The sequence below is a fragment of the Centroberyx gerrardi genome, chromosome 4, assembly GCF_048128805.1.
Source record: "Centroberyx gerrardi isolate f3 chromosome 4, fCenGer3.hap1.cur.20231027, whole genome shotgun sequence".
In the NCBI taxonomy this organism is placed as follows: Eukaryota; Metazoa; Chordata; class Actinopteri; order Beryciformes; family Berycidae; genus Centroberyx; species Centroberyx gerrardi.
In genome coordinates, this window is record NC_136000.1 from 4,814,779 (window position 1) to 4,958,957 (window position 144,179).

The 144,179-nt window shown below is 43.7% G+C and overlaps 4 protein-coding genes and 1 pseudogene across 6 annotated transcripts in view; all 5 read right to left on the minus strand.

Annotated features, from left to right (window-relative positions):
* Nucleotides 1-1,828: 1,828 nt before the first annotated feature.
* LOC139931881 (F-actin-capping protein subunit alpha-2) lies at nt 1,829-30,076 on the minus strand. The gene is made up of 10 exons (XM_071925519.2): nt 30,010-30,076; nt 14,996-15,059; nt 11,644-11,695; nt 10,885-10,948; nt 8,892-9,098; nt 6,772-6,851; nt 5,303-5,381; nt 4,631-4,702; nt 4,080-4,142; nt 1,829-3,001 (listed from the first exon to the last, which is right to left on the minus strand). Exons 1-10 carry the CDS (start codon nt 30,046-30,048, stop codon nt 2,861-2,863), a joined length of 861 nt encoding a protein of 286 aa, XP_071781620.1. The 5' UTR covers nt 30,049-30,076; the 3' UTR covers nt 1,829-2,860.
* A 12,046-nt stretch (nt 30,077-42,122) lies between these two features.
* met (MET proto-oncogene, receptor tyrosine kinase) lies at nt 42,123-115,994 on the minus strand. 3 transcript variants are annotated; one of them, XM_071925522.2, is made up of 21 exons: nt 115,741-115,994; nt 112,786-113,989; nt 91,813-92,016; nt 84,840-84,968; nt 83,342-83,518; nt 80,923-81,092; nt 80,034-80,148; nt 78,767-78,903; nt 78,129-78,293; nt 76,976-77,075; nt 65,165-65,374; nt 62,015-62,164; nt 56,712-56,865; nt 55,607-55,741; nt 53,922-54,182; nt 51,343-51,423; nt 48,480-48,661; nt 48,120-48,229; nt 47,131-47,296; nt 46,419-46,555; nt 42,123-43,170 (listed from the first exon to the last, which is right to left on the minus strand). In XM_071925522.2, exons 2-21 carry the CDS (start codon nt 113,986-113,988, stop codon nt 42,867-42,869), a joined length of 4,290 nt encoding a protein of 1,429 aa, XP_071781623.2. In that variant the 5' UTR covers nt 113,989; nt 115,741-115,994; the 3' UTR covers nt 42,123-42,866. The 3 variants fall into 3 exon arrangements, with proteins under 3 accessions (XP_071781623.2, XP_078139255.1, XP_078139254.1); XM_078283129.1 differs by lacking the exon at nt 55,607-55,741; XM_078283128.1 differs by lacking the exon at nt 51,343-51,423.
* On the minus strand, nt 59,813-61,394 carry LOC144538559 (uncharacterized; annotated as a pseudogene).
* A 13,364-nt stretch (nt 115,995-129,358) lies between the features above and the next one.
* On the minus strand, nt 129,359-138,722 carry cav1 (caveolin 1). Its single transcript, XM_071925531.2, has 3 exons — nt 138,532-138,722; nt 137,359-137,526; nt 129,359-129,827 (listed from the first exon to the last, which is right to left on the minus strand). The coding sequence occupies exons 1-3, from the start codon at nt 138,565-138,567 to the stop codon at nt 129,486-129,488; spliced, it is 546 nt and encodes a 181-aa protein (XP_071781632.1). The 5' UTR covers nt 138,568-138,722; the 3' UTR covers nt 129,359-129,485.
* Nucleotides 138,723-141,944: 3,222 nt separating this feature from the next.
* cav2 (caveolin 2) overlaps nt 141,945-144,179 on the minus strand; it is a 5,961-nt gene continuing 3,726 nt past the window's right edge. The window contains exon 3 of the mRNA XM_071925528.2: nt 141,945-144,179. This exon is cut by the window's right edge and continues 452 nt beyond it. The gene's annotated coding sequence lies outside the window, so the exon portion shown is untranslated.

The window sequence follows — 144,179 nt, forward strand, 5'->3', positions numbered from 1 at the left end:
CATGTTATTGATGCTCACGCATGCATGTAACATTAGCTAAGCACGTTTCCAAGCATGAGGATTTCCATTTAAACTTGGCTACGGGTTAGCCACTCAGCCTGTTAGCTAAGTGCTAACGTGAGCTGGCTAACGTTGCAAAAACATCAAAACTTTAAAAAGTGTGAGCACGGTTAATGGCAACGTTCATGGAATCGTTAAAACGTTGTGTTGTATGAACTTACCTTAATTTGTGTCTGTGTGAAAGCCAGTTAAATCCTCATTTGTAGCTAGCATTTCTTCCACTAGCAGTCCAACATATGTCTATCTAGCACCACCGGACTGTAGACGTGTCTGCAAACTGGGCTGCTAACGTTAGCTCCCAGTTAGCCAGCTCGCTAATCTGGACAGTTAGTCCCAACGGCCTCAAGATGCCGCTGTCATTCATTTACATTTACTCAAATCCTAACGCGGACGTTGTGGCTAAAATCTTCTAATATGATGTCCTCCTCCTTCAGTATATATAAAATATACAGAATATATATTTTAAATCATTACAAAGCCAGTTTCCTTGTCAAAATCACCGTTGTGCGTCTATCTAACAACCAACATCCAGAAGTCCAACATTCATCCTACTGTGCAGGTGTCGCTCTCCTGCCTCCAGCACGCGCAGACCAAATTTCAAAATAAGAGTATGCTGCATTCAAGTTAGTAGTTGTACACCTCTATTTGTGCTGCTTAGCTGTACTTCTAATAGTAATAGAGTGACTTTTAACTTTACATGTAAAACATATTTTAAGAACAAGAAGTGCAAGTCTTGCCACAGGTACATTCTTCAGATTCATCCCGGGTTTTATATGGTATTTAAGTAAATGCAAATGACCAACAGCGCAGTCAGTCACACCAGTATTGGGCTTGCTACTAAAAAAAACACAAAAAAACAGACTATTACTATTAATCTATTACTCATTTCAAACACAATGTTAGTACTTTACGTATTACTCCCTGGGAGCAGTACTTTGTTTGTAACTGGGTAAAGTAATAATTTTACTACCCAAGTCTGAGCCATATTATAAAAGGTGTATGATGATAGCATGATGGTAGCTAACCTTCCAAGTTTTTACAAAGTATTTCATCAGTGTTGGGCTTGTTACTCAAGAAGTACTATCATTGTTACACTACTCCTTATATTACTTTTCCTTTTTTTCACCTTGAAAAACTGGGATTGTTATCAGTCACTTTGATGTCCAGTGTTCTTGTCATCCTTTTACTCAATAAAATCAAAGTAATGGGAGTACTTCCACCTAGAGAAAGTCATTTCACATCTATCTTAGATTAGTGTGTGCTAAGCTAATTGCTAATTATGATAAAAATGAAACAGGTGACATATAGTTTTTAGATAATCTCCAATCTGATATTTAGAAGGTTGTAATGAGGTATTTCTGTTTGACTGGTAACTGAAATAATATTACTGAAACTTAAAAAGTAATTTCTTACACTTCTCATTACTGAGGAAAAGGTGTTATTACCAAAATCTGTGTGTTTGGGAACTAAAAGAACCCCAACTTAAGGTTCTTGAAGTTCAGTTTGCGATAAGGTGAGATGTAACACACATGCACTTGTGTTGTATATAAATATATTGAAACCTCATTAATTCTTGCCATTTTGCAATATTTGGGGTTTATAAAGGTTTTGTCCATAAAATTATTCAGACTAGAGACATGTAATGTTCAGCACTGGAGGTCAAAAGCAATGCCACATATTATACCTTGTGTTTGATGTTAATTCTTCTATCTCTTTATGTCACCATAGTATAGACAAGAGTGGTAGAAATTATGAGTGAGTCAGCAAATAGAAAATTTGTCATTTAATGCAACATAATTGTGACTGAATTACAATTAATCTCATGGAAATAAATCACCAAACTGACAGACAGGATGTTTCATACAGGTATATATTACAATGTGCCTTGTTATATAATACAGTCAGGTTCCGTTTTAATAAAAATAAGCACTGGAGGGGAGAGTGATACTTTTTTTAAATTTTATTGTAAATTGGACATTATGCACATTACTTAGCGATTAATGACTTGTTAATTAAGCTTGTTAAGTTGTCACAGAACTCCCTGCGCTGAGTGAGAGTTCAGACGATGTCAAGTCAAAAGGCAATTTAGCCAGGAGAGTTGCAAGCTTGAGATTTTACATACGGGGCAAACCGTGAGGGAAGTACCAAAACGAGGGGAACAAGAACATTGAGTGGTTGACAACGGTGACTGCTTGTGCCAAAGATACCAGTCAATGAACACAAAGAACTTCTTCTTTTTTTTTGTATTTGACCGTATGGGACAGTAACCGTGTTGTGAAAGGAGTCTTCCGTTTTAGCCAAAATATCTGAGCTCTTTTGTAAATGCGGACAGAATTCTCCCCAAAAAATGATTTGTTTCACCATCATCGCAAATTCAACAGTTTTTCAGCAGGTCAAACAAAAGGTGTGGTCTCACCGACACAATAAATATTGCACACGTGATATTGTATAAGGGTGTTTTTGCATACGAGTGTCCGCCCCCCTCTCCTATGTATTGTAATATTTCCTCAAGTTATACTTTTCCCAGATACGATTATCATCATCACTTTATATTCAATATACAGAGGATTTAACAGTGTCTGTATAAAAAAAATAACATCAGTAAAAGTAGACATCTGAAGTGTAACGTGACATCTTGCTGTGAGACCAAACCTTTCTTTGTCCCCGTTTCTCTAATTTTTGTACAAAGACGATACAACTATCCAGTCATGCAATGTTGTTTGGGGGGAGGAGGGTTTGGGGTTTGGGGGTTGGGGGGGTGGGGAGGGGGTGGGGTTGTCTGTTTTGTTCTCCTTTGTTTTTAAGCGTTCTGCATCTCCTTGCCGATCTTGTAGCTCAGGATCTTGTTCCAATCGATCTTGGTGCGCGTCACGGGAAGCTGGCGGCGTAAGGCTTTGAAGGTAGTGTCCGACATGGTCTGGTAATTCTCGTTGATGGCGGTCTGGAAGGAAAGGAAGGAAAGAGACAGAAGGACAGAGAGAGATGGAGAGAGAGAGAGAAATAAGTTAAGCACCATAATGAGGACAAATGTATGCAAAAGTGTATTACATTTCCACATCTTCAAATGATTTCCAGGTCTTGAAAAGTTTGAAAGTATGAAAAAATTGCCGTTGCTGCAAACTGCACATGCATGATGGTGAACTAAGACACTAAACAATTTTAATTTACTCTTTTCAGGCATTTTTGCTTGATTAATTATTTTATTAAATGAAGCATAGAGGCGACAAGTATCCATTAGTTCTCATGAAAAGGGCATTCATCACAGAGATTAAAAAATAGTAATACATTTTTATTCTGGAAATATATTTTTTTTTTTCATAAAATCATCTTTCAACCCAACCCACATGTCAACCCCTCATGTTGCCCGGCAACAATCGGCCTACATCATACTGCACACCAACCAAAATCTTCAAATCCAGTCAAAAAGTTTAGATCTGAGATAAGTCTGGAATTTTGAATGGAGCATGTGTAGGAACTCTGTGACAGGAACAGGGATACACATGAGAATACTGGTTTGTGTACATAAAATATTATATTTTTTGAGGAATGTTTTGGTAGGTGAGCGTTTTCCTGGTTACATCATAACCCATTTCCTTTCCGTTTTCCATGGCACTCTCACAGAGCAGAGGTGGGCAAACATGCAGCCAGGGAAACTGAGCTGAACATGGGTCAAAATGATATGAAGGAGATGGAGCATGACAAGATCAAGTCATGCATTTAAAGTAAATTGGTGCCGAATTATTGCTCTTGCAAGATTATTTCAGATATCTTAATTTGCGTGAATTAGCTCTAGGCTGAAGGAGTTACCACGGCTTTGCCTTCTGGGTTCTGCATACACAGCTGTCTCAAATACAGTTTTCTACAGTTTCATCTATAGGAGTCGAGGAATTGATTCCAGCAAATCAGAGTCAGAATCGACTCCACCAAGGTGAATCAGGGAGCGGTTGAAAAAGAGCATGTGTGCTGCCCTTCCCTGGATAAATAAAAGGTTAAGAAATGATCCAGTTGAGATTACATACCTGGTAGTCATTCTCTGCAGCCTCCATGATCTTGATGAACTCCTTTGCAGTTGAAGCCTCGTTCTGAAAGGAGGCAGAGAAAGAGAGGATAGAGAGGGAGATGGGTCATTTAGTTTCTTACACTATAGACAGGGTGGTAAGGGCACACTGAAGTTTTGAAGAGGCACACGTAACACAGTGTCCACACAGCTATCTCTGGTAGTGCCAGCTCATTTGTGGAAGGAAATAAAAAAACAGGATTGTGGAGGGTTGAATGTCAGATGTTTGATGAGTGGCACAAAAAGAATCATCATGAATAAATATTACAAACGGAGAGCATCTATTTTTAATCAGGGAGATGTTATATATCAGATATCTGAGGGGGCATGTTTGATTGGAGATGATGCCAGTATACGGACACATTTCTAAAGTATTTCCAAAGCATTTCTAAAGACTGCCAGGAGGCAACGGAGTGGAATTTGCTGAATGAAATACTGTAGTTTAACATGTAATTTCTTCATCAATCTGTGCATGCATGTACAGAACATGCTCGATGGTCATGATGTACTCACAGAAATTGACATGGACTCCTGGACCTCTTTGTGGCTCACCAGCTGAACGTTGCCGTCTTCATAGTAATGGACCTGGAAATGTTTAGGTTTAGGTTTAGTTCATCTGCACATCCAACTGATAAAAACTGAAAAACCGGAAGAAAAGCAGAGATACAAGCTGTGTGGGTGACACAAATAAACCCTCTTGGGGGTTATTTATGCTTATTTGTTATAAAAACACCCCAAAAGAAAAAGAGGAAAGCATATCAGGATGACAAACAAACCCAGGTGAATTGGGAACCAGAAACCAAAAGACAGAATGACTCAACAAAGGAGAACTGTGCAACAACAACAAAATGCAGAAATATCAAGTACAGGAAATAAAATAACAAAACAGTCCTGATGCCTGGAAAGTGAAGTGTGCTAAAACTGAAAATAACAAACCTTCAGACTGGGTGTGTGTGTTCAAAATGTGGAACAGTTAAAAAAACAACAACAAAGCTCTGAAAAGACGAGATGCTTAGTGTGTGCACAGTCTGCATACGCTCACACACACACACAACACACACAAACAAACAAACGTGTCTGCCTCTTCACTGCACTGAGAACTCCTCTTTACACACACTGACTGGATGATTTAAACATCTTAAACAGGTACCCCACACACACACACACACACACACACACACACACCTGGATTTTCATGATGCCTGCCACTTGAGTGGTGGAGGGGGAGATGGTAAATTTCCATTCTGACCTCCAGCGTCCATTCCTGTCAGAGAGGCAGAGGCAGTCACTCGTTAGTTGTCTTCCTACCATGACTGAGGACAATGTCAGAGAAAAAGCAGGACAGCTGCAGGCATGAAACTCATCGGGGGCTCAGTGTTGTTTACTGGGAGATGTGAGGTCCTTCAAACTAGACTGAGTTGACCAGTAACTGTACTGTGTGCCTCGCTACAAAGCCCCAGGTCTGCTTCAGGAAATTCAGCCATTCTGTTGCGATATTCCATCACACTTTGTCATCTGAGAAGGTAAGATCTAAAAACGAAGGGCTTATCTCGAGTTTTTCAAAGATCCAAAAGGGAGCCAATAAGCACTTAAGGGTTCCTCACTTGAAACAAGAGGCACTCGAGCTGCCTAACGTCCTGCCATTATCATCATGATATATTTAAGTTAATCTGGTATGTTAATGAGGTCACAAATTAAGATAATTAATGATAAATTAGCAAATATTTCTATGCCAACATATTTGTCTTCACATAACACATGGGTGGCATTAATATAAACTCAGAATCTTACAGGACTACACCAACATTTTGGGAAATTGGTTTGTTGGTCAACTTTCACATGTTATGATAGGAGTTTAAAGCAATAAGGAGTTACAGTAGTTTCAAGAAAATTTGTTTTTCCTCATTAATATGCTCCAAATCTAATCAGGTCATCCAAACAGTTAAATAAAAGTATCATAAAGACAACTCCAGCAGTTTATTGTTGCTTTTTATGTGCATGCTAAATAGCTTGGATAAAAAAATGGGACATTGAAAATGTACTCTGCCAATTTCAGTTTCACAATCTGGCCCTGACCGTTAAGTAATTGAAATAGCCCTGCTCTAAAGGTTCCTCATTTACTTTTTGGATTGTAGCTGACAACAGTGGCAGTCACATACAGGAGCCATGGGATCATTAACAAGCCATAAGCTCAGTAAAACCCACCCGCAAAGAGGATTGGCGCAGTCCTTATCCAATTAGATTAACCCGATCAGGGACGGCTCAATAACGCTTATGAGGCCTAACAATCTAAGGCTCTCAGAGTAAAGTGACAATGAAAGTAATGCCTTTGAAGAGTCTTGTACACATCAAACAACATTTGAGACTTTTTAAATTATGCGAGTGTTTCAAAATCTTCAAAATGCATTTTGATTTAGGCACCATCTTTGGGAACTCTTAAAGCCCCGATAGGCCTTTATAAAAAATATAGCTTGTCATCTTTATTCCATTCAAAAATTGGGGCGTCTCATCTGGAATCAAACAGTGAGCTGCTTGGTAAATTTTTCACCTCTCAGCAAAGGCAAAGCATCAGTTGTCACCACTCCCAGCGGTGTAAAATGGAAAAAGAGAGAGAAGTATCACATGCAATATAAATAACTCCATCTCAAACATACCAGAAGTTTTTTGGTTGAAACTGATGGCACTCGATGCACACGATGATGGTTTGATGTCCGTCGATGGTTTTCCCGTAAATCTGAGGGGAGAAGCAAAACATTCTCTGACTCGACTTCACAGGAACGAACTGGAGAGAAATTATCCCCAGACCTGTCAAATGTATGTATGAGCAAATGTGCACAGTACAGACTCTTGTATTTGCAACAGAACAGTACTGTTCACTTTGCATTAATATATAAGTACCAAAACAGAACAGAAGCTATATAAACTAGTCTGCAATGATTTCCAAACACCGTTAAACCACTACTTTCTTCGCTGTACTGGGCCGGTTGAAATAATTATTACTCAATGTATTCTTGTATTCCTTCCTCATTGTGCTTGTAAGCACAGTGGATTTATAAACGGCAGAAGAAGAGATAAAGCCGTCCTGGGCTGGAGGTGCTGGCCCAGCAGAACAGAAGTTTAAACTCAAGGAGTCTCTACACACTAAAAGACTCATTGCAAATAGATTAATACATAAAAATCCAACATTTCAACAAAACGCTAGTAATAATAATAATATCATACTTTCTTTATCCCTGGAGGTCAGAGGTCAGGCTCAGCTATAGAAGAGCTGGTAGAGATTCAGTGTCTTGCTCAAAGACACTTCAGTAGGCCGGATACTTGCCAACAAGGGGACTTGAACCTTCGTCATGTAGTTAAAGGATGTTTTTTAAGCTACTTACTGCACCACTCTGCTATCTTTATAGGTGTATGAGAACCAGCGGTATTCTGTCTGTGAATCATGACACTCTGACATGTTTTTCTGAAATGTTTTTAACGCATTAAATAAGGTATTCGCATCAAAGCTCTGACTGTTCAGTGACACCTTATGATTCAAGGACTTATAAACAAGTCAGCGCAGTAAAATATAGCTTGAGCTAAACTTAGTTCACCTTGGTTTTTGGAGTAGAAAATTGCCCTCAAGTGGCCTTTCTGTGACTGTGAAGTTAGTCTAGTCTTAAGCTGCCATGGGCTCAGACACACTGCACAGCTCAGATGTGCACATTTAAATGTAGGGTCCGTTAAAGTTCTTGATCTTTAAAATCGATCAATGACTCATTCAATAAACAGGAATCTATTTAAAACTGGTGTTGGCTGGTTGTGGGGTGTGAGTAATGAAAAACTGCAGTTCTATACTGCTTTACAAGAGAAGTGTGTGGGTAGTGAAACTGAGAAATTATGCAAGTTTATCTCCTGCTTAGACAAAACAATTGTTGGTACAGAGGATGTATGTCATTCAGCGGCATTTATGGGTTTCATTTTTCTTTGATATGAAATCTAAATCCTACTCGTGACCTTTGACACACACAAATAGTTAGTGCTGTTTTCCTTTGGTGGGCAGTATGTCTCGAATTTGGTGAGTTTTAAATCGGTGTCCAAAATTTGAATTTCAATCAACATGAAAATAGTATCACCGCAAAGGCAAACATCTCTGCTTTCCAATCGAACAGCATTTACATGCCATTTACTTTTCCAGTTTTATTGTGTTTTAGTGCACTCGTTTGGCTACAAAACACTTGGATTATGCTTTATAGAGATGTGTGATGACCATTTTATGCCATTTTAGGAACTCTAAACAACCAAACCCCATTCACTCCAACTGTTTGGGAGAAACAGAAGAAGAGAAAGCTACAATGGAGCAGCGGTAGTTAACTCGCTGTGTGTTTGTTGGTTGTACGACCTGAAAGGAAAAAAAAATCAGCTTCTCTTGGAGGCAGACGGATTGTCTTCATAAAAATTTTTATTGATGCAGTAAAAACCAACGTGTTTCGGCAGCATGCCTTCATCAGGGTTATGTAGCCGAAACACTGCATCAATAAAGGTTTTTTTTATTTTATTTTATTTTCCTTTCTAGTCATTTCCTGTTCATGCACCTTTGTTTAACGAGAAAGTTGCAACTGTTTTTCTCTTGTACTAGTGGTGCAATGCACGACCTTCAATAGAGTTTTGACTGACAGAGGTGAGTCGATACTGATAGTATTTTCATGTTGGGGTGAACTGTTCCTTTAAGTGACATCAGGTACATCATTGGGGTTATGGGTCGGGCGGGGCGGGGCGGGGCGGGGCAGAGACGTACGGTGCAGACTCCGTTGGGGTAGTGCTCCTTGACGTAGGCCCGCACGGCCGAGTCCACGGCGCTCCTCCAGCCCTCCAGGGAGCCGTCGACGTCGTGGGGCCGCGGGTCGCTCGCCTCCTTCCTCAGGTGGTCGAACTTGAAGGAGATCTTGTTCTTGGGGTCCAGGACCCGGCCGTTCCCCAGGTCACCATGCTCTGTGATTAAGACCTGGAGAGGAGGAGAGGAGGAGGAGAAGAAGAAGAGGGAGAAAGAAAGAAGGAAGAAGGAGAGATAAAGTGGGACAGAAAGAGGAGAGAGGCAGGGTGGGAGGGAAAGAGCAAGAAGGAGAAGGAGAGGGAGAAATAGAGGAAAAGAAAGGAAAGAAAAAGAAAATAAAACATAGAAAAAAAAGCACGAAAGAAAAGGGGGAGAAACAATGAATGAAAGAACAAAAGAGAACAAAAAGGCAGCCAGAAAGGAAAGAAAGAAAAATGAAAGTGGCGACAGGTGGAAAGAAATACAGAAAGAAGAAGAAAGAAGAAAATAACAGAGGAGCAAACGGGGAGAGAGATATCGACAAAGCGGGGGAGACAAAGGATAGGAGGAGAGAAAGGGAAACAAATAGAGACAGCGAGCCCAGATGGAAAGAGGTTTTACGGAGAGGGAATAAAAAGAATGCGATCGAGAGAAAGGACAACAAAGAAAGACAAAAAGACAGGAAGAAGACAAAGAAAGAGAGGAACACAGACGTCAGCCTCAACTTTCCATCGACCGTCCTCCCGTCTCAACAGGCAGCGCAGCCTGCTGGGTAACAGACGGGGGAATTTCAGCCGGCGGTGTGGGAACACGGGGACATGATGACATCTTTACATAAGACGCTGCAATAATTACTTAAGCTACCACATTCAGCGCCGCGCTATGCCTTCGCAGAAACTCACGGCATAAAGACACACAAGTGTCGGTGTGGAGAAACATTAGTCATGTTGTTTCCTTTTCTTCTTCTTCTGTCCTTTAACTCAATTTCCCTCTTCTCCCCCAAAGACCCTGTGATGTTATTAATGCTGTAATAACGAAAATTGAATAAACAGTTTTTTGTTGTTTACCGGAACACTTTTTAATGTCACTTTTCCAGTTTTTGCGTCCCTTTATGATGCTGGTTATCTCGTTTCTGTTATTAACCGTTTTTTTCACGACCCTGAACTGTTTTTAACCGTGATTGTAAGGCGTTTAGGCTTCAATTTTTGTATGAAATGTGCTATATAAATACAATATGATTTGATTTGATAGTAATAAAGGGACATTATATTGCTTTCTGTAGGGAAATTCTCTTTTCTCTTGAAATTGAGCGAAACTGCAATGCTTTCTGTGATTTCCTTCTTTCCTCTAGCAGTGGTGGCAGTTTTCTTGTTGTGGTGTAACGCTGCTGAATGAGTCCAGAGGAAACGCTGTAGTTCTCCATTTGACTCTGGTTTCACATTTCTGCCATGTAATACATGTTCCTGCTAAGCCCATATGGATATGAGCTTAGTGCGTGTTTATCTCATCTGCTGTAACAGATAGCAGTTCATCTGATAACTACAAACAGTGTCCTCTTGTGCAGTAGTCGTAGGGCTAAAATTATGATTCTGATTGGATATTGTTGGATATCCTGACGATAAATTAATCACAATTATTACTGCACCTTTTGCATATTATATCAATATCTAATTTTCAACTACAGCGGGAATTCTAAATAAGATTTTATAATATTTCTAGTATGCCAATGTTTTACAACTATAAAACTCACGATATACAATGCAATGTATATGACGCGGCAACAATGGATTCTCTCATTTGAAATGAATGAGCCTCCATCAGAGAGCAACACGTTGGACGTGGTGTGACGGAGCGGTTAGACGGTGTGAAGTGGAGTGTGACAGGAAACATGACAGAGGCTGAACAGCATGAAACAGGTTCATGAGGCGGACTCAGACCCACCAGGTCACCACCAGGTCAGGCTGAACCGCAAACTCACCTGTTCTTCGTAGCCATCGACTTTCACCGGGGTAAACTGGTCCACATTGTACTGTGCAAATGCACTGCAGAGAGAGAACACACACACACACGAGTCTGGTTAGTCCCGACTCAACTTCTGTTTTAAATTCCATACTCTGTCCAGACCTTCATTTTTTGACTGCGTTTTAAGGATTTTGTCCACATGATGTATGCTGACAGCGGCTGGGCGATATGACCAGGCCGTAACAACTCTACAGCTATAGATTATTCTTCATTACAACAATAGGGTACCTGCAGGTTTCAGAAAGCCAAATTGAAGATTTTTGAAGACATTGTTAAGACCAATTTGAAAATGAAAACAAAATCAAAGCTGGCAAAAATAGCCAGTTATGGGACATGAAGTCCAGCTGTGTTTAGTAAAGCAGATAGGATGCATACTGTATTACTAACCCTTTCTGTATTAATCTAAGACTGGACAAACAAACCTGTCACTGCATGGTGAAATAAATAAAACCTCTAGTGACTGTATTTACGTAATTTTAACACCTTTTAAGCGCTTAAATTTAAATAATACATTTTAAAACTTTTTCAGACTTTTTAAGGACCCACGGATACCCTGATCACAATATGTAGAATCACAGTGGGCTTGCTACCTTAAAAAGTATTATAGTTATACATATATCAGCACTATTTTTTTCCTTTCTTTCAAAGACTTTTGTGCAATTCCCAAACTTTCCAAAAGCTGGAATTTCTCTTGAACTGAGGAGAGGAGACTTACTGCGCTGCACCTTCCCTGAGAAGATTGTCATTGTTGAGCAGCAATCGCACATCTGAGGAGAGGAAAAGAGAAATATTAGAGGAGAGGAGAGGAGGAGCGAAGGAGGGGAAGAGGAGAAGAAAGGAAGAGGTGAGGAGATGAGGATAAAGGAGGAGAGGAGGAAAAAAGCAAGAGGAGAGAGGTGAGGAGAGGAGAGGACAGGAGAAGAGGGAGGGGAGAAGAAGAGAAGAAAGGAGCAGAAGAGAGGAGAAGAATGGAAAGGAGGGGAGAGGAAGATTCAAGAAAGAAGAGAGGTGAGGACAAGAAAGGGGGAGACGAGAGGAGACAAGGGGCGGAGACAAGTGGGAAGGGAAAAGGAAAGGAGGACAAGAGGGTAGAGGAGACGAAGGGAGGGGACAGAAGAGGAGACGAGGAGAGGAGACAAGGAGAGGAAACGGAAGAGGAGACTAGAAGAGGGAGGAGAGGGTTGAGGAGGAAAGAGGAGAAGAAAAGCGGGAGAGGAAGAGAGGAAAGATGACGAAAGAGGAGGGAAAGGAGAGAAAGAAGAGAGGGCAGAGCAGAATGGCACCTTGACACACACACACACACACACACACGCACACACACACACACACACACAACAAAGCTGCCCCCAGTCCGTCAGTGCAGCAGTCGTGCCAGGGGAGTGAAGCAGACATGGTGAATTAGCTCAGTGGAAAAGGCTGTAAAATCACACAGAGATGAAAGGGGACAAGGTGGCAATAGGGGACTGTTTCTGTGTGTGTGTGTGTGTGTGTGTGTGTGTGTGCATGTGTGTGTATGTGTGTGTGGGACTGTCAGGCTGTGATAAGAGGCAAACAGTCAGCCCCCCGGCGCTCCTCCGAGGTGACGACATTTATCGAAGCAGGAGGACGCTTTAACTATGCCAAAACACAAACACACACACACACACACACACACATACACACACACACACACACACACACGGGGCACTACTTTGACAGTGTGGTGTCAACACTGCCGCGTGAGCCACAATTTTGCCAAAACGTCATAGTCTCATTTCGCTTGCTGAAGTGTCACAGCGATATGATTTGCGACATGTGAACACACATTTTCCCAACAACAGTTCTTGTTTAGCACTAAAAAAAATTTGAGAAGAAAAACAAATTATGCACATTTTTAACATTTGCTCAATTCGAAGATAATGAAAAATTATCTCTGATATGCAACTTTGAACAACAAAAACACAAATATATCTCAATTTGTTCTTGAATATTGCAGTATGAATTGCAATTTTACATAGTTTGTTAATCAGTGCTTATAAAATGATTTGGAAAATTGTTCGGGGAAGAGACTGAGATGCTATTGCTTAGCATTTGGTCACTTTGAATAAAATAATTTTCTTTATTTATTATATTTATTTATATAATAGTTTGTAGGCCAGTGATTCTCCTCAGTACCAGGATACAGGTTCCCACTGTGGCCCTGTTAAGAAATTCAATGACTTTTCCGCGACTTTCCATTACTAAGTAGGAGCGCTTCCATGACCTAAACATGTTATTACTTCCTGGTTTTTTAACGTTGCTTTTCAGCTCAGAAAAAGCTCTTCTTAAAAGAGGTGTACAGTCTGGTTCCTACTACATTCAATACTTCTATTTCAATAGTCCTCCAGTGTCCAAAGTTAACTTTCTGGCTCACCTGCCAACAGCTGGTCCGCCAAAATAAAATTACCTATCAAGAATGATTTTATCTATTGCAATTACTCTGTTTTGTTTTGTTTTGTTTTGTGTTAATGCAGCAATTTTATGTTGTATTCTATATTATATGAATGTAAAAGGCTGTATTTCATGGTGTTGAAAATTTAAATAAAAATATTGTGGAAAAAAAAAAGAAAGAAAGAATGATTTTAACCGGACAAAATTATTAATAGGTATTTTCCACAGAAATATGTCACCCTATCCATTTTAAATGCTACTTCATGTATAGAATCAGGCACTGTGTGTTCATTTAAAACTTGCTCACTCACTTCTACAATGGATTAAGTTTGTGATTCATCATGAAGTCCAACAGAACTCAATATAACTGAGGCGTTCAAATGTTATTGTCTGTAAAAGTTGCTGACCGGTGTGGCCGGTTCCCCCCGATTTATTTATCCACCAAAGACAAATTTGACCTCCATTTGGTGCTTGGCGGGTGGTAATTTCACACCCTGTTTCTCTGATTAACTGTGCACTAGTGTCATATCTTGGTCAAATAAAGTCCTGGTGTTTGTTTTAACAGACTTGGTGTGCCAGATGGGTGGGGTTTATCACATCAGGATGATTCAGATTGTGTCAAGTAAACCGTCATAGAGGAGTGTGTGTGTGTGTGTGTGTGTGTGTTGATATCATAGTTTCATTAGTTTTCTGCATTTCAAGGCCCAAACCTGATTCCAGTCTGGCGCCCCCAGCTGAAACAGTGTTACCCCACTGCTGACTTTGTAAACATAATATCATGTGACAGTTAAACAGTTTTACATGGATTCTGTGGCTGTAAACTATTTGTTCATATTTGTATTGTCTGTAAACACTAGACTACAACAGCACAGAACTGTATTTTGAGTTATGATGGGTTAAGAAAGCTCCAAAATGTTTAGTTTCCATCTACAAGTCAAACTCTTCAAGAACATATATGAATATAACCGCTTTTCTAAACTGCTGACTATATCGTTAAGGACTGGACTCTAAATATGTGTGAACAGATCTGGATGATGTGCAAACTCCAAAAATTAATCAAAAAAAATCAAAATTACAATTCTGACTACTGCAGTTTTGAAATTGATGGAAAGTGATTGCATTTTTTCTTATCAAAGTAAAAAGGAAATTAATGCAACTTCCTAAACAAGCAGTTCTGGTGTTGTGGAGAATCCCTCGACTGCACATCAGGTTGCAGAAAGTAAGAGAAAATTTTATTTAATTCAAACTGACCAAAATCCTAAGCATTAGCACCTCATTCTCTCCCCAACATATTCTTTCTAGACTCGTGTAGAAAGGCACATGATGCAGAAACATGGAATTGGCTGCCTAAGCCATGGAAGGGCCATGCACAGAAATAGTAGGGCTATACGATTCATTTAAAAACAATAAAATAAAATCAAAATAGCAATATTCCACTGCATTTTCCAGATCACAATGTTTTCTCGTGCTGCCGCTGGTTTACATAACAAGTTGCATGTCGTGGAAAATCTTTACTTTCATTCAAACAGAGCAAATCTAAACAGCAGTTCCCACACATATCACCTTATCTCATATTGAATTATGATTTATTTTTGTCAATATCGTGCAGCTCTACCATTTACAGACACACACACACACACAGACACACATATGCTCACCATTGAAAACTTCGTTGAACTCTCCCGGTGGGGCGTGGATGACGAAGTTAGCTGCTATGCGTACCTGCACACAGAAAAAAATGACAGACACGTTTTAGACACAGTGGGCCAAATTCTGTGACTCCACCTCAACGTTACATTTACATCTTAAGCATTTCGCTCAGACTCAGTAGAATAAGGTTCAATTTCTAGATCACAAACATTACAAGTAACTGAAAGTAAGGAGGTCAAAGGTCAGAGCCATAGTGCCCTGATTCTAACAGATGTAAAAAATATTCCTGCATGTGTCCCTACAATGATCATGAATGATGAAGCGCTAGGAGGAACACGGCAGAGAAAAGGCAGAGGTTTCTTTCTCTTAAGTACATTGACTTAAGCACTCTTTAAGTCATCCTGATTTTTGGTGTCGTTTTGTTTATTAGTTAATTTTGAGGTGAAATGTATGGAGGTGAGACATTTTTAAACCTAGATATAATTGTCACATTTTATCAGTTTGACATTTTAAATGCAGAAGAAGAATAAGCTTCAACACCTAGATGGGGGGGGGGGGGGGTCCATCTGGTCTTGATCAGTTTAATCAGTTTACAGTCATTAAATTCAGGGTGATGAAAAGAGGAAGTCTGTGGGAGCGGTTAAGTCAGGATAACGCTCACAGAGCTTTGATAACATGGACAACATTTCGATTTTGAAACCCAACTGTCAGGTTGGAGGAAGCCTTGTGACTCAAAGGTTGCTGGTTTGCACCCCTGGGTGGCTGGGAAAGGTTGAAAGATTTTTTTTTTTTTTTTTTTTTAATTGAAACTTCAATGATCAGCTAGATACAGAATTAGAGTAGGAGTGATGGTACATCCCAAAATCCACCCGCCACTTCCACTATTTTTCCCGCCAACGAGATTTTTAGAATAGAAGAAGACTTCCAAATGATGTTTGGTTACCTGCCAAAGCAGGTACAGCCAACGTTTACCGGCATTTGGCTGGTGGCTGATGTTAGCTCAAGTTCAAGTTCAAGAAAATAGTTTATAATATGTTGACTAAAGCCTATTTTCACAGAAAATAACAACCACAGCACCCGTGTCCTTCCTCCTTTTTAAAGTCTGCTGAAATTTTTGCTTACCCTAGTGATGCACTTACAGTAAGTCACTCTGAATAAGAGCATCAGCTTAATGCCTAAAATGCAAAATGTAAATGTTTTGGCCAACAGAGGGTGTCATGTTACCGTGTCACTGATATGGGGGACGGGGGGGGGGGGGGGGGAGGGGGGTGTGGAGGTTAGGCTATACTTGACTTCCCTCCACTTCATTAAAAACAGCATTTCTCTCTCTGTCTACAGTACATCTGAGCAGTCATTTTTTTCCCTCTTCCCCTTCTCTTCTGCTGCTGCACCACAACACTTCCTGTTTCCAGGTCACATGTCAAACTGACAGCGAGACGACGGCCCCTCCCTCCCCCGCATGGCTCACGACCATATAAGGACATGAAAATGTGCTGAGGACTCTAGTAGTCTCTCTCTCTCTCTACCTCTATATCTCTCTACCTCTCTCTCCATGCCAGGGCACGGTGGCTCGGCCAGGTTCCCCCTCGTCTCACAAGCTGGTTTTCATGTTCCCCTCTCAGTCTGAGTGTGAGAGAGTGTGTATATGTGTGTGTGTGTGTGTGTGTGTGTGTGCGCATGTGTGTGTGTGTGTGCGTCCCCTGGGCCCTTATTAGCGGTGTGTGTATACAAGTGCTCGGGATGCTCAGCACTGAGCTGCAGATTGATTCTCACTAATGAGCGATGTTGAGAGGAAGAAAGGCGCTCGGGGAGAAACACGTGTGTGTTTGTGTGTGTGCGCCCGTCTGTGTGTGTGATGTTGAGATGAAAGTTTGTGTGTGCAAGCCTGAGCCTCTGTCATGAGATCATGACCCACTTATGTTGCGTGATCTGAAAATGCAGAACATGATGGCGGTGTGTGTGTGTGTGTGGAGGGGCTGAAATCCCTCTGGGGGAAGCCATTTGCATTGGGCCTCCCTCATTACGCCGGACGACAGTGTAAACAGACTTTCCATGAACAGACAGCCTCTCCCAGGCGCTCCAGACGACTGGAGTCGGACACAAACCCTCCAAAAATAACAACAAAAGACACCGTGTTTGTCAGCAGCTCATGCAAACTCCAGGGATGTGATCAAAAGGCACAAAAATGTTGCTTAAGTTATGGCTGCAATTAGATCTTGCTGTTTTTAAATGCAACAATAAACTAGAAAAATTATATTTATTGAGGTCAGGTCTGAATATGCCTTCATCAAGTTTGGGAGCGCTGCCATTCCCATGATTTGAACTGGCTTGATTCAGATTGGGAGGCTAAATACATTCACTACAGCTGCCAAACAGCAACAGCATGGTCTAAAATAATGACAGCTTGTAGTTTGGTGTGAACTAATAAGGCCAACGAACGACAAAACATTCTGAATATTACTGTGAAATATCTACTGATATAGGGGTGTGAATTAGTCAATTTATCAGAGTTGCATCTTTTTTATTGCTTCTGTAGTTATTATTTTGGATCGTTAAAAACCATAAATAGCGTTTAACTTGCTTTATTTTGTGACTGATGTGTCCATTTATGAGGCTGTGTAAATGACAAATCGAGTGCACCTCAACTAGTTCAAAATATCTGACACCTTATTCAACTCTCTACGCCCAGGTCTGGTTTCAATAAAGTCTATTAATAGACTTCAACTTTTGCAGCACCACTGTAATTATTTCTGGGCTCTGGATGTACTGTATGCTCATTGGAAATAACAACATAACACTATGCTCTTCCTGTCCTGTAAACTTTAATGGTTAATATTTGACAGCAATAATGATGTACTACTGTATGTTCATTGTTGCACTGCAGTTTGTTTTGTTCCCATTCCCGTTTTTCATCTGTACTGAAATTAATTAGACCGGAATTTATTACCAAAACTTGAACATCAGCCACTTCATTAAGGCTCTGCAGGTCATGTCACACCAGCAGCTCAGTGTGTGTGTGAGTGTGTGTGTGTGTGTGTGTGTGTCTGTCTCACTCACACACAGTAATTGTTGCAGATTCCCCTGATTCAGTCTCAGTCGTTCACAGCTTCAGTGAAGTAACAGTGATTGAATGAAGCCAAACCCGGAGCCAGGAAGAGGGTTTACACTTCCTGGACAAGCCACAAATTCTAAAAATCAGTCTTCAAAAAGAGTAAGGATAGGTGTTAGACCTCCAGCGAGGTTAAGGCTAGGTTTAAAGCTGAGGTTTAGGGTTATCATCAACTTTTTAGGTGATAAGTCTGATGTGGCTTGGTCAGGAAGACTGTCAGGAAGTTTAACTGCAGTGTGGGTGTTATAGTGTTGAAAGGATGTGTTTTCATCGCTTTTTGGGTTCAACTGTTGGCTCAGTATTTGTGTATTTGACACCAGTGAACTGAAGCTACGTCAAACTCTACAGTGACGTAAGTAAATTTGAACACAACCAATCGCCATGACGACAAAAACTAGGAAAATAATGCACAGGTTGAAAATAACCAGAATTTTCCATTAATGGCCACGTCCCATTTCATCCCCCTGGGACCTTTTTTCTGTCAGTTAAGGCAGATTAATTATAATAATCCTAATTATTTTACTATATATTGTGATCACGATTATCAATCATGACTATTGGATGCGATGAGGAACAAAATTATTTTACTGCACTGTTTTTCATCTTGCATCAGCATCTTGACAATTATAAACCACATTGGACTTTCTTATTGAAATGAAATGTTTCAATATTACTGATATGCCAGCATTGTATTATTAATAATTAGGGTTGCATCAATATTGGTTTTTCACAGCTTTTGCCAATATATTGAGCAGATATTGGACTTTTATTAAAAATTGGCCAGACAGTGTCGTCCACCTCTGATATGAGGGATACGATACAGTGCGTTTGATTACATATTTATTGTAGAATTGATCAATACTAGAAGCCCTTAACCTGAACTGATTCTATTGTAACATTTTGTCTGGAAGTATTATTATTATTATTAGAGATACTAGTAGTACTATCTCTTCTAGTTATGAAGTCTTTTAGAGTTTTAGTGTCCAATGGTCTAAATGTTGTTTCAGAGGTGTTTCCACCCACAGCCCTACAGCGAGGGAGAGGCCAGTAAAGGCTGGATAGGAATGGACAGGGATGCTATTACAACCAAACCTGACAGCAAAACCATCCCAACTGTTTTAAGGTGAATGGAGAGCGGAGGAGATGAGGCCGGAGGAGTGGTGGGATGTGGTTTAAAATGCATCTCCTCTGACAGAATGAGGAGGAGAGTGATACTCCATTAGAGGATGGTAGCAGAGTACAAGGAGAGGAAAGCTTTCTGAGATACTAAAGGCATTCAGCCTTGACTGTTAAAAGCTGTGGAAAAAAAGGGGGTAACACTTCCTCTTCCTAAGTACCTCATAGCACATCCTATAATGCAGCGAGACAACAGCCTACATCCTCCTTTGCAAACACAGGGGTGAAACAAAACAAACTGAATAAAAAACACTTTCTTTCCCTGGCTCTTACTTATTTTCCTGTTTCTTTACCATACAAGATCACTCTGGGGTCACAGGGATATTTGGTTCAACTACTGCCAGGGCATTTTGGCTCTGACCCTTGACCTCTTTGCTAATAGTTGCTTGTAATGTTGGTGATCAAGGAATTAAAGGTTATTCTACAGTTTTAGTCATTGTAGGATGCTCTGTTTGGCTATAGTTGGGCAGCAGGGTGGTACAGCGAGTAGGGAAACCATCCTTCAACTGCAGCATCTGGGTTCAAGCCCCAGTGACAGCAAGCATCGACGCTGCTGAAGTGTTCTTGAGCAAAACACCGAATCCCTACCGGCGCCAGACTGTTGTACAGCTGACTTCTTGGCAAGCGAAAAGAGTTTTGCTTCAGGCATCAGTCAAGTATCACAAACGCCTAAAATGTAAATGTAAAATGTAAATGGGCAGTTTGACAACAGAGGCAGCGGCGGTCCCCAGGAGGAGCGGCAGCTGCTTCTTCATGAATAGCAACTAGCTTCACAGAAATCTGAAAACTCGACAGTCCAATTTCCACTACAGCAGCCAGCCTTCCAAACTGAAATAGTGATGAGGAGCATTGTAACATGACTCACGGTGTTGCAAACATTACATGAGGAAGTAGCCTGTTTCATGCATGGCTTTACCAGCTTTCTGCTGCAGTGTTTGGATCCGTGTTTGCGGTTGCTAAAGGATTCTCCAGAGAGCCTTCCCAGAGACAAAAAAGTCTTTGATTGATGTAATTTGGACCACGTTTTTCAGAAATACTCTTTACTCCTTGTGGTGGGAACACTGTCTTACCCCACTGTGTTGTGAACATGATTTCATTCAGATGGGACCAGCTGCTCAAACACAGGAGCAGTCCTGGAAAACATATCAAATTCAACATTTCCCTGTTTATTTCACTTGCTAAATCTATTAATTTTAAGTAACAAAACATTAGAAAAGTACTGTGTTGTTTTAAGAAGTAATTGATTTGTTTTTACCACAGTTAACGTCTGTCTACTCCATAGCCTCCCCACCCAACATAGTTTGACAACCACAGCAGAAACCCATTACCTGTCAAACTACACCGAGGCAGATAGACAGAGTGGATGTCTGGTGATATGGATTTATGGAAAGGGAGGAAACTGAACTTGACACACAGACTGGCTGAGGATACACAATTTTTACCTGCCATCAAAGTAAAAGCATTTGTGACACTGTGAGGAGGTTGGGTGTTTGTACCATGGTGAGTCTATTTTACTGCTGGGACACTGAGCTTTGAGACCTGGGCTTAGCCCCGAGCATCGGCCTGCCTCCATGAACCACGCAGGGCCCGGCCCGAGGCAAAGAGGCTCTGCAGGGAATTTTATTAACTAGCTCACCGTCTTCACTGCTGGGACGCTGTCAAATAAAACTCAGCATGTAGTTTGCCTAGATAATGCCTTTTAACAATATCTAGGGCCTGTTGGGGGATTCTGGAGATTTTTCAATAAGATTTAATTCAAGTGTTCCCCATCTTGCCAAGTCATTATTATCACCACTAACAATAAAAATCACTAGGCTAGGACAGACAGACTGTTGTTGGACACAGTGGCTGTTGTGGGGATCAGACATGTGACCCTTTAGTTATGAGATGGTCTCTCCGGTTCACAGTGCAACCCTACTGTCCATACATACTGTGTTACTATCCAAGTCGTTAATATGCTGCACCAATGCCACCAAGACAAATTCCTGTACATGAATTATACTTTGTGTTACTGTCAAAAGGTGAAAGCCACCTTGAATTATCAGTCAATGCCAAACTAGTGATGAGCAACACTGTTGAGCAGGGCTGCATCTTATTCACAGGAAATCATTTTTAGTTTTCTTTTTTTTTGCTGAATATTGCGATATGAACTGCAATACACATGGACGCAGTGTTTTCAACATAATTTATTTTTTTCAGCGTCCAAAATCTGTTCCAAAAATGGGTGACAACATGATGGCTGATGTTTGGGATTTGTACAGCTTGAATAAAATGATGTTGGGGATTTATTCAGCTTGAATAAAACAATGTTTCGGATTTGTTCAGTTTGAATAAAATGAGATTTGTGCTATTACGCCGCTTGATTTCTAGGCCTGAGGTTCTCCACAATACCACATGGCATACCACATTTGTTTATGAAGCTCCTGTGGGGCTCAAACCTGCGACCTTTTGGTTACGGGCCCGGTTCTCTGACCACTAGATGTCGTCTGTCTGAGACAACTTTCCCTCCAAGAGAAAAATATTTCAGCCTGTTTCAATTTGGAAAGTCCAGTCGTCAATAGGGATGGGTCATGATTTTTGAATTTTCGAATAGTCATTAAATTATAAAAAATCGAATAGTTTATGCGACTATCGTCTTGTCTTGAAAAGCATATTTTCCCTTGTTTTTACCGGCGCCTCTATCGGGGCTAATCGGACTAGGTAGCTGGCTTAGCTAGCTAGCTCTATGCTAACGTCCGCCTAGCTTGCTAGTTAGCCTGGCTAGCTAACATCAATATGGCTATATGGCTAGCCTAGTTCGCACCGTCCGTGCGTTGTTTTTTTTGTTTTTTTGGGGGGGGGGGGTGATCTTCGAAGAATGGTCGAATAGTTCCCAGTGAATATCGAATAGTATTTTTGTTTGAAATGCCCATCCCTAGTCGTCAATACTGCGATTTCAATTTTCCATTGAATTGTGCAGGCCTGCTGTGTGGGAGAGAGGCAGTGTGACAGGCGCGTGCATGCGCACACACACACACACACACACACACACACACACAGTCCTGGGCGGCAGGCGGAACAGAAGGACTGGTCATTTCACAGGAACAGAGAGAGCAGAGAGGCTGACAGTAGCTGGTGTGGGTGGGTGTGTATGTGTATGTGTATGCGTGTGTTTGTTATCTAAATCTGACACTCAATCACCATCATCATCTTGGACAGAGCCTTTCTTCAGATCCAAACAAGGGCTTTTCATCTGCCATTCTGCTTTCATTGTGCTCACACAACACAGACAATTCCCTAATCTTCTGGAGGATTCTGGGGGATGGGGGTGGGTGGGAGGGGGGGGCTGAGGAGCTGGCACGTAGGCATGGACTAACCAAGGAGCTGGAATAGCAGGCCTAACACTGGGGCTAATACACACACACACACACACACACACACACACACACACACACACACACACACCAACAAAGAGAACGTGAGACATGGAGACCCCCTGCAGTGTGGGATCCTCATGTCTTTGTGCTCTCTTGGCCTAGACACCAGCTGGTCCCTCTTCTTTCAACTTAGTCACTGTATATTCATCCCCATATTAACCCCCCCCCGCGCCAACACACACACTCCCACCACACCATCCCAACACCAACCCCACCCACCCTACACCCTCTTAGGGAGCACCCTTCATCCCAAACGACACCCACCGACGTTAAAACAACGCCAGCCCTAATCCCGGCATCAGAATCATCTTATCAGACCAATCCAGATCCATTGAAAAAAGAAAAAAAAACGTAGATGGAAGAAAGGGAGGCAATATTTACTAGCCTGCGGGCGTTTTTAGGCTGCATCATCTCCCAGAGTTTGATCCTCTCTCCTGGCATGCCTCCATTTCAATATCCAGGATAGCCGGGATAAAGAGGGCCTTGGCGCCTCGAGATGCGATGGCAGACAGTGCCAAGTTTAAAAGCAATACGGAGTCTGATGTCGATGAATATTAGGGATGGGGGGGGGGGAAATAATATACCAATAATAACTCCTCCTCTCTCTGTGTGAAGGCAGAGAGAGGAGGTGGGTTGTCAGCTAGCCGTAGGCTAACTAGAAGTGTTCCTCTGCTGGTCAAAATGAGGAGGTGGCGGCGGGTCTGCTCAAGATTAAATTGAAGAAATAATAATGTCCCAGCACCTATTGCACGCTCAGCCGTCCCGGTGGGGGATCCCTCTTTGACTTGGCCCGGCCATTTTTTTTCCTAATACAGTTTTCTTGGGAGTTTTTCCTTGTATGCTTCAAGGCTGATGCTGCCGGGTAGGTTAGGCTATGTAGGATAGGTAGGCTTGCTATGTCTTGCTAATACTTGCTATTGTGTGTCTTGTGCTTTGTTTTGCTTCCTTAAGTTTGTGTTACATGTAAAGACCTTTGAGACATGCAGGTGATGAAGGCCTATAGAAATAAATGAACTTCAACTTGAAGGGCCATTGTCTAATGTTAAAGAGGAAAATACTCTCAGCAGCAGAGGCTTGTTGTTTCACTGAGGGGGATTTTCATATCAGCAAAGACCATTACATTTTTAGAGCAATTGTGTCACCATATTATACAGTGCATGTACTTTCCAGAGCACCATGCTAATTTCCCACACTGCCCTGCGTCACCATTCATACAGGCTGACACATTCCCACCTGGGAGCTTCCCAGTACAGCACCAGTCTTCTACTGTTGGTCACTGAGCGGCTTCACCGGCTTAGTTCGTGATTAGGGCTTTAGCACACTTCCACAGTTATTCTTGAAGGGGGGAAGAACATTTCTCATTCACTTTCTCTGCCCCAATTTTCCCAGCTAGTTCAAGGATTCAAACCAGCAACCTACCGGTCGAAAACACTCTGTAACCTCTAGGCTGCCACCGCCCCGCATATCCCTCAGACACACAAAAAACTCACATGCTGGACACCTGAGCTGTGGCAGGGATCAAACTTGTGACCTTGCGGACACTGGACAGGCTTCTCTTTCGGCCAGGCTGCCCTGCCACTTAGATGCCGAGGCTGAATGATGCCACCTTGCCCACCTCAGATTTGTTCATCTGTCACCTTCAGCCTACAGCCCAGCCATTCGTCCTTACAGCATGCCTGTTCAGTACAGTGTCATTTTACCCTTAGCAGCCTGCTATGCAGCGTATGGAATATCGCCGTTCTGCATTACCGCCTCCAGCATGCAGCGTAAAGCCACTGGTCTTTTCAAATCAACACTAGGGTTTTAAAGAAAGCTCCCGGGTCAACCAGGGTAAGAAATTAAGAAAAAGTCCTATTATATTCAAGTGTAGTCGGCTTGTAGGTTCCCACCATAGCCCTGTTGTAAAATTCCAAGACTTTTCCATGCCTTTCCATAACTACATCAGAGTGCTTCCAGGACCTAAAAATGTTATTCCTTCCTGGCTTGTTCATGTTGTTCTTCAGCTCAGAAAATTTCTAAAGGGGTGAAAAGTCAAGTTTCCTCTGCAGTTGGGTTTGCTGTGGAGAAAAACAGCTGAAAACTGCCATCTAACGCAATAAATGTGTGAAACAAGTTGTACAAACAGTTGTGTTTGGTAAAGTATGAGTAGAGGCGTTAACTGGTTGTAAGTGACACTGAAACGGGGCAGCAGTTTGGGTCCCACAGGGTTTGGTACTCTGAGTGCCAGGGTGTTTAGACTGAAAGGCACACAGTGTTCATCCCTCATCTGCAGATCTCTGACATTGCAGCAGGCACGTACAGACAGCGCTCCTCTGGCCTCGCATTCTTCACTTAAAGGGAAATACCACTACATTTCAGCATTCAACTCTGTTAGCCTCATGGTCTAAGACAGCAGTTCCCAAGCCGGGCTCCAGGGATGCCCAGGGGGTCCCGCGGGGTTTCCACGGTTCCCCAGCAAAATGAGAAATACTTTAGTTTCACTATTATTTCATTCACTAGAAGTTAGCACTAAGAGAATCTTTAAGGAAATGAAACTATGTAGGTTTTGCCGTTTTTGCTGTTATCTCCCTACATACTGCAAACTCTAAAAACTAAAACTCTTTTCCGGTGGAGGTCCGTGGGAAAAAAGCCTTTATCAAATGAGGTTCTGTGGTCTAAACGCTTCAAAATGCTAAACTTCAGGGTCCCTAACATGAAAAAGTTTGGGACCTATAGCCTCAAACAGTTTGGTCTATATTACTGAATATCTCTTGCTGTCTCCTATCACAAGAAACAAGATAAAAGCGTTTGTCTGGCCTCATATTCTACGTATGGATCCAGCTGGAGGTGTAGCCTCAATGTCTAGACAGGCTTTATTTTATACACACCATTTAGTGGAGGCTTTTATCCAAAGTGCCTTACTGTACCATGAGTGCATACATTTTGAGTGCATACATTTTTAGCATGGGTGGCCCAAGTGGGAATCAAACCCCTAACCCTGGCAGTGTTGAAAGACCACACTCCATTCATTTATTCATCACTGTCAATACAAAACGGCACCTACAATTGGGCATATTGTATAGGCTTCTCTTGTTTAATCAGGCTCTGCCATTCTCTTTCTGGGGCAACTGGGTTTTACTAACAGACTGTTAAAGCAGAGACATCGATCAAAGCCTTTTACACGACCACACTGACGACATCAAAAGCAATGAAAACTGTCTCTAACTGCAAATTACAATTCTCCACACAGTGGAGATTGCAATATATGCTGACCCACACAATTTCTAAATGTCGCTGAGAGGTTCAATGTAAAACGATTAATCCAAGCTAACTGTGAAATGATATCTGAATACAAAGTTACAGTGCTGCCACAGGTAACAATCACTTTCATTGGCAAGTGCAATAAATGTAGGGGAATTTGTCTTGGTGGCATTAGTGCAGATAAATACTGACGGCTTACAGGGCTAGACTGCACATATCAGCGTGCATGGTACAAGGGACAGTACAGGACATACTATAGACAGTAGCCTATGCAAAAAGCACTTACTGCATTGATGTGCCCCTCACAACGGCTCTCTGTATTTCCAATATGCCTGAGCAAATTACCGCGGTTGTGATAATCACACATTGATTATCTCATATCACATAGTAACTAAAAGTGAGGGTGGAGCCCCTTGAAGCTGTATGGCCAGTTCACACAAAAACAGCTTCAGGCCGAGGGCAAGACGAGGCCACAACACCAGCTGACACCCTATGACAGCACTGCACTTCAGTCCCTTACATACCAAGGGTATAACCAGGTTAGTCCCCTACCTAGTTTGTACGTACACACAGACAAACTCATATCTACTACTTTTAGTGCAATAAATTGAAACATGGAAAGATCTTTGGGTGAGCCACAAAGTGTATTAATACACAAAATGTTGCAGAAAGCACTGAGTCATGTGGCTGGAGAATCCTACATGTGGTGTGGTGCGCCTGACAGCTGATAAACTATTCCAGTTCCTTGCAAAAAGCCATTATGTACAATCCAAGTATTTTTAGTTAATAATGTCTCCCCAACCAGCCATTCCATTACCACAAGTAATCTAGCCTACCATGTGAAACTCAGCGTACTTAACCTTTAACAAAGCCAAATGGGCATCAACTCACTGCATCTGTACACAAAGCTGTCTCTCGCCAACAAACTAAGCCTAACATCCGAGTTACAACCAATTGGTGTAACACCGCCGCTGCACCACTCTGTTAATTTGCTGCGTCACTATACTGAATTTCCAATCATCCAATTTACAACTGATCAGATCAACATGAGTATGAATGGACATCATTAACAGCGCCTCAGCACCACCATGTCAGTAAACCTTGGGGAGAACTATGTCTATAAATATAACATCCTACTTCCCCTCTAGACTAAAAGCCTTTTCATTAGATTAAGTCTTCTTACCAAACCACCCGTCACATTACTAACAGAAAGGTCTGGCCCTCTCTAAAACAGGAACCATAGCACATACTCTCAGGCTCCTTTACAGATGCCAGGTTTTTTACATATTCAAACCTCAAATGGCTAGAGAAAACTCAACCTCTGGTGCAAAGGTTTAACATAGCCTACTCAAGGTAGTGCTAAACAGGGTGGGAAATTTCCACCAGCCAAATGCTTTTAAATTTAGGCTGTGGCTGGTGAGTTTGTCTACTCTGCCAGACACTTTTCCATGTACCCAAGCACTATTTGCAGGTCCTGTTCTAATGCATCCATCTGGATGGTAAAATAGTCAAAGTGGTTGGTGAACTTTGGCTTTCCGGTGGACAAAAAAGTTAAGTTTCCTGCCTGGGTGCTAAACTACAGAGTGAGGGCCAGATACAAGATCTTTCAAGCTGACAGCAAACAGACTGGGTAATGACAGTCTCCTGTGATACCCATGTGTCGTTGCTTTGCCGTAACCAAGAAGCTGGCAGGCCCGCACCCAAAGGACACTCAGAGGGGAAAAAAAGAACGCTACTTGGCATCTGTGGCAGAGAGGAGACTCTTCTAGCTGTTAAATCATTTACAAATGGAAGAGACTGTCCGTTTACCAATTCCCCATCAGGGAGCTTTCAGGTCTTTTTTTGGAATTACAGGGTGACACTGATGCTCACAAAAGCTACAAGACAGAAATCTGTCATTCCCATGGGACAAAGACAGAGTGTATTCGACTAAGATTCAGGCTTGCCATCAAGCTCAAATGGCTTGACTGTAAACAGCTCTGATGAGGCAGCCTACCAGCTGCTTCTTAAAAGCTAGTTTTAGTTATGTGTCCCATGAAAGCAAGTTTGGAGATATGTCGTCCAGGGTGGGAAAAAGCCACCAGTTGAATGCTAGGTCATTCTGGCTGTGGCTGATTAGTTTATCCACTTTACCAGTCACTGGCAGCTCACCAACCATCATTTGGAGTATCTTTTTTAATCCTACAAATCATATTTGGCTGCTGCGAGTGTCAAAATAAGTGCTGAATTTTGGAAACCACCAACTACCATATCAGGTAGATGAAAATGTTTGTTTCCTCCCTTGGCATCTTCTGAGCTGCATGAACAGGCTGAGGGACCGGAACAGATGGTTGATTGCTCTGAGCTAATGCACTGGAGAGACAGCCTTCAAAGTGCAAAACGCAACTGCAGTACTTGCACGGAAATGCTGCACTTTTTTTTACAGCACAACATGGGTAGATGTGTAATCTGTGTAGCCTACTTGGCCCCACAGCATTTACATTCAGGGGCAGGAAATTAACACCATTCTCTAAATACGCAATACATCCCCCTCAAAAAAAACATAAATCAAACTGTCTGGTCAAACAGTTAAAGTTACTTGTGAATTCTGGAAATCACTGTGGTTGGTGGATGAAAAAAAAAGTTTCCTGCCCTCTTCACAGCAACAACAGTAAGAGCTGAGCTATCAGACAGCTTCAGGTGGAAAATACACCCGACAACATTATTCATGGTGAAGCGAGTACATCACAACATCACACAGTGGCCGCAGTCACCTACACACCCGAGCCCTCTAATTAACTGGTTAGGTAATAGCCGATGCATGTGTGATGATGAGGATGAAGGAGCCACACCCACTGGCCTCTGTGCTGCCAAACCCCTAATAAACCTCTGACTCAGGCTGATGTGGAGCAAAACAAAATGAAACCATGGCTAGTTGTCTGTCTGAACTGTGTGATAAGTAACTTATTGGGTGACAAATCAGTCAGGCAAGGCCAGTTTACAAACCTAAGGAAGTGCAGGGAATATTAAGTTAAATAAAATCACTGTCAGTTAATAAATAAGCAAAATCAATAGGCTATATTAAGATAAAGTGCTAGTGGTTTGAAGAGACCAGATCCATCCAGTTTAACAATAATACTGTCTCAGGGCAGGTGCTGTGTGCTCTGCCATGCATTACTAATACTGTCCAACACCAGGGATGTAGGGGGGTAAACCCAGCCTAGCTACGTTTACCCACTTTTACATTTCCAGAATAGAGTTTACCTATATTTTTAGCCAGGCATGAAAGTTTATAAGATACATTACAGTATACATCATAGTAAATAGTATCAAACTGATGTAAGGTAGTTGATGATTGGGTCTTTTAAAAAGGGAAAGAGCATACATTAATGCTTTTCTGAAACTCATCTATTTGTTTATGTCTGTGGTTCTTTGGCTCATGATGTTCACCAACTGGAGCACATAGTTCACCACCTTTTTATTCCCCACCACACCATTGACTGTCAAACACTAGCTTGTGGTAGGTGCTTGTTGTCATACAGCTTGACAAATTCTGCTTTGCACACAACGATCACATAACCCACCATCTGCGATAATGTGTGTGTGTGTGTGTGTTTAACACCAGAACAAGCGGCTAACACAGCAGATTTCCAAGCAGCGAAAAGGGCGTGTTAGTAAGCCAGCTATCTGTTAGCAGGCTACGGCTAAGCTAACCAACAAGCTAGCTAGCGATTTCTGTGCATGAAAACTTCCCTAACACAAGCAACCAGGGGGACCGGGGAGAACCGACAGGTCCACTCAACGGGGGGTTCCCTCGGTGAAAAGGGTGGGAGTTAAGCTTAAATTAATTTATAATATGTACACGGTTCCTATTTTGAGTCAGGACCGTACAAGGAGCCTCCGTTTGAGATTCGCAAATGAGCGGAAGTTGAGCTAAAAATAATAAGAGCAGCAGCAGCGATAGAGCCGAGGCCTGGCGTTTCACTTTTAACAGCGCGGTCGACGCCAAACTGCACGGGGAGACGGACACATATACAACTCAAAATTCACACCCGAGTGTTCCCCACCTTGGTTCGTCTAATGATAAAAATCGGCATCTTACCTTTTCCTCGTCGGATAGCTGCTCCTCATGATCCGCCATCTTTTCTTCCGGCACCACCAGCTTGTCAGAGCCCCGTGACGTCATCACATGGGTGGATTCCCAGCTCGAGCTGCTGGGTTTGGTTCAGTATTCATAGCTCTGATTGATCCTCACTGTTTCTCTAGTAGGCTAGTAGTAGCAGTCATGTCAAGTCAAATTTATTTATGAAGCCCTTCATCACAAAGCATGGACTTTACAGAGAACAAGCTTACCCAGATCTAACTAATCAACAATTAATAAAAAAAAATAAAAAATGATGCAATACAGTATGCAAACAAAATAAAACATACAGAAACAAAACAAAGCACTAGTATTAGTAGTAGTAGTACTAGTAGTAGTAGCAGTAGTAGTAACAGTATTAGTGATAGTAGTCACAGTAGCAGAATAGTAGTTGTAGTAGTGACAGTAGTAGTAGGCTAATGCTATTTGCACGTTTCTTTAGAAATGAATGTTGGACAGTGAATAGTGATGTCAGGGTCAAATTGTTAACACTGTTACAGGATGAATTCAGCTTATTAACCTTTCAAGATGAAACAAGCACTTCCCACTGCTTTCAGTGAGCTCATCCAGATATTACATTTCTGATATCTCTCAGAAATAAAATAATAAACATTTTATTTTAGTTTTCATGATTCTTATGGTGTCCTAGCGCATGGATTCCGCAAGGAACCCAAGATAAATCCGTTTTAGACCACCGACCCCCATCTGATAGATTCAGTCCCAGCGACCCCCCTCTGGGATGACATTTGTTGTAGGTGGGAAGATAACAGTGGGGAGAGTGAAACCACTGATATAGTACTGTGAAATTGGACTATTCCTCATGTTGCTGGGGACCACTGGAAGGTCCCTGGGACTCAGGTTGGGAATCACAGTAGAAAACCCTCTCCATCCTCACTATCACCAAGCTGTCCCTTTCATCTATGGTTTTATTATTGATACTCTCTATGGGACGATATGCTTCTCTCACGATACAATTCATTAAGCAATATGAGGTTCACGTTTCGATACAACCACGATACGATGTAATAAATAAAAGTTTAATGACAACAAAGTCTGACTGTGCAGAATTATGTTTATTTCTGAACCACAGTTCTTTCTAGCGATGGCATTGGCTTGCTAGAATGTAAACAACAATTTAAAAATGTCATTACAAAGTGAAAACAATATAATTTTCACTACTACTGAATCTAGGTACACTACACCTATCATCTATTATTATCATGGCACAAATAAGCCCATTCAAGCCTGATTTGTCTAATGAAAGTTGACTGAGCTCTTTTTCAGCAACATATTGTTTCACATTGATATATTTCCTCACATGCATACTGGGAGCTGCCCAGTACAACCATAATCTTTCCTCACCCATGAAGAAAAATGTGAACGTTTAAGATCTATATAATGAAATATACATTTAGAGTAGCCTAAATGGGACCTATATTGATGTTTCTATTTTTCCTGAAGTGCATCTATTGGGGGGTCTTCAACATGAAAAATTCCCCCTTGTTAAACCACTAACGTCATGTCTTTTTTCCCCACTAGATGGCGCACTAGCACTGTGTTATGAAGACTGCCTAGTCTCCTTATGAGAGGAGTGAGATCAGTTTCAGTGTCTGACTCATTCCCATTCACTCTGCCAGCAAAACAGATAACATGTAACTTAATATTTACTAAAGCCCCACGGCAACAGAGAGAGAGAGAGGGAGGGAGAGAGAGAGAGAGAGAGAGAGAGACAGACAGACAGAGAGACAGAGAGAGAGAGAGAGAGAGAGAGAGAGAGAGACAGACAGAGAGACAGACAGAGAGAGAGAGAGAGAGAGAGATTGGTTAAATATTATCACAGATGGAATGATTGTTAGCTTTAAGAGGTTCAAAGTATTCAGTTTGAGTACTGAGGAGAAGGAAGAATCACAAACTTACCCAATAGGATTCTTATATTCAATAAAGTGATATTTCATTGTGTCCTGCTGGGACCCTCTGCATGGGAATCAGACATGTGCAGAGACACACAAATACACACACATGCACTCACACACACACTCATGCTGTCTCATGTTGTCTCTGTAGCCTGTAGCAGTCTGTGACATTAAACTGTGTGGAGCTCTATGTAGCTATTATACATGCCCTTTCCATCTCTCTCTGGTGGTTGGCCCCCGTGGGAGTCGAACCCCTAACTTTGGTTTGCACCATGCTCTACCATAACACACCCTCTGGCGGCCATGTTGGAGGTCCTCAGCTCTTGGGCAACGGTTGCTGTGAATAGTTGCGTTTCTAAACGTACCACTTGGCCATCTTAACAGAACTGAACAGATATGGTTAATTTCTGTGCTGTTTTTGTGGGGGAACTAATAATTTCCCCATTGATTCATTTGATCGATTTTGTTTTAAGAGAATGTCAGCTTAGCTAGTAGCTAACAGTCTTTTTAAACCATCTGATTTGTGCACTAGCTCAGCTTTTTAAGCTTTTTAACCTTAACCTAGCGGAAGAAACTTTAGCCCAATGGTTAGTAGTCATATACATCAATATCGGTTGATTTGCTAAATTAGCCTACTACTGTTACTCCTGTTACTGCCAGCTATCAAAGCCATAAACCAAGAGTTTGTTCAGGTTAACTGAGCTGACTCTTCTCCAGCTACAACTCAGTTTTTTGGAGTAGAGACTAAAGACAGTTTACTGTGTCACAGTAACCTACATTTGGAAACAAAACCACCTTATTGGACCATTCACTTCACTTCATTCACTGAAGTGACCTACAGCCACACCACAACAACTTTTTCAGGTATCTTTGATTTTCTAGCCCGGTTGTTTTATATTTAGCCCTTATTTACACACAGGGAATCTTCCAATGGACCTCCAAGATGGCGCCAAGCGTGGCTGCTGTGAGATTTGTGGAGATTTCTACTGAGCTACAAAATGAGAACTCTGATCTAAGCTGTTGCCTGTCGGCTGAGTTCTTCCTCAATGCCTTGCCCTTTCAATTTCCCTCCGAGACTATAATTTATCCCTCCTTTGAAAAGACTGAGTTCATGTCATGCCAACGCCGCAGCTCTGTTTGTTTAGGTGGGGTCATTTGAGTACTCACGTTGCCACTGCATTATTCTGCTATTACAGGGCCGCGGCGGAGAGAGAAGCGATGATAGTAATCCATGTCTCATCACAAGGCTGAGGCCCGTCTGTCCTCCACCTTCTGTTTCATCCATGACCCTTCTTTGGATGGAGAATAGGGAAAAGAGAGAGAGGGAGAAAGAGAGAGAGAGAGAGAGTCCTGGTCTTCTAATCCACACTATCATTATCTATCAGTGTCTATGGGCACTCCATTATATTCTCCACCTCAAACTAAAATGTCAGATTTTTCTATCACATTTTCAACGTTTTCAGTGCCATTGCTGCTTTGTTTATTGCATCTGTTTTCCACTTATGTCTCTTTCAACCATTTCAGACAAAATGTGATTCCTATTAAATTCAGGTCTCATGGTAATTTAGACACATTGATTTTTGTTGACATTTTGACATGCCTGTATTGTTCAAAATCGTGACTTTATTCCCTAATGAAAGCCATGTAAGCCAAAATGCATTGGTTAATCAATTACAGTTTCACTGAGGGCAACCTTTCACCTAGTGGAGCTGGATTTTTTTCTTTCTTTTGTCCAGTTCACTTGTTCATTTTTAGCACCTTGGAAGAACTGTGAGGTTGTGAAAGACTTTGTTTTTCTTTTTGCGGGTTGTTTTGGCCCAGTTTGTCTGATTTCAGCTGGTTCGGGCAGATGTCTTGGCGGCCATGCTTGGGTTACTGAACGCTGCTGGTGCAAAACAGTAACATTAGCACACCGGCAGCCATCAGCACTGTTCTTTATCTCCACCTTAGTGAGGCCCACCCTCAGCCCAAGTGGGTGAATAATTGTGCCGTTTCAGATTGGGGATGAGGCATGTCGGAGGATCAAAACGGGGGATTGTAAAGCCCTGTAATCTGCCCAGAAGTTGAAAGTATTCTGCCATTGTGTCGACACTGGAGCTACTCATCACCTCTGGGGACCAAGGCGTCCATTCAGAATTCAGTTTCTCTGCATGTGAAAAGGGTCCGCTGTGTGACTCACCCCCAGCCACCGGTTAGTCACCTCAGATACTCATTACACTGTCCCCATTTAGACAATAATCACCCAGGAGACTCAAAAGACACTAAAACGTCGAGATATTAAAGATACAGCATGATAAAGTGTTCAGATAAAAAAAAAAAAAAAGGAGCACATTCTTTGTGTAGAAGTATCATTTTGGTTATGCCACACTGAGCGATTGTGTCTCTGTCAGATCTCCACCCATCAGAGTATCAGTGTGAGAAATGTCTCCTTGGCAGTGCATCAAAGTCTACAGAGGCAGCGCCATCAGGACGACTGAGACTGTATTTCCACACCTCATGACAGTATCTGCTGCGGTCTGCTTTGTGCCAGCTCAATAGCTGCTGTGTTGAAATGTGGGTAGCTGCAGCAGAGATAGATGGAGGTTTGTACTGTAGATCTAGAGCAATGGTTCTCAATCATCTGGGGGTTGGAACCCCTGGGTGGGGTCAGGAGATGGTTTTGGCAGGTTGTGAGATGATTAATGGAATCATAAAAAATATGTTTCTCATATTGCTGCTGTTGGGAAATTGTTGTTGTTGTTGAAAATTTATGATCATGTTTTTAATTGTTGTGATAAATGCTTTTTTCATGTGAAATAATGAATACCAACAGCTTCATAGCCTCATTTCCCCAATGAGTAATAAAGTAAAATAGCTTGCAAAGGGAAAATACAAAAAAATCTTACTTGGTTCACCATGCTACAAGTTTCTGCCTACAACAATTTATAAAAAGGTATAAAAAGGTACAAATAAGCATGGATTCATTTCTGCCTCATGCAATTAGACTCTACAATAAGTCTTTGAGAAATGAAATGCACTTTTCAGCACTTCAGCACTTTAACTGTAAACTGAGTAGTGTTGGTGGTAGGTAAGGTTTCTCTTTGGTTCATGACCTTTAGGAGTTTTACTTCTTTATTTATTGTCTTTCTCTTTGTGTGTGAATTTTATTGTGTCTATAAAACTGTGGATGCTGCTGTCACCCTTTCTTCTAAAAAACACTTGAACTTGAACTTGTTTTTGGGGGTCATGAGCTGAAAAGGTTGAGACCCACTAGTCTCAACCCCCCCCCCCCCCCGCCCCATGGCCTTCTGGGACCTTGGTGCCCCACCAGCCACAGATATGGGCTTTCATCGCCGGCCTGGCTGTGACCGCACTCCCATGGAATTCCTCGGTGCACCAACCCTCCCTGCGCTGATTATTGGACCTTTCACAGCGATTAGATTCTTGTGTGAGAGATTGCAGAGTTATTCTGGTGAGGAATGGTCAAACCACACTACTAAGTCGACTAGAGATCCGGTTTTTAGCTGATTAGTTAAAACTTTTCAGCATCTTAGAAGCAGTGATGCAACGCTGCTCCTAAACTCTGCCTGAGTTGAAAAATGTATTAGGTTTCACTTGGAAATAAAAACCTTTTATGTGTTTTTTTTTTAAATTTTCAACGTCTCTCCTCGGCTGTAACTGGGTAAGTAGCTTCCCACCCTCAGTGTTCAAAATGGCCACCATGGGAATAAGGTCAATAGACTCGACTCTTGACAGATTGGAGCAGATCTCTTCTGCCCTACAGCCAGTGTTCCTGGTCTGACAAAGGGATATTCTCTTTATTTGTGCCAGACTGTTGCATTCAGATGTGTGTGTGTGTGTGTGTGTGTGTGTGTGTGTGTGTGTGTGTGCCAGTTTGAGCCCTTGAATAGAGCTGTTCCCAGATGCATGGTCAACAGAGTCAACAGAGGCCCATACTGAGTGTTTATGGCAGGGGATGGAGGGGGGGTGGGGTGTGTGTGTGTGGGGGGGGTACAGGCGTGTAAATGGCAGCCAGACTTCTGCCGTCACAGCAGATGGAAAAACAAACTTTATTCAACTCATGTTCGGGGTTCTACTGTACTTCTGGCTGACCTTGGAGGAGATTGGGTGCTGGAATGAACATCCTTGGCCAAAAGCCTGCAGGTCTGAATTTAAGATGCGCTCCCCGAAAAGTACCTGGACCACATGTTGAATTATGGATTTAGGCCTCGCTCATACATCTCGCATCTCCCTGCCAAATGTGGAAAATGTGAGAAGTAGATCTGAGTTGTTGAAGACAGGTCGGCCTTTGAAAAATAGTCTCTAACAAGGTATGAAGAGTTTCGTTCCAAAGTGAAATTTGCACCATTTGGAACGGCTGTGATACCTCCACTTACAAAATGATTCATAGCAAAAGGAGAGAAAGAAATCGTGGTTGATTTAAAAGAGAGTGGCGAACTCAAGTCCCACATTATAACACTGTAACAGGCTGGATCTTCTTCATTTTAGAGATACTGAACGATGAAGTCCATGGGAATAAGTAAAATGCACCACCAAACAAGGTACAGAAATACAAAATACATCATCCTGGAACAGTGATAGATAGACAATCACATTCATACTTATGAGCAATTTAGACTAGAGCTGAGCAATTAATTGATGAAAAAAAATTGAAATCGCAATATGAACTTCTGCAATTTCCAAATCGCAAAGGCTGCAATCAATTGCTTAAGAGAGAGAGTTTCGTCCAAACTGGATTTCTGAACAAGGTGTTTTAGAGCTGCAGGTGATCTTTGGTTCATGAATCAAGTATAATATCGGTGAAAACCTTTCATCAGACTCAAACTCAGTAAATCCTGCACACTGACATCTATTTTTTTTTTAACAAAATCACTTTTCTTTAAACAACTTCAAAGTTCTACAAAATGTATGACAAGAAAAACTTGAGAAATGTTGCATTTGCATTATTCTGTCAAATCATCGCAATTCGATTTTTTGTCAATATCTCTCAGGCCTAATTTAGAGTCTCAGTCCACCTGCCTTGCATGTTTTTTGCAGTGTGGGAGGAAAACAGAGGAAACTCAAGTGAAAACCGAAAGGACCAGGGACTGAACCTGGCCGGGTGCTGCTGGCTGTGAGGCGACTGAGCTGCTGTGCCTCCCCGGTGCCTTGAACAGCCAGCCAGTGTTTCTGATGTGGGCCTTTAGCTGCAGAAACAATGCAGTATCAACAGGGGGCATCAACAGCCAAAAAAACACACAAGCCCCTCAGCACCGGTGTTAAAGTTTCATCCGTATCCAGATTCAGCAGCCACCCAACCATGATCATATCTGATTGGGTTCCAAATGGAAGCAGCCAAGGTATTCCAGCTATGGGTGGGGGGTGGGGGTGGGGGGGTTTGCGGCGGGGGTGGGGTGGGTGGGTGGGTGGGTGGGGGGGTGCATGGGCATAGTTTATTTACTGTCCGGTGCCATCTCCCTCCCTGGTTTCTCTCTGCCCAAAACTCATTAGGGGCTTAATGAGTTGACTCAGCGGGTCAGAATGCTACTGACTGGTTTTGGTCGGGTTTCTTTATCATGATAAATGTGTGTGTATGTGTGTGTGCATGTGTATGTGTGTGCTTGTATATATGTGTGTGTGTGTGTGTGTGTGTGTGTGTGTGTTAGGGTCCAGCAGTTTGACATGCATACTGATGCTGCTGACTCACCTGGTGACTCCCGTAGAAAAACCTGCATCATCTATGAGTTTTACTCAGTTCCCACCAAAACTCACACCTGTTTCTTTGAACATGTGTGTGGTCATGTTTTCAGGTGTGTATCAGAAGGAGAGAGAGAGAGAGAGAGAGAGAGAGAGAGAGAGAGAGAGAGAGAGAGAGAGAGAAGAATAAAAGCATGTTGGCTTTAGAGGTGATTAGGGACAGGGAGTGGAGATGTTGACTCAGTGTTGGGGGTAATGTGTTACTTCATAACATGTTACAGTACTCAGATTAGATTACTTTTTGTGACAACTAATAACTTATGCATTAGTTTTTCAATTCACATAATCCGATATTAGTTACTTTTTCAAATTTGAATGTCGTTACTTGTATTTTTCTTTCATATTGTTTCATTTGTTGTTAGCACAAATTTTAATAAAAGTAGAAAAAAGTAAAAATCCTGTGGAATTTTGAGCAGATGGCATGATGAAAAAAAATTGATATAAATGAGACTGGTTTACGGATTTAGATGCATTTTAAAGGTCCCATGTTATTAAATTTAACCACTCAAGCAAAATCTAATTCTAACAATGTCTTTGAACATCTTTGATCATGTGTAAGATGATATATGTGTATATTGAGGAAAATATAAATTCCACTAACACACTTGGCAGTACATAGCCACATACCCACATGCCATAGCATATTTCTATGGCATGTGGGTATGTGGTATGTGGGTAACACAAAAGTATTCTCAACAGTTATTTTTACAAAAGAGTAATTTTGTAAAGTAACTAGTTACTTTTAAATGTAACTTACCCCAATACCGTTTGCTTTGCAACCATTTGTGCACATTACATACACACATAAGCCTTCTCTGTGGACAAACACTATTTGAGACTCATTATAAATGGTGACCAGCGCTGAGATTCCCAGCAGTAAAGGAGGCAGTAGAGAGAAAGGGTGAGAGTGAAGGAGATGAAAGACAAAACAAGCCTGGCCTGGCAGAGGAGAGGAGAGACAGAGCGAGACACAAAGACAGACATGCCTCAGTTTCATTGAGGCTCATAATGGATTCCACTGGACTCATTTCAGTCTTCATCCTGTTTAAACAGCAGAAGTTTGCCCAGAGATGGTGTAGTGGTGGTTTAGGTCCCCGTACCCCTGCTGGCCTGGGGTCAAATCCCCCACAGCCTTCTCTCCTGTATCTCCACATTACTCTGTTTCCCCCTCAGACTTCCTGCCGTCTCAGTCACAGGGAATCTGCAGTTTCCAGAAAGCCAAATTTAAGATTTTTGAAGATCTTTTTAATGCTACCTGGAATTGAATTAAAATCAAAATAAAGAAACAAAGCTGGCAACATCAGCCAATTTCTGATTCAACACAGCTACTGAAAGTTCTAAAACAATAAATGGTCAGAATAATAAAATGGAAATTAATTATCATGAAGTCCAGTTGGGTTTAGTAAAGGATAAGATGCATATTTTACTACTAAGCCTGTTCTGTATTAATCTAAGATTAAAGTCATTGCATGGTGGAACAAATAAGACCTCTAATGACTGTATTTAACACACGTTAATACTAGAAATATATTTTTCACACTTGTCAAGGCCCTGCGGTTACTATGAATAAAGATAAAATACTTAAGGGAGTGGAATGCCCTCTTTCATTAAAAAACGCAAAAAATACCACAGCAGATTCCTCGACTCACCTTATCTCAGGAGCCACAGCAGGACACACCTTTTATATCGCTGCAGGTGGTGAAAAGTCACATATCGGCAAAAAAAGTATATTTCTCAGGAATGAATAAAAGAATGCTTTTGTTTTCTCTTTGGCTTCAGTGAAGAGGATCAACATGTTGGAAGGGATTTCTCCATCAGCCTTTCACTCCTTCCACCACCTGCTGTTTTCCTCTGAAAGCTTTAGCTCCGTTTGCTCTGGAAGAACCGAACCTCTTCCTGTTTTGTGCCGTAAAGCGATCCAGCAGACTTCCCTCCAGATCCACCAGGTAGAGAAACAATGGAAAATACAGAGTAGAGGTTGACAGGCTTCTCGGCAATGGTCTTGTTTCTTTACAGTAATTACACTAATGTCTCAAAAAGTAATGTTTTATAATGATTCAGTGGTGTTAAAATACAACACAAAGCACCTTTAAAATCGCTTTCACAACAGTCGCAGAGGGACAGTGAAAACAGGGCCACCCAGGCAGAGAGAAACTGTTTATTAACACAGTTTAAAAGCCCGAGCGCTCTGCTGTCCATCTACATGAGACTCTTCAACTTATGTAAGCGAGGCCCTGTATAGTCGCAAAAAACCTCCCGGGTCGCCAAGCAACTCTGCAAGGACAACATGCGCTGAGAAGCCACGGTCACCGCTCCGCCAGACGGAGGGAGGGAGAAAGTCTAGACGACAACACCTCGGGGTCGAAAGAGGAGAGGGGAGCGCGAGGTGAGGGGGTCGGAGGTCAGCGGCCCCGCCGACGGGAACAAAGAGGGGTGAACAAACACGAAAGGCGAGGTCTGTGTACTCCAAATGTTGAGCAAACACGGCGCGTGTTGGCCTTAGTCAAATAATTACCTTTCTTTATCTAAATAATGATCGTTCTTTACCGCATAATGACCTTTCACGTCTCGTATTGAATATTCAAACATTCAACAGTTCTCCAAAACTTACTTCGGTGTGTCGTTACACCTCGATTCTGAAACTCAGGCCTGGCACAATCCCTCTCCCTCACCATATGGAAACTATGAGGCGAGGAATAAACCCGCCCTATTCAAGCAGGTAGTAATTTCAACAATGGGTACTTGTAATTACAATTCTATACAACCCTGTTTTATCTCTGCCTCACGGACAGGTTTGCCCAATAAAACAAATTAACATCCATTATTACGGGTGTTTGCCTTGTAAAACAAAGGATCTGTAAAAACAGGAATGAACTGTGCGGAGACACTCTGATAGTATAGCTTTATTACACTGAGAAAGTCAATTTGACATTACATAGGAACATGTACCTTCAGGATTTTTTTTTTTTTATAGACAACAAAATTGTAGATACACACACACACACACACACACACACACACACACACACGCGCACGCACAGAACAGACAGTGATAAGCACAGGCGAAGTGGTGGAGTTTACATTTAGAGAATCACACGGTGAAAACGGCTTTGAGTTGGGGGTGTGAGGCGGCGTCAGCTCCAGTTTGTTCAACTCTACGTTATATTTATGTTTGTACTATGATGTACCAGCGACAATCATAAGGTATATGAGCACACACACATATTTATCAGTAAAACGCACGGCATCGCTCGCCGCGGACAGACCCACAGAGATGCAATCCCTTATCCTTATTTACAAAATGGCAGTGGTTCGAGTCGGAAACAAAGGATCGATTAAGTGGCTTTGTTCGTGGTACGTGGCACTGTTCGCTCGGTCGTTGGTCTTTCCATTGGACCAGTTTTAACCAGAGGCTCATCGTCAATACAAAAATATAGTACAGCAATTTTCTTGTCATAGCAAACATTCATACCTGTCCGTCAATGGCCCGGGCGCATCAGCAGCCATTCAAAACACAAAAAACGAAAGAATCTGCTACACAGAGCAAAGGCAAAAAGGGGGCATTGTTTTAACATTGAAATGTTTCTTCATAATGACTACACAGCCGTCATAAAACACACAGTGATATATAGCTGTCACTGACAGTCACCATAATAACATGTTGAGGGTTTGGAGCCAGATGGGTACAAGAGGCCTTTTGGGCAAACATGGGCTGTATAGATCATTCTGAAGCTCTTAATGACAACAAGCAATTTTCTGAAATCTTGTCTGAAAATGTTTTAATCAACAAAGTTTTGACCAACTAAACTGGACAATAATGAGATGAGAATATGTATTTTTGCCCTCCAGTTAAATCAAAAAGCCTACTTAAACCCCTCAGGCTGCAAGCTTCGTGTATTTTTACCAGGTAAAACAGGTACAGCATGTTCTTTTTTTTTAATAAAATGCGAGTTATGCAAAACTGACAAAGATCTGACATAAGCAACTTGGACAATTCGTCAGCCCACAAAAATCCCAAGACACGGTTCCCATTTGTTCCCCTTCTTCTTTCCAAACAGCTTTCAAGTGTATGCATGTTGTCAGACTTGTACTGTTTTGACATGCACTATGTCGACATTATGACGGGACGTTTCAGGCTAAAGTGTTCCCAAAAAAAAAAAAAAAAAAAAAAGAAATGAAAAGAAAGAAAAAAGAAAAGACGCTCCTAACCCTTTTCACTGGGAAACATCTGGGGATTCCACACAGGTGAGTCACGACGAGGCAGCGGGACGTTTTTTTTTTTTTCCAAGCACATCAAAAGCTAATCGTCGAAAGATAATTATACACATAAAGTATCCAGTGAACTGCACGCAGGCAGCGGGTCTTTTCACCCCCCCCGCCCCTCCTCCGCCCCTCCTCCGCCCCTCCTCCCCCCATCACCTGCCAGCGAGGACCCCCTGCCGTGCCTCGGCTTACTCACCTGGGGCATCGAAATCTAGCTTAATAACAAAGCAGGCTTCATTCAGTCTGAGTGCAGGAGCGGGACATGCGAGGGTGGCGTTCAGCGGCGGGTCGAGCGCGGAGGCGTGACTGATTTTCCGCTCTTCACAATACATGGCCATTTGTCGAACATTCACATTAACGTCGCCTAGATCCGCGTATCGAAGCGCATGCCACCCAGAGAAGAACGGAAACACGAACACGCGATGTGGGTGCAGCAGTCGGGGTGTTGGGTGAACCGCATTGTGCTTCTGAGACGGTGGCTTTGTCTTTTGAGGAGGCGTTCCTGTGCCTTGTAATTGTCTTGTAGGAGACGCAGGAAGGGGCTGACCTCGCGCTCCCCGGGGGGTCGATGAGAGGTCGATGAGAGGTCAAAGGTCGGCGGCGCGTCTCTTTCGAAGCGGGGGGGGTGAAGTCGGTAAGGTCGGCCCCTGTAGTTCACGGAGGCCGCCGGTCATTCGGCGATGCTCGAGAAGGTCAAAGGTCGGTCTATGTACATTGAGTCGACAGTTAGTGTTCCGAAAACGGTCTTGTTTTTCCTCAGCATACAACGTCCAGTGTTTGGCAAGTACATACAGTAGTCCCCCCCCCCCCCCCCCCCCCGAGTCTTCATCACCTCACCTTCATCTTCTCTCGCTCTTTCTCTCTCTCTGAGTCTTTTTTTCTCCTCCTCCCCTCGGTTTTGCCCTCTCAGGTGCAGCAGTCTCGCTCCAGGCGGCCGATGTGCGAGGGGGAGGGCAGGGAGGTGGAGGTGGAGGGGACGGAGGAGGAGGAGGAGGAGGAGGAGGAGGAGGAGGAGGAGGTGGAGGTGGAGGAGGAGGTGAGGAAGGGGGGGTAGGGGCTCATCTTGTCGATGTTGACGTAGGTGGTGTTGAGCAGGACGTAGTGCTCGCCGCTGAAGCTGGAGAAGATGGCGGAGATGCGCGACACCAGCTCCGAGAAGGAGGGCCGCCGCTCCGGCTTGGGATGCCAGCACTCCACCATCACCGTGTAGCTGGAGGAGGAGGAGAGGAGGAGGAGGAGGAGAGGAGAGGAGAAGAGAGGAGAGGAGAGGAGGAGGAGAGGAGAGGAGGAGGAGGAGGAGAGGAGAGGAGAGGAGAGGAGAGGGGAGAGGAGAGGAGAGAGGAGAGGAGAGGAGAGGAGAGGAGAGGAGGAGGAGAGGAGAGGAGAGGAGAGTAGAGGAGAGGAGAGGAGAAAAGGAGGAGAGGAGAGGAGGGGAGAGGAGAGGAGAGGAGAGGAGAGGAGAGGGGAGGAGAAAAGGAGGAGAGGAGAGGAGAGGGGAGGAGAGGAGAGTAGAGGAGAGGAGAGGAGAAAAGGAGGAGAGGAGAGGAGAGGGGAGAGGAGAGGACAGAAGTCAGGACAGAGACCGACATCACCACTTACACCCATGTATCATCTATATATCATCCACTTCTGTACCAAGAATACTTCAGTCAGGACAGGAGATAATGAAGATGAAGATAATGAAGTCATTTTTCTCAGTTTCACTCTGTCTTGCTCTGCAGTTACTGCCCTCTAACTTTGCATGTCAGTATAGCTTTATATTTTCGATTCAAAATAATCGTAACTTGGTCGGATATATAAATAATAATAATTACATATAGATTGCTGCTTTGGCAATAATGTTTCAGTCACACCAACTTGCATGTAAGCAAAATTAGATTGAACGGATTACTATGAATCAAATATTAAGTCTTTCATTACAAAAACATTTTGCACGTGACAAAATGAATGCTGGCATGAAATTCACAAATTATCATTGAAAATACTTACTGACTTACACCTTTGCTTAGCAAGTAGTAAATATTGAAATATTGAGTAATGTGGTGATAGTTTATTGTTTTAAAAATGGACATGGAATGAAATCCTTCAGGAATATTAAAACGTCACAAAACAAAACATTCACCAATTACCTTTTCAATAAACTGTGGCATGCAAACTGAAAAAGACCAAAATAAGTCTATTTTCAATTTTAAACGGCGGATGTTTTGAAAACTAATTTTCTAAAAACTCTGTGTTGAAGGTTTGTGGTTTTTCGTTGAGGGTGTTGTGTACTTTCTGCTGGAGCACAACACACTCTACTCATCTCATCTCAACCCATATATTTATATTTTATAGCATGGCTGATCCCAGGGATACAGATTGGCTGTTGGCTCAATAATGTTCCAAATGAGCTTGTATGATCCTTTGTCTGGAAGCTGCAGTTCATTTTCTGTGTTAGGTCCATTTTCATTTATTTCCTTTAATTTTACATAATGCGTTTAGTTTTTGTTTTGCTCCTTGTAGAGTTCCATTGTCATTTACTTTCTGTTGTTCTGAATTTCTCAATTCTGCTGTCAAATTTCTGTTCGTTAATTCAGTTCAGAGGTGAGATGGTTGTTTTTTTTTTAAACAATTTTTCTTCTCTGCTCTTTCTGTGTTTTAGTGTTTTATTTGTGAAAATAAATGACCTGTAAACTCTTAACCGCCCCTTGAACCTGACAACTTGTCTGAACTGATTGGAGTGGAGCGATAGTAGAGTCAACTTGAGGTATTCAACTTTATCAGAATGCTACACATGCATTTTTAGAAAAACAATATTACTTCATTATTGAAATTCATCACTCAGTAGGCCAAAATATAGGTGATTCCATTCTCAGAAATGTTAGCATTTGGTAGGAAAATGTCTTAAAATAGCTAATAACTCACATCGGCAATCATTCTGTTAAGAGCAGGCATCATTTGTTCTCATTTTGCAGCAAAACTCTTTGCTTTGCCTTGTCAGAGTTTGACTTCTCTAATATTGCCTTAACAGCCCATATCAGTGTTTAAATGAAGAAAAATTCCCCAGTACCACACGTTCAAGGTGTCTGCAATCACAGAAACACCCTGTGAACGATCAGGAGTGAAGAATTACGGGAATGTTTGCCGAGGTGAATCACCTCCGCTGCGCTCGCTCTGTTGTCTGTTTAATTTACAGTTTGGGAAGCGCGGCCTCCCGCTCCCTCTGACTCAGATACTACAGAGATGCACTGTGCTGCATGATAGCATGAGCTCAGACCTGCCGTTTGTTTTGAACAACTTGGAGTGCCAGTTGGGCGGGGTTTACTGCATCAGGACAGTTCAGATAGTGCCATAAATGTCCATTGTGCTACTCTCAGTTTCCGACTGATATAACAAAAAAGTGATTAAAATTGATAGAGCGCCACCTACAGAAACTCGCTAACACAAAACCCAAGCCCCGCCCACACTGTTTGATTGACAGGTGATCTCTGGGAAGTGCAGTGCGGAAACACCACAGAAATGAGCACTGAGCACCAAAGATGTCGCCAAAAAAAAAACCCCAACAACAAACAAAACAAAAAAAACCCAAAAACACTAGGAATTTGGATTCAGATTCAGATTACCACTTTAACATTGCGACACTCGTTATCCGGTGTGGTAAGCTCCACCCACCTGGCACCGAGGCAGGCTAAAACAAACCAGGAAACGTAACTGCTGCTTGACCCAGATCTGTGTGAGATGTCAGGCTGGACTGAAGAGCTGTGAGTGTGGATTTGGAGCTGATGGTGGATGAAGGATTGTCCAAACCTGAGTGATTTTTATTTATGCTCTCCACTGCTTCTATAGCTCTTCCTCACTGCTCTCTCCTGATTTCAGTCCCACAAGCTGAAAGAGAGAGACTCCTTCTCTATGGCTTAATGGGCCTCTCTCTCTCTCTCTTTTTTTTCTGTCTCTCCTAGTGCCAGTCGACCATTGAGGGCCTCTCTCTCTCCCTCTCTCTCTCTCTCTCTCCATACTGTATTTAAGTGTAGCTCTACCAACAGTACCAAGTGTTCATGCCAAGCAGACTCAGTGAGCTGTGGCTCTCTGCTAGACAAGGTGAAGGACAGGGGAAAAGGTGTGTGTGTGTGTGAGGTGTGTGTGTGTGTGTGTAAATGAAACCTCCTGTCCTCACACTGAATCAAGGAGGTTTGGTTTGATCTCAAGTGTGTCTTTGTGTATGTGTGATGTATGTGTGTGTGTCTGTGTGTGTGTGAGTGTGTCTGTGTGTGTGGTGTGTGTGTGTGTGTGTGTGTGTGTGTAAATGAAACCTCCTGTCCTCACACTGAATCAAGGAGGTTTGGTTTGATCTCAAGTGTGTCTTTGTGTATGTGTGATGTATGTGTGTGTGTATGTGTGATGTGTGTGTGTGTGTGTGTGAGAGTGTGTGTGATGTGTGTGTGTGTGTGTGTGTGTGTGTGTGTGTGTGTGTGTGCTCACAGTGCGTCGGGGCAGAACTCGGGCTGCAGCAGCCTCCTCCCCTGCAGCAGGAACACGGTGATGTCGAAGGAGTTCACATCAGAGTAGGGCGGGGCTCCGCGGGTCATCAGTTCCCATAGCAACACGCCAAACGACCACTAGGAGAACAGAGAGGGAACACAAACGGTCCAATCAAAAAAATAATTCTGCCAGTGGTGGTGTTTCAGAAACTCTCTTAAATTAAGTGTGATTTTCTTGACACTATTGGGGCGTGATTTGCCTTGTTCTGACTTGTTTCAAGGCATTGACACATCTTTAATATTCCTGAAATAACAAATTACTTGTTTGGACGGACATTTTTGCAGTGTGAGCATATTTCCCACTGTCCTCCAGTCAGAAGGAGTGTGAAAGTATTGAGTATTTATCCTCTCAGAGATAAGAGTGTGATTTATAGACAGTCAGGCCTAAAAGAGGATCTGAAAAAATGTTGATCTTAAGTTATCTAGTCTAGGATCGAGTCTTAAAATCTAGTTTTCTTTCAAAAAAGTGAAAATCTGCCATGCCGCTTGTTTCCGATGCAGTTTCACCTCTTTCAAGAATTTTCCGGAAACAAATCTACATCTAGTCAATATCTTGAAAAAAAGGCAGAAAACGCCAGATCCTTCCCTTAGCGTCAGTGTTTAGTGTTAGTGAACATGTGTGTGTAAGTGTGTATGTGCGAGCGATCCCTCACCACGTCCGACTTGGGCGTGAACTTGTGCGTCTGCAGACTCTCCAGAGCCATCCACTTGACCGGCAGCTTGACTCCGCTCTTGTTGTGGACGCTGTAGTACTCTTTATCGTAGACGTCCCGGGCCAGGCCGAAGTCCGCCACCTTCACCGTGTAGCTCTCATCCAGCCTGCCGGGGAGAGGCGGGTTCATTCACAAAGATCTCTTAAAGGAGTACAGTGAGTTTACAGGGGGGACTGTTCAACCGTCCAGTGATGAGAACATAGACACCAAAATCATCCATGTGTCCCTGGTACATCGTTCGCTGTGGCGCTCCATGCTAACACTTTAGCATCCACTAGGTTGAGTGATAGCAGGCGACTAGCATTATCTCAAAAGTGAGAAAATGAGAACTTGTAGCAGCTCTGTAGCTAAATGCTCAGTAATTTTAAATGATATGAAGCTTTTGTGTCAGAGATTGGTAAAATTTACATGAAGGATGATACAAAAATATGTGTTCGCTCACTTAACAGGTCAGTCCTCCAAACACATGGTGGATTCCTTTAGCTTCAGCTTTGTCAATAAATGCTTTGTGGAGAACAAACAACACAAAATGCAGATAAAAATGACAAAAAAAAAAAAGATATGAGATAATAGTGTATGAGATCCTGAGTCAGATAGGACAGACAGGATGTGCTGTCTGTTTCACACTGCTGGGTCGCTTGATGCACAAGACAGATTCATCTCTATTCTATTCTACTCTATTCTATTCCACTCTTCTTAACTTAACTCCGTTTTACTCTATTCTATTCAATTATACTCTGTTTAACTTTGTTCTACTTCTCCTCTACCCTAGTCTCTTGTATCCTATCCTATTCTATTCTACTTCAGTCTACTTTATTCTGCTCTATTCCACCCTACTCTGCCCTACTGTATTGTACTGTATGGTAATTAACTCTACTGTACTTTTCTCTCTCTATAATACATCTCCAGAGAGAACAGTGTGAACTCACATGCAGTTCCTGGCAGCCAGGTCTCGGTGGACAAACTTCTTGCTGGCCAGATACTCCATTCCTCGGGCCACCTGGAGCCCGAAGCCCATCAGGTCCTTCACCGTCGGGTTCTGCAGGACACACAGCTGTCAGAGGACTGGCACACAAAATCTTCTTATTTGGACTTATTTTCCTTTTGGACTCCCACTAAAAAGACTGTATTATTATTATCAAAATGAATCAATTCAGCTACCGGGATGCAACCATGGTATTTTCTGTATCCTATTACTAGTTGCAGCGATAACAACCCAAATTTCCCCACTGGGATCATTAAAATGTAATCTTATTGTGCATGCATGTGTCTGGTGTGCGTTGCCTTACGTGTCCCTCGTCGCGGATGAAGTTGCGCAGGTCGCCGTGCTTCATGTAGGGCAGAACGACCAGCGGCGAGCCCTCCGGCGGCAGGCAGATCCCCAGCAGAGAGAGAACGTTGGGGTGGCTGAAGTCCTTCATGATGATCCCCTCCTTCAGGAACTGGGACACCTCCTCCAGGTCTGTGATGCCTGGGGGGGGAAAGGAAGGGTAGGAAGGGAAGGAGAGGTTGGGAAAGGAAGGGGGAGGGAGGAAGGGACACAGGTAGAAAATGGAGATGGAAAGGAGGGAGGATAGAGAGTTTAGAGGAGGGAGGAGGGGGGGAAACCACATCACTGAACATGTAGAGAATCTCACCAATATTTGACTTGTGACTTTCACAGTTTCCTCACAGGGATCATTTAAAGTCAAATTATAGACGTAGATGGAATTTTTATAGTTCAGACAAGATCATATTGTTGTTGTCATGTGAAAAACTCAGCTGGAAAACTGAACAATTTTAGTAATTTTCATGTTTTCACTTGACAACTGAAGGATTACATGGCTCTCTATAAATTAAGAAAATTCTCCAACCTCTTGGTCTTATGAAACTCTTTCAAAACCCCATGGGATGAACTCAAAAATGCCTTTATGTGCCGATATTAGAGCAAGTAGAGGAGGAAGATGGAGCAGAGGGGGGTGTGAGGTATTTCTTGGAAAGTATTTATTAAAACGATGATATTTCAGACTATGATGGAAGACGGGGAGCGTCTGCTGTCCTGACCGGAGAGGAGCGGGAAGGTCATTCCACCTTTGGGGAATCAGGAGGTGATGGGATGTGAGGTGCAGCCTCACATCCCATCACCACCCCCCACCCCCACCCAGACCTGACCTACACCACATTCCCATTTGCCAATTGCATCACTGCCTCTGGTGTCGCCGCTCTTTAGCCCCGCTGGCTCTGCTTTAATCTGGTTAGACTTGGAGGCTCTTCAGGCCTGGAGCAAACAGCTGATTAGCCTTTCACTGAGGTTAGACCCCAAAGACTGAGGGAAATGACATTTGGTTTCAGTGCTTTGATTTGGAAAGTTAGGGAAGAGAATTACGTCATCGCTGCAAGGAGGATGGATATTCCCTCCTAGATTAGGACAAAAGCTAATAAGAGTAATATCTTTTTTGTTTTAGCCAAGTTGGAGGCTAGTGCTGAAACGATTAGTCGATTAATCCGTTGATTTGTCGATTGTCAGAAAATGTATCATTTTAGTAATTTATTTAAAATTAAGGAGTATTTGGTTCCAGCTTGACAAATGCTAAGATTTTCTTGCTTTTCTCTGTTTCATATCATTATAAAATGAATACTTTGATTTTTTTTGGCTGCTGGTCAGACTAAGTAAGACCTTTTAAGAATCACTTTGGGCTCTGGTGGCATTGTCATTATTTTGACATTTATAGACTAAATGCAGCCCCACTGGAGTTGACTCTTGTTTCTGTATTTTCTCTATCATACATGATCAATCATCGGAGACAAAGGGATATTTATTATATCTATTGACTGGACACTGGGGCTCTGACCTTTGATCTACAAATTGAATATTATTCTACTGTTGCATTACAGGTTGCACTGGAGAAGAGCATCAGCTAAAGATTTTGCAAATGTAAAAAAAAAGGAGCTGAAAACAAACACAAAGACACTGGCAGGCAGTCTTGGGGAAATCACTAAACTCAATAACGGGTTCAAATCCCGGGGGACGGCACCCCAGTGGGCCGGGCCCCTCCCGTCCCGCTGAGGACGGGGGGTTCCTCGGGGTCGTGTGGAGCTTCCCTGCACATCTCTCCAGCATCAATCTCCCCGGTCAAAGTGACAGGTTACACGATTAGGGAGGACCCTAATGCCATCCTCGCCATCGGACGCTCATTCATCACCATCATCCCCAGCGCTCGGCCGCAGAGCGTTCTGATGAGATGAGCTCCATAATGATATTGCGGCGTTGTGATATCATACAATAACTATGTGATTTAAACAGATGTAGGATGACAGTGGCTGGAATAATTACGGTCGGATGTGAATATGTTTGGACAAGAAGTAGGTTGAGTTGAGTGTGTGTTCTGAAGGGCTAACACTCTCCTCTCCATCGACGACTACCATCAAAATGCCGTTGAGCAAGGCACTTTAAGCTCATTTTATAGTCGAACTTAACGTAAACATAATGTAAAGCGCAAATGTAAAGTACGCAGTGGCGCTTATATTTATATTTTTATACTTCACGTAGCATGTTGTTGGAATCCCGTACACAGGGTGCCAGTGTTTAAAAAACCATCATATCGCACCAAAACGAAACGTAGAAGAAGAGAGGAACAGGAAGCAGACGTGACGACAATCACCGGTAAAAACAAACATGGATGCGACTAAAGCAACGCAGCTGGAGGAATGGGATGTGTCGGAGCAGGTGGGGCTTGAAGAGGTGGATGCTGTCATGATCGACTATGGTCAGCCAATCAGAGTGCTCTGCGTTAACTCAATGCGAAGTTGAGATTCTTGTGCAAGTACGCAACACCTACGCAGAAACCCTTTTCAACCCCAAATATGTGTTAAACAGCGTCAGTTTACATGCAGAGACGCTATCTTCATTAAAGTATAAAATGCACTTTACCCCCAAACTGCAGTGAAGCTACTCTCTGGTGGCTGTACTGGGCAGACTCCAGGTGTGAATATGTGTAAATATATGAATGTGAAGCGGGACGTTGCTGGAAAAGAGCGTGCATGCTCAGCAGAAAACCTTCCCAGGATCAATAAAGCTTAAAAAAATCAGTTCAATTCAGACATAAAATGAAACTCATTTCTAAAGTGAGGAACCATGATGTGTCATCCCTCCATAAGGGCGTTTCTACTTACGGTTAAGGGACTTGACGGCACAGTGTTGCTTCTGACCGTCCGGCTCCAGCAGAGTTCCATGGAAAACGCAGCCGAAGTGACCTGCAGGTTACAACACGATGCGTTAGTCAGTATGAGTCAGTATTGGTAAGTTAAAAAACTCATGTTCAAACCTGTAAATGCCTCCTCCAATTGTCTCATATCCTTATTTTCAAATTTCTAAGCTTCTCTGAAAACAGTCCATTTCAGAAAGTGGTACAGGTGATGCACCAATCCCAATCCAGTCCCACCAGTCCCACTTTAGCATGTAAACCAATGATTTAATTGCAAGGCTTGTTTGAAAGTGTTAGGGAGGTTAGGTTAGGTTAATGGATGTACAATTGCTCATTCAGACCCTTAAGACTTAACACTTTGCGTGTGATCATTGACGTGTCATTTGCCGCTCCAAATCTGATTCTTTTTTGGCGATGGCACCTTAATTTCACCTCTGCCAAGAAGAAAGTTACTAGATTATAGCTTCTGCTCCACGGCCTATTCTACAGTCGCTTCATGTACTTGGAGACCTCAAGCAAACCCGCTAGACCGCACAGTTTTCACATCTAGTCCATAAACTAAATTACCTGTTTAGTTTGGAGTCAGATATTATGGGCCATTTTTGGATTTTGTATAATTAGCGTTCCCTCATCTATGTCTCGGCCTGCTTCTTGACAAGAACACCCTGATTACGAACATGCATCATGTCCATTCTCTCAACATCGGTCCATGATCACTGCGGTTCCAGAAACCTCATGAAAACAGTCATTTTGCTCCTCTGTTTACACTCTGAAATGACCTAAGTCTGGAGCAGAGGCATCAAGGTGCTTTCATGTGGCAGCAGAAGCTTTTTTTGCACATTGGTCCATGGAAAACAGATCACATGCACATTGGTCCATCTGACTCTTCCATGTGAGCTAATTCAATTTCTCTAAAGTTACTCTCACCCTCACACTAAATCCCCCAACACAAGAAACCCAGTACGAAGGTTTATTCATTAATACCCCAAACCGAGCTAATAGCCTCCGCCAACCCGCCTGAGTTATTGCGCCTTTTTATTGACTTATATCTCCTCTTTAAGACACGAGGGCTCGCCCCAGACTGGGAGGGGTGTAGGAATAAATGAGCGCGGCGTTCTCCTATCACGTCCTTGCAGATGGCCGAGGGTGTTGGATTACGACGCCCAACAATGGACCCTGGGAATACTAGCTGTGAACAAATCATCCTACGCCACTTTAAAAATCCTGCCTCGAAATCCAGGCTCTTTTCTTGGGGGGATAATTCAGCAGAGGGGGGGGAGGGGGGCGTTTTTGTGACATTGTGGGGTTGCGGGTCTTTTTCCTCTCGGGCTCTGTGTTGAATTTGATCTGAGCGGCCGACTTAAACCGCACAATATAAGGTGATTTTATGTCTGGATGTCAAACTTGTGGTTTGATAATGCAGGCAATTAAGCTCTCAGTGGGTGACTTTAGCTTTGGTATAGTTTTACATTAGTCCCACTTTTTACTGCATTGTTGCTGGACTACAGTATTGCTCCACTTTGGCTCCATCCTCAAGAGGAACTGTTTGGAAAAATAAAGTTTTCCTTTACTTACAGCGGTCAGAAGTTACAAGAAATGGTCTGCTAACTTACAATTTACAATTTCCCATTTGGCAGACGCTTTTATCCAAAGCGACGTACATATGAGATTTTAATACAACACAAGCAAGGATCTAGTCAGGAGAGAACAACTAGAGTAAGTTCTGGTCCAACAGGACATAGGTGCTACGAGGCAGTGCATAGAGGCAGATAAAGAATTTTTATTTTTATTTATTTATTTATTTTTTTAATTACACAGTCCATCAGGTGAGAAGGTGTTCGCTAAAGAGCTGGGTCTTTAGCCTTTTCTTAAAGATTGAGAGGGACTCTGTGGATCGAATGGAGTTTGGTAACTCGTCCCACAACTGAGGAACCACAGAAGAAGAGTCTGGATAGAGACTTAGGGCCTTGTTGTGGCGGCAGCACCAGGCGCCGCTCCTTGGCAGAGCGTAGTGGGCGGGAGGGAGCGTAGACCTGAATGAGGGAGTTCAGGTAGGTCGGAGCCAGTTTGGTTGCTGCTTTGTAGGCGAGCATCAAGGACTTGAACTTGATGCGGGCAGCGACTGGGAGCCAGTGGAGGGATATGAACAGCAGAGGAGGGATATGAACAGCAGTGGAGGGATATGAACAGCAGTGGGGGGATATGAACAACTTGTTGGTTGAGAGACAGAGTTTTGTTTTACAGTATACTAATTTGGACCTACTGTGTAACATTGAATAAGGAAGCGTCTGTGGTACTAATGCGGGATAGATGGAGTACAAATACATGAAGGAGAACTACAATGGCTTCCACTGTATGCTTTGTGTCTGAATATGTGAAAAAGTCATCACAGTACTGGACACACTGTTTGATTGACGGGTGATCTGTGAGAAATGCAGTGCAGAAACACCACAGCAATGAGCGCTGAGCAACAAAGATTTCCAGGATTATCACTTAAAGAGAGATTCAGTGATATGTAATATTTTGGAAACCCCTCCTGTGACTGACCTCTGCCGATGACCTGGTTGAGGTGGAGCAGCAGCTGCTCCCTGGCGATCACCACGTGCTGCACCTCCTTCAGCAGGTCCGGGTGGAGGCAGGACGGGTCGATGTGGACCGGGGCCATCAGCAGGGGCGACACCAGCTCCCCCTCCGCGCCCAGACCCATCCCAGCACCCAGCGCCCCCAGCCTGGGGGACAGCAGCTCCCCGTTGCCCCCGTAGATGGGAGGAGCCCCGCGGCACGTCTCGGGCCTGTCGCCGCCCTGGTCTGGAGGGGCGAAAGAGACGGAGGGGGTCAAAGGTCAGCGACTGTAACGGCGGGGCTCCAGAGGTCAAGGTGTGTTACATGATCAGAGAAGGGGAGCTACAAAGGCAGAGAGCAACCTGACACTGTCATGGAGGCTAGGAGAGCTGCAGAAACAAAAAAATAAAGTCTGTTTTCTGTTGATGTTTTAAATGCATGGAAGGAAAATACAGGGAACCTGCATGTAAAATGATGTAAATGTTATCTAAAACAGAGCAGAGAGGAAAGAGAGGATATACGGACATGAATGAATAACTCAAATTTGGACTTTCTATGGAGTTTCAGGGCCAGAAATCAAATCTTTGATCCTGCACCCCCCTCCCCCTGAGGACATGCATTAGTTCATTAGTAAGTCTGCCTTCTCAGATCTTAAGCCTTACAGCTAGCATGTTAGTGGAGGAAAATTGCTTTGGCCATCAGGATCAGGTAATATAAGGAACCCCCCATCTCACACCCTCAGGACCCGAGCTTAGAGAAACAAAACCACAGGTGGAAAGGAATACACAACGTTTTTGGGAGATCAGCCTCTTGGTCAACTCACCTGTTAAGTGATGAGAACATAGACACCAAAATCATCCATGTGTCCCTGGTAGATCGTTCGCTGTAGCGCTCCATGCTAACACTTTAGCATCCACTATGTTGAGTGATAGTAGGCGACTAGCATTATCTCAAAAGAGAGAAAATGAGAACTTGTAGCAGCTCTAAAGCTAAATGGTAAATACATTTTAAATGATATGCGGCTTTTGAATAGGAGATTGGTAAAATTGACATGAAGGATGATACAAAAATAGCATACTGATTTGAACTAGCAGCGACTACTTTCCCTGTTTCCATAGGAAGTGAAGGCAATGAGCGAGACTGTGAGCAGCTAAAAATCACTGCGCAGCGGATGAATATGCGGTTTTTCACCTGAAATAGTTCCAAAAATAAACCTGGCTACATCAGCTATATTGAGTTAATGATGTTTAATATCTAAAATTTATAAATCTACAGACCATAAAAAACGAACAACTTTTTTCTTACTAAAAGGCCAGTCATCTTACTTTGGTTAATGCTAGTCGCCTACTATCTCTCATCACAGTGAATGCTAAAGTGTTAGCATGCAGCACTGGAGCTAATGATCTACCGGGGACACATGGATGATACTGGTGTCTATGTTCTCATCACTTAGCAGGTAATTTGACCAACGGGCCAATTTCCCCAAAACTCACTGTATTCCTTTCAGGCTTGAGGTGTTAGAACATGTAAGGCATGCACTGCTAGTAAAGCGTTTAGCCCCATAGGGAGGGAGGCTGGCAGGTAGATGGGATGGAGGGAGGTGGAGGGTGGGGGTGGGGGTGGGGTATAGGGGGTCCGGGGAGAAGGGGGGCGGTATCTGGTTGACGTACCCTCCAGCAGGGTGGTTCTATAGTCGACGGACTCGTGGGAAACCATTTCGTTAGTGGGGCTGACGCTCCTCGCGTTAGCCAGCCTGTCCAGATGCTGGATGTGAGCCCGGCCATCATACCACACCTCAGACAGATCTAGAGACGGAGGGAGGGATGGAGGGAGGGAGGGGTGGACGGAGGGAGGGATGAGGAGGGAAAAGGGAGAGAAAGAGAGGGAGGTAGAGAGGCATAATTTGATAGGGAGGGTGAGGGGGAGAGGCAGGGAGGAGAGGAAGGGATGGAGGGGGGAGAGGAAAGAGAAAGAGAGAGTGAGGGATGGGGTGGAGAAAAAAGGAGAGGGAGAGAGGGGGAGAAAGAGACAGGCGGAGAGAGGGAGGGAGGAGAGTGAGGGAAGGAGGCAAAAAGGAGGGAGAGATAGGGAAAGAGGTGAGAGAGAAGAGAGAGGGGGTGAGATGAAAAGAGGAAGAGAGAGAGGGAGAGAGACAATTGCTTAGAAAGGGAAAGCGCTCCACCAGTGCACCCATCATCCAAAATGCATAATATGACCATCAGCCCCACACACACACACACACACACACACACACACACACACACACACACACACACACCTGCTGTAAACCCACCAGGTAAAACAAGACAGTCAACCCCCATACAAGAGCCTTGCATAGCAGAATTAACACACACACACACACACACACACACATGCACACACAGGTTAGGAAAAACACTTCCACTTCCAATTCCAATGCACACACACACACACACACACACACACACATAATGAGACCCCAGAGTTGTAGTCAATTCACAATTTTTATTCAACAAATTTGTAAAAAACTTACAACCCACCAATAATAGAGCATTCTTTCTTATTAATTGTGCACTACAATGAGATACACTTATACTATATACACTAAATGCACACACACATATATATTTATATTATGTATATGTAATATTTGAATATGAGCACATTTTTGTACATCCAATATATTCAATAACTTCATATATTGTTTTTTTCGCTCATATTTTTGCTCATATTCTCATATATATGTGCTGACAACTGACCTCTGACCCCGACACACACTCACACCTCTGCTCTTACCGTCGATGTGTTTGTTCCTCCTCCACATGAGCAGCGTTCCCAGCAGCAGCAGCAGCAGGCTGACGCACACGCAGCCCACGATCAGACCGGTGTAGTCCGGCTCCTGGGCCAGAGTCACCTTCCCCAGGTGCCTGATGGAGTCCGCCTGCCGCCACTGCAGAGGGGGGGGGGGGGGGGGGGGGGGGGGGCAGAGAGAGAGGGAGCTGAGTATTAATAATAATGTGACACTTTATTGATCCTCGAAATTCTCTTTTCAAATGCCCGCCATCCACAGACAGGTCAGAGGTCAGGCTCAGCTACAGAACAGCTGGTAGGGATTCAGTGTTTTTTGCTCATGGACACTTCAGCAGGATGGATGCTTGCACCGGTTGATGGATTTTTTACGAAATATATGGTACAAAAGCAAGAATAACAGGCACACCACTTTGTGTTTTTTTGTGGTTCCGGGAATTACTTCCCCCTGAGGTTCCAAATCCATGGACACACACAGCATCACCTCTGCATCCTGCCCCCAATTTTTAGTTTAGTTTTAGTTTATTAAGTTTATTTGTCAGGGACCATGTGCAAAAGAGAACATTGATCTCAGAAAAGAGAAAAGATGCTTTGCACCAGATTATAGCTATTTGCTAATTTCCATCTGCAGTCCCAGGGCAGGTCGACATAAAATACAACACAAACAATACAATAAATTACAAAGTACATGTTGAAGTACAAAAAATCACATCTAGTCACATCACCACATTTCATACACATACTGCACAATATGTGAGATCACATTATGCTACTTTGAATAATAAAATTATTAAACTTTGTTGAGAAAAAAACTAAATTAGTAGTAGCAAAGTAGTAGACTAATTTAGGCATGATTGGTTATGCATGATTTCATTGCATAGGGACAATTCATGCAGAGGTGATCCTGTGTGTGCGGGAATTTCCATTTTTCTATGTACTCAAAATAACCCCAGCTGTCATCAAGTATTTATGGCTGATCAAATATGGCTTTATGTTAAATTAGCACATAGGACATAGGTGTTACATAGGAGACAGTAACAAAAAACGTACTGGTAGTAGTACTCAAACAGCTGAAAAGAGAGAAAAACTTGATTTCTGAAAAAAAACAAAACAAAAACTGAGTAACATTCAATAAAGCTTAGTCTGCAGCGCTAACAGGAGAGAAGCAATGTGGAGGACTGACACTGTGTATGTTACATGTGTCACGCATGGCACACATGCTGCACACACAAACAAGCATTTTACAGGCATGAAACTGGAATTCAGACATACAGTATGCAATATCATCACCCACACAGACGCACATGCACACACACACACACACACACACACACACACACACACACACACACACAGTCGGGGGGCAGATTACATCAGTGATATTGCCTCAGCCGTTATTAGGTTTGGTGGAAATTAGGTTTCTTCTGCTGTCTGCTGCTGCAGATGGGACAGTGTGTGTGCATGTGTGTGTGTGTGTGTGTGTGTGTGTGTGTAGGTTTGTGGAGCCAGGGGATATTAACTGACCCCTCCCCAGAGATAAAGGCTTTCCCCTGAAGGCCAGTTCACAAGTCAACAGCAATGAGGCAGATAGCGTCTGGTCCGGTCACAGCGCTGGATCGTATCTTTAAGGACACAAGAGGACGTCTGCAGCTCAGCAGCTGATATTAGTTTGTATCATAAAGGCTCTAAGAAGCTTGACATTTCCCTTTCTAACCCCCTTATAACCTATTAGGATGTCTTTAGGGTTGTTTGTTGCGAGCAGGCATGCTAAAGATGGAGAGTGAAGCCTTTAACCCAAAATATATGTTTTATTAAATGGTTTAAAGGAAACAAAATCCCCTCAGACCCTCTGGCAGATCTCATGTCTGATAGATCTCATCAATCTGTGATGATCAATACATTCCAGGAGTTCTTTAGTGATGAAGTGTTGTCATTTACTTTTTTGGTGAACCCACTTTCCCCTCAACCTGCCTCGTCTACTTCTACTTCAGTTAGTGAATTCCTACGTTGCCCAGAATGCCTTCTGACAACTCCCAGAGGGGGCCTGAACTTTTTGCATTCAGCATGGCTTTTTCCTTTAAGTTTTATGTGTTTACCGGCTGAAATAAAGGTTATAATAAGTTTGATGGTGAGTAAGAGACAGCGAGTGGGAGTTTCATCTTCCATCGCTCCACTTCTCATGAGTCGACGACGCTCGACTTGTTTTCAGATGAGCAGACAGCCGGTGCCGGTGGAGTCTCCTCACTCATCACACTGTGTGATAAACTCTGCCTGAGCTGGTTTATAAGGCCGGGACAGAGACTGCACCGGGACAGAGACTGCACCGGGACAGAGACTGCATCGGGACAGAGACTGCACCGGGACAGAGACTGCACCGGGACAGAGACTGCACCGGGACAGAGACTGCATCGGGACAGAGACTGCACCGGGACAGAGACTGCATCGGGACAGAGACCGCACCGGGACAGAGACTGCACCGGGACAGAGACTGCACCGGGACAGAGACTGCATCGGGACAGAGACTGCACCGGGACAGAGACTGCATCGGGACAGAGACCGCACCGGGACAGAGACCGCACCGGGACAGAGACTGCATCGGGACAGAGACTGCACTGGGACAGAGACTGCATCGGGACAGAGACTGCACCGGGACAGGAACAGTTACTGAAGTTTCCTGTAAATGATCTGGAACGATGGAGGAATGCGGTGTTTTCCATGAGCGGAGAATGAAGAGCTCAATATGGCCGACGGCAGAATGATCCGACTGCTGCATCCTACTGGGAATTTTGACTTTGCTCTCTTTTTTTAAGTATTATATATTTTCTTTATTTTCTTTATTTTTTTTAAACGTATGCACATTGTTACATGGTGTTTGTCTGCAACTTTGATGCTGACTGCTTTCTTGGCTAGGTTTCTCTTGAAAAAACAAAATTTTGATTTCAATGGGATTACCTAAATATACCTAAATATAGCATTAATAATAAAAAAATAAAATAAAATAAACATAAAATATATAAAAATTTACACATAAAATAAATTAAAAAAATAAATAAAATCAAACTAATTCTGATAATAAAAAGAAAGTAATGTTGGGCAATGGAATGAACAGTGGAGACAGAAGCTCTACTTTCTCTCTCTCGCTCTCTCTCTCTCTCTCACACACACACACACACACACACACACACACACTTCATAACTACATTCTGCACATTCTTTGTCCATCTATCATCACTCAGTCTCTGGCAGAGTGAGTCAGCCTCTCCTCTCCTCAGCAGCAGGTGCTGTGATACAAAACCATATGAAACCTTTTATTGGTGAAATTCCTTCAGTGAGGCTGGCAATGCAAACAAAGGGACTTTCCATATGAACTGATGATAAGTGATATGATGTGGAGTTCTGCTGTGTGATCCAGTTGTTGGACTGTTTGGAAACAGACACTGTGACTTTAATTTCTCTCCTCTTCTCTTCTCTTCTCTTCTCTCCTCTTCTCTTCTTTTCTCTTCTCTCCTCTTCTCTTCTCTCCTCTTCTCTTCTTTTCTCTTCTCTTCTCTCCTCTTCTTGTCTCTTCTCTCCTCTTCTCTCCTCTTTCTTCTTTTCTCTTTCTTTTCTCCTCTCCTCTCCTCTTCTCTCCTCTCCTCTTCTCTTCTCTTCTTTTCTCTTTCTCTTCTCTTCTCTCCTCTTCTCTCCTCTTCTCTCCTCTTCTCTTCTTTTCTCTTTCTCTTCTCTCCTCTTCTCGTCTCTTCTTTTCTCTTCTCTCCTCTTCTCTTCTCTCCTCTCCTCTTCTCTTTCTCTCCTCTCCTCTTCTCTTCTCTCCTCTTCTCTTCTTTTCTCTTTCTCTCCTCTCCTCTCCTCTCCTCTTCTCTTCTTTTCTCTTTCTCTCCTCTCCTCTTCTCTCCTCTTCTCTCCTCTCCTCTTCTCTTCTCTTCTTTTCTCTTTCTCTTCTCTTCTCTCCTCTTCTCGTCTCTTCTCTTTTTTTCTCTTCTCTCCTCTTCTCTTCTCTTCTCTCCTCTTCTCTTCTCTTTCTCTTCTCTCCTCTTCTCTTCTCTTCTCTCCTCTTCTTTTCTCTTTCTCTCCTCTCCTCTTCTCTTCTCTCCTCTTCTCTTCTCTTCTCTTCTCTTCTCGTCTCTTCTCTTGTATGTTCATATTTTATTTTATTATACATGTATTGCTCTTGGCCTTGTGAAGCACATTGTGTTGCTTTCTGTATGAAATGTGCTCTACAAATAAATTTGACTTGACTTTGACTTCTCTTCTCTTCTCTTCTCTTCTCTTCTCTCCTCTTCTCTTCTCTTCTCTTCTCTTCTCTTCTCTTCTCTTCTCTCCTCTCCTCTCCTCTCTTCTCTTCTCTTCTCTTCTCTTTCATACATCATTTTCAGGTCACAGTATTTGATTTGTTAAATCTATTGGAAGCAGTGCTGGGGGAAGTTATTTAAATAGTCACTTTACTTAGTCACCTACCTTAAAAAGTAACTAGTTACATTACAAAGTTACTCTTTATTTAGAGTAACTTGTTACAGTACTTTTGTCTTACCCATGGCTTGAGCTGCCAAGTCTGTTGCCCATCACTGGTTTACAGTAAAATGCAAAGCAAGCCTGTTGCTCTGTGTCTAAAACAGTAAGCCAGTCTCATTCATATCAAGCAGAGCTTTACTGTCAGCATGTTGTCTGCAAGAGATGCTTTTCACTTTTGTTTAAATTTGTGCAACCACTCTTCCACTCTCTCTCTCTCTCTCTCTCTCTCTGTCTTCCACACACTGACACACACTCTGCTCTGCCATCCAAACACCACTTCAAACACACACACAAGCTTTTCTTTCCTGTCAAGATGCAGGGATGTTGGAACAAGACATCCATTGAGTGGAGTGGAGTGGATGTATGTGTGTGTGTGTGTCAGTGTGTTGTGTGTGTGTGTGTGTGTGTGTGTGTGTGTGTGTGTGTGCATGTGTGGGTGATCGGGGTGTCTCTATAGACAAGAGCCTGTCTGGATTGGAGTGTTCTCGTTGACTGATTGTTGCAAGGGGTAAGAAGAGGTGGTGTGTGTGTGTGTGTGTGTGTGTGTGTGTGTATGTGTGTGTGTGCGTTGGGAGGGGGAGGGGAGGGTAAATAAGCGGTAAAAGTGTCTAGTTGGGGACCTGTGTGTGTGTATGAATGCACGTGTGCGTGTGTCTCGGAGCACGTGTGTGTGTCTTGGTGTGTGTCTCCGTGTGTGTGTCTCAGTGTGTGTATCTGTATCTCGGTGTGTGTCTATGTGTCTCTGTGTGTGTGTGTGTGTGTGTGTGTGCGGGCCTCACCTCCACCTGCAGCTCCTTGGCGGAGGCGGTCTGCAGCTCGGTGGGGACGGTGCACTCCAGAGTGTCTCCCACCAGAATGAGACTCTCACAGCTGTGGTTGGAAACAGTCAGAACCTGACACTTCATCGCCTCCCGGTCCATCCGGTCACCCTGAGGGAGGAGTGGAGGGGGGGGGGGGGGGAGAGAGAGAGAGAGAGAGAGAGAGAGAGAGAGAGAGAGAGAGAGAAGGAGGATGGGAGGGGAGAGTGAGAGGAAAAAGACAAGGAAGAAGACAGGGAGGAAGGGAGAGAAACCGAGAGAAGCAGGGAAAGAGACAGGGAGGGAGGAGAGGGGTGGGGGGTGGGAAAGGAAGGGAAGGAGGTAGGGAGGAAGGGAGGAGAGACAAAAAGGGAGGAAAGGAGTGAAGGAAGGGAAGGAAGGCAGAGTGATGGGGGTGGGGGAGAGATGGAGGTTGGGAAGAGAGGGAGGAGAGAGAAAGAGACATTTACAGTGAGGTCAACAGCAGAAAAAGCTTCAATTTCTGGATCATTACATTACAACATTACAGTTAGCTAGAGGGTCAAAGGTCAGAGGTCACAGCATCCTGATGATAGATGAAACAGATGAGGAGTTTCATTCTAAAATAAGACGTCAGCCAGATGAAAACAGTGGAACCAGAAAACAAAGACTCAGCATGAAGTGCATAGTGCAGCTTTAAAACACATTAGGGGACTTTTAAAAGGCTGGTGAGTAACCTGGTCGACAAAGTGATATCGGTTTTATAGACTGGAAACATATTTTAGCGATACTGAATAGTAAACTTGAGACTTGTTATTTAGCTTATACTGACATTTTGAAACAGAGGTGAAAGAGAGGTGAGGTAATACTGTGCTACATCAGATGGATCGGAGCGGAGCGGCCCGTCTGTCATCCTGTCAGAGTTAACAGTGATTTATAGAGAGGGGATCGAGAGGATGGAGCATAAACTGAAGAGTAAGAGAGAGCCAGTCGCTCAGGTCATGTGACCCTCCGTGGGACGACAACAAACGCCCCCTCTGAGATCTGACTGGAAGCAGAGAGACATGTGTGTGTGTGTGTGTGTGTGTGTAATTGAGTTAATGAGTGTGTGTTGTTTGATGGGAAACTGTGAAACAAATCACACTCCAGCAGCTCAGACTAAACTCACTCTCTCCCCCTTTGTTTCATACTCTCTCACTCTTTCTTGTTCTCTCTCTTTCTCTCTCTTTCATTTTGTTTTTCTTCCTCTTATTTTCTCTCTCTCTCTATCTCACATGCACACACACACACACACACACACACTTGTTTGAGTGCGGCAGAAGGCAATAAAGAGAATGATCACATTCCTCGCGTGACAGCTTGGGATTTTCCAATTTGACACAGAGTGGAGGCCCGCACCTGTTCCTGCTCTCTGCACACACACACACACACACACACACACACACACACACACTGCAGTCCACAAACTCATCAGTCCACAAACACAGCAAGACAAACCACTAATTCACCCACTTGTGTGCAATTAGGACGCACACAAAGTCAACACTGCAAGCTCGTCCAACAAAACCCTTATTTAGCGTGTTCCACGGCTTCATACGGGACAACACACGCCACAGAGAAGAGTTATTAAAAAGCCTCCATAATAATAATACCAGTCACTCTAAATCAAGTGTAATGATGATAATGGGAGCTGAGATGCTTCTCACCCTCCCATGCAGCGATCAGAGCAGCGATAAGAGCGCGGCCGCCAGCCAAAACAAACAGCCTGGACGCTTGATCTGCGGCCATGTTGGTGCGGAGCTGTCAGTCAGAGCTAAACATCCCCTGTATTTGTCCTTAATTGGCAGACATTTTGGGGCCGGAGTTATCAGATGGCGCTAAACGAGCCCAGCGTCTGCCCTTTACTGGAGGCCATTTCGGGCCAGAGTTATCAGATGGCGTTAAATGTGGCGTGTTTCGGTGCGATGGCGGGTACCGGCCCCCTGGGTATAAACTGGGGGTTTGTCTGGACTGAAGGGAGGGATGAAGGGATGGAGGGAGGGGGCGGTTGGTGGTGGATTTAGCGTCGGGGGCCAAGGTCACGTCTGGGAAAAGAAAGAAAGAAAAAAAAGGAGCCAGGATCCCGTGCGACCCGTTTTCAGCACAGCTGCCACTAACCGTCGAGCCGCAGTCGACAAAAAAAAATGAAAGAAAGAAAAGGAGTAAAATATGTTTTTCATTGTTTTCTTAAAACAGACCTCGGGGACTGCGGTGGCCGGTTTGAAAAGGTAGCGTTAATATGTCAAGGGCTTTGACCTCGGCAGGCAGAACAATACAAGCCGATACAGAGAATACATGGAGAGGTGGGGGGGGGGGGGGGGGGGGTAAACGATGGGAAACAGACTCTACTTCCTGTTTTTCTTTCAGTATTGTTTCCTTCCCAACTCGGCCCGGACCACAGTTGTGTGTGTGTGTGGGTGAATTTGTGTGTGTGTATAGACTGGGAAGCAAAGTGCAGTGACAGAATTAACTTCAACCCAGTGCCAAAATGTCAATTCATCCCATTCAGTACCGTCCATTAAAGCACAGCTCAGAATTTGGAATAACACAGTTTCAAAGAGTAAGAAATCTGTTAATGCCTTAAGATATTTAGGTGATGCACACCAGTCTTCATACAGACAATATTAAATCTATTAAAGGACTTTCAGTGACTTTTTCCAGCGCTATTTTTCTGTTCATAAGGACTCCACACAAAAGCAAGAAACATTTCCGTGAAACCTTACTGTGTTTCAACAGCCATGTTTCGACTTGCATTCTGTCAAGCACTGCAAACATCTTATTTATTTATTTAGTTCAAGGTCTTTTGAAGCACTTACTCACATGACAGGCTTATTTTCCAGGTATTACAGTACTCAAATTTTGAAAAGTTAAGTTTAAGGACCTTGTGCGAACCCTGGCACACATGGCTGTTGATGGACACATTGGCTGTAGTGGGATCAAACCTGTAACGCTGCTGTTTTGTATTTCAAAGCTTTATTATATGTGTGAAAGTGAATGAGTGACGCTCTCCTCTCCTTCAACAACTACTGAGCCTGTAATGCAAGCGGAAGACTGTGGTTGTACTGGGAAAACACCCCTCTTCCCGCTACTGGTTCACTGGACCAACTCTCTCACCTTGAGCTCCACGATGCTCTTGTTGTCCTTGGAGGTGAGTTTGGGGTCCTGGAAGAGCGGGTCCTCCACGTAGATCAGGTCCCACTGCGGCGTGGAGAAGCCGTCCAGGACGAAGGCCACCTTGGTGACCACCGGCGGCAGCAGGGCCAGCTTGGCCAGCGAGGGCGTGGTGCACTGGACCGACGTCCGGTTCTCCCCGTACACACAGCTCTGCAGCGGACAGGTGGGCGGGGAACGCAAACACACAGGTTAGAAAAATATTGTTTTGTAGCACACCCAGGCGGCGTGTACACACATTCACACACACAGATGCATACACACATACACCTGTAAACACAGCTTAACAGAAAGGACACATTCATTGAAATCGCACACACAAAGATTAGAATTATATAAAGTAAACACAAACACACACACACAGACACGTTTCTATTCCTAGACCTTGCATTGACTAACGCCTAACGCTAACCTTAACCCTCACCACCACAAACCTAACCTTAAACCTTAGCCTAAACTAAACCTAATCCTAATTCTAATCTTAAAAAATCCTAAAATAGCCCCTTGAACAAGTGAAAAGCAGAAATATTCCTTATCTTTCTATCCATTTGGTCCCTACGAGGATAGAAATACAAGAACACACACACACACGTACACACACAGAAAGATATAAACCCCTCCCCAGCACCCAAAGTTAAGACAGCGCACCGCGGCCCCCTCCAGCTCTTCACTCATACAGTCATACAGTATAATGAGTGTGCGGTAATCCTCAGCTTGGCAGCTCCTTTTACACTCGTCACATTACAGGAGACGCCGCCCGTGTACCCGTTTAACGCCTGTCCCGAGGGCACAACACAGCTTCATCCCGCCTTGGACTCGGCCCAGCGAGGCCTCACAGCTTTTGTGTTCATTAAGCCCCCAGAACGAGAGACAGAAGGCACGGAAAATAAAAACACCTTAAGTCCTTTTTTTTTTTATTGAGGTGTGGCGGCGCTTCGTCTCGTTTCCAGCGAACTTCAGTTTAAGATGATCTAGCGGGGATGGAGACTCGTCGTTTGCTGTGTTTACACGGCAAAGATTAAAACCTCATGTGTTCGCACCAGGGTTGGTATTGGCCTTTTATTAGATGCTCAGGAGGAGAGTCGGGCTCTGTGTGTGCGGTCGTTCATGCGTTTGTTGGTTTTTTCCCATGCACAGTGCTTTAGGGGAATTATGGCATGCACTGTTTAGGCTTTACAGAGCTCCAGAGTCCCGCATAAGGGAAATCCAGTGTGCTCTCGTACACCAGGCAGTACGGTAGAAGTCAAACAAGCATCAATCAACTGGACATCCACCTACCAAGACATAGCTCTGTGATTTTCTACTTGGAAAATGTAGTGGCAAGGTAATTTCACTCAATCCAATCATGCATCCTCCCCATTCAAGCACCTAAAACAGCACAAGCACCCTTGTTACATAGATACATGTCATGCATCCCCAATATGATGGATGTTTAATCCAAAAATATTGATATCAGCCTTTAAAAACCCATATCAGTCGAACGCTAGTTTGCACAATGAAAGCTGCGTGTTGCTTTCAAAGGGAAACGTCATTTGAAACGCTCCATTCAAAAGCCATGGAGCATACATGTCAATGAAATGTTGTGGTAATGTTATCACTACATTATCATTGTGTCTTTGTATGGGCAGCACACAAACACACACTCATTTGACACCATGTGTGTGCATTTACACACCGACGAACGCTCATGTACAAAGATACACGCATGCACTCAGAGATATAGGGGAGAACGGGGTAAGTTGAGCCTGTGGGTAAGACGAGCCACCCCTTGTTTTAAGGAAACCATACACAAGATTAATCATGTGATCACAGATTTAGGAAGTGCAATTAATTTCCCTGACGGAGGAGAGGAAGAGGAGAAAGAGGTAAGAGAGACAGGTAAAAAAATATATAATTTTTGCTATGTCAAGTGTCAAATTTCATCATGATTTTTGTATCTAGTAGGACTTTGATGCTTTATTATATATTAGATTAAAGCTTTATAAGGTACAATATTAGATAATAAACTTAACATAACTGTGGTCATGTTTTGCTGTGTGAAGCAGTTTTGTCAAAATGGTGGTAGTGGGGTAAATATGCACCATTAACCCTGGGGCAAGTTGAACCAAACATTTTTTTTTATGTGTCGTACTTCTAAAAATACAATTCTACATGTTGTACTTCTAAAAGCTACAATAAATGTTTTAATTACCATGGATGGCCAACAATCCTGAGTATACATAGCAATTATTGTTTGAAATAAAAACATTTATTTTTAGCCGCAGTAGCACAAAAATGTAAAAAGTGGCTCATCTTGCCCCTTTCTTCCCTACACATTCAGACACATATTGTTGCATTTCACACCCTCAACAACTCACTATACCAAAGGTAAAGTGGTGGAAAAGTGAAACTCACACGCAGCGCAGTAAACAGTACAATCACAGTCATCAGTTTTACAAACAGTGAGTGGGTGGAGGTTTTGGGAAGCGAGCTGTCTTATAAGGGAACAGCGTCCAACTGGAGGTGTTGTTGGGATCGGGATCTGGGGCAACATTCCCAGAAAAGAGAAAGAAAAGGAACCGAATGAAAAAAAAAGAAGAAAGAATATGAAAAACAAATGGGTGCACTAATCTGAAAGTTGCTGCTGATACGACTTGACAAGCAACAGTAGTAGCAGCAGTAAAGAGGCCAACTGTGATTATACCCTCTATTATCTCCTTCTCTGCCTGTCAGCATGTCATATTTCTTCCTTAGATCACAACAAACACAAAGCTCACACTTGCCATTTTCATTTTATGCCCAGACCCCAGAGCTGTGGTTCAATATTTCTGCGGTAAGCTGAAGGCGAGGATGAACTGTGTGAGATTGCGGTGTACTCATTAATCAAAACACACATCAATCCATGATGTGTGTGAGCCTAAAAAAAGTGTGAAGGCAGCAGATTCCACTAAAAAAACGCTCCTCACAAAGGCCTCGCACACTCTGAACTAACCAAACTAGTTCGGGTCTGCGCTGGAAGATAAATGTTGATATTTGCGGTGTGGTAAGAGCCTTAGATAGCGCGTGTTTATCTTTTGGGCTACAAAGGTAAAGGCGTCCTTGAGTCGATATCCCACGCGGACAGGAGGCAGGAAAAAGGTCCTCAGGTCAACACACGCTTCTCTAATCTCTCAACACAACAAACACCGCCGTTACACTCATGTTTAGAGAGTGGGAAGCTTACAGTTACGTTTTGGACATTTAGCTCACGCTCTTATCCGGACTGACTTACAATGAGTGAGTGTTTTGGATCATTTTTGAGACAGGGATCAAACCTGTGACTTCTCAGTTACGGGACGGTCTGTCTCACCCAGTGGCCACCCTACTCTGTTGCATTTCAAAGTTGAGTTGATATCACAGCTAGGCTCACTATAACACTATAATCCCCGTCTGTAAGTCCTGGCTTTATGCCATATGTTGTGAAGTACATCAAAGTGAATGGGAGTGAATGGGTAAAGCTCTCCCCTCCCTCTGTAATACTGCCAAGGTGCCACTGAGCAAGTGGAGCTGCGGTTTTGAAAGGTGCGGCACTTGCCATACCTTATATTAAATTAATCAAAATTTGATCTTGCAAATTTTATTATTATAACGGAGCGCAAAGATCAAGCAAAGATCGCCAGAAATATATTTATAATCACATCAGGGGAGCTTTGAAGACCAATGTTCCCTCTAAGCTGATAGTTTGGTGACTAATAACACTGATCAAATAATATTATCTTGTCAGTCATCCATTCTTCACGCATCTCTAGCATTTTAGTTGATACAAGCAGGTTTGGAAGGTTTGGTAGCAAATGATATTAGATGCAGGGACTTTCCCAGACTTTGTGGTTTAGTGAATAGACGCTCCTGTGTGCAACTGTGAGAACGTAAAGCAGCGCAATGATGGAAAAACAGCATGCCGGTAAAAGGTTAAGAAAAACATCTGAATCATGTATTTTATGATCCTTTATGAGCCTGTAAAGTTTATTCTACTCCAGAAAAGGTTGTCAAACTGGTCAATATCTGGTCAATATCTGACTTCCGACACTGTGATTGATCTGCAGCTCCAGCTGATCTGTGATTGATCTCCTGAGCGCAGTAGCTGCAGCTCTGCTGAAGTGTTGCTGAAACTTCCTGTTAGCGGCTTCATACACTTCCAAACCTGGCTCCCCAGAGAGCTGTAGCAGCCCAGATGGAGAACACACACACACACACACACACACACACACACACACACTCACACACACTCACACACACACAATGTGTATATGCATGCACAAACTCATGAACACACACATAAAGACACAAACACATACTTGCAAACGCAGACGTGCACACACACATTGTCTCTCTCACACACACACATACTCACACACACAAACACAAATGCACAATTGTAAAACATACACACACACACACTCAAATGCAGATGAATGTACACACACATGCACAGACCCAGACGTGCACACAATCACACACATGTACTGGCACACAAACACATGTGCATGCATGCAGACACACACTCATCCACACACATTCTCACACACACACACACCGAATACAGACACAAAGGCAGACATGCACACATTCAAATACATCACACACACACATACACATGCACACTTGCACACACACAAAGATAGACAGGCACACACACTCAAATGAAGACAAATACACACACAACCAGGCTTAATTCACTCCAAACAACTGCAGTCATGGCTGGGGGAGGGGGGTGCAGGGGGGGTGAGGGGGGTCATCCAACAAAAGCAATCCAATGACACACACACACACACGCACACACACACACACACACACACACACACACACACACACACACAGTGGGACTGGAGGGTTAAATCTCCCCCCTGGGGCAGCAAGGAAAAATATCCTGTGAATTAGTGGAAACCTCAGTCAGTTTCATTGTTTGGCCGATGTCTCCTCTTATTTGCGCGGAGGAGGCGCGCGGCCCGCGGGTCGGGAGCAGCTGTAAATACAATCGGCCCGGCGTGTCGGGGCGGCGAGCGGGGCGAGAGGTTTGCCGCTGCGGGGCGATGAGAGAAGCAGCGGTCCAGAAAAGCTCCGCCGTCCCAGCAGGGTCGTTACCGTAACGGCCTGCGAAAAAGCCAAAGTCATAACGGAGCGCCCACGCACAAGACCGCCTGTCAAATCTAGAGTGATTTATGCCCACAGAGTTTTCCCTCCGCTTCCCACCATGCTGTGCTGCCTTGTCGTTTACAGTTAGATTCTGTTTTTTTCCACTTCAGCTGAACCTTTGCTTGTCATCTTAAGTTTTTTGTTGTGAATTTCTTTTGTTTCTTTTTTTTTTTTCGGGTTTGTTTTGGGGTAAGATGCTTTTTTTTCTTCCCTGCACATAGTGGTTATTTGCAACTTTTTTTTTTGTTTTATCTTTTCTTTTTACACTTGTATGTTTTATCACTATGTAAATGAACTAAACTAACCTAAGAGCAGTTTGATGGTATTTTGTGTGTCACAGATTGTAACTCAAACTCTAAAATCTGAAATCTGATTCATTCTTGGGTATTTTTTTTTTACTTTCATGCGGAAGGTTGACTGAGCAGATATAGCTAGTTGCTGTCCGGTGAAAATTGTATTCCCAAAATCTCAACTTTTCAGGAACTAAGAAAAACAGCCTTGTTTTCAGCTTGACTACCATGCATTTTTGAGCTTCATCCAATGGGTTGGCGTTACGAGGTTTTCACATAACAGCAGTGATGTGCTCTTTTCCACCAATGTCCTGCTTTACATTCATGCAGCTGCACACATTCACACCAGTACAACCACAGTGCTCTCCTGTTGGCCAGTGAGCGGCTCTGCTGGAGCAGTTGGCGGTTTAAGCACCTTGCTCACGGGAGAGAGGCGTGGGGCGAGCGTTACTAATTCACTTTCACTCACTTCTCCCTACCAGATTTCGCCAGGAGGGGGGGGGGGGGGAGGGGGGAAGGGGTGTGGACGGCATGGGAAAGGGAAGAGGCTTCATGAAGCGTTCAGGTGTCAGCTGGGGGATTTCGCCCGCCGTCGTGAGATGGGAAGAGGAGTTTGATGTGAAACGAGCCAAATCCTGAACTCAGACGACAGGTGTCTGGCTGCGGTGAAGTGAAGCCTCCAGCTGAACCGGACTCTCTGCGGCGGTGAAGCCCGGCAGAGCGCCGCTGGCTGGCTGGCAGGCGGGCCGCCGCTCCCTGGCTCTTGTGGTAATGTGGCGTTGTAGTAATGTGAAAATTCACAGTTTTTTTTTTTTTCGTTGATGTTTTTTTTGTGTGTGCAGCCCCCTCTGGTTTTGTGACCATGCCAACTTTTCACGACGGATCGTAAAAAAAATAACGTCTCTTTCATGTTTGTGGGAAAGCTGAGATTGGCTGAGACCGGGCTTTACTGGAGATCTGAGAGCCAGATATCAAGTCAAAGCTGGGTGGGTGGTGCGGTGTTTTTTTTTTCTGCCCCGGCTTTGGCCGAGACCCCGGGTCTCTGTTGTTGTTGTTAGCGAGACTTGTTTTTCTTCTCTCTGCAACCTGCTTTGGTGTGAAGCCAGCGAGGTGCTTGAGATGAGCGTCTTTGTATGTGTGTGTATGTGTAAATGTGTAAGTGTGTGTGTGTGTTTGTGGTTGCATCTCATAGATTCTCTCTCTTCCGACTGGAGAACAGATTTCGCCAAATGAACCGAACGTCAGCGGGGGAATCTGCGGCTCGGCTTCCCAGCGGAGATGAAACCGATCGCCGCTTAGGTTTATGAACGCGGCTCTAGAGGGATGACAGGCCGGCTCGTATTACCCATAGGGCCGTTCTGCTGGCGTTGGAAACCTTAGGGACGTCCGTTTGTGGAAGATCCTTGCCTCTATTCCGCGGGGTTAAGACAATAAGACACTTATACTGTCCCTTCCCAGGCCGAGCCTTAACTCATCCCGCTTACTGGAAGGAATTTACCAGGCGACAGCTGGGCCGGCGGGGCATGATCCCATCCTAAATCATTAGCACTGATGTTCTTATTCAATACAGGCTCCTCGCTCCCTCTCTGGAAGACCTCTCTATTTACTCTTTTCTGGTCCGTTATTCGAATTTAGAAGATAAATCAATATCTTAAATGGAACAATAAACTATCATCGTGCTAGACTGCGCTTCAACACGTTTTTTCTTTCAACCATTCTTGAGGGTTTTGCATACTCAGGTGTTTCGTCGAGATCCAGAGCCAATGATGAGCTGCGCTTCAACTCTCAAGTCAAGCTATTGGAAAGGATAGGGGAAATGATGAAACCATAATTCATCCACTAATGACAAACCATTCACTCGTGGCAATTTCTCTACAGAGAGGATATAATAAAGTTTTGATAGAAGTTTTGAAGAGAATCACAGCCTGTATTGATCGACGTGAAAGTGAACTGATCCCTCCTCTGGTGTAAAATCTCACCCCTGCAGCACCATAGCTGCCACATTAAGGACATTAATACCCCGAATGACCCTAAGCCTGCGAAGAACTTGAGTACTGATCCAGGATCACTGGTCAAATTACACCCATTAAACTTCACTATGACTTAAAGATGCAGTCCAGAATATATGCGAATGTCTAAATCTCGGAAGGCAATGCAAAAATTCGATTTTTGTAATTTTCTTAACCCATCCCAATCAAAAGACAACTGTTTTACTCCAGTGTTTACAGATATTGCAAATGTAAAAACTAACCTTTAACAGCCTTAAAATCCATGCAAAGCCCATGTTCAGCTGTCATGTTCTGTCAGTCTTTGTATCTATAAATTTCAAAGTGGGAAAAAAGTCTACAATCCAGTAAATCACCATGTAAACAAAGCCTGGAAAGCATTTCAACAGGGTTTCCGTTCTGTAATTTCCCCTCAGGAGGTAAACGCTGTCTCAGATTAGCATTTTATTCTATAAAACTGTGAATCCTGCTCTCGATCTCCAATTTGCTCGGCCTGTTTTGACCTTTCCACTGTTTTTTTTTTACCTTTATCCATCCAGGGAAAGTTGACTGAGCATGTATGATTTTTCCAGCAACATCGTGCTTCACATTCACACAGTTAAACACATTCACATCTGGAAACCTCCCAGTACAACCACAGTCTTCTACTGCAGTCTTCTACCAGTTGGGGGTTAAGTGCCTTGCTCAGACATGGCTTGACGGCCTGGGGATTCGAACCAGCGACCTTTCAGTCACGAGCCTCTCCAGCCCTCAGGCTTCATGTTGTCTGTGTGTAACGAAGCCTGAGCTCCCCAGAGAGCCATCAACCACTGACCTGAACACAGGTCAATGACCAGGGAAAGGGAAACTGAAAGACGAGACACTGCCGGGGTGTGAGTGTGTGTGTGTGTGTGTGTGTGTGAGTGTGAGTGTGTGTGTGTGTGAGAGAGAGAGAGAGAGAGAGAGAGAGAGAGAGAGAGAAAATGACACAGAGAAGGGAGAGGAGAGAGAAACACATTTGAAATAGAATATTCTTTCACCAAGATTTAAGAGTTCATGTGGTATAAGAGTGTCTGTAATTGTGTGTGTGTGCATGTGTGCGTGTGTGTGTTGGAGAGAGAGAGAGAGAGAGAGAGCGAGCAAGAGGGTGAGAGCGAGGTTAGAGACACCATAATACCATATCGTTTGAAAGAGATTTGAGATTGAAAGTTGTTGTGCCATAAGAGTGAAAGAGGGAGACTGTGTGTGTGTGTGTGTGTGTGTGAGAGAGAGAGAGACAGAGAGAGAGAGAGAGAGAGAGAGAGAGAGAGGGAGAGAGAGAAAGCAAGAGAGTAAGACAAAGAAAAAGAGAGGTTAGAGATGGAGACGGATATTCTGAGACTATGATTTGAGATAGAGGTCTGTGCCATCAGTGTCTGTGCGGGTATGTGTGTGTGTGTGTGTGTGTGTGTGTGTGTGTGTGTGTTTGCTGAGTGTATTATCTCCTCAGGGTGTCCTGACTGAACCTGCAGCAGCGTGTGCCTCAGGATGAGAGATAACATCATTACAAAGCACTGCCTGTCCTCGACCGCCTCCCCAAGCCAAACATTACACACACACACACACACACACACACACACACACACACCTCACTGTGTGTGAAGGACTGTTTGTTGTGACTCACTTAGAAACGTGTCGCCTTCGCCCAGAAAACAATATCCATTTTAGCAACTAATTGAATCTTGTATTGAGTCTTAAAATTGAAGTCAAGAAACTTCCAAGAAAAAGCGTCAATATCTTCAAACCAGTGGAAAGATCTGCTTTATTTTAAATATTTGCCACGTGTTTCTAGAAAAAATCTCAAAATAAACTGAATTACATTAAAGAAAGTGACATTACTTCGCCCCGCTGCTAGATATTCTCATTAGCAGGGCTTTAAGACTTGATGCAATCTTAAATTACTTAGATTTTCTTGAAGTGCGACCAACAAAGAAGGCGCTCCGTTTCTTTCTTTTTCTTTCAAAGGATGCGGTGCCATTTCAGCAGCGACTGCGATGAAACCCAAGCTGTGGGACTGTTATCCAAGCGCTCTATAAGAGCGGAGCGGAGCGGAGGGTCAGGAGGTTCGCGAAGAGGAGAGCTGAAATAGTGGCTTGTTGTGGCCGTCGCTGTTATTGCTTAAGACAGCACCCGCTTTTTTTCTGGCTGCAACGTGAAAAAACTCGGTGAGGCTGCACAACGCTGGCCGGAGAAATCACTCGGCTTTTTCCCCCCCTTGAATATTGTGTCTGCGGTATGGATTGTGGATGCAGATTTTCACATATAATTTCCTCTTCAGTAGTTTAAAAAGGGTCTGATATGAACAGACAGGTGCTGTTTAGATTCAAACTGATACTAGAAAACTTAAATCCTTGCTGGTTAATAAAAGCAGTGATCCAAAAAGAAACGAAGGCACTCGAAGACAGAAAGCCTTTATTACATGAGCTGCAAGACAATAAAAAATGACGACTTAATGCTCTTTGTCAGCGTCATGGGATGATTTTCTTTGTGGATTTTTTTGCATTTTGCTTTTTTCAAGTTTTTACCAGCAAGTGAAGGATCGATAAGTTTTCTGTTATCAATGTGCCAAAAGGATTCTGGAGCCAGGAGGAAATAAGATGCAAATGATTTGGATTTGCTCTGTTTGTATACAGGGAGAGGCTCGATCTGCAGGACTCACAGCATCAGAGACACCTTTCCCTCAAAGCACAGCAGCCTCAATATCACAATTTTGACATTATTTAGATAAATTGTGCAGCCCTGACCCTCAGGTAATATATTAGCTGTAGATGTCGTCATTTGCTCTGGTCCTAAGTCCATTTCTTCTCAGAATACAAGGAATTTGTCAACAAGATATGCTGTGACAGCAATTTCTGCAGCATTTGACGTCAAGCTGCGCTGTTAAACTGCTACTTAAGTGTGCCAGCCCTAACAACATAATGTGTAGTTACATTTTTCCCTAACCTTATATTCCTGTTTTTGATAGTCACAAGCCTCTTGCATGTGGAACGGGGTGTTTGCAGGTTTTTATCTAGTTACGTTTGAGATATTTTTAATACCAGTTACATGAAAGTTAGAGACCAATTTCAAAACTGTAGACCTATCATAATATAGTTCATCGTGACCGGATTCATTTCTCGCTAGGAGCAGCACACCGAGAGACTACAACCTTTTTAAGACCTCTGAGACGGTCTTAAAGATTTGAAGGACATATTTTATCTATATTAAACACCTTTTTAAGGCAATTTAAGACATTTTAAGGGCCTTCAGACAGCGTGCTGAAAGCCTGGTGAGTCTCAGGGTCAGGTAGTTTAGTCAAGGCCAGACAGCCTCAGGCATTGATGACTTCCTTCATGCATGTGTGTGTGTGTGTGTGTGTATATCGTCTTCCTGCAGTAAGTAGAATAAAGGCTGACGGAGGCGAGGAGAGCCAGAGCATCCTAAAGGCCTCGCTCTGCTACTGTGTGAGTCAGAGGTGACGGCTCCGTCCTCCTGACTGTGGATTTTCCATTTCCTTTCTTCTCCTGCTTGTCTAACACTTTAGCTCTTTTCCATTGTCAAACCCTCTTTCTTCAGATGGGTTTCGGGGGCGTTAATACGTATAATGACAAAACCACGCGTGTTACAGAGGCCTGGAGGTATGTGAAGAGTTCATTTCCAAAATGCTCTACATCCATCTTGGGAAAAAAATATCATCACCTGCAGTTCGTCATTTGAAATTTCTAAATCACAGAGGATCCAGGCTGTAAAGCAGTTACTTAACTTAATTTACCTGCCACTGATTGATTGATCGTTTTAATTTTGTGTTACAAATCATTTTGTCAGCGTACACACTGCAAAAAATGTCCATCTTAACAGGTCATTGTCAGGTCTATTATTGAGTCCTAAAATTGTAATTTTCTTAAAATAAGTGAAAAAAAATCTGCCAATGAGATTCGATAATTTCACTTGTTTTCAATGCAAATAATCTTGTTTTAAGAATTTTGTACAATCAAGTGTCATTTTCTTGATAGTAGTGCAGTGATCTAGTTTTTCTAACTTGTTTCAAGGCCTCACTGGTGACTAATTTCTAGAAAATTCCTGAAACAATGAAACTGCATTGGAAACAAATGGAGTTATCTCACCTAAATGGCAGAATTTTTCTCTTGGAAAGAAAACCAAGATTTGAAGGCTGAATATGAGACTAAATGGACGGTTTTTGCAGTGTAGGTGCCACTTTTTTCCGAATGATGGATCTCTCATTTTGGAACAAAACTCTTCTTCTGTTACTTGCAGATCTTTTCTCCCCGGCATATTTCCGGTGGACTCACCACGTGGAAGACCTCGGCGTCGCGCGCGGTGGTGAGGACCATCTGGGGCTGGAGGCCAGACTGGAGGAAGAAGCCGTGAGCCGACACTGTGCAGCCTCCGCTAGAAGGAGGGGGAAGAGAACGGATGTTGGCTCGGTTAGCGTTAGCATCAGACAGAGATACAGTAGATTCCCAGTGGGAGGGACCTGCTGTTAGCGTTAGCAGTTTAGCCACTCGTCACCTCCCACTCGTTTCCTCCGGCCATAAAACAAGAGCGCTAATCTGTCTCCGCTCATCCACGGACATTCTCAGTCAAAGTCGCCCTCGCTTTCCCTCTCTCTCTCTTACCTCCTCTGAGGTGCAGCAGCATGAAGAACTCACATTTAAAGGAAATTAGTCTTGGTGACATCGGTGCAGAGACATACTGTAGAGAATTGCATTAACAACTTACATAGTAGCACAGTGCAGTGGTAGAAATCCTAAAAGTCTCCCATTCATGCATTCATCCTGCATCTATCCTGTATCTGCCCTGAATCCTCAAAATGTTGCTGCAATTCATTTGCATTTACTTGCATCAAAATAAGAGTGATATGTCAACCAATAATGTAAATCAAGGCCATAATGCTGTACCATAAAAGGCTATTTATTGGGTTTGCAGGGGTTGTTTGATTCACAAATCACTTTTATTTTGAAATTTCATCTGGGTGAGCTAGAGGCAGACATGAAGAACAGCACTTGGTGGACCTGGATTCTGTTTCTAAGTCGTCCAAAGTGAGTTTAAACAACGAAATTGAACTTTTGAGTGTCTTTTTTCGTATAAATCTGATTTGTATGGAGGAAGTCATTGCATCAGAACCTGTTTTTGACCAGCCACGTTTCACGGTATGTGGCCAAGACTTGCTCTGAGGTTAGGGTTAGGGTTCGGACTTAAGATGCAAGTAAATGAAAATGAATGAAAGTGACCTAGAGGCCGTTTGGGGTACATTGCTCACAATGTCACTTTTGGCTGCAGCTGTAGTATTTAGCATTTCTTTGGTCTCAATGAAAATAAACACAAGAACACTGGATGTTTAGATTTTTCTTTTTTTAGGATTTCCCAGTCAAAATTCTGGTGCTCTTTTGCTCAGTGCTGCTAGAAACCCTGTTCTGTACAGAAATCACTCAAAACCCTAACCTGATGAAGGAGCGCGAGGGCTGGATGCTGTTGATGATGGGGTCTTCGTTGTAGGTGAAGTTGACGGGGGAGCGGCGCTCCACCGAATCGATCGTCAGCTTCACCACCTGCTGGGAGGGATCGGGGTGAGGGGGGGTCTTACAGGTCAGCATGTTGGACGACATGCTGGTGGTGGAGGGGAGGGAGAGAGGGAGAACACAAAGGAGATACTGTCATCATTTAGTATGTACACTGGTAGCCATTGTTGTCCCCCTTCATGTGTTTTTTCTGCATTAGTACTGCAAAGAATTCCTTCTTGAGTGTTACACAGCAACACCAAATTCATATATTTTTAAACAAAACCAAATAACTACATAATATAAGATGGCTGAAATGTGAGGAAAAACTTGATTTTTCTAAATAATTCCTTGTAGGAATGGAGCCAAAGTGCAATATAGTTCAGCAAGCATAAAAAGCTACATCTGTATGTGATCTATATGGAGAGGGAGAGATATATTGAGAAAGAGAGAGAGAAAGAGACAGGGAAAAGACACAGACAGAAGGGGGAAGAGAGTTAGAACGAAAAAGAGAGGCAAATAAAGAAAGAAAGAAAGACATAAAGAAAGAGATAAGAGACATAAAGAGAGGTGAAGACTGACCTCTGGATCTTGCAGACTGCCTTCCCCACAGTCACCTCCCTCCTGTTCCCACTGTCCAGGAAGGCTCCTCTGATGGTCAGCATGGTGCCTCCGGACTTCGGCCCGAACTCTGGGAAGATCTCCTGGATCACCGGGTCCTGGACAGCGAGAACACCACACACTGACACCGACTCTGTCTGGTGCTTATAGACGCTGGCTCTTTATTTGAATGGATTCATCTTTTTGTTAAGTCTGAATCCTAACCCTATCCACGGCATTATCATATAGAAGGCTTTCAGGTAACGCACCCTCTGGGGGCCATATTGGAGGTCCTCAGTACTTGTGCAACTGTGAACAGCTGATTGTTTCTAAATGTACAACTTGCCCGTCTCAAAATACTGAATAGGCATGGATCGTTTCTGTGATGTTTTTGACGGGGAACTGATCATTTCATCACAGTGATTTTGTGTTTGTGATTAGCACACTAGCTAACGTATCTAGTAGAAGCTAGCGTTATTGGCTAGTAGTGTAATTAACATCAGTGTCTTTGCTAAATGACCCTGCTGGCTAGTTAGCTAGCTAACAGTTTGTTCAGGTTAACTGAGCTGACTCTTCTCAAGCTACAACTCAGAGTGTTTTGGAGTAGAGACTAGGGCTAAAGACAAGACAGTTTACTGTGTCACAGTAACCAAATCCACCTTATCACACTATTCACTTTTACTGAGAACGTTACTGAATGGATCTACAGCCACACCACAACAAGCTTTTTCGGATATGATATCTTTCTTTTTCTAGCCTGGTTGGTATATATTTAGACATAATGGCGCCAGCAGTGGTTGCTAGGAGATTTTGTGATGCAACTGCAAAAGCCTCTAAATAAATGTGTTTTGTTACTCTCTATCACTCGATAGAATATGACACAATAGTGATTCAACACAAGAGTGCGTTGTCCCAAAGAACACATACAGATGTCAAAGGTGTCAAACAGTCAGTGGCATCCTCTTTAAGGGTGTGTAGTGCAGGATCACAACTGTGAAAAAGACCTTTGACCTGAGCGCCACCAAGTAAACATGCAGAGAAGTCAACATGAGTGTGTGTGTGTGTTTCTGTTTGGCGTGTATTTGTTCTTTATGTTCCTTTTTTTACATATTGTCAGTTCAAATCTATTCATAAACCGCTTGCAACAAAACAGGTTCATCACAAAGTGCACTGCTGAGCGACAAAGAGCATAAATATAGCCAAAAAAACAAAAAACCCAACCCAAAAGAGAGAAAAACCCAGTTCTTACCACAAAGGAGAAGCCCTCCATCTTGGCTACCTTGTGGCCACTGGTGACCTTGACTGTGCGTCCTGATGGAGTGAAGTTCCCATTGGATATGGGGGAACACTGCAGCTCAGTCCAGCTAAACACAAAACCCCCCAAACAACACACAGACCAGGCATTATACCCTGCCGTAGCCAGCCAGCATTTATCCTAATTCAATGATCATGTACTATGCTGTGGGAACGCACAAAGGGGCAATCTTCAACTGGGATGGAGTGGGTGCTGTTTTTTTGTTTTTTTTTCAAATGTGTAATGAGGTTGTTTAGGGCGAAAAGGGGCTTTTGAATCGGGTATGGCCCCAGTGGATTTGGGAGAGTGGAAACTCTGGATGCAGCGATTTTTTCCAGCAATTTATCAGTTAAGGGAGTCATGTGTTGAATGTCTGGAGGAGAGAAGGGGGGTCTTCACATTCCTCCTTCAACACAATCGCCCCTATTAAACCAGTTTACCCCTATAGGACGCCAACTTACAGGTCTAAAAGTCCCTTTATCTCGTAAACACCCACCACCCACCACACACACACACACACACACGGGTACACACATACAAGCACACACAGATTGATACATAGACACAGTCTCTTTCACAAAGACATATACAAACTGACGCACATACGCACACAAACAAACACAAATGCATGGACAAACAAAAACAAATACTCTCTCTTTCTATCTCTCTCTCAGCTGTGGTTTCTCAGATATTGCGCACACACACACACACACACACAAACACGACAGCTGCTCACACATATATGAATGCAACTGTGCGTATTTAGTGAGATCTAGAAGCTGTATGCTCACACACACACACACACACACACACACACACACACACACACACACCCTCCCCTCACCTGTTGCGGGGAGGGTGTGCAGGGTCTTGTCTGGCCAGTTTGCAGGTAGCTCCGCCCACCTCCACCGTCACCAGCGAGGTCTTGAAGCTCTCCGTCTTGTCGAAGCCGAAGTTTTTTCCGCAGAGCGTCACCGTCGTCGAGCCTCGCAGCGGTCCAGAGGTCGGCCAGACCTGACACACACACACACACACACACACACACACACACACACAAAACAGTTACATTTACACTTTACTACGCTTTACTACGCTTTTAGTGATCAATGGGAGAAGGTAATGCTAATGCTAACGATCGGTGCTAAGTCTCCTCCATTTACATGTGTTTCTTTACTCAAAGTTGCTACTGTACGTCTAGCATTTTTAAACATCAATATATCATTGTCTAATGAATTGTGATACAAACTAAGTCTTGAGTATTTCTAAATTTCTTCTTAAGAAAATACTTCAGCGTCTCTAGTGGTGTGTAGCATTTCTAGTGTTTCTCTGTTTGTCTTTACTGAAGAAGATCAACATGTTGGAAGTGATTTCTCCATCTTCCTTTCCCTCCTTCCACCATCTGCTGCCAGAAACTCTTTCAGCTTTAGCTCCGTTTGCTCTGGAAGAACAGAACCTCTTCCTGTTTTGTGCCGTAAAGCGATCCAGCAGATTTCCCTCCAGATCCAATACAGTGTAGAGGCCGGTAGAGGCTGACAGGCTTCTCGGCAATTATCTCATTTGTTTACGATAGTTATACTAATGTCTCAAAATGAATGTGGTAATGATTTATTAGTATTGAAATACTACATGTAGCTCCTTTAAATGCATATGTAGCACTGGCGGCATTTGACGACTCAACTTTCAGATTGGAGCTTCTGAAAAACGTTCTTGCTCCAAAATAACGTCGTAAGAAGACTTGTGCTGTTTGTTAGTGCCCACTGTCATCTGTTATTTAGTTTATTTCTAATGTCTACCCATATAAAGACATTCGGGTTACGCTAATATTTACATTTTAGGCATTTTCGCTGAGGCTCTTATCCAGACTGACGTACAGTGAATGCAGCAGTAAAACACACTTAAATTCACAAATCAACAACATTGTAAGTAACTGATGTCAAGGAGTGTAAGGGTCAGAGCCACAGCACCCTGACACTCCATGTAACAAAAATAAACGGTGACACTAAATGGATCATGTACGATAGAGAAGTGTTAGGTAAGAAACCTCCGGAGAGCCTTTCTGCAGCGAGGCAGAGCTCTTTTCAACAGTCGTCCCATAAAAACAGGCCCAAAGGAGGAGGCGTTTACAGGGTCTTGTCCTGTTTTAGTGCTGTGCAGAATGCATGGGGTGGGGGGCCTTGAGTTTAAGCTCACTATATTATTCTATTATTCCATTCTGTTGGGGATATGGTGGCGGAGGTGGCTCGCTGGTGGGTTTTGTGAAATGGAGACAGTGTAACAGCATGGGGGTGAAGCAGTAAAGTCAAGAAGAATGAACACCACCAGCACCGAACTGAAGGCTCACAGCGTCAGAGAGTGCTGCTGCTGCTGTAAAAGATCTGCTATTTCAGGAAGGACTGTGACCTTCAGTGTAGGACGCAAACTCTCCACAAAAACACTGTGGCAGAGACAGTGTGAACACATACTGATAACAGGTAAAAGAGTCACAGGTACACTCTTTATTACAAACAAGTTACTTAAACCAACTGAGCCACCAGGAAGGTCCCAGATTACTTAAAGTCACAATGAAATGAAATTTTTAAACTAATTTTCCATGCCATAATATTCACCTACAGTATTTACCAATAAATGCCAAAAAAAAAGCAATTTTCTTGTATTTTTATACCAAAATCCCATTACTTTTACTTCCTGGAAAACAGTGTTTAATGCTTACTTCATCGTGTACCAGTAAGCGTAAATAAAAATTACAACCAATAAAACATGACAGCTACCTTTCTCTCCCTAACTGATATCCCATTGGTTTACACTTTTGAATGATCCTGTTCCATCCTGTTTCAATAGGAAATACATCAAATTAAGGAAGCAAGATGCTCTCAAAATGCCGTTTCATTGTGACTTAAAGTTTGGTTAAGTTCAGTTTGTTTGCATAGTGTTGAAGCAGAAGTGAACTGATGACTAAAAACAGTGATAAAATTCAATGTTAAAAACACAGGAAGAAAAGATGAAAGTACTAATTTGAGCAGGTGAAATAAAAACCCCAAGAGGCTTGAAAAATATCTCACCTCGAAATAAACAAAAGAAAGAAAGAAACAACAACGAAGCTTTTCTTTCAAACACTGATCATCACACAGTCTTCATTATCATCCTCCTCCATATTCCAAAAAATGTATTAGGCTGGTGAAATAGTCAAAGCTGCTAGTGAATTCTGACAAAAAAGTGAGTTTCCTGCCCAGATCATCACCATGGTGACGGGTTGCCGTGGTTACCTTAGTGATGACGGGGGTGCAGTAGTCCTGGGTCCAGGCGGAGGAGGAGGGACAGCGGTTCGCTCTGGTGCAGCGTCCGTCACACCAGCCGCACCCCGTCACCCCCGACGACAGCAGACAGGAAGTACAGGTGGTCAGCTGAGCACAGCCGGGGCCAATCAGAGGGACCTTAGTGATCTAGGATGGAGGAGGGGGACAGCCAATCAGAATTGGGGACAAGAAGTAAGAAGTATGAAAAGAATTAAGAAAGTAAACTATATTCACGGACAGAATACAAAAAAACTTGCACTGCTTTACATTATATTAGATTAAACTTTAATGGAAGTGAAGCTGGGAAACAAGGTATCGTATCACGTAAATCACAAAGAAATTTCACTGAAACTTATTACGAAATAATCAATAAATCATTTAGATGTTGTGTCACCATATATATAAACGTAGAATTTAATTCCAAGATTAGATATCCACAAATTGAAACATGTATTCTAAAAAAAATGAATGTAAAACTCATCATGGATTAGTATTATTATTAACTATCTTTAGACCTTGACTTACAAAATAGTAAGATGAGGATTCACTCATTTGTATTTCTTAAATATTGATCATTGAACATCTGTAACGATTTTTCCCCCCCAAAAAGTTTAATATGGTGTTTTGGAATGAAATCCATTTGTGGAAATCAGAAATATAGCCGTTACATAAATGTCTGTTTCCACTGAAACAGAAAGGACTGAAGGAACCAGAAGGAACCTGAACTTTTGGCACGATTGTTTCCCGAACTCTGACGGGAATCCGTTGGCTCTGCTCCATGTTTACTATTGTGACTTGGTGCCAGTGGAAGAGTGTTTTTGTAATCATCTCATTAATGCGAGGAATGCCAGAATTACACTCTGTTTGTGTGTGTGTGTGTGAGTAAGAGAGAGAGAGAGAGAGAGAGAGAGAGAGAGGGAGAGAGAGAGAGTGTGTGTGTGTGTGTGTGGGGGGGGGGGCATGCACACATATTATGGCCCCTTTGTTCATTCACAGTTGGCTAATGTGTATAGCACACACTGATGCATCTCTATATGTGAGAAGGTGTAACTCACTGACCTATGTGCTATATTTGGATGCATGTTCATGTTTTCGTGTATGAGTGTGTCTGTATGTGTGTGTGTGTGTGTGTGTGTGTGTATCTGTGTACATACAGTATGTGTGAGTATGTACTATGTGCATGTTTGGACACCAATATGTCTGCATGTCTGTTTGTGGTTTTCGAACGTTGTCATGTCACAAACCCCCAAACAGACACACATTAAGCCACTAATTAATAAGATTTGGAAACCATATGGAAAGATTTTAGTTTTTGTTGATTTAGTATTGAGTGTTGAGGGAGACAACAGAGAGAGTGACAGTCATTCTTATCCATTCTCTAACTGGGATCATTTCTTTTAAATTGAACTATTTCTGATTTTGCTGGAGACTCCATTAAGAAGCGCTGGTATATCCACATCAGTGTTACCTTGTTTCCTGTGGCCAGTAGCAGGGCTCCGTCGGGGCTGTGGGGGTCCAGCAGCGCCACGCTGGGCGAGACGGGCCTGGTGTCCAGACGGACGTCCACGTGGGGGGCGGCGGTCCGGGAGAACAGCACCTGAGGAGGAGAGGGGAGGGGGGGGGGGGGGGGAATACTGCTTTGTCAGATTGGCTGCAGAACAAAATGTGTCGTGACGCTGGTCACTCGCTCATAGCATCGTCCTCCATCTTTGAACAGTTGAAAATGCAAAATGCGAGTCAGGTGATTTGTTCCCAAATGAGAGGACGGGCTGGAAAGTGAGTTTTGAAAGCCAGAGATCTCAGCACCTGGCCAAGTAATCGTTGAGTCATTGGCATTGATCACAACCCTATACAGTATATATTATGGTCATTTTGTGCTACGGGACAGTAAAAATCGTACTTATTGTAGCCTCAATCTCTAAAACATCTCCACATAGAGCGGTAGCCAATGTGGAAACCTCCTTTCATGCATTCATCCTGCATCTGTTCAGTGTTAGATCTGTATACAGTGGCAGCCAAGTCCACCTTCATGTCTCTCTGCATGCTTTTATCCTGCATCTATCCCGCATTCAAACAGCACATAGTGGCAGCCATTGTAGAAGTCCTCCTTCATGCAATTATCCCGTATCCATCCTGTGTTAGAATTGTATACAGTGGCACCACTTTGTCTCTCAGCCCACCAGATTGAGCGTGGTGCGGTAGACCATTCCTTGTGCTTTCTCACGGCTAAACAGAGAGCAAAAATTGAATTTCCCAAACAATTACTCAGCCAAACCTCAGCAAGTTCACCAAGTGTGCAGTGAAGAGCGGGACTTCTACAATGGCTTCATCTGTTGCTCAGGTTATAATTAAATCAAGACAAAAAGACATTAGCGACGAGGTGCCGGGGAAGGTATTTGTTTGGTGTTTGTTTCTTATGAAAAGGGGCATTTTTTTTGACAGCAAGCGGCACACAGGTCGGCTGAGGACACCTGGTTAGGAGGTTTTTTTTTTTGCTCGGCATCACTGTTTTTCATTGTTGCTGCGTCTCCCTGGAACGCTTTACAATGCTGTACACTGATCCTCACCGCAGGTTAAATAAGAGGGAAAGATTATACCGGTTACTGAGGCTGGAATATACAACAATAGATCCACAACATCCCCTGAACACAAACCAAGCCCTGAGGCTGAAGAAGAAGAAGAAGACGTCACCGAGTCTTGTTGCCGCGCCAACACACCGTGACTGGGAGGAAGTTAATGATCCAGACAGTCAGTTATCTTTTCCCGGGTTAAAGCCTCCACTGAGACACGCCTCCTTTTAGTAGGGGTGTTGAGTGAAGCAGTTTTGGGGAGTCGTTTCATTACATGCAGTGTTCCCTCTAAACCAGTGCTTCTCAAACTTTTTGGCCCGTGACCCCTTAAACCGAAACGAGGCGACTGGCGACGCTCATCACAGGCTGCAAAAAAAAATTTTCCCTTTTCAGGTCTTTTCATTTGATTAGATTTGATTTGATTATCAGGCTTAGAGGCTGAAAACTATTCAATATTTCACAAGAGAAAAAGCTGAAATCTTAGAAAAATCAGAAAAATGACACCTGATAATACAATTGTATGGCAAAAATATGTTTTTTTTCCTATCCCATAAATGATCTCGCGACCCTCTGGTGGGTCCCGACCCCCAGTTTGAGAACCACTGCTCTGATGCTCAGTCCTGTGCCACAGCAGAGTCTGCAGGTTTCCATTCCAGCCAAATAATACAGCAGCTGATTTCACTGATCACTTCTTCTTCTGTGGTTGAAGCTGATGTGCTGATCAGCTGCTGTGTTGTTGAACCGGACGCCGTTGGCTTTGACTAAGTGTTACTAAACTAGTACTTTCACTACATTTTGCAGTGGCTTGGCAGCAGTTCAACTGAATTCAAATCTGGATAGTGCTTTTAGTAGTTTATTACTGTTTTTGTCATCTGGAGGCGTAGTCAACTGCTGCAGCTACCCACTGTGTTTGGCTGTAATAAATGTAATCACTGCCTCATGTTTTAATTCAACATCCTTTCACCTGCCTGCCTCCTGCACAGCCAGCTGCCAACCGCCACTATATCCTATTATCCTGCATTATAAATACAGTGATTGCATTTTGTTTCAAATAAAACACAATTTCTATCCATATCAGTGGTATTTTTGCAGTTATGTGATGTTGTATGATGTAGATATTTGCAGATATGATAGAATTACTTTTTCTATGCAACTTTCAATGCATCTATATCATAGTTCAGCTTCTTCCAATGTGAAGTAACTGGCAGCTTGTAAAAGAGGTATTCATTGTAGCTTTGACTGTCAGTGGTGTGAAGCATCGCCCTCCCCTGTTCCCCCTTACAACAGTGGGGTATTCTGGGTAATCAGTGATGATGGTGGTGGGGGGTGGGAGGAGAGACAGAAGGGGGGGGCGAGATGACAGACTGGTTTTGGATGCGGGACAAAAGGATGTAGCCACCGGCGGAAAGCGCCATGTACTCTGACATGTTGGGAGGTGTTTCAGACACACAAGCATGCACACATACACACTCACTGTCTCTGTCACACACGGGCGCACACACACACACACACACACACACACACACTTACACACATAGTTCTCACACATAGTTTCTAAAACACACACACACACATATACACACTTGTGCACACACATTCACAGATATCCATGCATGCACACACAGACACACATGCACATACATGCACACACTCTTTCTCATACACTCTTTCTCTCACACACACATTCTAAAACACACCTGCACACACACACACACACACACACACACCTGTAAACGCATACACTCTTTCTCTCTCATACTCACACATACACTCTTTTTCTCTCATACACATACTCTGTCTCTCTCTGTCTCTCTCTCTCTCACACACACACACACACACACACACACACACACACACACAGTACAGTCGACACACCTGGAACAGCGTTTATCATTCGTGGTTATGCTGCAATTACAGGCCCGGGAGCGAACAGAACAGAACAGGGTTTCTAATGGAGTGTGTGGTTGCTCCGGTTACATGAATCCTCCTAAATTATACTGTTCCCTCTACTATACACACACACACACACACACACACACACACACACACACACACACGTAGACATACACACAGGAACACACAAACCTACAATCTTTCTGCTGCGTCCAAAGCACTGCATTATATGGAGTGTTGTCAGGAAAATAAATCACACACACACACACACAACACAACACACACCTGGATGCCTGTTAAATGCCGATGAGGCTCTGAAGAGGCAGGGCTACGGTATGCCTGCATGTGTGTGTATGTGTGTGTGATTTATTGTGCTCGACAACACACCGCACAATGCTTCGTTTTCTGCTGAAGATGCACTGACGCCACAGCCGGAACGCAGCGGAGCGATTTCTTGACTCGCTCATTGTCAGTCGCTGTGCGTAAGAGCGCCGGCTAAATGCCTGAAATGCTATAAAATGTAAATGTAAAATGAGATTCCTGCTGATCGTCCGGTCCGCCGCCACCACCTCCTGGCCCCTCACAACCGCCTTGTTTCCCGGCTTCATTCCTCCCTCCCTCTGTTTGAGCCTCATGATCAACGTTAGCCTTGTAACAGCGAGTATAATGGGTGGCTTTCCTCCGGGGACGAGGCCAAACAACGGGCATCTCTCTGGAGGTAATAGCGGTGTGAATTACAGCTTATTGTATTAGGCGGGCAGGGGGGAAGTTTGGCCCATAAACACCGGCCACTGTGTTATTCCCACAGCGGCCCGACCGAAGCCGAGGGAAACGCTTCCTGAGACTCCAGAATGGAGTCCGTCGGGGGGGGAAACTATTTCTTCCACTGCCGCTGCTCCTTGTTCCCCCTCGCCTGCAGAAAGCGTCCGTCCGCCGGGAGCGACGGGGGGGAAACCGAAATGCCTGACAAGTTGACAGGTTCTTTTTTATCGTAATAACAATGAAATGCGCCGCCGTAGCAAAAGCGACCGCTTCTCTAGTGATTTTGTTGTCGTCGTCGCTTCTGTTTAAGCCTGTGAGTTTAAGAGCAGGTGGCCAAGGGGGGGGGTCGCCGGTTCAAACGCCCCGGCTGGGGAAATCAAGGCAGGGAAAGTGAACGAGACTTGCTTTCCCCTTCCTTCCTTCTGCAGCTACAGTCACATCCAGCTGCCCCTTGAGCAAGGCACTTGACCCCCCAACCGCTCCAGTAGAGCTGCCCAGTGGCAACCAGTAGAAGAGTGTGGTTTTACTGGGCAGCTTCCAGGTGTGCATGTGTGGAGCTGCATGAATGTGAAGCTGGATATTGCTAAAAAACAGCATGTATATATGTAGTAAATCTTCTCTGGGTAAAGAATATTAACTCTTTGACCCTTTCATGACCCTCACACAACTCTTCCAGTCTCCCCAGTTCTTCATCTCTTCCCTCTCTTCACCTCTGCATGTCCTCCGGTTCCTTCTCATTTCTCCTCTCGCCCATTTTATATCTTTATGTTGCATGGTCAATTTGCTTCTCTTTCCCTTGCTTTAAATCTCCTGGAAACTGTTTTTTTCCTGTTTTGTCATCTCTGCCTCTTTCTGCCTCCTTCTCTCTGTCTTTTGGTCTCTTTCTCCCTCCTTTTTCTTTGTCAGTCTCTCTCTTTTGGTCTCTCTCTCTCTCCCGGTTTCTGTGTCCTTCTCTTGCTTGTTGCTTCTCTAAATTCAACTCAATTCAATTAAAATCTTCACTGGCATGACAGGACAAACCTGTTGCCAAAGCAATATAATATCTCAATTCAGATAGTGTTACTAACATTAACAGATGAATATGAATATATAAATATCAGAAAAATTCTATTCAAATCAACTGTTCCACTCTTTCACAACTCTCTCTCTCTCTCTCTCTCTCTCTCTCTGTCTCTCTCCCACCCTCTCTCTCTCTCTCTCTCCTTCTCTCTCTCTCCTTCTCTCTCCTTCTCTCTCCCTCTCTGTCCTTCTCTCTCTCTCTCCCTCTCCTTCTCTCTCTCTCTCTCTCTCCCTCTCTCTCTCTCCCTCTCTCTCTCTCTGTCTCTCTCCCACCCTATCTCTCTCTCTCCTTCTCTCTCTCTCCCTCTCCTCCCTCTCTCTCTCTCCTTCTCTCTCCTTCTTCCTTCTCTCTCTCTCTCTCCCTCTCTCCTTCTCCCCCCTCTCTCTCTCCCTCTCTCTCTCCCTCTCCCTCTCTCTCTCTCTCTCCCACCCTCTCTCTCTCTGTCTCTCGCTCTCCCTCTCTCTCTCTCTCCTTCTCCCTCTCTCTCTCTCTCTCCTTCTCCTTCTCTCTCCCTCTCTCTCTCTCTCTCCTTCCAGTGAGGCCCCCTTCACCCTCTCTCTCAGGACAGCTGGTCTCCTGTTCAGACCTTCTCAACCCCCCCGGCTCTGAAACAATGAACTTCAGCCAATTCAGCCGACCACAAAAAACAAAAAAGAAATAGAAGGGGGGGGGATGATGGTAGAAAAACACACGGCAACAGCTGCATGGGACGCTCGGCGAGGAGAAAATACCGTGCGAGGGAACGTGTCATCGAAGCCCGCCGTTCACCATTAACGTGCCGTTCGGCTTGTAAGCCCCCCCCCCCCCCGCCCCGCCCCGCCACCATCTCCACCCCCCCACCGCCCCCCCTTTTCCGTGCAGCTGTCGGCCCTTTTTTCCACGTCTCCCTCGACTTTTTTTTTTTCCACACTCTGTTTTTTCTTATTGTGTTTCAAAAACACGTGAGATAACTCGACTTTCACTTCACGCGTCTCATTCTGTTTGCTGTAGCTTCCTCACGCTGCACCACTCCGATGCACCAGTGCACGTTACTCGCTGCACTGCAAACACTGCATGCATACGGTTATAGTAGTGTATATACAGGCAAATGGACAAAATAACTGAAACACCACATGAAAAAGGACTAAAACTTTGAAGTAACTACAGTGAATCACAATTACAAAGGCAGCTACACAGAAATTAAATTGAAAATTAAATTGAATGCCAATTAGCAGTATGTATCAGCTTTAAACAAAGTCTGTCAATCACCACTTACATATATAAGTTTTCAAAGTGACAAAGCAACTAACACTCAAATCAGTGCTCAATTTACAGGTGCATTTGCCAAAAAACTTGCACAAAGAAGTCTTGTACTGTCACGTTGTCAATGACCCTGCATCAATATCACCAAAACAAATTCCTGCAGAGAAATAAACCTCAAGCCTCTAATCACTGTCCCACGTGATTTAAAACCTCACAAACCTAATGCCTTCTGATGAGTGATTCAGCTGCGACAACCCAGGTTTTGACCGACCTGTGACTGAAAGCTCACAGGTTTGATTCCTGCAGTAGCCGATATGTTCGTCAACAGCCATGTATCCTGTTAAATTGCCCTTCAGGAAGATACTGAACTACGTATATGAACGAATGTAAATGCCAGAGAAATACTACGAGCCTCCAATCACTGTCCCACCTTACTTCAAGTTACCTCACAACTTAATCCCCTCAGACTAAAGAAGCAGGCCAGGTATTAGACAAACAGCAGAGAAGGTGGAATCCACTGTTGGTTTGTGCATTGATAGGCAAACCGGGCTCTGTTTGCTCAGATGGCGGACTGGAACGTGGGGTTTTTGGAAGCTCACTGAGCAACAGGTCAAAGGTCAGCGGTTGTGCAAACAGGAAGGCCCCGGCGCTTGGTCGCGGTTTCCCCGACCTGCTCCTGGCAGAAGCACCTGTGCCTGCCTCCTCGTTGTGTCTCCATAATGGCAGTTTCACCGCTCACGTACCGACATCCTGCTCCATTTACATGCACAATGAGAGAGGGAAACTGGGGTCTGTGTTTACGCCTAACTGCTACTATTTTCCATGCAAATGAAGCCGCCTTAGTTCCTGTCAGCCTTTTTTAAAGATGTTTACCGCAAATATTCACTACGACTAGAACAGCCTGACCTCTTTACCTGTATGTGGCGTCCGTCGGCAGTGCCCAGGTAGGCCACGGTGCGGCCGCGGACCGACGCGACGGTGATGGAGGTGACCAAGGTGTTGGTCAGCTCCTTGTGCCAGTATTCCAGCCGTTGGACGAACTGGGTCACCTCCAGGCGGTACTCGCCCTCTTTCCCCTCGCGGGTTCCCTCGTGCAGGCCGCAGTCGTCTGACGAACTCTGCAGAGGAATCACAGGCATCAGTGTGAGAAAATTCAGCATACTCTGTAATGCTCCAGGAATAATACAGTAATATTACCAGACAGAGTGGTCCTTGCTGTGGTTCACTGCAAAAAAACACCCATCTTAAGTCATTTAGTCTCATATTCAGTCTTCAAATCTTTTTCTTATCAAGAGAAAAATTATGCCAGTGAGATGAGATCATTCCAGGAATTTGAGAGTCAATATCAGAATAAGGCAGATCACTGCACTACTATCAAGAAAATGACACTTGATTCTACAAAATTCTTGAAACAACTTGATTTGCATCGGAAACAAGTGAAATTATCAAACCCTATTGGCAGATTTTTTCACTTATTTTAAGAAAATTACAATTTTAGGACTCAAGACTGAGACTTAGACTTAATGACTTGTTAAGCTGGAGATTTTCTGCAGTGTTATGGTCATCATGGTGATGTGACGAGATACAAGGCCGACTGTCAGCATCACCAAAGTGCCTATATTCCCAATGAAGAACGCCCTCAGGACATTTACAGGTTTCGTCAAAGTAGTGAACTTGCGTAAGAATAAAAAAAACAGGAGAAAGCAGGAGAGATTGCTGATTACCACCAGCATTAGATAAGGCACAGCGAGCCATATTTTCTGGGAATTATCAGCGAGATTGGAACACTTTGTCCAAACAGATTGCTTCGCTGAAACCACAAGTTATATAATATCATGTTGGACTATCTTCTTTCATATCTGGCCCAATGGGGGAGGGTTAAGAGCCAAACCTCCTAAGCCCCCCTTAGCTACTCTTTCATCAGGCCCTGCTCGTAATGGAGGGCTCAGTAGCTGCGGTCTGATCGTACCTCTAGGGCAAACACACACTCGGCTCAATAGAGGTTCATGGATGGCAGGAACTCATGGGAAACAGTGGAGGAGCGTTCAACATTTGCGCTAGTGTGCATTCCACGAATACTCCCTCCTTTTTTCCTCTTTTTCTCTTTCTCCATCTCTCTCTCCACCCTCCTTTTCCTCGACTTCCCGTCTCCTCTCCTGAGTTTGGAGCAGGAATCTGTGGACCTGCCTTCGCTTTCTCACCCCCTTTTGGTTTTCAAACGTCACCGGGCTGTTCAGACTGTTGTGTCTGGACCCTCTGGAGCATACAGTGAAGCCATAGACTGTGGCCAAAGCTGGATCCAGGCTCCCCTCTATCAGTACCCCCCCCCGCCCCCTCTCCCTCTCCCTCTCTGCCCAGCCCGGCTCTCTCTCTCTCGCTGCTCTGGCTCTTTGTGTTTAGTCACGGCCTCCTGTCCCAGCCTCAGGTTTCATTAATTATTGATGGCGGAGGGCCTCTTGTGACTCTTGAGGTCCTTGACCTGGTCGCTTGACCGGGCCAGAGCTTTCTGTTGTTTTCTCAGCTTCAATGGCTGATGACCTTTTCACTGGAGTCACAAGGAGGAGGGGGGGGGGCATTACAGGTAGAGGGATGATGACGAATGGTGAAACTCACACTTGCCATATAGTGGTCGCTCGTATCCAAAGTGCCTCACAATGCTATGAGTGGATATAACTTTAGCATGGCTGACCCAAATGGGAATCACACTCCTAACCCTGGCAGTGTTAGCGCCTTGCTCTACCCATTGAGCTGTACACGTGCTGTGACTAATTATTGTGACCTACTAGGCAATTGGTGAGCTTCCCTTGTTGCATTAAAGGACGTTTTTATGAAACCACTTACAGAACCACTCCCCTTCTGCCTAAAGTACTGACTGGGTCATAAGGCCACAGTTGTGGTTAGTGTGAAACATGCTGCATCATTTGTTTAGCGCAGATCTCTCGCTTTGAAGATGAGGAGAACAATGGAGGAGTAATAAATCAGGCGAGGGGTTTTTTCTTGGTGCCGTTGCAGAGTCGAGACGAACAGGACCGCACAAAGAGGAAAGCCCGCGGGGGGGGGGGGGAGAGAGAGAGAGAGAGAGAGAGAGAGAGAGAGACCTGGCTAGTTGACAAACACGAGCGCGACTTCAAAGCTGAACATTAGATTGCAGCAACAAACCTCGGTTAGATGAAATGGCTCCAAGGCCAGCGACTGCAGATAGAGAAACAATGGTTAAGGCAAATGGGAAGGGAAATGTGGAGAAAATGGAGAGCTGGCGAAAAGTCGAAACTTTTAATGCCAAATGCACAGCTGTGATGTCCTGCGGCCAGCTGATCTGCCCTGAACTTATTTGGGGTTGAAGAGAGGAGCAGCAGTGCAAACCGGATGAGGGATGACAGCTTGTGTCTGAATTCGATTTGGAATTGGATGAAGATACGAACACGTACGATAAGCGAGAGGAAGAGATAGGATTTGAGAAAGTGAAGTGAGACGGGTACGGGGCAGCGGGGGAGGGAACATCTTCTCTTCATTTGACGTGATGGACAGGCTGCCTATGTGTGTGTGTGTGTGTGTATATGTGCGTGTGTATGTCTACGTCTACGTCTATGATGTCTACTTTCAGGCAGAAACTCAGGCTAAAATATGATCCATCATAACTCCTTCTGTCCGCACTTTGAGGAAAGGAGAGCTAACACCAAGCACATATGAGAAACATGGGAATCTGCCAAAAGTCTGGGCCCTTCTCAAAACTACAGCAGATAGAGACGTCATCACCCCGGGATACTGCAGAGATTATGCCACGCGGCTCAAAAAACAGGCTGATTATTTTCATAGCAAACAAACAGGACTTTGGGGGTGTTTGTCGAAGCGGAGCGGGCCGATGGGAGGGAGAAGCGGAAAGGTCTCGGAGGCATTCCTCTGCCTCTGAGAAGGTATTCCTGAGGATCAAGGGAACGAAATTGGACAGTGGAAGGAGTGTTTTGACAAGCTTCGTTTGAAGCTTCGCCGCTATTATGCTTGGCTTTTCCTTGGCGCGGAGACAGACAGTTTCACAGGACGTCACACTGACACTGCCACGGAGGCAAGCGGTTTCCTATAAGGACAGGGTGTTAGACTCTCTTCTATGTAAACTTGAAATCATTCTTGTAATCGATGTATCTCTGCTTGTACATTTATGGACGTGTTATACGTGTTACTGTATAATCAAGGATATTGTCTATAGAAAAGATATTGTGTTATAAAGGAGACACTTCTCATGGAGCTGTCCATTATTTTGTATGCTATATCCTCTTTGTAAATAGATGTACAGAACCTGATAAGGACTCACAAGGCTCACAAGGTTTGTCTACTAGTATTTGCACTTTTTGCACATTTTTGTGCAAAAAGCATGGCAGAGCATGGCTTAATAAATGCCTGGAAAATACTTTTTTGGCCTCCAATCCTTAGGCCTCCAATCCTTAGTCTTTTTTGATTTTAAGTGTGGATTCCTTGCCTTTTCTTATGAAGTCTCTACTAATTGAAACCTACGCACCTGCTGCTAATCACACTAAAGGACTAACCATGGGTGCAACAGTTCCCTGAATACTTACTTAATTCAGGGATGCACCTTTAATTCCATTTGAAGTTTTTTGCCACGTTTAATGCAAATGATTAACATTTCTCTTCTCTTTTTTGAGGACTTAGGGTGCAGGCAAGTGTTCCCGATGTTCTACATCTTTCAAGGCATTTTTATGAATGTGTTTTTCTGCAGTAAAACAGGCACCGTGGGGCAGATAGGCGAGATATTGTACACCTTTTGCCCCACACTTAACCAGCAGCCATTGTCCCCAACACAACGGCGTGGCGATAGGGTTTCGCCGCAGCGCTTCAGTGTTGTGGAGCTGCGAGCCCCGTGGCGCTGCTCTGCAGAGTCAAGAGGGGGGTGAAAGGTGATCCGCGTGGCCTAATGTCGCTTTCATACTCTCGCTGTGACCCCCGGGCCCTTCCTGAATAGACGCTCTAATGCCTGAATTATAAACTGGGGACTGGGTTACCGGCAGGAGAAGATTTGGAGGCAAACACTCTCGCTGCTGTACAAAAATACACTGAGAGTTGATGATGCGCGGAGGGAAAAAGACACTCTTGCTAATGTACAAAAATACACAGAGCGTAGCGGAGGCTCAGCCCGAGTTAGCAGAAACATGCACGAACCCGGAGTGAGTCTCACTGCTGGCCGCTCAGCTGGCCCTCTCACTAGAATAACAGACCTTTGACCCGCTGATCGCCTGCGCAACTGTGCGCTCTACACAGCGGAGAGGCTGGGTTGTCGTCGGGGTGTGTGGAAATGCATGTTTTACAGAAAGTGAAATGCAGAGGAATGTGGAGCGCACATATGGCTGTGTGTGTGTGTGTGTGTGTGTGTGTGTGTGTGGGAGGGGGTAGGGTGGGGGGTTATATTGTTGTGGTAATGTCAGGACACGCATTATTCCACCTGGACTCAGGCTGCACGTTACTCTGCAACCTGACCCTCAGTAGCTGTAATGACTGTGGTGTGTGTGCGTGTGTGTGAGTGTGTGTATGTGTGTGTATAGCTGCATGGTATCACACACAGTCATAAGGCCAGGCAGCGTGTGTGTGTGTGTGTGTGTGTGTGTGTTGTGGGGGACTGTCAGGGTGTTAGGGACAGTTAAGGGAATTAGAGAAGCTGACAATAAGGCGAGGTTAGACCCTGGCGCTCCGGGTGCAGCTGGCCTCGCCCTGCGGGTGGCCCCCCGGATGCCAGGCAGGACTGCAGCTTTGTTTATAATGGGGCCCCGAGGTGGGCATGGCCACAGGCAGACAACGGCCTCGCACATAAACAGGTCCGCACGAACCCAGGGAGAATAATATGAAGAGTTTATACTAAAATAAAAGGTCTTCTATTGAAAAAAGTGACACGTACAGCTACAAAATGATTGGTAGCATAGAAATTAAACCGAATGATGGTACTTTTTTAAAGGATAGCATGTCACAATATTAGATTTGAACCTTTTAGCCATTTAACTTTTCCAAAATGGATACTGTTCTGGAAATGAAGTCTTCATAGTCACCTCAATGTTTCCCTTGCGCTCGTTGTGTCTCGGTTCAGTGAAGAAGAAAAGTGGAGGTTTCTAAAAGCCTTCAGGGGGCCTTCACTTAAAATTCCACTCTGTAAGTTTTGCAGTTTGGCGGCACCTGTGGCCGTGAATGGTAACTGTTCAATGGTTCAATATTTTCATACATCATACATCCTTCAGCATCACTTTGAATCAACAACAGTCAACAACAGAAACAGTCAGAGAAACTAAGGAAATATCTTCAAGCCAGCTAACGTTGTGCCATTTTTTCATTTTGTCATTTGCGTAATTCTGTTCCTTGTTTTCCTAATATGGAAAACCAATCACTTCTCGACCACATGGGTGGATTTTCTCAGTTCGACCCAAAAAACACTGCTCATATATTCAAAATAAGGCAAAGTGTTGCATAGTTGACCTTTAAGACTCTCCCTCCCTCCCCCTCCCCCTTCCTCCAGCTTCTCTTGTATTGAAATGTGCCTTGTCACCCACCCATTCTCCTTATCCCCCTTCAATTCTTCTCTCCCCTAACCACCTTCCTCTCTTTTTTCCTCTTTCCTTCACACCCCTACACACACACACCCCCTCACACACACACACACACACACACACACACATATACACAGGACTACGTGGTTCATTTGAGCAGTTAAAGCAATCTGTCATCGGCTGTTCGTGGCTCTCTTGAGTTCTCCCACAGAGGAACAATGCAGCTTCCAGCCTCTCAGCGCCACTAAATCATCTTAACAGTATGAAACCTGGCCGGGTGAACGATGAGCCTGCGTCCCCCCCCACCCCCCCGCCCCCCCAACCGCCCCCGCCCCCCCAACCGCCCCCGCCCCCCCAGCCTCAAATAAGAGACTAAAATATCATCTTTGAGAACGCAGCTAGGGATGATTTCTCATCGTTACTTGACACGGCGACTTTTTTCTTGCATGTATCAACATATTTTTTTTTCGTCTTGTTTTGGGAGGTCGGGGATTTATGCGATTCAAAACAAGGGGAAGCAAGACGGACTGCTGAGCCCCGGTGATTTGGGGCCAAAAGACATTATTTCTGCCGCGTCTGAGAAGTGCTTTGATTCCACTTCTCCTAAACGGTAACAGCACATTCTTCAGATGAGGTTTCCAGTGTTGCCCTGCGAATCCAGGTCTTGGGTCAGGCTGACACAGTAGCTAAAGTTACAGTATGCAGATCAAAGGGGACATAGAGAGGTCAACCCCTTAACAAATTCTTACATTCACAGATACAGAGAGGTGAGGCATGAAGCTAGAGTACTTTTCATGTGGAAAAGTTTTTTTTTTAATTCGTCCATAATGCCAATTTCCTAGGTATTTTACATGAAATACGGGCCGCTTCCCATTGATGGTCGATATCAGGTTACATCGACGCAACTCTGACTTATCCTAGGTGTTTCATATAAGCTCCTGACATGTGAGATACATTACACCGTATAAACCCAGGCCTGCGATGCTTGGCTTGCAGTTTCCACATAATACATTCAGCAAAAGGCCCCTAACTGAATTTATACCTTTTCTCACTGACTGTTATTTCTTTATTATGCACGAATCTGGAGTCACGGGAATATCTGTGACGTCTGCTGTCAGGATGCTGTGGCACTGACTCTCATTCTTCTTATTAGTGGTTGCTTATAATGTCAGTGATCCAGGATTTTAACCTTATTCTGCTCCGGGTAAGAGCATCAGCTGAATGCCTAAAATGTAAATTACATTAGGAGTAAACTAAATAAGTGATAACAAACGGCACATCACACTTTTGCTTTTCCAGTCTGCTTACTAGCCGCTCACTACATTATTTTAGAGCAAGAGCGTTTTCCAGAAGCGAGATCCATCTCCGCTCTGACAGCTGAGCGGAGCCATCAGCCGTATTTACTGTGGCAGCCGCCAGTCCTACATGTGCATTTAATTAGAGGAACACATGAACGTAAACGGAGGATAATTTAGTGTCGGGGCTGCTGCGCGGAGTTAGCGCCCATCATTTACTCGCATGACTTTATTCGCATTAGCATTACCCTCTCCCATTGATTACCCCAGTCAGAGGGGGGGCTTCAAAAGGACAGCTGTTCTGCCATGCACCGCTGTAACAGCTTCACTGAAAATGTCAGAGTTAATTGGCACGTTATGCTGAGAAGGCAGACATTACATTTGACGCGGGAATATGCACAATTGCAGAAGACCGTGAAGTCTTAAAAAGATCTAAACCGACATGTTTCAAAGTTATTCTGCCAAATGTGTTTTTTTTTTTGCAGAATTCCTGCTTCCTAGTAGTCTGGAATAATCAATTCCATCCACCGGTGCAGACACTTGGCAGAATCTCCACAGTGAAGAATCCACTGTGAGGCCGAAAACGGCTCCTCAGGCCATCTCGCTACCATTTAGAGCACGGCGCGCTCACGTCTCTCTCTCTGGTTCTCATTTCTCGGGGAACTGAGAGGCGATCGGTATCAGGGAGACAGATTGAACTGCAGAGGCTTTGCTCATACATGAGACGAAGCAGGGAAACAGCAGTTAGGGAGCTGCGGCCCAACAGCAGCCGTTGAAGAGCAGCCAGATAACCTGGGGTTGTAAACAGCGCCGCGGCCTGCGTTTCAGCAGCGAGGCAGCTTATCAGCCCAGGGTCAACATAAGGCCCGAACATGCGGGGCCTCCTCATCTCGGCTCTGTCCTAGATGAGATGAGATCACTGGCAGGCGTTGCGCTGGCACAGGCGGCGTGTTCGTACCCATACCAGAGCGCAGATCAGAGCCAGGCGGAGGGAAATGAAACAAACACGAGCGCACGGTGCCAGCGAGCGCGCACGAGGAGGAACATCGTCTGGCAATCTGAAACGCAGCGGAGCGGAGGAAAACATTCTTCTCAGAGAATGCACTTTTATTGCTCGACCGCATACGCTTTCATATTTGTCTCTTTCACCAAGTGTCACAAGAAAGCAAATGTAATAACGCAACAGCTATGCATGGAAACAGACCCGGCCAAAAATACTCATGAAAACTCAAGGAAATATAAACAGTCCAAAACCTCATCAAAAATGCTCTGAATACAGACTTGGCTTTTATAAAAAAAAACCTTTTAAAAAGTCACTATAAACTATTTCAATACACTTCGTGACAGCTTGCAGGTGGCAGCCATTTGTGTGTTTTAGAGTCTGCGTCCCGGTGCCAGCTGAAGGCTGATGATGATGCTGCGGGTAAAAAAAAAAAATAAAGTCACAACAAAGGACAAATCAGCACCGCTTCTGTCCTCAGAGAGCTGGGCGGCAGTGCAACAATGCATCACTGTGCTACTTTTTCACACTCGTAAAACTCCTGGAAGTTGGCATCTCTCTTCACAGCACCCCCTCCCCTCCCGACACACACACACACACACACATATCAGAGATCTTCAGGCACGATGTCTGAATACTACGTGATTTAGCTGCATCTGTTTGCGCTCTCTCTCTCTGAGCCTCAGGGCCTGGAGCCAGAAAATTGTAATGCGCAGGACTGGAGAATCTCTGTATTCTGTGTGAGTTCATGATGAGGGCTTGGCTCTGTGTTTTCCTTATGCAGAGTGCAGGCTGGAGGGTGCGCAGTGCAGACTTGCAGTAACGCTGGTTTCATCAACCGAATGGAAACGGGGAGTCAGTTTGCATTCTTCCAAAATGACGAAACTTTGCTCAGGTTTGTAAACATGACAAAGACTAATTCTGTCTTCCTATAAAACTAAAAATAGCCGCCGGGTTGTTTCGGTTGTTTTCTTTCCTTTGTCTTGATCCCTAACCCGAAACGCTCAAAACCATCCCGGCAGAGTCCATCTGAAGGCCAAATAAGGCTTTTGACCGTAAAAAATACACACCGTTCAGTTCCGAGAAAAACAGCTCAGCCCTCTCAGGTGTGAGCTTGCCTCTCTTTTTCCTGCAATATGATTCAAGCCAGGATCACCGATGGGGGGGGGGGAGGGGCAGGATAAGATCAAAGCCTGCAGAGACAATATCTGCGGTGTCCTGGGGATTGACTAGATAGCCTCCCTGTTTGTGGCGCATTGTTTGGGAGCAGGCCGGGTGATAAAAGCCATACGAGTGTATGGGCAGAGAGTTGGGGAGGGGGGTTTCTTCTCTATTCCCCTCCATTACTTGAGTACACATTCAGGCACAATCCTCTGCCTCCATTGTGTGGGGATTACTGGCTGAATGGAGTCGGGGGGTTTAGGCCTCATCTGAGTGTCTTGGTGTCCACTTCCATTTGGTCAAATAATGTTGTCTGCCAGAGAAGGTGATCAGCGTATTCAGGAAGCCTGTTGAAAGGGTTCTTAGAGAGCAACACATCACTGGAAACTTCCAAATTTTAGGCATCTATAAATGCACAGTCTCATGTAGCTGACACTGTGTGTGTGTGTATGTACATGACTGTGTAATTAGCTGTACATGTATCTACAGGCTGCGCTGGCCCAAGGCTTCGGTCCATGGTGGTCTGTGATTGTCTGGATCCGTCCTGGCTCTGTCTGTCTGGCTGAGGGCAAACTGAGCAGAGCATCAGTCCCAAAACATCTGCAGTGTGCATGCCTCATATAGTCTGCATTGATAAAAGTAGTAAAAATCTGGAGAAGAAGTTAGTGCGGACTGTTTGCCTTCCCTGATGGACATTAAGCTGCAGCCGGCTCCTGTGGCCGCGGGCCGACCGGCCGGCTGCTGGGGCCATTTGCTGCTCCAGCGAACTTTGTGATTATGACCGTTTCAAAGGACCAGACTCAGACTTCAGTGACAGAGCTTGAAGGATACAGAGCCGAGGAAATGAGAGAGCGATCCGGGGTCGAGGTGAGGCCGCTGCTCAGGATGGCAGCTAGAGAAAAGGAGATTGCTTTTGGTCCTTCATTTAGAGTGCGGGGGCTGATAGATAAGCATCCACACGCCTCTTTTCAGTGGAGAGCAGGATATCACTATGTGGCGAAATAGAGGAGTAGGAGGCATGCTGCTGATTAAGAAATAGCTGTGGGGCCCTGACTCATAAGCTCCGCGGAGTAAAGCTCCTCCATATTTGACACTAAACAAGTGTATCATGAGTGGCCTCCGGCGCTGTTGGCAAGTGCCTCCGTGGCAGAAAGGAAAGCATTTAAGAAATCCAATCAGAGACGAGGCAGTGAACAGCCAAGGTACTTGAGGAGAGTGTATCTCATTTGTAGGAGCGTGTCAGAGAAGGAAGCTGACATGCGTCTGCCACGACGATCATCAATGCAATTTGTGTTATTGGCAGGACAGAAAACTTTTTCATCCATCAGTCACAGTGAATGCTGGATTCCAAAATTGACCAGCCATGTTCACTATTTTGCAGCCAGCTAGATTTTTAGAACAGAAAAGAACCTACAAATGATGGTTTTGTTATCTGTTTACTGATAAGAGTTGAAAAACTTATCAGCCGTGGCCTAAATCCACCAGTATTTGGCTGATGGTGGCTGGTGGTAATTTCCCACCCCAGTTATTGGAAGACAGCTTGCAAGCAGTGACGGTTTGCATATTTACTACTCTGACTTTATCTAGGGAGCAAAGATAAGATGTGCATACAAACTCCATGCATAAGGACTTACACACACTTCCAGCTTTTTCAGTACGAGAAACTGAACTCCTTCACTAATGATTAACTCGGTGAATGCAAAAATAAACACTGACATTTCGTGAATGTGAAATCATGAAGAAAATCACCAGGAAATGCCTGCAGACACGAACAGGACAAAAGCGACCTAATACTGCTGAGGTGGACGGTTTCTGTAAAAAGAATTCGTATGTGACAGTTTCATCAGTATCTTACTAAAGAATTACGAAATCACGGCTGTTATTCTGTTAGCTGAACGTTACTCAAAAATTGATCAAGATTAATCATTCCAGTGTGGTAGATATCAGCCTGTGGTTTGGCTTGGCCGGGCATTGCTTCAGGCTGAGGTTGTTTCACAGATAAACTGTTGCATTAAAGTACGAGACGCTGGCTAAAGTTCTTGTTCTCTAGTCTTTTCTGATGTGGCAGGGAGGTGGAGGTGGGGTGCAGCTGGATGTGGGTGGTGACCCAGCCTCTCCTCACGCAGAGAGACCTGCCTGGACAGGGCCTGCCAGGTGACACACCGCCCCACCTGGGGAGGGGGGTGGGGTGGGGGGGGGGCAGAGGGGCACACAGCTGCCGGGTCTCACCGAACACACACACAGTCAGATAGATGGTCAGGCAGGGTGCGCTGGAGCCAGTATGGGTGCTTCAAACGTCCCGTATTATCCAGTTTTCATGATTTTGTTGTCAAATATACTCAGGAGTCTGGAGTTAAAAGTTGATCTGAATTAGTTAAACTGAATGAATGTGAAGATCAAGTCGTCACAATACTGGATCCTGATTGGTCGACAGCAGCAGCTCCTCTAATTCAGTTGAGGTAAAGCTGCTGACTGGAGGCTTTCCAGTTCAAATGCTGCACACTGGCCTGATTGGACGGATTTCAGTCATTCTTTAGAGAGGGAAGCCAATCAGGACCGAGTCCAGCTGTGATGTGTTTACTGGATTTAGTCTGAAGCTGCCTGGAAAATAGGATGGGTTTTTGAAAATGCAAGTAAAATTTTAACAAAATCTTCTTTTCTGTAAACATCTATGATCATGTGTGTATATTTGAATTCCTATAGCAGTGGGACCTTTAAGTTTGTCTAGGTTGGTTTTGTTGTTGTGAAAAGGCACACTGGTTCACACAGTCATAAATACGCACAGGTTTGGTGTTGTTTGGATAGCAGGAGTTCTTACCGCAAGTGAGCAAGCGAGTACTATAAGTATAAGGAACTTCTTCAATATTTATTAAGAAGGAAATTAAGCTCCTAGGTGCTACAGAAACATCCGTAATTCAAAATCATTTGTATTTGCATTTAAAGATGATTTTGCATTGAAGCTGCCCTGAGCCAATATTCTGTGGTGATGTTCACTTTATATCTTTATATTTGACCATATTCATGCCAAAGAAATTACAAGGATTCAGTGTTTCCACTCATAATTTTGTTCTTGTCAGGGTGGAAAAGCCTCTGAAACAATATTGACACCATCATGGGACACTAATACTCTCCACTGAAACCCTGAAATAAATACTGCAATGAATAGATAAAATATGCAAAAAAAAAATGCATTCGCTGGTTTTATGTAGCTGTAGTCAGGGAAGAAACTCCATCATACTGGATGATATCTGATATTTAATAAAAGACCAAAATCAGCTTGATCTATTGACAACCCATCTTATTGGTCTGACCCTGGTGTGTGTGTGTGTGTGTGTGTGTATACGTGTGTGTGTATGTGTGTGCAGCATGCATTTGTGAGATGCGGGTTATCGGAACACAACAGATCTAATCTCACTAATCTCTTTCTCTCTCTCTTCCGCACACACACACACACACACATACACACACATACATCCCCACATATGCACTCCTCCTTATCAAAACGGAGGCTTATGAGGAGCGAAAAGGGAAGGACAGGACAGGGCAAGCACTTCCTTAGTATTTTCATTCTTCTGTTGATTCGCCTACCTGCTGCGAACACTGCTGGGTTCTGCACCGGCTTAGCGATGGCATGAACAGGCTCGGGCATGCGGGACGCAACCTGTGACATCCACGCTAAAAACCTGCTGAACCATCAACTGCAGTGGTGCTTCTACGCTTATTCTCATCATTTTTTTAGGTTTATTGTATTATGTAGCGTGTTGTCTCGTGGGGGGAGGGGCTACTTATGTGGAATGACACTGACTGACTGACTGACTCATTCATTCATTCATCTATTAATCTTGCAAAATTCCCTTTATCATTCGCAATCAGGTCAAAAAACAAACTTTTTCATCCTCCAGTCACATTTGCTGGTCGATTCCAAAATTCATCAGGCACTCTCACTATTTTACCAGTCAAGTGTGATTTAATTTTTTTAGAAAATAACTTCTAAATGATGGTTAGTCATTACCCATAAGGTAAATAAGCATATTATGAACAATCAACTATTTTCTGTCTCTAAACCCGAATTCATTCTTATAACCTTTATCAGCACTGTCATTGACAAATTTGTAGAGATGAAATCTAGAAAAATGAATTTGTAGGTTTGGTGCAATATGGCAGATTTGGAAAAAAAAATGACGTTGCTGTGATATTCAGGCTCTTACATGACTTAATGTGAATTGGTAAACAAATGCAACAACTCATGTTGTTGTTCTGACAGCTCACTGGGAATTACCACTGCATTTTCTGTATTTTTCCTCTAGTAGTTATTAATTTTAACTGTGATTATTGCTCTGGCTCATGGCTGGGTATAGATCACACCCATGTGCATGCAAGCCAAGCTCCGCTCCTGGTCCCCTGCCAAAGTGGAGAAGAGAAATTATAGGAGCCACAGGTAAAAGCCCTCCATGGCACAACGCTGGTTCCTGCTGAGGGAGAACTCAAGTGAACTAATACCAGCTTAGCGGGGGCATGGGCAGGCTCGGGCATGCGGGCCTCAGAGCGGGACAGCCACAGTAGAACCCACTGAATCAGCAGCAGGACTTATTTGTTCCATCTATTGTCAGGGTGCTGTGGGTCCGACCCGCTGCAACCCTTACTTGTGGTTGCCTTATGTGGTGTTGAACTACACTGAATGTACAAAATATCAGGGACACTTCCTCTTTTCATGAAGTTCACTGATGAGGTGAATCCAGGTAAAAGCCATTATCCCTTATTGATTTCTCTTATTAAATCTCTACCAATCACAGAGGAGGATGTGTAGATAAAGAGAAGCAGAGGAGCTGGAGAAGGAGCTTTGAGACAGTTGAGATGTGGTTTGTGCAAAACAGGCTACAACTCAATATCCAGAAGATGTCCCTAATATTTTGTACATTCAGTATAGGAAGTGTAGATATTCTACAGTTGCACTCAGTGTAAATTGCTCAGCATAGGAGCATCAGCTAAATGCCTAAAATGTAAAGCCTAAGGTCTCAAATTGATGCAGAATTCAAAAATAAACTAAATTACCCTGCTGGCTTGTTAGCTAGCCAACAAAGCCAAAAAACCAGCTGTTTGTTTAGGTTAACTGAGCTGAGTACAGACTGTCGGACCAAAGGGGCCAGACAAGACTTTCCTGTGTAATCTAACAGAAATTTGGAAACAAATGCATCTCAACAGACGCTTCACTTTTGTTTCTAACATTACACACTGACCTGCACCCACACCGCAACAATGTTTTTCTCTTTTTATAGCCTCATTGACCTCCATGGTGCCACCAGCTGTTGTTGTTGGAAGATTTGTGACACAACTGCAAAGTCTATATTGACTTTATAGATTATGATTACATGTAGCCTTCATTAACTCCCTGTTGTTGCAGAATTGTATGTGCATGCTGTGTATCTTGTCATTGCACAATGTCTTTATTGTCCAGGTGAGGAGCGACAATAGGCCCTTCATGGTTTCAACCTCTGCTGCACACTCAAATCTTTTGTGCGTTCTGTCACTCACTGTTATTTCATGTAAATTTCTTATGAGCAAATAAAATGTAATGTAATCTAATTTATTTACTGAACAACTGACTGGCAAAGCCCAATATAGCTTACATGCTGGGAAGGCACACAACTTCATCCTTATTCTATTTCATAATCAGAAATTATTACGGATTCTTTAACAGCGTAACATAAAATCAATGTGCTGCTGCGGCCGCCCGATTGGTGTTTTTTCAAGCCAGCGTTTAAAGCTTGTTCATTAAAACAGGGGGGCTAATTAAAATGACTGTCGGTCAAAAGCGTCTCCCCTTTGGAATTATATTACACACACTATAATCAATCAGGCCTCAGATTCAATTTAAAAGCAATCAGCATTTGGTGGGTTTTCGCGAATCAATGGTAATCCAATGATAATTTTGCCCTCAAATGTGGCCGTTCTTTATTTTTAGTCTCAGATGTTCCTCCTCCCTCCGCAGACTTATGGGACTGGGTGCCGGGCGTGTTGGGGACGCTCCAAACCCACGCCACTCCTCTGCACACTGCATTACCCAGCAGCAGAATGGCCTCACATGTCTTTTTAAACTAATATCGTCAGGCAGCAGCACATTCTGCGGGTCAGATCGATAGTTTAAAGAGCCTTTTTGACGTTTGTGTACAATTTCTACAGGCAACAGAGGTGGAGAGAGTATTAAAATACTTTACTCAAGTAAAAGTTTGGTGAATCCAATTAAACTTTTACTCAAGTCAGTAAGTGTAGACCTATATGCTTAGAAAATCACTCCAATAAAAGTAAAAGAGACTCAAATACTTAGGTACTTTTGAATAAAATTGGTGACGATTTAGCGTATGCTCCAAAATTGTACCACCCAAAATAAGTGTATTACTCATTTTGGTGTGGTCCTTCTAAATTGATTGCTGGGTCATTATCAGCCCAACGGTTTGATAATGGTTCTCCTTTTGCTCAAATCAACAAAGCTTGCATCAGGCCAAATTCAGAGGAACTACTGTTCCACTGTAACAGAAGTGTGACAGATCTTTAAACTAGCTCTACGTCTAAAAATTGTACCCAAGTAAAAGTAGCATTACTGAAAATCTACTCAAGCACAATAACTAAAGTAGATGCAACAAGTTACTTTCCACGTCTGATGGTGAGTAATGGTAACTATTCGAGTATTGAGAGCGTCCTCAAGACAGAAATAGGCCTGCAGAAGCGAAAAGAAAGCAGATTTTCTCCATCACACCGACAGACGCAGAGAGAGCCACTCATCATTACATCATTTATCATATCTCGCTGCCTAAACTGGACTTAAGAGGCACGTCTGGGCTGACAACCACCACTTAAAACTTCAAACATGCTCTTGCACAGAGCTTTCAACCTCATCCAAATTCCTACTGGGAGTTTTCCACCAGAAATATAGCGTTTGGTGGAGCAAATGGCAAAAATAACTTCATGTGTGCTTGAGAATGCCTCTCTCCAGCATTTACAACTTTTATGGATTTACGGCCTTGCTTATCTCTCTCGTAATTCACGATAAGAGAGAGCCTACCTGCCATATGCCACTGAATATGAGTCGTAAATCTATTAGGCAGCGCTATGATTAGATCCTTCAACTCCAGGCTGAGCACTAGGATAAGGGATCAGGTGGGCAGTTATTCAATGGTCTTTTGTCTCGCTGGCCGACGTTACGGCTTCTTGCTGCTTCCCCTGACATCTGAAGACAGGAGGACACGACTGAGCCTCAGTGAACGTCAGTAATAAAAGAAAAATTCAAAAACAGTTGCAGTGAAATGAAAGCTCTTTTGGCTGCAGCAATTCAACACTTGACATGCTGCGTCTGCACGTTTGGAGGCTGACCACTGAGACGGAAATATTTTGAACCGGCAGATTTTTGTGTCATTTGTCTCTGCTCAGTCCTGGTGATTAACATTCTAGTGTGTGTGTGTGTGTGTGTGTGTGTGTGTGTGTGAAAGGGGAATCACTGAATGAACACAGTACTGCAGGTACAGTGACTACACAGCTGCAAAGGAGCGAAGTCGGCATACTTTAAAATCCCGCAGTTTGCAGACTTATCAAAACATACTGAGTTTGCATGCAGACTGAGCGAAAGGATGATTCAACAGCGGCGATAATTACACAGTGCAGAGAGACGCTCCTGTACCTCCAGCAAAACTGAGGTCATGCTTTATGTCGACGGGGTAATCAAATGAGTCAAGGGGAAAGAATGTCTGATAATGGAATAGTGCGTTCTCACTTGTGAGTGATCAAAACAACAGCTTTGATGCCTCCAGTCACTGTCAATGGGTAGAGCGGGGTTAGAGGTGCCATTCCCTGTGTAGCTCAATGGGAGAAGCAAGGCACTAATCTAAAGGGTCTATCAGATAGGAGATGGTTTGCTCGGCGCTCAGCACTTGGTACAGAACAGCTTTTGACGAGATGGGGAAGCCAGGGTACTACACCTGAACAATGAATCGAAAATAAATCGAAATCGCAATATGAACTTCTGCAATTTCCAAATCGCAGAGGCTGCAATTAATTGTTTAAGAGAGAGAGGGGCGTCCAAAATGGATTTCTGAACAAGGTGTTTTAGAGCTGCAGGTGATCTGCAGGTGATCTTTGGTCCATGAATCAAGTACAAATTTCATCATACTCAAACTCAGTAAATCCTGCACACTGATATCTATTTATTTATTTATTTATTTTTTAACAAAATCACTTTTCTTTAAACAAAATTAAAGTTCTAAAAAATGTAAGGCAAGAAAAACTTGTGTTGATATGAATCGCAGTTTAAATCGCAATTCTGTCAGATAATTGCACATTGATTTTTTGTAGTAGTGTGATAAAATAGGCGTTCAGTGTTTTCAAGAAGCAGGGAGAAGAGCCATTCCTAGCTCGTCATCTTGCTGGATGTATAATATGTCCAGGCAAATGAAAATATAACATGTAATGGTCACAGATCGCTAATCTCCACTGCATTTTTAAACACGCCTGGTATGCCCACTTGGTTAGAAACATGCTTCCACAAGCTTTTCTACCAGGGTCTCTATACGACTTCAGACTTGTGTTTTCACGCACGGTGCAAAAGTTCAACTTGGTACCCGCGCTTTGTTCGCCGCAGCAAAAATCCATTCATGCGTGGTGCAAATCATTGGAAATACTTGGTTTTAGAGTGCAGGGGTGGAGTTATCGTGTCCATGTGAAAGCAGCCTGACACTGCCAGGCTTTGGGGCTCCATTCAGCGTTTCCTCTAAGCTTTGTGCATCTGTGCAAGTTAGTTTGGTGACTCTGCGTCTCATAATTAATCCAGAGGCATCAGTTCACTAAACCCTAAGGCATGGCAAAGTCCCTGCATCTAATAATATTTCCCACCAAAACCTGCTTCCAAACCTGCTTATATGGATTTCTGGGGACAAATTAGAGCAATGACTGATGACTGAGAAAATACAAAAATTTACTAACATAATAAAAATGCTATCACCAAGCATCTAGTGTGGATTCGGTCCAATCTTGTAAAAATCAGTCATGATGCAAAATCCTGGCTGTAATTTCCAGCCTAAAAGTCACATAAACAGCAAATTTTCACAGGGATCTAGTTGATTTTTCAGTGACAATTATTTGGAGTTGACTATGTTGATTGGAGAGTTGTTGTTGTCCACTCATAGAGCTGATATGGTTCTGGGTAGTTGTTCAAAACTATAAAAAAAAAATGTATTGACAATTTGCAAAACAGTCTCCAAGAACTACCAGTTTATCATAAGGGAGCGCTTCTGACCTTGCACTCTTCGTCTACCAATCATCAACCAAGACGAGAAGGGTCTTCAGTGTTATGGATGAGACTTCCACTTTCCCACAGGTGGTAACAGGTGGGGGGTCGGGGGGTGGGGGGGTGGGGGGGGGGTTCACCAGCATGGCCGGCTGCCACAGCGGGATCATCTTCCGCCCAGCTGCTGATGTCCTGTTATCCCGGAGCCATTCATCACGGCTCGCTGAGAGTCAGATATGCGCTGCCCCGAACCCCCCACCCAGCATTCCTCACTTTCCCCTGTCTGTGTATCTCCACTGCAGATAGCTGTCAGGACCGAGCCGTGGTACCCAGCATGCACTGGGAAAGCTGCTGGTTTGAACCACCTGGCTCAAGACCTTCGTCACATCTTTCATCTCTCTGCTGTATACTCTGCCTTTAAAATCACTACATACTGAACTTTAAAAAAAACGACGTCATCAATTCCATGTCATGAGAGCTTGCAGTCAAGAAAAACTCTTAAAGGAGTGTGTTTGCCAAACCAACAGTAGTAATAAATGTTCCCAGTGGGGAAGCACATGCAGTAACGTCAGAGTAATGTTCAGATTACTTCATTTAATACAAAAAAGCTATAGCCGGCACAATAACATACACACCCAATGTTTGTTTTTCTTACAGATGTCTACCCCAGGGGAGCGCTGGGTGTTAGCACCTTAATCTGGTGTTACTCTGCATGTGCTTCCCCATTGGGAGCCTATAAATATCCAGAGGACCAAGGCCTGACTGGTGATATACTGTTAATATACAGTACTGGCTGACTCCAGAGGTAAGGTTAGGTAATGATGAAGTCAGAGAGCGGGCAGCGCTGTTACACATATTGACATCCTTTGTCAGGTGGTCGGCAGTTAAATTCATGTCACTATTGATCAGGTGATTTAACCGATTGATTGGGTCAATGTTGATGGATTGGAGGACAGAGACAAGGCAGTGAAGACCTGCGAAGTAACGACTGACTCACAGCATGAGGGGGAAACTGGCTTAAGGTATACAGGAGGTAATCAACCCGAGTCTATAAGGATAGCAGGAGATAAAAAACAGGTCTGAGGTCGGGTGAATTTTGAAGCCAATACGGAAATGTCGGTAGGCGGCAATTCCTGTAACATCTGCCTGAGGCCCGCTCCAAAAAGACTCCAACCCTGGCCCAACTCCATGCAAGTCAATGGGACCACAACCAAGTCAATGAATTTTTTTCACAAGAGGTTATGGCCTCAGTAGCTAATTTCACTTCTTCTAATGTGTGTCCTTATGGCGATTTTCAAAACAATTGTGTCGTTAATGGGATATAACAGATAAAAACGAGGGTTGTTTTCCTAGTGATTGACAGGTCGCCTGCCCAGTGATCGACAGGTGGCAGATTACGGACCAATAGCAGGAGGCGCTGCGGATCTGCAGACACCCCAAACTCCACCCTCGGCCTCGCATTAGCTGCACTGGCTCCAAAAAAAGTAAACACATTCTCCAGGCTTCAAAACGGCCCTTCAGAAGCCAATGGGTGACATCACTCACTACGTCCATCTTTTTTATACGGTCTATGTATTAGACACACTGTAATCAGGAATTTGTCTCTTCACATATTCCTGTGAGGCAGACATTGGAAGTACTTCACCAGAGGGGTCAGAGGTCAGGGAGCAGCCAGGAGCAGGTTGGGGTTCGGTGTCTTGCTCAAGGACTCTTAGACAGAGAAAGACACACTGGCTGATTGAACCGGCCAACCTGTCTGCACCAGATAAAGAACCCAGGCTTATAAATCTATAAGATAAAAACCAACCCAAGTCCACACACCAGATGACTGATAGAAGCTTGTTTTTATTGTCTAACAGACGGTGTAAAACCATGTCACACCTAAACCACGACACTGTGTTTATCGAACTGTGTTGCTGTTCTGCAGAAACCGAAACCATGTCCTTTTATGTCCCTTGACCTTATTCTATTGTTGCACTGACTCTGCCACTCTGGATAACAGTGTCAGCTAAATGCCTAACATGGAAAAAAGTAAATATTACATCATCAATTTTGGCATTTACTGCTGTAGTTGGTATCTGGCATTGCCTGCCATAAGTCAAGCCATTGCAAATGCATTGTAAAATATAAAAGTAGATTTTTGGACACAGAAAGTTTCTGCAGGCTGTACACTCATACAGTAAGTAATCTCCTCAAACAGCGTTATGTTTGGCATAAAAATCAACAGTAATAAACATTACGTGTTAATACAATGGTAGCCATTATAGAAGTCTCTATCAAACATCTATTTGGCATCTGTCATGCACTGGCACTGCGCCACTGCTGCCTGTTATCTCTCAAATGTAATAAGTTGTAATAAATTAGACATTATGTAATATTGTAGTGTAGCGCAAAAGTCACGTCTCTCTAATTAATTCTTGGCAAAAAAAAACACTTGTGTTTCTGCCAGCTGACAAGACAGCAACTTTTACATTTTTCAAAAACATCCTCTCAGAGGTGGAGCACCCGAGCAGCAGTGATGCATCATGGTCCATCATATGCAGTGCATGCAATAAACAGTGAGAGTTCTACAATGGCTGCCCCTCTTCAAAACCCCATCCCCACCCAGCTCTTACCACATTGTAGCAGGACTTCTTGTCTGACCCGGTGAAGTGGTACGGGTCGACCGTGCTGCACATCTGCATGTACTTCTGGAACAGGCTGTTGATGTTCTTCAGCGAGATGACGCAGACGGCCGAGTTAGCCGTGGGCTCCGGAGAGTTCGGCTTGCTCTGGGCGAAGGCGGCGAACAGCACGTCGTCGTCCTCGTCCACATTCAGCTGCTTCTGCAGGACGGCGTTGTGGCCCACCTTGGCCACGTGGGCCGCCTGCAGCACGTTGAACACCTTCTGGTCGTTGGTGGAGCGCCGCCGTCTCTTGTTGGTGCTGATACATTCGAGGGGCATCTCCACGTAGCGGCGGATCTCCAGGTCAGAGGAGCACATGCGGACTATGCGGGTGTGGTAGGCCTGGGAGTCCCTGCTCACCCGCTGCACGGTGAGAAAGTAGGTGAAGGGTCCGCTGTGGAATGAGTAAACGTAGCGCAGGTAGTAGTTTCCACGCAGCGACGGGATCAGATCGATGTACGAGCGGTTGGAGAAGAAGGTGAAGCCGTTTTGGCTCGTCTTCATCTTTCGGACAGAGATGGTGTGAGGCTCGGTGGCGCTCCTGGATATGTTTCCCAGGCCGGGGATCTCAGAGTTCCCGACAAAAAACTGGATGACGTTGCTCTCCACGTTGAGCACCTGGGTGCCTGAGGGGCTGGTGACAAGATTCGGGTCACTGGGTTGAAACCTGTCCCTATAATCTGAGAAGCAGCTGACCTCTTCGTCGACGGTTTTCGGGCTGGTGCCGTCATCCAGGACGTGACGGCGGCAAACGCCGTGGTCTGCCGAGCCGCAGCTGAACAACCCCTTGTCGTAAATGGTCTCCACCACCAAGGCTATGTTATGGTTGTCCACAATCTTGGAGCGGCCTGCCTTGTCCTGTTTCCGGCCGCAGGTCTGGCTTCCCAACAGCGGCCCGGTGTGGTACTCGGACAGCTTGGTGAGGTTCGGGGACAGGGCGTAGATCCGGTTGACGGCCCCCACGTATATGATCCCGTTCAGCGTCACCATGTTCTGGATGGTGGAGTTGGCGGTGAAAGTAGGGAGGTCGTAGGTGACCGACAGGTTGAGTCTGGAGCTCTCAGGTGATTTATCACACAGGCTCCTCACCGCGGGGCACAGAGCCCAGAACAGGACGACAACATGAACGGCGTCCAACGAGCGGAGATTCATCCTGTTCCAGAAATAAGACAGCGAGACATGAGAAATGACTTGGTAAAACATTCCTGTTGGAACACAAAGACTAAAAACATTCATCATGAATATCTCTGAATAGACTGGCCTCGCTGGTGTGGAGTGTGAGTGTGTGGAAAAAGCAGCAATCTCCGCTGAATAGAGATCATTGGAGGGAAACAAGTGTCTCACAAGTGGAACTGTGTTGGGGTCTAATGCCAGGGTTTACTCACTACCACAGCAGCAAAGCAGGGCAGCAGTCATACTGATGTGACTCGAGGCATTATGGTGACACAAAGCTTCAATATCAATCTCCTCAGCGCTTCTACTTATGACTCCGCTGACCCTGGACAAGCCAGCAGAGAGACTCATGAGGGCTGAGGCACTGCTGCCGACCGAGCAGCACTTCTGTGGCGGGCAGTGCTCTTCCCAAACGGCCACAGCGCAAGGCAAAGCGGTGAATCACCCAGGAGGCGATGCAACCACGGGCCTAAGTTTAGACAGCAAGCCCAAGGGAGCATAGATAAACTCAATTAAAAAGAGAGAGGAGTGGGGAGTGTCTCGGGGGGCCGCGTGTGGCCATCAGTGCAAAATGATAAATAGCCTCAGCACCTAAATGGCAATCCACTGGGAGATGCTTTTAGGAGAGAGAGAGAGAGAGAGAGAGAGAGAGAGAGAGAGAGAGAGAGAGAGAGAGAGAGAGAGAGAGAGAAATTTAGCAGAGAATTTGCAAGATGTGGATTTGCATGATCCCTATCTAGTTGTGGTTTCAACACGATCTCCAAAACGAGCGGGTGCAAACAAACAAAAACAGCACAATAACATCTTACGGAAGTTTTGATTTCATATGAAAAAGTCTACAGCGACGCATGACTTCACCGAAATCCCCTCTGCGCACATTCTGAACGATTGATTGATGACTGATATCTCACCGTCAGAAACTCATTTGTGGGAAAACTCAGGCTTTTCACATTCCACATTCAAATAGGCTACAGTATTTCAAAGATGAGATTAAAAAACATACTAACAGGTGCGTGCCGCCAAACCCCTATGAAAAGAACTATAGCAGTCCTATGATAAAACTTTAGAAGAATACGACGCAAATAATACTGCAGAACTATAGGTCGCTATAGGAATATTATAGTATTATAGTAATATAGGAGATAAAAAATAACATAAAGTGCGATAAGGTCACTATAAATTCACTACGGACTACCAAAGACACACTCTAAGTCCCCATACAAATACTATAGTGATGCCATCGTAGATCTGTAAAAAACATACCAGGGAATAATCGTCAGGGAATAAGCAGATGAGTGATAACTTGTTTTTGGTGTAAAATCATGAGTAATAGGGGGCACGAAAAGTCAGTTCCACACTATTATCGCGCACCTGCAGCAGACACAATGCATTTACAGCCTCAGTGCATGGTTGTTATTTCAAAGGACAAAAGGTTCTGGGAAACAGTGAAAAGGTTTTCAATTTGAGAGGAAAGTGACTCATGGCAAGTGGCCCCAGAAAACACAAAAAGGACGCTGGTGAAATGCTGTTATGAGTTTCAGAACAACATTTCAACACAGCCTGCGATATTCAGAGGAGGAGAGGAGGGGAGTTATAGAGTCAGGCAACATCTGCGTTTTTACGCATCAAAATACAGCAACTGGTGCGACACGGGAGTTATTGTGTTCACTATTGAATGAATACGGTGCAAAGTCAGCAAAGTGAGACAAAATTAGAAGACGCAAATCTCACCTGTTAGCGCGCAACAGTTTTGTAGGTTTCTTTGGTTCAAATCATATTCCGCCGGCCTCTCCAAAAGCGGGACTTCTTCACTTCTTCATCAAGTCCAAACGGATCGCTTTGGATTTCTCTCTGCGCCTTTCCCTCAATGAAAATCCCAGAATGACTCGTCGCTTTTTTTTTCCAGGCTGGCTTTGCCTGTTTTCCAATAGTTTCACAGTGACTCGTTGCTCTCGGCAGAATGCGAACCTGTGCGGGTCACTCTGTCTGCATCCAGCACGCTGCTGCTCTCACATCTCAGCTCCGCTCTCATGGTGCGTAAAGCTCCGCCTCTCCAAATGGCACCGTGACGCGTCCAGGTGATGAGGCTCCTCAGTCTCTGGAGTTCAGGTGAGACCGAAAAACAGGTAGGAAAGAACTGTTGGGAAATCGAGAAGTGGTGAAGTGCCAAATAATTTGTTGATTATCACGTGGTAAACAACCACCGATATAAACAAAATCAATTATATTTACAGAGAAGCATTAATTCATGCTTTTTCCTCTTTAAAAAACCCTGTCCTCATATAACTTATACTGGTTTGATACCTCGTGCTATGATGCATACCATGAAGTTACCTTATGAAGTCTTACATCAGCCTGGAAAGGGGGGTAACTGAGTTTGGGTGCAGTTATCTTTGAATAGGGGGAACCATTACCACGTTGACAATTTATTTTTCAAACAAATAAAGCTTATTTTACAGCTTATTTTATACTAATGCATCCATACGTGCTCACAAAAAAATGTAAAAGTCATGAGTGTTACAAGTTCCACCTGACTCCCAGTTCCTGCCCCAGACCCCTGTGTGAGTCAGGCTACTGGTTGTCATGTTAAAACGGCTCATTCAGCCGTAAATAATGAGGTAAGTTATAAAGGCTAAACCAACTGTGTGTCTCAGCCATGAATCACAGCTGGCAGCACAAAAAATCCCTTTGTCCCATTTCCTGAAAGGAGGGCAGTTGGAACAGAGGGGATTGGGAGTCCTGATAACAGAGTGTGGAAGGAAAATGAGAAGGTAAGGCTGCTGAGTGGCGGCTGGCATTCACTTTCTGACAGACTCAGTGACATCTGAGGGGTTCGGTGAGATGAACATTCAGGTGCAGTGTGTTGAAGTAATCAGATGAATGAGGTGATGGAGTTTATGACATCTTCAGACTAAAACGAGACATTACACTCCATGACATGGATGTGGTATGTTGTTTCGGTAATGTCGATTATCATCAAAGAATAGCGGTTTGCTCTCTCCTTTTCCACATCTTTAACACTAGAAATGCCAAGCTGCTGTCAATTGGCTGCAGTTTTGAGTTTTAGAATTGAACTTGACCATCCATGACTGAAATGTTAGAGACATTTTCTGTACAAACCAGTGATGCTGAAGTTTCAAAATCAATGGGGTAAATTTACATTTACCCCATTTAATTGACGACTTCTCTGCCTTCTCTTAAACCCCCAAATTCATTGGCTTTTCTCTGATTTCCCTGACAAAAACAGCACTCCTGGTAGTTGGTGGGGGGTAGGTGTGTGTGTGTGTGTGTGTGTGTGTGTGGGGGGGGGGGGTCACAAGTTCAATCCTTCAATAGCCATTGTGTCCATCAATGACCATGTTTCCTGTTGAAGTGTCCTTGAGCAAGACACTGAAACTCCCGCTGCCCTAACTTGTTTCTCCGCTCATTTTAAGCGTCACTGGCTGAGAGAATCAGCTAAATGCCTCAAAATGCAAGTGTAATGCAAGTGTGTTCTTGCAAAAGGACTCTTATAAAAGAGCATTGTCTGAAGTTCATGCCCTCTCATTACTAACTTTCATCACACCTCTATGGTGAGCCAGTAGTTTCCCAACACACTCCCGCACTTTCTGCAGTCTGTGTTTGTTAGAGTAGCTGTGTTTTGCAGTACCTCGGGGTATTTCTGACGCAGTTTCCAAGGGGTGTGTCCGGCACAGGGTGTGTGTGTGTGTGTGTGTACGTGTACGTGTGTGTGTGACTGTATACCCGAGGGGTGTGTCTGTGTGGCTCCTGTGGTGGTGAACTCCATTTCGGCTGGGGCCCTCTCTCTTGGAGGAGAGCAGCTGAAGAAGGAGAAGAAGGAAAAGGTCAGTCCGGTGGTGAACCTCACAACTGTAATGAACCGGTTGTTGGCGTGTGGAATCTGGAAACGCCGATGTATGACACGCGCTGCAGGAATGATCTGCATCCTGCGCACCTCCTGCAAAACAACCAGTTTTCACTGCATGTGTTTGAGGCCACACAGGAGAGCTGAGAGAAAACCTGGACTGAGAAGTTTTAGATGTATAATTTGCTGTGTGTGTGTGTGTTTAGTGGCATTAAATCTCCCTCCAACAGCATGCAACTGACTTATTATGGTGCCATCTGCTGGTACACAAGGTGAACTGGCGCTTGTTTTCTCCAGCGATGTGAAATGAGCCCGAGGGCAAGGTAATATCCAGCTAATGAATAGAAGGCAGAGAGAGTAATCTTACAGACAAAGGCGAGGGATTATCAGGGAGGAGCAGGGCTGCGCTCGGTCTTGATTTGCCGCTCCTGTCATCCATCTCGTGTACCTAACCCTATAGTCCGAGGGAGGATATTTATCACCTGCGGGGTCAATACAAACCCTGGTTAACTGCTGACCGGGAGGGATCCGGTCACCGTAAACTCTGATTGATGCTCTTGACCCGTCGGAGGCCCCCGGCCGCTTCATTCTGCAGATGGACTCTTTTACCTCTCTCCGCTCCTTCAGTTCATGGACGTAGGGGTGATAAAGCGTCTCCCGCCTCAATCACTCAACTATATATCTCCATTGACAGACTTGGCTTGGTCGAGGATCATTAAGGTTCATGGCAGATAACAAAGGAGCAGTTAATAAAGGGAGCTTTACGTGAAATGGAGGTCAAGCCGAGGGAAGAAACATTTTAGCTGATGCTCCCATCCACAGTGAGTCATAACGAGGGAGCAGGTGGGGGTTCAGTGTCTTTTTTGACACATGGCTATTGATGAAGATCCAAATATCAAGCATAGATGTTTATTCAATTCAAAGTTTTTTTTTCTTTTGACCCTGAAAGTATCTTGCGGAAACATCAGGGCCTTTATTTCGGCTTTATGCCATTGAAATACACATCTAAGCTTCATATTTGTGTGCCATCTTTAGCTAGTTTTTGAAAAAGGAAAAGCCCAATTCCAAGTCCAATGATGTTCAATGCACTGCAGGAATTACTTTGTGAGAAAGTGTTAGGCCTATAGTTATTTTCTGGTGAACCCACTTTCCCTCAACCTGCCTCTACTACTTCTACTTCAGTTAGTGATTTCCTACGTTTCCCAGAATGCCTTTTGGCAACCCCCGGAAAAGTGGCGTGGACTTGTTGCATTCAGCTGAGGGTTTTACATGTAGGTGCAGATGCGGGTGCCACAGGTGCGATAGTGATAGAGGAGCGAGTTTTTCCGAGAAAAAAGCAAAAGTGCGGCCCTCACACAAAACGCAATGTCTTGTGGCTTGCATTCTGGTCTCTCTCATGCTCCTGTGGGTGGAGAAATTGGTCTCTCTCTTCTTCTACGATGGATTTCTCCCTGTATGGTTGTTAAATGTCGATGCAAAATAGCGGCTCTTTGATTCTGAGGGACTGACACCAAAACCTGTTATCCAAGCAAATGAGAAAAATACACCACCAAATAAGAAAAAGGGCTCAGAAATGCAAACTATGTCGCCAAGAAAGTTGTTTTTTTAGACAGAATTTAAGTGTTTCAGGGTGGATTTTTCCCGTAACGCAATCTTCAATGCAACTAAATGGGTATGAGTGCATATCTGTGACCTTTTAGTGAGAGGGCAGCCTGCTGGAGCGGTAAACTCCATCATTTCACGCCTACAGTGAGAGGTCGGTGCTCTCATCTGACATTACTTGTTTGTGTCGGGGGCACACTTCTAATGAAAAAGGAAATCAAAAGATTCCTATCTTGTACCGCTCAGGAAATGATAACTGCAGCTTAGAGAGACGAAAACTGCCATTCGATAAGTTGCAGCAGTGTCTGTATCTGCCTATCTGCCCCGTCACGGGCGGAGTCACAACACCGCTCATATCAAGACCCACCAAAGGGCATCAGTGGATGTAATAAAAAAGAATAAAGAAGGAATGGTATTATCACCTCAGGAAAATACACACATGGTTTTCTTGAAATTCAGAGCCATAACCCAGCTCTAGCTCTAAACTAACTCCGTGGCTTTAGTAGTAGTTGAGTTTAGTTTGTTGCACATGTTGTTATGATAAAATGATGATGATAAAAGCTTACATGTGTCTCAAAGTGATCAAGAACAGCACAAAAGGTCAAAAGGTTTTGGTATTATGAACACAGACAACATCTGTTACAATTATGGGAGAATTTGGTTTTCCAGCATTGTATTTTTTCCTTTTGGGTTGTAAAAAAAAACAAAAACAAAATGTGATCACATATCATTATATTGACTGCTGTATTGTTTTATTATCATGTCTTTGAATAAAAATACTAGTGAAAAAAAGAAGAAGAAAAAAAAACAATCATGGGAGAATTTACTCAAAAACAAAACATACATGTCTGGTCATTTTGTTGACTGTTGAATTAGACAATATCAGTTAATATATGTAGATATATGTATGTGTATAGGAATCCACTGACACTGGGTGACAGTTAGGATAAACTAACATGAGAGGTGAATCCCTTGAATCCAGTGACCATGAAATTCAGTTTTTAAACATTAAAAAATATATTACTTTTGATATTTTCATAATCTAATCAAATCAAACGTAGTCAAATTGCCTTCTTTTTTGTTTTTAGGGAAATTGGCTCCACATTTCCATAGTTATAACTACTCAAAATAAAAAAAGACTTCACTGCATTCAGTTTGTTGGATTGTTGCGTTTCCATCCACTGTGTCAGTCTCGTCTTGTTAAACTGTTTACTGGAAGCTTTCAAGAGCTCTTAAAGTCTCCCATCCTGCTTGTTTACTGTAGAAGCCTCGACTAAAATAAACCACAGACAAGTACCAGTGAAATCACACTGCAGCCTCGGGGCTTTTCACTCAGTTTCACTCTGCCTGGTATCTATTTGTTGTTCCATGTATTTGTCTTCATTTTCTTCTTCTTGTTCCTCTTCTTTCTCCTTCTTTGAATACAATCTATTGTATATGTAATGTGCAGTAAGTCTTAATCAGTATTTGTAGTCTGTATACTTTTAAATTGTAATATTATGAATGTATCTTGTGGACCAAAGAGAAACTGTTATCTTGGTTGGGGATCCAGTTTAATAATAAATTATAGTGTGCTAAATGTTGATGTGTGCAACTTAAGAAGTAGCCTGTGTATGAGCTTTGACTTATCTCTTTATTTTCACATCTCTTATCTATCATTCTGTAATTGTTATATTAATACTAGTCCATTTTACCAGTGGCTATTTGGTCCTATGTATGCCCTGTAAGCTACTTGAATTTAGTTTGGTTTATTATTATTATTATTATTATTATTATTATTATTATCATTAACATTATTTTCAATGTAGGAGGGAGGGAGGGAGTGGGGGAAAGGGCGATGGGGATTCTATTGTCAATGTAATTGTATTAAAATTCAATAAAATTGTATTGGGAAAAAAAAAAATAATAATAAATTATAAAGTTACATTTCTATAGATCTACACATCTGGGAGGAGAGAGGAAGAAACAACATGTTGTCTTGTAACTTCAGGAGGAAGCCTGATCGTCTTCCTTCCTGTTTGTCTCTTTCGCAAAAAAAAAGATACTTTAAAAAAAAAAAAAAAAAAGGATGACTCATTTTCAACACATCTGAACAAGATTTGTTGGACTTTTCTGCACAACAAATGAAAGGTTTCGTTCCAAAAAGCTATGTAAACAACTCAGATGATAATATCTTCCAAAATGTTTTCATTTCTTCTAGTAAAAGGCTCAAAATGGCTAATAGCTTAATGCTAGCAGTCATTGTGTCAGAGCAGGTGTTTTTAAAAAAGGTGGGTGTCTTATTTTGGAAAGAAACTCTCCATATGTTGATGTATTGAAAATAATGTTGTGTTGTGCCAAGCTAGACCCGTGTATTTGGTAAAAGTGACACATCCTCTCTAAGAGTGCAGGCTGGTGGAGAACCAGGTGTGCCGGGGGGAGGAACATCTGTACAGGCTGGACGGAGGACGCTCGGCCCGGGGGGGGATGGAGCTCTGCCAGCCTTCCTCCGGCTTGATGTCATAGAAATGCTTCATCATCTTCACTATTCACTGCTGCAACAGCTGATGGAGCGTCGGGCCAAAAGATTCACATTCTGCCCCCAAAAAATGTTGGATCAAGGATCTTGTCTCCCTGCGATGACCCACTTTCATTTCAAGTTCGGTTACAAAGGAGCCAGTGTAACTCAACAAGGACAAACTGAGGAGACTGGGTGGAAAAGAGGTTCAGCATAGTACAAAAACCTAGAATAAAATACAGTGTAACATTAGAAATAAGGTAATAACTGTGCGAAAGAGCAAAATCTGTATCCTTTTCATTAAATATGCAGCAGCCTCTGTGAAACAAATCATCTCACACAGCCCAAGGTCACAGATATTTAATCAGCATCTAATTAATGGTCATTTGTTCAAGTTCGTGGTGATGATGACTTTCTTAATATATGGCTATTGTGTCTTGTGCTAGCCTATGTCTTACTGTATGTAGTTTGGTGTATTTATGTTGATATATATTTATGCTTGTTTTTATGCATCTGTCTACAAAGAGAATTTCCCCTCAGGGAGTTTTAAAGTTGAATTGAATTGAATTGGCTGGTGGAGTTAGTTTCAGTCTGGGTGAAAAATCACTGACATTTAACATAAAGAAAATCTCAATTTAATGTGCGACATAAACACAACATATAGACGATTCAAAGTGCCACAGTGCCATACATGTGAGATAACACTAAGATAATGAAGTCCGTAGATCTCTGGGTTTTTGATTTAAGAACTCTGACACGGTGGTCTGCAGACCAGCAGCGATCCAGAACAGCAGCAGCCTCACTGAGGACTCGCTTGTTGAAACCAAACAAGGAGGACATGCTGCAGAACACAGAGTGTAGTGTTGCATGATTTGACCCAAGAAATTGGCTTTGTAAAAAGTCTCAAAGTCCAGGAGATTATCCTCTGACAAATCTGCTTCAGCTGCGGATGTCTGTCAAGAGATCGGGAAGGACAGAACTCCTCCGCTCCTCCAGACGAATGTGCAGTCAGCGCCCACCGATGGTTGTGAGCCACGAGCATCCAGCAGTTTGTCATGATAGTCTTCTTTAAAATGACTCAAAGTGTGATTAGAAATGAAAGAAGGAGAGGTAGAAGTCTGAGGGAAGAGTTGACCAAAGGGCCGCAATGATGATCTTTAGATTTTCCCTTTTATTTAGCCAGGTTGTCCGATTTGAGATCAGAAATCTCTTGATTGAAAGACCTGGCCAAGAAAGCTGCATCATTGACAAATAGGGATGGGACGATATGATTTGATACAATATGGGATTTTAAAATATCATTACAAAGTGAAAATAATATAATTTGGATGGAGAGCTTGTGAAACTGTGATGGGCAAGCTGTCTCATTTGTGATTACTACACCAGAATAAAATGGAGTTAATATCACAATTCATTTTTCTGCCCCACGATACGTATTGTCACATTTTTGTATTGCAATATATTGAATTTCGACATATCGTCCCATCTCTAATGACAAACATAAACAATGCACACTGGCAAAAACATCACAGATGACGGTGAGAGCAAAGTCAAAATTCCCTCTCTGAGCGCTGTGTAGGCAGCAGGCGGACAGCAGAGCAGCGGGGTCAGGGGTCGAGCCTTAATGGATCTTGGCTAAACAAAACCAACCCATCTAAAATGACGTAGATGTGAAAATATCCTCTTAAACAGAAGGTGACTATCTCTTACTTGATGTATTTGACAGCAACAAATCACACTGTGGATCACTGTGTCTAACCCTCACCGCTGTGTGTGTTGTGTCCGTTGCGATAGGAAACAGCTGGTGGTGCTGCAGCCCTCCAGGTGTTGAGAAGCCACAGTGTTTATGTCACCTGGCCTCTGTGTTTCCACTGACGAACACCGTGCTGTCAGACTGACTCATCCTGACCCGAGGAGCAGGGAGGAGACCCAACATCACGTCTCCCTCGAGTCTGTTACACCTACCGTCTGGCCGCTGTGGCTCTTTGACCCCTGAACTTCTTCTGCTTGTAATGTTGACGACTTGAGAATATAAGTTTAAACTACTGTTAATCCACTGATGTACTCACGTTAGATAGGAGTGTCAGCTAAATGCCTATCATGCAATGCAATGTAATAAATCATGTGAACAGAGCGGATAAATCAGTCAACACTTTTATTGCACTCACTCACACAAGTTTACGTGTCAGTTTTGAATTATTAACTTTTCCATAGGCAAATAACATGTAATGTAACATGGCAGACCGTTTTTTATTACTCTATTTTAATGGCTTGAAATACATTATTTTACACAAAATATTAGAAAAACTTTGTCTTCCCTTGACTCAGTTAATCCAGGGGAAAGCTCTGATCCCCCTGTTGACTTCAGTTATTCAATCCACTGCAGGCATGAAAAGGAAATTGTAGATGAAGCAGACGAGACTTGTTAAAGAAAAAAAAAAAAGACAATTGAGACACACATTGTAGAAAAAGGAAGGTGAAACTCCATAACAGGAAGGTATTCCTTATATTTTCCTCACTGTTCAGCATGTACATGCAGTTCTGAGGTTGTATCACTAGAGGGAGCCATTGCATTGTAACAGTTGAGGAAAGGATCTCAGCAGAGAGTTTGCAGGAGTTTGTTCCCTCAACAAATTAACTTTCTATGCCAATACTTCATATGTCTAAAACATCTCCAATATGTCTAAAACATCTCCAATATGTCTAAAACATCAAAGCTAACTATCTTTGTCCACAGGGCAAATTCATTCATTTTCTTTACCCACTTATTTCTGTTCAGGTTCAGGGAGCTGGAGCTTATCCCAGCATGCATTGGGTGGCAGGCAGGGAAACACCCGGGACAGGTTGGTCTTCAGTCTATCACAGGGTGAACACGGATAGACAGACGCTCACATTCACACCTATGGGCAATTTAGTCAACGCAGGATCTGGTAAATTTGAAACTTCATCCACCACTTTCACTATTTCACCAGCCACCTAGGTTTAAAGAGCGGAATAGGACCCCCAAATGATACCTGATCACCTGCCAAAGTGGCTAAAAATTCAGTACAATTTTACCAGCCACAGACAAAGGAGCAGTGGGCTGGTAGCTGGTGGTAATTTCTCGCTCTGTCTGTATCAAGTCACAGCCGGTAGCTCCTAGTCGTCACTGTCCAGCCCGGCGGTAACACTGCCGTCTCTGTGTTCTCTCATCCTCCTGTTATGTCTGCTCCGCTCCTGCTGTGTGAAGCTTTGGAAATTTCCCCTCCGGAGCTCCGTGAGCGGGTCTCACTCTGCCAGGACCTTTACCTGCAGCTTGTTAGCTAGGTGGAGGCCGGCTCAGTCGTTCTCCTCTGTTGCGGGAGATGAAGCATATGCCAGTCAGGTTGAGTGTGTTTACGGCTGTGCTGTGCTTGAATGCTCTCACGCCCCCTCACTGGTCAATGGCCATCTGTTTCGCTTGTTTCTGTCTGTTGTACAAACTCTATTTGCTATAGATCTTAAGGGTGGTAGCAGATACAAATGATATGCAATTTTCCCCATATTTTTCTTACAATTTGCATGGAAGCAAGTCTTTCTGCCTTTCTTCCTTTTCTCCAATGGTTTTATTTCTCTACATTGAACTTCTCTGTCATGCATGATGATTGTAGGGACACAGGGATATTTGTTACCGGTATCGTCAGGGATTTGCAACCTTGACCCTTGTGTGTCTTACTACTGGTGGCTTGTAATTTTGAAAATCGCACTCTGTTTGCCATTTGTTGTGAGTCAGATGTTGGCTAAATGCCTGAAATGTGAATATAAACTGTAGAAACAGGTTGTCAGTCACCCTTCTGAACAACTTCTGCACATGCTGGACTGGTATAGACTGTAGACTAACAACCAGTTTTCATTTAAGTTCTTCATAATTGAATTAAAAACTCCTGCACTGATGCTCTCAGTCTGCTGCATCCATTGAAATCAGATGATTCAGACAATGAACAATGCCTGTGTTGACTGAACTGGGCCTAAACATGTTATAAATGAATAATACAGTTTTCAGTAAATGACGAGGCTTGCCTTGGGCCGCATATTTATGTGCATACTTTTGGTGTAAATTAAGACTTGAATACAGTCTCTTGAGTATTGCCCAACAGTTTTATTTGTTTCTCTTGTAACCATGGAAATGTTGTACCAAGCCTGGCAACAGAAAGCCTGTGAGCAATACTACAGGGGCTGGCATGAGAGAAACTCAGACACAAACGTTAGTCAAGGGTTTGGAGGGGACTGCTGCTGGAAATGATGTTTTTCAGTGGCTCTGCTCCAGCTTCATTCTTATGGATTTTTTCCACAGGTAGCTGCAACAGACTGTTTTCTTTAATGGAAATGAATGGAACCAGTTGCTACTGTGTCTACTGCAAACCAAGCTAACACTGTAGGTCAAAATAACCTTATACTGCCATGCGATGACCCTCCAACAGGTTTTGATTGCATTCAGATGAAGAGTTCTCTTCCTAATGTTGCATATCCACCTTAAATTAATCATTAAAAATAGAGTCTGTAAATGTTTTTTTTTCATTTTGTCAACAAGGACTAAAGCTACCGACTATTCTTTAAAAAGCAGCATCATTTGTTCTAATTTTTTCTAAGAGAAGGCATCATTCTTCTCAGATGATGGCTTTCTCATTTAGGAATGAAACTCGACTTATGCAATAACTTGAACTTCACTGTCTCTGTTAAACCTGCATATTCTCAATTATAACAGTCTAGTCTGACATTTGGAAGATTCAGTGTAGCATAGTTTTCGGTTCAGGTGCTTCCATTCTAACTCATGGACGGTGGAAATGGTTTTCCAGACACGCTGTCCAGTGTTTTTACTTTTTGAGAGTGTTTCCTTATGTCCGTCTCCGCTGAATTTCCAGCTGCGTTTGATTGAAGATGCAGGTGTTGCTTTCTCACAGGTCAAGTGAGGCTTAGTGGCTATATGGCAGTGACAACCTGTGCTGTACCTGTAACTTAAAACTCACCTGGTCAATCAACTAAATGTCACTACAAGTTATGAGCATCAATACCTCCTGTTTTATCGGACAAAAGGTGAGTGAAATGTTTTCTCTGTAATAAAAGGACTGTCTTTTTTGAGTGTGGGGGGAGTCTGGTGGGAGTTTATCGATACACATGGTTCCCAAGTGTGGGGTCTTACCTTCTACACCATCTTTGGGCTGACATTGCATTTCTTTTTCTGTTATTCTTTAAAGGGAACATCGCTGCCAGCGGACGTAGCGCACCGGCAATATGTCAGGGGGCTCAAATTCACATAAATATATTCACAATGCAAATCAATAGAAATCATAGATATTAATATAGGCAGCAGTGCCAGCTTGGTGATACAGAAGCTGCAATTTAAAATGCAGTTATCTCTGGTGGTGGCAACTTATTTATAGAGGGAACTGAAATCATGAGAAAAGGGAGGGGGGGGGGGGGGGGGGGGGATTTCCAAGGCGTGATCTATTACACAATTAGTATCATCATGACTAAATATCACAAGTGAAAAGCAACAAAAAAAACCTTAAGAAATGCTAGATCTTATCAAATACACGAGGAGGCTCAATTTGAATGGGTGGGCTGTAGTGATCACTTTTGGCATCCGGGTTATTCAATTGTGGACAAAATAAAAAAAACAAATGCAGATTGGATTATATTAAATTTTAATGTGCACAAATTTTAATGTGTCCCACCCCACCCCACCCCACCCCCCCACCCAACAACCCCACCCACCCGGCGGGAGGTCTCAGTTTGATGCTAGTCCTTGTCAGCATTGTGTCCACAGTGGAGAAGCAGGGCAGCAGACCAAACTAGTCGGGGGGGGGAAAGACAAAAAATTCCTAAAAAAAACATCTGGAGGGGGCTAGAAAATGATAACCAGATAACCATGCATCTCAAGTAACACTTTACACCTCACACTGTCCTTATTCCAGTGTATTATCCTCTGGAAAAGTGCTGTAAGTACCACAGTGTGTAAGAAAAACTTACATTACCTTCGTAGCTACATTATATAGAAGGCAGATTTTCACAAAATACTTTCATAGTACTATCCACTAACAATACTTTTCCATAGGCTGGTGCACTGGAATAAGGCCATAGTAAGGTAAAGTCTTACCATGAGTCATCTTGTGCATAAACATACATACAGTACATATAATTGGCAAAGATATCAAAACAGCATTGAAATAAACCCCTTAAAGTTCTTCATCTTCATAGTGTAGAAAAAAAAGTGTTTACCTACAACTACGGCAATGTGCATTTTAAAGCCTGGAGCTTCACTGGAAAAGGAAAGGCCTAAATGGTCTCAAAAAAACAAAACAAAACAAAAAGAAAAACACAGTTTGTGTGATATATCACCGAAATTCAAAGGCTAACATTCTCTGTCACACACATACGCAATTATGAGGATGATAATGCACTGAATACTTGGGCTTAGCAGAAATTTAGGCTCTTTCGTTTGAGGCGGAGGGCGAAGTGGAAGCCGATGCAGAGAGCGAGCGAACCCGGACGCTGGAAGATCGCTTCTGCATCGCTGGCGTCTCAGTCAGGTGGCGTGGCGGGTGCGGTGGGCGGCCCGGGGCGCGGCGGGCGGTCCGGGCCGGGCGTGGCGGGCGGGCGGGCGGTCCGGGCGGACGGCGAGTTTGTCGGCAAAGGTGACACGGGTGCATGCAGAAACGAGGGCAGGTTCAGTGTGTCAGACTGCTGGGAAGCTGGGTGGGTTAGGGGGCGGGGGTGTGTGGAGGGGGATGGGAGGGCTGGGTGGGGCACAGGGTGGGGGCGGGGGGCGGGGCGGGGTGGGGGCAGAGGGAGGGGTGTTGCTGAGAGGTTTGGCTCGGGGTTGTTTTGTTTTTGCTGAGTCAGGCGGAATTTGGCAGCGCTCTCTCTCCCTACTGTGACACTCACTTTCCCATCCTCACCTCCCCACCCCACCCAAAGGCTCCAAAACACACACATACAGACCCAGCAAGCGTACAGAGGACAGCGACACTCCCCCCCCCCCACACCCCAACCCCCTCATCACATGAACCAATCAATCAATGCAAAGTGATAAGCTATCCACAGAAATTGCAAGAATGGAAGGAATTTACATCATGTGGAAAAACTAATTCCAACCAGCAGAAAACAGATAGAGAGCTTGCTTGCTTGCTTGACAATGTTAACAGTGAAGAATAAAAAAAAAAACTAAACAACACAATCAAATCAACAACAAAAACCCCAGAGAACGACCCCTTGATTTCCTGTGCCCACCCGTTGGTTACACCAGCACCGGAGAGAAAAAACAGCTTTTGACGGAAACGGGTAAAAAAGGGGCGGGGCCAGGAGCTGCGTGGCCACGCCCCTTCACCTCCAAACATCCCCGCCGGGCTCTGGAAACGGCTCCCACCCCCCCCCCCCCTTTGATCTCTTCTTCTTTTTCTTTTCATTCTGACTTTTCTCTCCGTCTGAGTGTCGGTTGTTCCAGCCCTCCCGTCTTCCCTCCCCTCTCTCCGTTAATCCTCCTCTTCCCGGGCGCTACACCTCCTTGGTGGTGCTGATCCGGACGCTGCTGAAGCACTTGCCCATGGCCTCGAACAGCGGGTCGCAGAAGGTGTGCACGCAGATGGAGTAGACGCGGCTGACGCAGTGGATCTCGATCAGGTAGCTCTTGACGCACGGCACCACGGCCCAGATGTGCAGGAAGGACAGGATGGCGAAGAAGATGCCCCAGACCAGCGCCAGCGGGATGCCGACCAGCGCCGTCAGCAGCCGGTAGCACCAGTACTTGGTGACGGTGAAGGTGGTGAAGCTGGCCTTCCACACGCCGTCGAAGCTGTAGGTCCCTGCAGGCTCGGCGATCACATCCTCAAAGTCCACCTGACCAGGGGAGAGAGAGAGAGAACAAGGGAGAAAACACTTTTAGCAGGTCTAGAGAGACTTATGATGATCAAATGAAATCGTTAAATAAGTTATCAGTAAGTTATCAAGTGAAATGGCATCTTTACTTCCTGGATTTTATGCATTTCCTGTTGAAACAGGATGTTGGGGCGGGACATAACGCAATAATGCATCATTCAAAAGTCTAAACCAATGGAATATGAGTCCGGGAGAGAAAGGCAATTTTATTTGATGGGAGGGATGTGGAGGGGTGGGATTGCTAAAAAATCTGATGGTTTTATTGGTTAGAAATTTATATTTACGCCTACTAGTGCAGCATGAGGTCGCCATTAAAGATACTCTGTTTTCCAGGAAGTAAAAGTAATGGGAGTTCATTTCAAATGATCTGCAAACAAACCTTTAGCAGGACTAGACTGACCTATGACCAGCTATACTTCATATACTTCATTAGTCATGACGTATATGAGTTAAACATTATGAATGATCTGCAAATATACTTTAAGCAGGTCTAGACCGATTTGTAACCGATTAAATACAATCACAAGCTCTATCAATCATCATTGATGTGACAGCCATAATACCCAAGAAGCCATTCTTTACTGCGGTTATGGGTATGATGGTGATGCAGCTAGGTATAAAGCATAGCTGAGTACTGTCAGAGTCACCAAAGTACCTATAATCACAATAAAGACCGCACTCGTCGGTATTACGGCTTTTACACAACGCATGTGTATACTGTTTTCTCCACATATAGAAAACAAAACAGGGGAAAACAAGAAAGATGGTTAATTAGCTCCCTGGCGACCACATGTATGACCAACCGTGACAAGTCAGCCATTTATTCACCAGACAGCAGATATGAGCGAGAGGAACAAAACTGCAGATATAATGAGGGCGAATCCATTCACAGGTGCAAAGCAGACAGCGTGACAGTGAGAAACGAGGTGATCAGGTAACGATACGAGACTTTCGATCACACAGTGACCGTTGCACTAGACTCAGCATTGTCAAATACCACAGTCAATTGCACATCGTCCAAAATCATTGCACAAAAGCCCCAATATCGCACTAAAGGGAAATGAAATAAACAACTGTATTAACTTTATAGCCCAGCAAAACAGAACTCGTCATCTGCACATAATTCAACTGCGTCACTCCCCGCTAATGAGAGATTTTATTTTGACAAGATTTACGCCTCCCCTCGCAGCGACTGGTACAGTCTATCCACCCTCTGCTTCCCCACCCCAAATACTGATTGCTCCATACGCAAACTGTGGCATCTGCTTTGCTTTTTGCAACACAATCCTTCTGCCTTTGCCCTTCTAAAACATCCGACTCCCCTCCAACCAGATAGATAGATAGATAGATGGATAGATGGATAGATGGATAGATGAGAATGCCATTAGAAACTTTGAGGGAACTCTTTAAAGTAATAATCTGCAACACATTCATATAAATAAATGTCAGTTTTACTACTTTGTAGCACCGATTGACATAACACAATAGTGATTCAACCTATATCCAGTTCATTAAAGCTTTTCAATTGTCTGTTCTAAACAGCCGGTGTCTGGTAGCTCTTTCCCGGGAAAAATCCTCTGCCGCACAGGAAGTGATGCGCTTTAAGTTTCCGGTTTAATCAACAGAAGAAGAAGAACTGGGTAGTTAGCATGAGCAGTGAGAGCCACCATGGCTGAACAGACAGAGAAAAGAGAAACTCAAACTGCATCAACAGAGAATCCAAGCTCCGCCCACACTGTTTGATTGACAGGTGATCTGTGGGAAGTGCAGTGCAGAAACACCACAGCAATGACCCCCCCTCTCCCCCCCTCTGCCCCCCCATTAAGGTAAACCAGTTCACTTCAGTCCTCCTTGTTGTAAACAGCGCTCTCAGGCAATCAGCCTTTAAATGGGACGATCCTCGCAAGTAGCCATGATCCTTCCAATGCTGTTTAAGGGATGGCAGTAAAAATGGCAAATCACATGCTGTAAACACAACGCAGACTCTCTTCCTCCCTCTCTCCCTCTCCCTCTCTCTCTCTCTCTCTCTCTCTCTCTCTCATACTCTCTCTTTTCCCTCCTTGGTATTTTCTCTTCACTTGAACAGTCCCTCTCTCTTCTCTCTTTCTTTCTCTTTACCCCACTCTATCTCTCCCTTCAGTCCCTACCTCTCTTCTCTGTTTCTGTCCCTCTTTCCCCCCTCTCTCTCTCTCTCTCTCTCTCTCTCTCTCTCTCTCATACTCTCTCTTTTCCCTCCTTGGTATTTTCTCTTCACTTGAACAGTCCCTCTCTCTTCTCTCTCTCTCTTTCTTTCTCTTTACCCCACTCTATCTCTCCCTTCAGTCCCTACCTCTCTTCTCTCTCCCTCTCTCTCTCTCTCTCTCTCTCTCCCTCTATCCCTTCTCACTGTCTCTCTCTCTCTCTCTCTCTCTCTCTCTCTCTCTCTCTCATACTCTCTTTTCCCTCCTTGGTATTTTCTCTTCACTTGAACAGTCCCTCTCTCTTCTCTCTTTCTTTCTCTTTACCCCACTCTATCTCTCCCTTCAGTCCCTACCTCTCTTCTCTCTTTCTGTCCCTCTTTCCTCTCTCTCTCTCTCTCTCTCTCTATCCCTTCTCACTGTCTCTCCTCTCCCTCTCATCCTCTCCACAGTCTTCTAAGCGCAGAGTAAATATTTATCTTACAGTTACTTGGAGCTTGTGTCTTGTCTACCGGACCAGTTGGGCTACCGAGGGCTAATGACTGTAATATCAATAAGTCAGAGAGATATTATCCAGTGTCAAAATGACAACAAACGGACAGGTGAAACGTCTCGTTCCAAAATGAGATATCCACTTTTAGAAAATGATTTGCTGGCATCAGAGTAAAGCACAACATGGTTTACTTTTGGAGTTTTATACCTTTGAATGCAAAGTGGTTCTGTTTCTAAGGATAGACTCCCTGCCATATATTCATGTTTGAATAGGGATTTATCATTCAAACAGATGGAAAGCAGAGGGAAATAATAGATATAAATAGATAGATTAAAAAAATATGGAAACCATAGACTATACATGACGTGCTCTATCCAAAAATCCTATATATCCATATTTGGAAAAAGAACATTCCCTGACATTCATAATTCAATACCTCTAAAATATATAGGACCCAGTCTGTTTTGTCAACCAAGGACTTATGTTCAGTTATTACTCTTGATAGTCTTTGGAAGTGAAAATTCAACATTCATACATGTTAAGACCCCAGTTTGGCCTTAAGGAGTGTCCATTATCTGAAGATACAGAAATACCTTTTGGGCTAAACAAAATACCAGTTGTTCATTCTTCAAGATCTCTGAAATATAGAGAATTCAGTGTATAAAAGTGTCACCATTTTGTCAACCTATTCTCCTTTAAAAGGTCATTTTTGTGCTACTATTCATTATGTAATAGTAGGTGTCATGTTTTTTTTCAAATGCTGGATATCTAATTTTGGAATATACAACTCCTCAAATATCCCAACAGAGTTTTTTAGCCTTACAGTGGCAGCTTGTATTTCCAATTCTTGAACTCAGAGTGAGCAGGATAAAGCCTCACTCACGGCGCCATTGGCTTAGCTCACTGCAGCCTTATAATATAAATCTGACTGCAGCCACAAAACCAGCGCGGCGTCCATTTAATTTTTCCACAGCTACAAATTTTAAAGTGGACCCACTCCGCGTCAGTTTCCAAAACTCTGATTGAGGCTAAATGAGAGCCTTCTGCAGAGAGGCACAAACACACAACCACATAACGATGATGGAGATATTCAGCTTCATAAAATGAAGCTGGTTGCTGCACTTTACTGAACAGTTTCTTTCAAGGTTTTACATTTCCAAAATGCTATATATTCATTTTGGGAGGGAAAAAACATTACCTGAAGTTTGGCATTGAATATCTCTAAAATATAAAGGATCCAGTCTGTAAATCATGCCACCTTCTACTCTAAAAAGTACCAGCTTTTACCAGTAAAAGCTTTTTTCAAGTGGTGAAGAGGAACAGAACTCTAGCTAATATGTATTCTGACAGGACTGTGATGAATAAAAACATGCAGAAATACTAATTTACTCCAACTGTATATGAAGAGGTTTGTTCCTTAGTGAGATATCCACCATTTGACAAAAGTGACCCTCTTTAAAAATGGAACAGCTCAAAGTTTAAACAAATAATGGAACTTTTTGCAGGAGGATAAGGTCTTTTAAGTCCTTGGTTGACAAAATGATAACACTTTCCCAGGCTGGATCCTCTACTTTAACAGACACTGAGCTTTGTGTGATTTTACTGTGGATATGGAGTCATGTTGGGTCAACGTCTGGACCTCTGAACTGAAGTCCCATCGGAGGTTTGATATGAAACAATGGAGTCTCGGGGTCAGCATGTGACCGGTCGGCAAGGCAACTGTATTATTGAGTAAATACAGCAATGTGCTATATCCAGAGCTGTGTCTTCAGGCTGTCAGTTGTGCTTGAAAAGATATAGTGGAGTCCTGGAGGCGAAGGTCAGAGTGTGCCACATTAAACTGCTAGTTTGTCAGTTTGAGGGTTTTAGTGTTCAGGGAAGATGTGTGGCTTGGCTCAGGAAAAGATTAGGTTTGATTGGTAGCTATCATATGTGACCAAAGGCCATGAACCCAGGCTAGTTTACTGTAACTTTACACCAGACCCACTTTACATCAGAAAAAATCTGATCAAAATTAACTTAAAAATAATTATTAACACAAAATCCCTTTTATACCATATCCAAAGTTAAAGTTCTATCAATTATAAATGAAAAAGAAGCAAACAAAAAATTTCCCACATTAGTTGGATTTCCATGCAAGTTTTTGGTAAATCGTGTATCAAATTAGAAAAACTGAATGGAAATGGCAAAAATTTGATAACTTTTCGTCAATATGGCTGTTTTTACTGATGGGTCATATACAGTACCATCGCTGATGGGTGGAAACCTTTTATCTCCAAAATGTCAACTTTTCAGAAACTAAGAAAAACAGCCTTCTTTAGCTTGATGAAAATCCATTTTTGACTTTATCCAATGGGGTTTGAAAGGGTTTCATAAGCCCATGAGGTCGGAGAATTTTCTCAACCCACAGAGGAATCCTTCAACTGAAAGCAAAACTGGAGATATGAGGTTTTCACCTGACAATGATGATACGTCCATGATAAGATAAAAGTCCCTGATAAAAACAATCATCTGGTGGTCAAAACAATCAACAGTCAACCAATCATAAGCTTTCAAGTGCAATTTAGCAATTTTACTGCACATGGAAACAAGCAGTTTTTCATTCTGTTTGTCTTGACCTGAAGGAGTCTGGATCTGCTGCCCAGCGGCAGCAGCTCAAACTCACTGTGCAGAGAGTGAGAGAGACAGGCTGGAACGGCTCGAGCTTTCTTTGCAGCTCTTTTTCTGAAAAATCTGCTCCAGTGGGGGCAACTTCACTCCACTGACCACCGCCAGGCTCCAGCCACTCCTCTGAGCTATATAAAGACGCACAGCTTCACCAGAGGAAAAAACTCTATTCCCAGGGCAAACTCCACATGGATGTCAGTAATGGAACTTCTTTGATGTGGCCAGATGATTGAGGCCAGCTGCAAGAGCTACAGGAGAACAGCTTGTCTCCATGATTCCTTTGATTGAAGGAATGCAGCGTATATGTGTCTGTGTGTGCGTGCCGTGCATCTATACTACATACTGTATGTCAGCATGCACAGCACATACGTGCATGAATGTGTTTACTGTGTGTGTGTGTGTGTGTGTGTGTGTGTGTGTGTGTGGTCAGGGTGGATTGCGGAGTGAGGTTTGCTGGAAGGGATTCCCTGCTTGTGTGTTTCTGCGGTGCACCCCAAACACACGCTTCCACTTGGCAGCACTGTAACATCGACCTCAAAGCACCCAGACCCACAGCACACAGTACACTCTAAAAACCGGCTCATCGGGGGTTCCTCCAAGATCCGAAGGGAGGCGGTAAGCACCTTAGGGTTCCTCACTAGAGAAAATAACCCTTAACTATTCCCCTCCAGGTGGTAGAGGTTCCTCAATACTGTCAGGGTTCATTAGCTGTTTATGAAGGGGTTCCTCAAGGAACCTTCTGGGGTTCTTCTACGGCTGTAAGTTTAAGAGCCCTTAAAGGCGCCTTGAAGCCGTTTTAACTTTTACAGTGAGCATGCATGTGATTTCAGATAATTCTAACAGTGGTCTGTTAAGTTGATTAGAGAGGGGCGGCCAATCATAAAGCTGCATTCTATTCTGAGACTGGAAGGAGAGTCTGACTCACTGTCACAATGGAGAGAGAGAGAGAGAGAGAGGGAGAGAGAGAGAGAGAGAGAGAGAGGGCGGAGGGTGGTAGGGAGGGAAACCTCATGACAGTAAGCATGTCTTTCATCATCCTATCTACAGTAAGAGGCTATCTACCAGGGATCTTTCCAATCAACTGAATCCATAATGGAACAAGACAACAACCAATGAAGGGGAACACATCAACTTTTGCTCCTCTGACGCATTCATAGGCATGACAGCAGGCAGGCAGGGAGGGAGGGAGGAAAGGAGGAGTAGAATGGGAGGAAAGAGGGGAGGAGGGATGGGGAGTGGTGAGGGATATCCCCTCTGCCTGCCACTAACCAGCTACTTGGGTGTTTCCCTGTTTTAACAAGGCAGAGTTCAGGCGTTTCAAAGGGCTGACCCCTCTCCCATGCAGCGAGCCGTTTGACCCGGCACACAGATGAAAACCTGCCCAGCTGGACGGGAGGATGGATGGTGTCAGACAGCTGCTGCTGCCGCTGCTTGCTATCCAGACACGTCAGGTGGCTTTCAGCGCACCACTCCTCTGTTAGCCTACTACAAGCTCTCTCTCAGCTAACTCCTTTTGAAAATAAACACGCAGTATTTATGCGGTTAGACTGCTCTCTTATGGAAAGAATTCTACTTTCCCCAAACACTCACAAACAGAAACAGGCGTATGCAATAAGGACTGTGGGAAATGTGTGTTCCAACAACAGGAAATTCGTAATGTTTCCTCTGTTAGACACCGGGGCGAGGATGTTCAACTTTATAGGGACACGCATGCAGCGACAGGCAGCGGCTGGTTATGCGGACGCACAGCTATTACGCATGTGGATAGCTTGCCATTGTATCGCCACACTGAGCTTTAACATCTCGGCAAACCCTTTGCCTAATAGGGGAAAGTCACTGGGGGGAGAAACTATTGGAACCACAGAGCGCAACACAGTGTGCGCCCCTTGCGCAGAAGAACTGCCGTGCGCCTCTGACGCACACAGCCGCCTATAATACCAATTTGACAGCAGCTACACTCCCGCACACTGTACAGTTTCCCTAAGTTTATTACAGTTACAATGATTATTACAATGATTGTCATGACTTCTGAAAGCCACGTAAACAATAATGGAGAGATTATAGTATACAAGCAAACCTCACATCAATACAACAATTAAATGTTTAACTCAAACTCCACGCGTAAAGGAAAAGCTCTCCATGAAGTTTAGCTCACCTTGACAACGTCGTCGTTTAGGTGCTTGGGGTCCCGGTTGACCAGGTCGATTTCTTTGGTGTGGACATCCTCCATCGTCTTCTCGTTCAGACTTTCGTTATCCATGTCTTTGTTGTTGGGTTTGTATATGTTCCCTTGTTTCCTGATGAACGGCGAATGCAGAAATTCCTGTTAAAATCCGGAGGAGGGGAAAAAAAGAAGAGGGTGAAGAGGAGGAATAGTGTGTGCTGAGAGGAGAGACTGGAGCTGCAAGTTACCAGCCTGCCCCAGAAACAGGGATGGGTTTAAATGGATAAAAGTGAAGCACCACACCCCTCAATCCAGCCGCAAGGGGTCATCACCACCCATACAGAAATCTAATATCCTGAGATATGTTCCAAATAATATACCTGTGAATACAAGCTCCATTACTTATTAAGAAATACAAAAGCATATTATCCACATCTATTTTAAATGTTCGAATTTTGACTTTTTTTTAAAGAATGTTTTTAACATATATTTATATATGTGATCAACGCTATATTGTGATTCCACTTCGTAGATGTATTTACAAAATACGTAAATGTATTTCGGCATTCCCCACTTAAAAAAACATTCAATTTCCGTATAGCCAAGTGCTCCAAAAACGAGTGCGTAAAGAGCCTATTCATTCCACAGCCCATAATACTCTGTTCTCCTTGAACCTGTCAAGCACATTTTCAATTGTAAAAACAACCATATAGTTTCATGAGATAACGTTAAAACTATATGCGTGGCTTTTGACCGAATTTGTTTTACAACGGAAAAGGTTTGTGCGCTGCCTCGCGGCTTTTACGCACGACAATCAATTTTCCAGGGTCGATATGTAAACAAAATAGACGGTTACTCTATAATAAAGAAGCTTTTAACAGGTAAAATCTCACACCCAAACGCTAATGCATACTCAGTGGTCTTTCACATTCACCCAGTCGGTGTGGGAGTACCATTCACGACCAGGTGCCAAAAAAGATAACTATTGCCAAATAGCGCTGTGGAGTTAAAAAAAAAAAAAAGTCTCAGTTTCCCAATTGAATGCAAATTGTGAAAGAGAATATTTAACACTTGGCTGAGGAAAATTCTCTGTCCGCTAAAAACTTCACTGCAAAACGCCTGGAAATAAGACGGTGCCAGTTTCAGAGCAGACCCATACTGTACCTCTTCTGTTTCGCCGTCCTTCAGTCCTCCTGTCATGCTGTCCTGAAGTGTGAGCGGATCAGCGCGTTGAACAGACAAGAAGACAATATAGGAAGCCAAGTGGGAGGCGTATAGGCGACTGCAGAGGACCGGGGCTCTTCCCAGGGATCTGCAATGATCTAATTCCTGCCCTTTTTGCTAAACGTGACACGCATTTAATGCCCAGGGGCTGTGAGGGAAAACCTCGGCGCGTTTCCTCGGATCCCAGCGCGCGCGTCTTCGCAGCCCCAAGTCACCTGCGTGCACAGAGTGGAGCCCGCAGTTACCCCGACACTCAGGACACCACGGAGCTCCGATGAAGGGGAAACTGACGTGATTTCAACCAGAGGGGTGTTGTAATGTTGACATTGGCTTGGAATTGGTTTATTTAGGGAACAAAGCAGAGTATAGTCCTCTTTCTGTCCCGTTAAAGGTGGGCGTCAGCTGGGGATGGCAAGGTGTGGAGACTTGCCGTTAGCCTGAGTCAATCCAACCCAGATCATTATAATGGAGAGCAGAGATCAAGAAAAAATGACCAGAAATCTATTTGGAAGACATATCTAAAAAATAATATCAGGGCAGCATTCAGGACCAATGTTCCCTCTAGTATGGAGACCTTTGTCTAATAATATCACATTGATCAAATAATATCCTGTCAGTCATCAGACATTACTCCATTTATCCCCAGAAATCGAGCACATTTGGAAGCTTTGGTGGTCCCACAGGTTTAAGTGAATTGACACCCCAGCTGTTAAAAGAAGTTGTCTTCAACTTTACAGCTCGGGTCGTGTTGGGAACCCTTGCTGGTCACTCTGGTCTGTTTACATTCCTGTATCAACTCACCTTGGTGTGACACCAGTTGGCAGAGTCAGGACTCTTTTTTTTCTGTTTTCAGCCAGGAGATGAGACAGGGGTGTGTGAGATGGGTGTGGCACCGAACACAACAGATCAAAATAACAAAACGAAAGGATGTTTGAATTCACTGAAGATACTATTAAGGATTTGGAGGCTACAGCAGCGGTTCTCAACCTGGGGGTACATTTTTGTGAATTGAGAAATATTTCTTTAAACATACCCTTACGTATATGTGAAATGTATTTTGTGCCATATTGGCAGCTTCTAGGCTTCTTAAGATAACTGATCAAATAGAAAAGCATGAAAAGGGAAAATAAGAATCATCATTTGGTGTCAAATGGAGGGCAGCGAGCAGGCATTGCTTCGTTTCCGAGGGTCAAGATCCAGAAACCACCAGAACCAGAACCAGAACCACCAGGCCATTAGATGCAGGAAGTTATATCATCATGTGACTTTTTCTTAGGCCTCGTCTCTTGTGACACTACTGAGTGCGGAAAGTGAGTTATGGTTCCGTGGGAGAACAGGATCTGTGGGAACTGTATGCCGAGGCGGTTAAAGATTACGATTAGACTACCAAAAGCATGTAAATGTGTCAGTCATAACAGTGAGAACAGGTTCTTAAACATGAGTTTCAGCTGATTCTGTTCCAGTGCCAGAGGTGTGTGTGTGTGTGTGTGTGTGTGTGTGTGTGTGGGCCGGGGGATGGAGGTGGAAAAGCTGTCCGATCACAGCGAATGTCCAACGGTTGAACAGGACGTTTGTTCCAGAATGAGATATCCACAAGCGACGCCTATTCTTGTAAAATAAATGACAGCACAAAAATAAATTCACCATTTAAAGGATATTAAGCAATGAGTCCTTTGTTGACAAAATGATCACACATTTACAGACTGGATTCGTTATACTTTACAGATATTGGATAATGAATGTCAGGTAAATATTGTTTTCCCATGATGGATCTAAAACTTCAAATAGACCTCAGACTAAATCAAACACCCCACAAAACCAAATGAGAGCTGATATTATTCATTTGCATAGAAGGCATATCATCTCTAGTCAGGTGCATATGGACCAATGCACAGGATATGATGTAACTATCGCTGGTGCTATTTCCATTTGGATGGACACAATCAAATGAGCTAAGTTGAAAGAGTGATAGGAGTCCCTGTCTGTCAGGAAAGGACATCTAGAGTCTGTACTAGTGGCAGTAATATAGCAGCAGCAGCAGCACAAGTTGTATTAGTAGCAGAAGTAGTTTATTTGTAGTAGTAGTAGTTGCAGTAGTAGTAGTAGTAATAGTAGTAGTCATAGTTTATAAAGTAGTAGTGGTAGTAGCAATAGAATGGTAGTAGTAGGTAGTAGCAGTAGTAGTATTACATTATTATTATTATCATTACATTATCATTACCATGGCTACTACAATTCTTTGTTGATTCCCATAGTGAAACTCTTTTTGCTTGCCACCCCACATGGAGGTCAGAGGTCAGAGGTCAGAGGTCAGGGTCAGGGTCATGGTCAGCTGCAGCACCCCTGCAGCTGGTAGAGACTCAGTGCTATAGGACACTTCAGCAGGGCGGATGCTCACCAGCAGTGGTGCAGTAGTAGGACCATTAACCCATCACTGTGTCCTGTATCAGGAATTACACTGGAACTCACCAGCCACCAGAAGACTGATAAACTGGTGCTGTTTTTGTTTACAAAGCCATTATTGGTAGACTGCCCTCTTGTTTGACCACTCTCCAAATGTCCAGTAATGCCTACAGTCTAAGATCACAGTCCTGCATTCTTCTTCCCAGAATCAGAACTGTTTTTGGTGAAAAGGCATTAGATTATTTTGCCTCCTGGTCCTGGAACAATCTCCAGTCAAAGCTCCAGCGGTTAGGGTTTTCATTCCCCTAAATCAGTTCAAACAAATTATCCACAGTCTTATGCAAGATGTGCTTCTGATCTACATCTTTTTTATTGTACATATTTTACTATTTTTGTATTTTCTACTGTATTGTCTGTTTTATTGTGTTATTGCTGCTATTTCTTGGCCAGGTCTCCCTTGAAAAAAAGATTTTGAATCTCAATGGGACTTCCTGGTAAAATAAAGGCTAAATAAAATAAAAAATGTGTAGTAGTAGTAGTAGTAGCTGCATAAGTACTTTCTTGATCACATGATGGAAATTCCTTTTATCACTGCATCACCACCAGCGATACAAAACACAGAGACAAAACTGAATGAGGACGCTGCTCACCAACAGAACAGAAACATACACAAACACTGTGGTCGGAGGAATATCCTGAACGGAGTGGAAAGCTGAGAGCGACAGGGAGAAACGCTGTGCAGACCTGTAGGTCCTGCAGCGGAGCCCCAGGTCATGTTCCACAGACCCACAGCTCCTCTTTGTATAGGAAAGTGTCTTATGCAATCTCAGCTAAGTCACAGTGATTTACGAGACTGTTCTGGCACTCAGCTGCACGTCCCAACCCTGCTCATCTCCTCTGACAGAAAGAAGCCACACACACACACACACACACAAAAATTTTGAGGAAAAATATCTTTATTTTGGTCAATAAGAACACATTTGGTGAAAGTGAAAGAGTTTTGTTCCAAAATGAGATATCCACTATTTGAATAAGGCACAAAATGATTCATTGTACAAAATTAAAAGAAATTCTGGTGCTTTTTAAATTGTAGTATAAATTCACAGCACTTTTATAGACTGGATATTCAGAGATATTGGATTATGAAAATCAGGTAATGATTTCTTCGCCCCAAAAAGGATATATGTCTTTTGGAATACAACTCTTCAAACTATTGCTACATGGTATTGTAGAGGAGAGAAAGAGAAAAAGCTTTAGCCACACACCTGTGTCTTCTACTATTGCACAACCCTACCTTGAATTCCCTCTCAGAGCCGAAAACCCAACTACAGTCAGTCACATATTGTCTGGCAGCTTGTCAGCGGTCCAGCGTCAGTGAAAGGCTTAGAAAGCACTGACAGAACGGCTGGGCTTCCGTTGTCAGCTGGAAACAAAACAGCGCGTCACATGTGACTTCTGTCGTGTCAGAGGGCAAATCTGTGGCGCTGTCTGTCTGACTCTCTCTCTGTTTTGGTTTAGAAGTGCAGCATGGTAGCTTGCGAGCTTGCAGCGCTTTGTCTAGCAACAAATTATGTAATGCAAACGCATCTATTGTCTGACAGCTATCGTACACATCCCCATCTGACGTGCTTCATTCAAAATTTGGACGACTACTTCCTGCAGAGAGTCAGTCCACAAACAGGTTTACCAGTTCATATGCCCAATTTTGTAAGGAGTAGTCAGTGACCTCTGCTTCCTGAATGAAACTGGACAGGCTCATCCACCTGAGCTGATGTTGGACAAGGAAATTTATGGTGGCAATTTCTTCTGTTTTGCGGCTGTTAAGCCTTGGATTAGCGGGAAGTGCTACAGCCCAGACCCCCATCTGGTCAGCTAATAGTCGTGGAAGAAAGGGGAAATGATGCCATCGCTGTAGAAGCTTAGAAAAGGCCAAAACAATAACAGGCATTAAGCATTAGCCATGAGCAGGCTTGGCTGTGTGTTTGAGAGTTGGCCTTGAGCTACGCTTTGCAGGTTTTATGCGCTGCATTAGTTAACATCCATCACATGAAAAATAGACATAGGTTCCATGAATGAAAGATAGATACATGGTTTCAGAACAATGTTAATGAACGGTTGGTTCGCAGTTATACTGACAAAAATCGATGAGCTCATTGGAAAAACTGAAATCCCACCACAACCAGTAAAATGGTGTTAAGTTTGTACCTGACTCTCAGCTCCATTACAGCCTCACAACAGAGAACAAACTGCACTGATTCTCTCTCTGTTGTAGTCTTCTACGTACAGCATGTTAGCTCAGTAGCTAGCAGCACTATGACTAACAGCAAGCAGGAATTCTAGGCCTGTACCTGATACTCAGCTCTGTCACATGCAGCCTCAACAGAGAGCATGACACTGTTTGTCTTTTTGGTTTAGAAGTAAACCAAAACCAAATACCCTGCAGCCACTGTGGCTAACAACAAACACAGCAATAAGAATTATATAAGCATGTACCTGACTCTCAGCTCAAAGCCTCAACCAAACAAGTTATGAAAGGTGTTAGGCCTTCATCATGTTGTAGCTACTCAAGTGAACTCTTAAATTAGATACAGCCAAATTTCAGTTTTTGCCAAGAATTAAGACTGTCAATGATATATAAAAAATAAATTAGAAGGCCACTTTTTTAACATCATTCAATGACATGTTCAAACAACTGTCTCTTTCATGGAGGTTAGCTCTGTATAAAAGCAAATGCCCAACAGTATTACCAATGCACTGTGAGATCAACACAGCAGAGTTGACCATATTATAAAATAAGCCTGCAAAGTGTGCAACAAGCTGCATCTTAGCGTCTAATATCCATATATGCTACTCTCTAGCAAACTATCCACTTTATTAAATCTGTTCATCACATTCAACCTCTAGCTGAATGCTTTGCAATATATACAACATATAAAAAAAAGCATAAACTGCAGAATTATTACATCTCCGACTCAGCAGTTGGTACGCCTCGACAGCAAAAACCCTGTTGCACTCGTCCAACTGATCCCACATCTCTTTCAACCACAAAATAATGGAATGACAAGAATTTTTTTTTGGTCACAAACAGTAAAGTAACTCCATTTCGGGTGGTGCACACAAGCTCTTCATAAAGCCCCAAGTACTACAAATGTTTATCACCACCATTTACATTCCTACAGTTATGT

Coding starts and splice junctions, on each gene's coding strand:
- met (XM_071925522.2), bottom strand. CDS start 113,988: ATGAATCTCCGCTCGTTGGACGCCGTTCATGTTGTCGTCCTGTTCTGG. Junction 78,294..78,766: donor GCAGTCTGCAAGATCCAGAG/GTCAGTCTTCAC, acceptor CTCCACCACCAG/CATGTCGTCCAACATGCTGA. Junction 62,165..65,164: donor AGAGCATCGTGGAGCTCAAG/GTGAGAGAGTTG, acceptor CTCCTCCCTCAG/GGTGACCGGATGGACCGGGA.
- LOC139931881 (XM_071925519.2), bottom strand. CDS start 30,048: ATGGCGGATCATGAGGAGCAGCTATCCGACGAGGAAAAG. Junction 6,852..8,891: donor ACCCCAACGGAGTCTGCACC/GTACGTCTCTGC, acceptor TTCTCCCCTCAG/ATTTACGGGAAAACCATCGA. Junction 5,382..6,771: donor TTTCAACCAAAAAACTTCTG/GTATGTTTGAGA, acceptor CCTCTCTGACAG/GAATGGACGCTGGAGGTCAG.
- cav1 (XM_071925531.2), bottom strand. CDS start 138,567: ATGACAGGAGGACTGAAGGACGGCGAAACAGAAGAG. Junction 137,527..138,531: donor AGGACGGCGAAACAGAAGAG/GTACAGTATGGG, acceptor GGATTTTAACAG/GAATTTCTGCATTCGCCGTT. Junction 129,828..137,358: donor TAAACGACGACGTTGTCAAG/GTGAGCTAAACT, acceptor TCCCCTGGTCAG/GTGGACTTTGAGGATGTGAT.